The sequence below is a fragment of the Meriones unguiculatus genome, chromosome 14 (assembly GCF_030254825.1).
Source record: "Meriones unguiculatus strain TT.TT164.6M chromosome 14, Bangor_MerUng_6.1, whole genome shotgun sequence".
In the NCBI taxonomy this organism is placed as follows: Eukaryota; Metazoa; Chordata; class Mammalia; order Rodentia; family Muridae; genus Meriones; species Meriones unguiculatus.
Window position 1 is genome coordinate 36494740 of NC_083361.1, and position 141654 is coordinate 36636393.

Here is a 141654-nt window from a genome sequence, read left to right on the forward strand (position 1 = left end):
AACTCAGTAAGCAGGCAGTCTTCCTTCCTCAGCTTCCTGAGGTCCACACCACCAGGGTTAGCTTACAAAGTATTTTCTGATTTTATATGTATGTGTGCGTGTCCAAGTGCATGAGAGAGAGGGATGAGGGTGGATAGGAGAGAAAGCTAGTATGAGGGAGAATATTCATGGAGATCAGAAGAGGGTGTTGGATTCCCTGGATCTAGACATCGTTATAAGCCACTTGATGTGGGTGCTTTTCGCTGATCCTCTGACAGAGCCGTAAGCATTCTCAACCATTGAGTTACCTCTCCAGCTCAGCATTTCTCTAATATTATAAGATACGGTGGGGTGGCACACCTTTAATCTTGGCTCTCAGGAAGTAGAGGCAAGCCTATGTGAGTTCCAAGCCAGCCTGGTCTACACAGTGATACCCTGTCTCAAATAAAATAAGACTTTAAAAAGACAACAGACTATTGCTCTATACCTTGTGATCTTACCTGCCTGTTTCAGTGAGGTTTAGGTTTTCCTCTGTCTTTCACCTCCCCTCTCAGGATCACCCTTGCCTGTCTTTGCCCGCTATCTCTGAAGCACACCTGATTTTGATTTCTTCTGCCCACCCTCCAGTCCCACTCTCTCCAGCACACCTCACTACCTCCCTTTTGGTCTGGATTTGACCTTTGAACTACAGATCCCATCATGCCTCAGAACAGTTGTGTCCTTCTCACTTCTCTCACCTTACCTCCTACCACCCCTAGTCTCTTCAGGAGTCACTCTCCCTACACTAAGCTCTTCCTAATGCCATTCATTTGTATTCCTTTCCCCATTTCCCAGCATCTTTCCTGAATTGCCCTCACAGACTTCTTCCAGGTTCCTGACTCAACCTCCCGTCTTCTATTCTTCCATGTGAGCCTCACAAGCAAAGCTCTCTCCCTGACAGTGTTGAACACTGGCTGCCCTCAGTCTCACTATATAGCTGAGGATGTCTTGCGCTTTTAATCCTCCTGTTTGTGCATCCCAAATGCAGGGATTACAAGCATGTCTAGTTTATACCATACTGAGGACTGAACCCAGGACCTCATGGATGCACTCTCCCAACTAAGCTGTGTTCCCAGCTCTTCTGTATTCTCTGGAGTCAGCTTGGGTCAGTCTCAAGTTTACAATCCTCCTGCCTCCGCCGCACAAGTACTAAGATAGGTATGCACCATTCACGAGGGCTCCTAAAAGCACATTTCTCATTCCCAGCCCCCAGCCCTTCCTTCAGTCTACTGCTGTCCCACACTGCTCCCACTGGTACCATCAATAACTTCTTCCCTCATGTCCTCCAAGACTGTTTTCCCTTCCTCTTGGAAGCCCTCTGAGTTGGGGCAGAAAGAAAAGCATGTTTAACCTCCATAATCATTGAGTACTAGTACTGGTACGCAATCCAGAAAGGACTGCACTCTGCCTGCTGAGGGACTGCAAGGTCACTCCCTTGTGTCTGCCCCCAAACCCCTACCCAGTTCAGTTCTACTGTCATTTTGTCTCACTCCCCTTAGAAAGTGGCCCAGACCCCTCAGCCTAGAACTCTTAAGGGCATGGTTAAGACTCTGGTGTGTAGATCCAAGGCTTCATCTCCCAACTTTGCCCTTGGAGTTCAGCATCCCAGAGTCACCGTTCTTCACACACACACACACACACACAAACACACACACTGATACATCATGTTCTTTTGCTTCCCTGGGGTTTTGCCCAAAGTTGCCTGCAGACACCTGCTGGTCCCTCAAGCCAGACATCACATACTCTAGGATGTCTCATTCCTCCTGCACATTACTTGGCAGCTGGTCACTCTGTCCTGCGTTCTCAGGTGACCACTGGGACTCTGATACAGCACTCACTGCCCTGCCTGGATCGTATATTTTTGAAAGAAGTGATCTGTCACCCCATATCCCAACTCACACAGCACTTGCAAGGTGAGTGGCTGAATGAATAAAAAACTGCCCCAACTGCTGGAGTCTAATAATGAGCACCAGACACCACACCTGACAGGCAGGGTCTGTGTAAGGGCATTTTGTCTCCCACAAGGGGCTTCCACTTAGTCTTGAGCCGGTTTGTCTCCAGGCTCTTTGACCAAGCCTCCCTGCCTCTACACTTGAGCACACCCTGGAACCTCTCCCTGCCCCAGGACCTTGGTGTGTCAAATTTTCTGCCAAGGGCACCTCACCCCAGATCTGACTAGCTAATGCTTTTTTTTTTTTTTTTTTGACAGTGTACTTGGTTGCTTCTCCCCCCCCCCCAAAAAAAAAAAACCACCTGAGTTAATTACCTCTTCTTGGAACATTCTGTAGCATTTCAGACCCTATCCCATCGTGTGCCTTTCTTTTCTTTTCTTTCTTTCTTTTTTTTTTTTTTTTTTTTTGCCGGAGTCTCATAGTTCAGGCTGGCCTCAGTTTCAATATACAGCCCAGGATGACCATGAACTCCCTGCTGTCCTTTCGCCTTCCATCTCCCAAGTGCTGGAATTACAGACCACTGCATCACTACACCAGTTTGTGAACCGCTGGGGATGTAACCCAGGGCTTGTGTTCTGCAAGCGCTCTACAAGCTGAGCTACGGCCCCAGCGGGCCTTCACGTTTCTAAGTGTCATTTACTGGATATGTTCATGATTCTGTGATTAATGGTCATCTCGTGTACTCGATGGCCAACTCTCTGAAGACGCCAGGAACGCTATTTTCTTCCCTACTGTGTGTTCAACGGCGCGTACAATGGCTAGCGGTTACGCGCGCGAGGGCGCGCGCGTATACACACACGTAAAATTTCCAGGAATGAATGAACGGATGCGCCTGCGTTTATGTCCCTTCCTCCCTAGCACCACCATCTGTACCATCACCTGGTACGCAGTAGGTGCTTAATAAGCCCTTATCGAAAGATGAATGAAAAAGTGAACTAAATGTCAGCGCGCCCCTCCTTTGGCCTCTGCCTTACGCTGGCCTGTCTCTTCACACAGAACATGTGTATATATAGTTGTAGGTGTAACTCTATATTCATGTGCTATGAAGCCCCTCTCCAGGAGTTGGGCTGGGCTGGGCTGGGAGTCCCTCCCTCCCCTCCCCCCGCCCCGCCCCCACATGCACACAGCAAAACATTTAAAAAGAAAACATCTCAAAACTGCAAAAAACACCACGGCCCTCCCTCCCTCCCTTGAAGTCCCCCCGACACAAAAATAAAAGACAGCGCTCCCACGCCGGAGCCCCTTTTCCCGTCCCGTCCCCCTCCCCAAGGGTCCCTGCTTCGGAGCGTGACGGGGCTCCCCACGCCCTGGGGGGTGGAGGGTGCAGAGGGGTGCGGGGAGGGGCTAGAAGGCCCAGCGGTGTCCAGCGCGCTCGCGGGGATCGAACTGGGGGGCACCCCGATCCGGCGGCCTCGTTGCACGCGCGCCCGCGCACGCGCCCCGGACACGCCCCCCGGCTCCCCGCGAGGGAGCGCGCCCCTACACGGGCGTGGTTTTCCTGTTGAGAGTGTTGGTGTTGGACGCGGCGGCCTCTTTGGACAGGGTCCCGGGCGCGGGCGCTGCGGGGGCGGGCGGCGCGGGCGCGGGCGCGGCGGGCGGCCCGGTGACCGTGACCGTGACACCGGACGCCGCCTCCTTCGGGAAGGCGTTGTGCAGCGTGAGGAAGCCCGCCGCGCCCCCGCGGTCCCGCTCGGAGCCCGCCCCGCCGCCCCCCGCCGCCCCGGCCGCCCCGCCGTAGGCGCCCACGCCGCCGCCGCCGCCCCCGGCGCCGGCCAGCCCCGCGGCCACGCTGCCCTTGGACGGGTCGCGGCTGAGCGTGTACATGGAGATGTCCGTGGAGGCGAAGCCCGGGCCCCCGGGGCCGCCGGGAGACGCATCCCGCGACGGCGACGCCTCGCTGGAGCCTCGGGAGCTGGAGCGGGAGCGGCGGCGGTAGCGGAAGCGGTAACTGGGCAGACGGAGGATGGCCGAGGGGCCGCTCCCGCCACTGCCGCCCGCGCCGCCGCCGGCCTTGAGCAGGTCCGAGCGAGACTGGCAGTGCGCCTCTCGGCTGCGCTCGATGTAGATGTTGACGGCCAGCACGCCGATCACCTCGGCCAGGATGAAGGACAGCCCGCCGAAGTAGAAGGACCAGCCGTACGAGTAGTGGTTTTTCTTCTCCTCGTCCCGCTTGGGGCCCGGCTCGCCCGCGTTGGCCGATATGTACACGATCACGCCGATGATGTTGCTCAGGCCTGGGTGGAGACGGTCATGTGGGAGCCTCGAGGCCGTGGCCGCCGGGTCCCCAGCTGGGCTAAGTTCCGCCCCGGGACTGTCGGCCCTGGGACCCTCCAGGAAGCTGGGTTAAACGCCACCTGAGCAGTCTTAAATCCGGCCCGCCTGCTCTAAGACCCACCTCATTGTTCTAAACTTCACCGGGCCCCACCGGCATAAACTCTACACAGCCGTCTAAGCCTGCTTGCCAAACTCCACCCAAGAGCTTAAGCCCCACCTTTACAGTCTAAACTCCGCTGGGCAGTGGTGGCCCACGCCTAAAAGACAAAAAGTCTAAGCTCCACACTCATTGGTCTGAACTAAACACACTCCATTGGGCTAACTCAGCCTAAGAACTCTAAGACCCACCTTGAATTGTCAAAACACCAGAGGAGGCCAAGCTCTGTTCCCATTGGCCTAAGCCATCTTCTAGAATCTGAGTCCCATCCTTATTGGTCTGAACCCCACTACGGAAATCTAACTAAGCCTATTAATCTAAAGTACTTCCCTTAGAAATCTAGCCTCTGTCCTCTGTGTTAGCTCCACCCCCACTTAACCTGGCCCAGCGCCACTCTCCGCTCAGCAGTTCCATAGGCCTCATCTATAGGGGTCTAAATTGCACCCCGATGTGATCCAGACCCTGCTTTGGAGCATTGTGAGAATGGCCCAGCACTGTCCTGGTGATCTTGACTCCTCCCCACTGTCTTGGTATCAACCTCAGGCAGGTGATACCCAGGTAGCCCAGGTTCTGCCCCTTCTTGTCTAGCCTCCGGTGGCCTAAACTCTGCCCCTGAACATGTAGGCCCAACCCTGACTGGTAGTTCCAGGCTCAGTTTCCGGGTCCTCTCCAAAGTCTAAGTCCAGTCTCAACAGGGTCTTCTTCTTGCTGTAATGATGTAATCCCACTTTGAAGTGTCTAGGCACTGTCCATTGCTGACCTAACTCTCCTTGTACCACAGAGGCCTAGACTAGGCTATCTAGCCTAGTTTGCCCTTATTAGAACAGATCAGCTGCAGGTCCACCCTCCAGTTTCCTAAGCTCCAGGCCCTGTGGGTATAGGCTAGAGTTCCACCCTGATGCACACTTCTCCCAGACCTGAATAGCCACCCCCCCCCCCCCCGTGCAGAGCTAGACCACTCTCTCCACAACACACACCCTGCTCTTTAAACGTGTTATAAACTCCCGTTCTAGGAGTCTAAGCCCATCTTCTAATCTAATCTCCACAGGGGTGGGGGGTGGGGGTTTAAACCCTGTGCCCTTTAGTCCAAACCATCCTGCAGAATCTAAGCAAGCCCCACTCCCACTGGCCTGAACTGCATCCCTGTGTAGAGGACAGCCTCTTCTGCATTCTACCCCATTCTCCAGCCCAAATCTTACCCTTAATGAGTGTGTCTCAGCTCTGCTCCTAAAGATTTATTATCCTGGCTGTCTGCTGCACTAGACCCAGTTTTGGAGGAGGGAAGTTCTTTAGTTGAGATGTCTCACAAAGCCTAGGCAGTCCTCAAACTCTCCAAGTAGCTAGGGATGCCCTTGAACTTCTGATCCTCCTGGATTCTGTGCAGCACCACTACATCGGGCTTATGCATAGCTGGGGATGTGCACTCTGTCACATTCACAACCCACGGCCCTAACTCCTGAGGTCACCAACTCAACGTTCTGGCCTTGCTCTAGCTTCTTGCATCATCCCTCTCCTTTTGAATTTTCCAGGAAATGGCCTTTCCTCCTCAAATAGGCAAAGGCCTGGCCTTCCCCACCTGGTGCCTGCGGTTTCTGTTTCCTGGGTTAGAGCAGTGGTTCATGGCCTGCCTAATGCCAAGACCCTTTAATATAGTTCCTCACGTTGTGGTGACCCCAACCATAAAATCATATATGTTGTTGCTTCATAACTGTAATTTTGCCACCGCTATGAATCATAATGTAGACATCTGATATGCAAGATATCTGATATGTGAACCTTCTGAAAGGGTCACTGGACACCACCCCAAGGACGTGGCAACTCACAGGTTGAGAACCTCTGGCTTAGAGGGTTTTTGAGGACCAGCCCCTTTTAGGCTCTACGAAGGACAGTTTCTTCCTCTTCAGGCCCTGTCTCCCTAAGACCAGTCCCACCTCGTTATCCTTAGACTCCAAGTGTCTCAGGTCCCCTCCCCTACCTAGACGCCTCTCCTTTAAGTCTCTAGAATAGCTAGGAAAATTCTGCTCCTTGCCTCCCACTTTACTCACGGACACCAGTCTGTTCAGGCTGAAAGATTAAACCTAATCCTCTGGTACCCAGGAGTAAGTGGTGCTGCTTGAGAGGACCCTAGAAAAGCTCCAGTCCCCAGGGGGCGCTCGGGGCGGGCTGGCTTTGCAGTCGCGGGCGCACACATGCACACGCAGACACGCACGCGCATCCGCGGGTGGGCCCGCCGCCCCTTCCCTCTTCCTCTCACCTGCTGCCACGAACAGGATCCCCGCGCCCAGGATGATGTTTCTTTTGGATTTGTAGACGCGGGAGGCAGCCACGCACACGCCCCCGAGCAGCAGCAGGATGGCGCTCAGGATCGGGAAGATGCTGGAGGCCCGGACCACTCCTGAGGGAAAGAAAGAAAAAAGAGGAGAAAGCGAGGGCGGTCATGCGGGCCACTGCACCCCGGGCCCGCCGCGCCTCCTGCCCGCCTCCCTCTCCGCTTAGCTAAATTTAGTTCGATAATTCTGCCATTCTGGTTCTTTTCTGGCCCGTTTATCCCTCTTGTTTTTTAAGTTTCTTTCATTGATTTTCTTCCCCATCTCCCCTCCCTTCTCTTTTCATCTTTATCACGTTTCTCTCTCCCACTCCTTTTTCTCTCTCCTTGTCTTTATACCTGTTTCCCTCCCTGCGTGTTCATCCTTCTCTATCTCCTCCCCCCCCCTTTTTTTTTTCTTTATCCCTCGCTTTCCCTTTCCACTCGTTCCTCGAAAATCAGATTCTGTGATTTCTTAGCCCAGTTAAAGCAACCAATCATAATTAAGGCTTTGCCACGTTCTCAGGAGAACAGCCCAATAGCAGCACAGGCTTCTGCAGGAGCATAGTCAGTCCCCGCCGCGTGTAGCCGGACCCGCGCGGCAGCCAATCTACAACCCTTAACTACACAAAGTTGCCCGACCTTGGACGTCCAACCGGCCAATCACCACCCAGGATCCTCCCCACCCAGGCCTGCCCCTCTGGGCGGTGGAGCTGAACATCTGCACTTGGATTGGCTGGGAAACTAATCTAGGCATGAGGTTCAAGCTCCGCCCAGTCCCTTCCTCCGCCCCTCTCCTTCCAAGTATCTGCAGCACACTTCCTTATCCCACCCGGATCCTTGAACCCCCACGTACGGAGCAGGTACTCTGCACTGTCATGGTCGTAGTCCGTGTCCTCCGGGAAGTGGTTGATCTTCACGCAGACACCTCTTTTCAACCCTGGAGAGGGGATGGGGACGGTGGGCGTCCTCAGAGGTCGGGGAGGGGCAGCCCTACTGTTCTCTACTCAAACACGCCCCTGGACCCACATCCTTGTCTCTGCTTTTCCTGGGCTAAGTAGGAGTACTAGTCCCCAACTGCTGGAACACTCTGCACCCCTCAGATCTGTTTCTCACCTGTATTAAGGATGGTTTTAAAAGAAAGAGAAAGGGGTGGGGGAGGAGGAGGAGAGGGCAGCTGTGGTGGCACAAGTACTGTGGTGGCACAAGGGATAATCCAGCACTACACCAGAGGTAGAAGCAGGAGGACGGGAGGTTCAAGGTCACTCGGCTACACAGAGAGTTCTGAGGCCAGCCTTGGTCCCTTGACATAGGAGAGGAGATGGGAGAAAAGCAAAGGGAGAACGAAACTACCTCAGAGGCTGCATCCTTCCAAGTACCCACCCACTACTAGAGACCTTTGCTCTCAATTTAAGTGGCTTCCCGTTCCCCCTGCAAGGAAGTCCATTCTGGCTCCGCCATGTCCAGGCATTCTTGTGCCCTAAGCTTACTGAGAAGGCTGAAAATGGATGGAAAAAACAGGGACTCCGAAAACACTGCATTTCCTCACAAGCCGAAGATCATCTTTCAGCTTCACCCCTTCCTCTCAGTGATCCTCATCCTCCCAACCAGCTAGAGCCTATCTACGTCATTTGTGGGAACAGGTTCTGTGTTACTGTCCATGGTACATAGCTGGAGAAAAAACAAATTGCATTAATACATTTATTCTCAGCTCCAAGCTCCTTCCAACCTGTGGGTCTTTGCAGATGTAATAGTGACGCTGCAGAGACAGTTCAGGGGCACACACGCAAGTTGGACAGTTCCTCTTTCTAAGGCAGACACTTCCCTGGGCTGTACGTGCATCAGGTAGATGTTTTTATATTCTTTATTCTCTTGCAAGCTCCGAGTTCCTAAAAGGGGAGGGGCTAAGGTCTGACTTCTTCTGTCACTACCATTGCATGGCACAGAGCCTGGCTCCCAGGATGCCTCAAGGAGCAAGGGAGACAGGGAGGGAGGGGATATTGGATGACTATAAAGACAGCAGAAAGAGGCTGGAACACAGGAAGAAATGGGAGTAAAGGAAACAATGAGTCTGAGGCAGAGTAAGCTGTGAAGACCCAAATACTTAAATGCTTCCTGTGTTGATTAACTCACCTGATATGCAGTGAAAGGGAAGCTTAGGAAGTGGCTCTGTGGGTAAAACCCTTGCTGTTCAAACATGAGCACCTGAGTTCAAATCCCAACACTCACTTTAAAAAAACCAGTCACAGTCACATATACCTATTACTTCAGTGCTGGAGGTAGGGGTCAGACACAGAATGATCACTGGGAAGTAAGGCTTGAGAGTGGATACAACAGGTCCTCTTCTGGCTTCTGCATGTGTGTACACACACACACACACACACACACACACTGTCTCCATGCCTTCACATATAAAAATCTAAGGGATAGGCTCTAACTCATGGTGTTGGTATGAAAATGGAGCTCAGATAAAGAGATTTAACACACTTTGCCTGGAACATAATCAAATGTTCTTTTGATCTATTGTAACCTGTGTTGGTCAGTTTTGTGTCAATTTGGCACATGCTAGAGTCATGTTGGAACACAAAACCTCAACTGAGAAAAGGCTCCCGCAGACTTGCCTGTGGGAAAGCCTATGGTGCCTTTTCTTGACTGATCACCGGTATGGGAGGGCTCAGATCTCTGTGGGTGATGCCACCCCTGGGCTGATGCTCCTAGTGCTATAAGAAAACAGGCTGAGCAAGTCCTGAGGAGCAAACCAGTAAGTACTCCTCGGTGGTCCCTGCTTTAGTTCCTGCCCTGATGCCCCAGGATGAGAGACTACAAACTGTAAGATGAAATAAACCTTTCCTTCACAAGTTGGTATGGTGTTTTATCAAAGCAATAGAAACCCTAGGCAGTAGCCATTCAGAGGTGGAAAACAAGGCACAGAAGGGCTCAGCACTGATGGATGAAGGGAGCAGAGCTCACACCAGAGGGTTCAAACACACAGCACTAGACTGCCAGATCTCGGATGCTCATCAGTGCATTTCCAATACCCCAGACACTGCAGCACCCACAGTAAATGCTTACTGTATGCTTGCAATGAGGGCTGGGTATGTAGCCCCATTGGTAGGATGCTTGCTTGACATGCTCAAAGCCAGAGGTTCTGTCCCCAGCACCACATGAACTGGATATGGTGGTACATGCTTGTAATCCTAGCACCAGGAGACAGAGGCAGGAAAATCAGAAGTTTAATGCTATCCTCAGTTAAGTATCTGCCTTCTTTACAAGACTGGAAGAAGAAGAGGAGGAGGAGCTTGTAATGAATGAACAGGCCAAGATGGGGAGGGGGGGCACAAAAAATGAACAGGTTGAAATTCAAATAAAAGGTTTTGGGGGCCAGCAAGTAGGCTTGGTAGAAAAAACAGCATGCCATCAGGCCTATGATCTGAGTTCCATCCCCAAGGCCCACCTAGTGGAAGAAGAGAACCAACTCCCCAAAGTTATCCTCCAGATTTTCACTAGGTTCACATTCTCAACAGTGAGCATGCACGTGAGTCATATGAGCACACACACTCATCAATCAATCAGTCAATCAGTGTAATGCAGTATTTCTTTAAAAGATGTTAGAGGCTAGTACTACGGCTCAGCAATTAAAGGTGTGTAATATCTTTGCAGAGGAACTGAGTTCTGTCACCCAGCACCCACATTTGTAGCTAAAGACCACCTGCAACTCCAGCTCTAGCAGAATCTGAAGTCCTCTTCTGGCCATTGTGAGCACTGTACTCATGAGTGCGCGCGCGCGCGCACGCACACACACACACACCTAAAATTTAAAAACATATATTCAATGTCACTAATCATTTTGGTTTGGTGAAGAAGGCTGGCCTCAAATTCATCATCCGCTCTTTTCATTCTCTCCAGTGCTGGGATGGTAAGTGTACAGTGCCACACTCAGCCCAAGATACTGCTTGGCATCCACTGGGAGGACAAAGTGGCAGAGAAGAAGGTAACAAGTGTTTACAGAATGTGGAGAAACTGGAATATGTGCATATTGGCAGGAATAAAGTGTAGTGCAGCCACTATGGGACAAAGTATGCTGTGTAGGGTCCTCAAAGAGTTAATGACATTGGGACTAGAGAGATGGCTCAGTGGTTAAGAACACACTCTGCTCTTGCAAGTGACCTGAATTCAGCCCTCAGCATCCACGTGTCAGTTCACAACCATCCCTTACTCCAGCTCCAGTAGGTCTGGTGCCCTCTTTTGACCAGTGGGTTCTCAGGCATTCTGGAGATTAGTTGTAGAAGAACAGGAATTCACTCAGCCTAACTTAGCTGCATGCTTCACAGTAGATAATATGGTACAGGGGATGTAACTCAGTGGGTAGAGTGCCAGCCTAGCACAGAAGGACCCGGGTTCAATTCCTCAGGTAGTGGCACACAGGCCAGTAATCAGGACTCAAGGTCACGCACAGTCTCAACCTCCTCTGGCCCACCTGGCTGTGTGAGACCCTGTCTCCAAACAACCCAAAACAAAATAGAGTATCACCACAACAGAAAACTGGTCACTGCTCTCTCAGCAGATGAAAAGCACATGCTGTGCAAATCTGCCAGCTGAGTTTGATCCCCAGAGCCCATGTAAAAAGCCAGATGTGATGATCATATTTGTGACCCCAGCACTATGGTGAGACAGGAGCTGGAAAGGAGGAAACTGCCCAGGAGCTCTCACTGGCTAGCTAGCCTAGACTACGCACCGGGGCAGAAACAAGAAAGACCCTGTGTCAATGAGGCAGGAAAGAACCAATTCCTGAAAGTTGTTCTCTACCCTCCACACATGCATCATGGCATGCCTCCAGCATGTGAGCAAGCAGGAACACACACAAATACAAATAAATACGGAAAGCTTGTTTTTTAGAGACAGGGTCTCATGTAGCCCTGGAACTCACTATGTAGAAAAGGCTGGTCCTGAACTCACAGAGATCCACCTGCTTCTGCCTCCCAAGTGCTGGGATTAAAGGCATGGGCCACTATACCCCTAAGTAAATACTTTTAAATACTTTTAAAATTAGTAAGATAAGTAAATTTATAATGTGTATATTTTGTCACAATTTAGAAAAAAGAAAGATCTTCTGAATGTAAATATTCTCTCTCTCTGTATGCATGTGTGTGAAGGTCAGAGTTCAACTTAGGGTGCCTTCCTCAATCATTTTCCACCTTATTCTTTGATGCATGGCCTCTCAGCTGAACCTGGGACCATCAGTTCAGCTAGGCTGTCTGGCCAACAAATCCTTGGTCCTTCCTATCTCTGCCTCCACAGTGCTGGGATTATAGTGTTATGCACATGGGTGCCACCTCCCACATGTAAATTCTATCCATCAGCACACTCACAATGGTTTGATGGGTTAAGATGATGGTCCAGGTTCCCACCTCAGAATGGTAGGAGTCGAGTAAGGCTGATCACTAAAACACACTAAGGGCTGGGCATGCAGTTCAGTTGGCAGAGGGCTCAGCTAACTTGGACAAAGCTCTAGGTTCCACTACCAAGCACTGCATCAACCATGTTAACCCACACCAGCATGCAGGGAATACAGAAGAAGGATCAAGAGTTCAACTCATCCTCAGCTACACACCAAGTTCCAGGCCAGGCTGGCATTCTGGGATGATATTCATTATCAACTTATCACCTATGAGGCAAGCCTCTGGGCATACCTGTGAGTGATTGTCTCAATTAAAGTTAGCCTCCAAGTATATCTGTGATTAATTTCCTAATTAAATTAATTGATGTGAGAATCCAGTTGTGGGTGGGACCACCATCTCTTGCTGCCTAAGCAAGAGATCCTGAACCATATAAAGTGGAGAAGGTAGGAAGGACATCAAGATGGCTCAGCAGATAAAGAGGTACCTTCTGGGAAGCCTGATAGCCTGGTTTGGATACCAAGAACCCACGTGGTGGGAGGAGAGAACTGATTCTGACCACAAGTTGTCCTCCGACCTCCACACATGCTCCATGGTGTAAGTTCTCCTCCACCCAAATGCAAGTAAACCAGACAGGCAGACAGGCAGACAGGCAGGCAGACAGGCAGACAGGCAGACAGGCAGACAGGCAGGCAGACAGGCAGACAGGCAGACAGGCAGACAGGCGTGATTAAAATGGAGAGAGCACACGGAGCACTAGCACGCATGCATCCATCCACTGCTCTCTGTTCCTGACCTGTGGCTGTGACCTGTCCTTGCTGCCTTGGCTCCCCAACAATGATGGGCTGTAGCCTGGAATCATGAGGCAGCTAAAGAAACTTTGCACCCCTTAAGTTGATTTCATTAACTATTTTTATCACAGCAAATGGGAAGCAAAACTAACAGACACATGAGACTCTGCTTCAAAAAAGGGGGTGGGGAAGAGAGTAAGCAAGATGGCTTGGGGTAGAGACACCGTCAAACCTGATGACCTGAGTTTGTTGTCCAGGTCTCACATGGTAGGAGACAACTGGCTGCTACGAAAAGTTGCCCTGGCATGAGAAAACATGCCTCACTCATGCAGACACACACACAAATAAATAATGAGATTTAAAAAAAAAAAAGAGGATCTAAGACATTGTCAGTAATAATACCCTATCACTGTGTGCCTATCACTGCTGAGCAATAGACAGGGGGGTCCACTAACTTACTCAGTTCTTTGCACAACCCTCTAAAGTCTACAGGTACAGGATCCTGCCTTTATAATTGAGGAAACTGAGGCACAGAGGCTGCCCCACACCACACAGATGCTGCATCCTAGGGAGAAGTTTCAGTTACAGCCAGGTTTCAAAGGTCACAGAGCTCTGGCTTTGAACCAATTTCTCTGGACATCCATCCCAGACCTGCTGTGTTCTGGCAGTTGCTGCTCTTAGGGAACAGAAAGGCCCTGGGCCTCAGTCTCCTCACTGAGAAATGAATTTGATACTGTGACTTTAGAGGGTTCTGGTGCAGTTCCAATGAACTGAAACACAGATCCTATGACGGTTACAGCACACACCAGCTTCTAGGATTTGAGCCTAGTAGGCCAGGAACTTTATTTATTAGAATTTTCTTTACTTATTTATGTCTTGCTTTTTTTCTTAAGACAGGGTCTCTCTACAAAGCCCTGGCTGTCCTGAGACTCACTATGTAGACCAGGCTAGCCTTAGACTCACAGATTCCCCTGCCTATGTTTTCCAAGTGCTGGATTAAAGGTGTGAGCCACCACAGCCAACCCAGATTTATTTTATTTTTAACTGGGGAGTGGGGGTATGTGCACATGAGTACAGGTGCCCCTGAAGGCCAAAAGAAGGCATCAGATCCCTTTGGTACTGGAGTCAGTTGTGTGTCACCTGACATGCATTCTGGAAACTGAACTCTGGTCTTTTGGAAGAGTAAGTAGCAAGTGATCACAATTGCTGAGCCATCCTTCCAGCCCTGGCCTAGACAGTTTGTTTGTTTTATTTTTATTTATATATTTTTTATGTCCAGGAACGGTAGTGGGATGGCCCTGAGTCTCTACAGCTCCCTCCCCATGCCCTGGACCTGCTTAATATACAAGGGTGTGACAGCTGTGGACAGGACACGTGAAAACAGGTCCAGCACGATGCGTCCCTCACATGCCTCAAATTGTGGGTGCCCCCGCCTGAGTCACTTTCCCTTCTCAGGCCTCCAGCTTCCTGCTCTGACAAACAGGAGCCATAATAGTACCTTCCCTGTGGCACAATTGCAAAGACTCAATGAGATAATAAGGCAGGCAAAGTGCTGAACACGGGAGTTTGCAGAGTCAGTGGCAATAAATGGGGCCGTGGGTCTAGACTGCTGGGTCCCCAGACAGGAGCTGGGAGCAGAGCTGAGAGTTCTCAGAAAGAGGCTGGAACACAGCTGTCCAGTGTGGATCTCGCCACCCAGCATGGCAATAGGCATGGACTCTGAAGGGAAATGCACTGGAGTTCATAACAAAAGGGAGAGGAGCAAGGAGAGAGAGGAGTGATGTTTCTCACTGCTTGTAAGGGATATTTTGGTCACGCCTGCTTGAATATTAAGTTCACCTGGTTTTGTTTTTACAGCTAGGAATGGAGCCCAAGTGCGATACCAGAGAGCCTCTCCGGTAGATTCTAGGCAAGCATCCCACCATGCTCCAGCCCAGCCCCTTGCTGAAATATTCTAGGCAGACACTTTGCTATTGAACCACACCACCAGACCTCTCGCTAGTGAATTCTAGGAAAGTGTTCTACCACTGAACCACCCAGAAACCCTTATTGATAGATTTTATGCAGGTGTTTTACTATTGAGCCTTGCCTCTTGCCCTCACAGAAGCAGGGAATGGGAGAGCTCTGAGCAGGTGCTCTATAGTGAGCCATACTCCCAGCCCCTCAGTGGGAAATTCTAGACAGGTGCTCTACCACTGAGCCACACCCCCAGCCCTGCCTCTTATTTACTTTGATGTAGCTACTAGGAAAAATTAATTGTATATACAATTTATATTTCTGTTGGCAGTGCTGAGTACTTAGGGAGGAAGGATTGGATTTAATCACTTGAAATATTAAGAAGAAGAGTAACATGTAATCAGCAGTGCCAGGATGTGCAGCACCTGCTAGCCTACTTTACTCAGACCAATGCAGATGAGCCCTGATCTTGCGAATAAGACACTATTATGATCCTCCTTCTGCCACAGTGGAAATGAAACTGGGAAAGTTGAAATATACATACAGCCCAAGGTCATGCTGCTCTAGGTGGCTGACAAGGTCAAGCCCCTCTGTCTTATTGTAGGTTTATGTCTCAATGGCAACATTCTATTCCATTCCAGATGCCACAAAGGAGGACAGAGACTGAGTCCTAGACCACAGACCCACTGAGGGTCCACCTTCTGCACACTTGAATCCCCCATGGGCTGGAAGCTGGTGTTTTTGTTGCTTTGTTCCAGACCTAAATTTCAATCCAGCAGCTACAGTGTCTTCGCTGTGTGACTGTACGAAAGACACTGCTTCTCTGAGCCATTACTTTCTCTTGGGGGTGATAACAGTAGCTCTTTAGCAGGGTTATTTGAGTGACACATGAATGGCAGTTACAGTAACAGTCAAGGCAGCCTTCACAAGCTAGCTCCTTGACACACTAACCTCCTTCGGCTTGCAGCATACCCACTTCCCCAGTCTTAACTAAACCTCTGATCCCTTCTCAACTCTCCTGGGGTGCATGTATCTATCTCCCTCATACTTTAACCCTTTGTGGTATTGGTTTTATTTGCCAACTGGACACAACCTAGAGTCCTCTGAGAGTCTCTATCAGGTTGGAATATGAGCAGGTCTGTGGAAGACTGTCTTCATTGCCTTAACTGAGGTGGTGGTATTATGTGCCCATTGTGGGTGGCTTCATTCCCTGGCTTTGGAGTCCTGGGCTGTATATGAGAGAAAGCTGAGCACTAGTGTACAAGTAAGCAGCATGCATGCATTCATTTTCCTCTGCTCTTGACAGTGGATGTGATGTAATAAGTTATTTGAAGTGTCTGCCTTGATTTCCCCACAACAATCCACTGCAACCTAGAATTGTAAAGATAAAAAGTCAGCCGGGCATGGTGGCACACACCCTTAATCCCAGCACTCAGGGAGGCAGAGGCCAGCCTGGTCTACAAAGCAAGCAGAGAACAGCCAAGGCTACACAGAAAAACTCTGTCTCTAAAAACCAAAATAAATAAATAAAAAGTAAAATAAATAAATAAATGATAAAAAGTACCTTTCTCCTTCAAGGTAGTTTTTGACATAATATTTTATCATAACAACAGAAATAAAATTAATGCCTTGTGATTGTCTGTTCTTTGTTTTCTTTTGAGACAAGGTCTTGCTAGGTAGCCCTGGCCCATCTGGAGTATGGGTCCTGCCTCGGAGATCCTGCATTGGCCTCCAGAGTGCTAGAATGATAGCAATGGGCCACCATGCCTGACCTCAAATGGTTTTTGTTTGATTTTTCTTATGTTTGTATGTGGGTCATTCTAAGGAATTCTACTTCCTTTGAGACAGGGCCTCTTGCTAGAGGCTACTATGGCCAACAGGCATCAGCGATGCTCTTGTCTCTGCCTCCCCAGTGCTGAGATTACAAGCATTTGCCACCCGTGGCCCTTTATGTGGGATCTGGGAACTGAACTCAGGTCCTTGTGTTTGCAAAGCTAGCACTTTGTGAACCTGGTCATCTGTTCTTCTTTTGATCATAGACGACCTTGGTGCACTCCTGCACTGGTGTCCATCACTTTGACATCTCCAGCCAGGTTGCTTCCCTGATGTCAGCCCCCCAAACTATGTCTCTCACAGCCTAGAACAAAGGGAGGAAAGGAAAACAAATGGGCCAAGCCAAACCCAATTGACAACAGCTTCTTCAATTTGTAAAAGAGGGTGTCAAGGAAGAGTGTGATTTCCTGACATGTAAAATGGCATGAAATTCAGGCAGACATTTTGACACAGACCTTTTATTATACCTGCTTGGAAGGCTGAGAGAGAAGAATTGCAAGTTCAAGAACAGCCTGGGAAACTTAGTGAGACTCTATCTCAAAATAAAAAGAAGGCTGAGGATACAGCTCAGGGACACAATGTCTTCCTCACATGCATGAGACCCTGGGTTCCATCTGTGGGGGGTTGTCGGGAAGCCAGGTCCAGTGTTCATGCCTATGGTCTCAGTACTTAGGCTGTTGACACAGGAGGATTATGTGAGTTCAACCCTAGCCTGAACTGTTCACTTAGCCCTGTTTCAAAAACAAAACAATAATTCAGATGTGAAACTCATGCTGCAACCCCAGAACTTAAGTGACAAAGGCAAGAGGATCTTGTCTGGGCCAGTAAAATGATTCACTGGGTAAAGGTGCTTGCTGCCAACTCTGATGACCTGAGCTCCACTCTGGAACTCATATCATAGGAAGAGAAGAACAACTTAATTGCCATGAGTTATCTGCTGACTTCAACATATGTGGCCATGGCATGCATGTGTATCACACACACACACACACACACAATAAGTAAATAAATAAATACATAAGAGTCTGCATAGAATTCCTACTTAAACACAAACAACACACACACAAAGTTAATGGCTAACCTTGGCTACATAGCAAGTTAGAAGCCAGTCTAGACTATATGAGACCCTATCTCAAAAACCCAAACCAAAAACACATAGAAAGGAGACAGAAAGATGGAGGAGGGGAGGAGGAAAGAGAAAAGCAGAGGGCATGAAATTCAAATGCCGGTGTCCGTGAAAGATTCAAAGCCAGCCTGCAGCCACACTCACACTAGTACAGCTGCTTCCACCAGCAGTGGCAACACTGACTGTGTGCTCCGCAAAGCCTGAAAAAAGCATTGCCATACTGTGTGCTGTAAGCCCTTCAATACGCTGCCTCTCCTGTCACAGGCATTATTCTCAGCTGTGACACGTTCACAACTGAGCCTGTGATGTCCCTCCTTAACAATGAGCTAAATAAGAGAAAATAAAGGAATTTGAGCAACACGCCTGTGCTTCCACCTCCAGAGCAGATCCTCCACTGTCGATCGCTCTGGCCAAAGCTTCGGCACCACCTGGAAGTTTCTCACCTGAGGTGATTTTTATCCCCCCCTCCCGCCCCGCCAGGGAATGTAGATAATGTATGGAGACAATTTACAGTGTTGGTTGTCACAGCTGTTGGGGGGTGGGCGGGACTAGACAGAACAGAGAAGCAGATCAACATCCTACGGTGCAAGGCTCAGCCCTGCCATGCAGAAGTCTCAGGCCCAAAATGTCAGTGGGGCTGAGGTTCAGAAGCTCCACCTCCGAGATACCTCCAAGGGTGGCTTCCCTCACCCTTCTCCCTCTCAGATCCCACAACTGCTCTGTCAGCAATGCCTTCCCACGGGAAACTTTGGAATATACTATGAGTTCAAACCGCGACTCCCACATTCTCCCTTTCCCAGCTCCCCTTAGCCATTTCTCGGCACAGCAGCAAGAGCCATCCTACTAGACCTGAAGCCAGCTCACATGGCTCCTCTGCTCTGGAACACTCAGTGGCCCCATCTCCAAAAAAGCTGAATCTTCTGTGGGATACATACGAACCTCTGAGATCCAGAGCCTATTATTTCTTTGACCACACATTCTTTCCTCCCTCCGTGTCCTAGCCACACTGGTCTCCCTCTGGTGGCCGCAGATTCATGCTCACCTCAGGGCCTTTGCAACTGTTTCTAGAGCCCATACACCCATGGTGCCTCCAAGACACTTCTCTCAAGCCACCAACCAATATCAACTACTATGTGAAACTCCTCCCAGCAACTGCCTTCTCCTTCTCCTCCTCCTCCTTCCCCCCTGAGATAGGGTTCTCTTGTGTAGCCCTGGCTGTCCTGGAACTCTCTTTCTAGACTGGGCTCACTTCGAACGCAGAGATCTGCTTGCCTCTGCCTCCTGAGTGCTGGAATTAAAGGTGTACTCCACGGCCACCCGGCTCCTCCCAGCCTTCTTGATTAACTCACATGCACAATCCTAATGCTTCCCTCTCTCCGTTTCTGCTTTTTCCCTAATTGTTATCTCCATTATTCTTTCTCTGTCCAGAGCAGAAGATACTTAAGTCAGATATCTGTATGTTTTTATCCCTCATTGCTCTTGACTTGAAAAAGAACCTAAGGACCAGGGCTCAGTGGGTAGAGGTTTTTGTTTCCAAACTTGATACACTAAATTCAGTTTCATTAACTTACATGGTGGAAGGAGAGAAATGATTTTCACAAGTCTTCCTCAGACCTCTACATGCACACTGAGACACACATTCGGCCCATACTCTCCCTCTCTCTCTCTCTCTCTCTCTCTCTCTCTCTCTCACACACACACACACACACACATACACACACACACACACACACACACACAAATAAATAATTAAATAAATAAAAGGTTCAGAGCCTGCCACACAGAGCCAATAAAAACCGATGGATAGAGAAACATGAATAAACGAGTGAGTGGATGCATGAATGGCATACGCTGCCATGGAGGGTCCAGGCACAAACTCACATATTTGGGTCTGTATCCCATGCCTGGTCAGGCCGGAGAGTGGGTGTGAGTGACATTTCAGAGGATATGTTGGAGAGTAACATAGCAGAGGAGGGGCATGAGACGACAGTGAGCAGAGGTCTCTATGACACCTGAGTGACTCCATAACCTGGTCTGAAAAAGTGTCTACCACTCAAATAGGGCCTGTCAGGGTCAGTTCAGAACACGGGCCCTTGGGGTCCAATCTTCTGTGATGGCTCACCAGAGGCCAAGAGGCGGGTCTTCTGGGAACACTCTCCCTGCTTTGAAACATTGGCAGCTGGCTTTGGTTTTCAGTATGAAGCTCTCCACAGACTCAACTTCAAAGCCAATCCATTCCTCACTTGAGGTGAGTGATTGGACAGGACAGAGGAGTCAGAGGCAACAAAAAAGAAGACACATGAAATGGCAACTTGAAAAATTTTCAGCCTACTGGTGGTAGAGGAGGAGGAGCTTCGACGCTGCATCCTTAGTGCGACAGATGAGAGCAATGAGATGGAAGGATAGTGGTCTCACAGTGAGGTACCCAGAGTCTGGCTTCCCAGCCCAACACCTCCATAAGCACAAAAGGCATACCTGAAATGTGTGCGAAAGAATTAACATGGAGGGTGGGCTAGAGAAGAAGCTGAAGAGGAGGACAACACGTGAACATCTTGGAGAAAGAGGGGCCCGGCAAGGAGACGGATTTGAGGCAGAAAGCAGCACAAAGAAAACTGTTGGAGGGAGAGTAGAGAGAAGCAAGGGGTCACAGAAGAGGAAGGGCAGAGCCCTTCTGGGTAGAGTAGATAGGGTCCCGGGAGTCTGCTGAGGAAGGCGTGCAGCCGTGGAGACGGAGGAAAGACTGCGTTGTGAGCTTGGGAGAAGTCCTGATGGGAGAACTGAAGGCTGCAGATGAGGAGAGGCAAAGACCTATAAGAAGAACCGTGAGCAAGAGAGACCAAAGGAGGTCATAAGGCATAGCTCTGTTTCAATTCTGGGAACCCACAGAGCCAAACAGGAGAGGAAAGACATGGAGAAGGGGCAGGAATGGTAAGGGCTTGTGAGATGGCTTGTGGGTGAAGGTGCTTGCTTCTAAAAGGCTGACAACCCAGTACCCATCCCTGGAGCCCACACAGCAGAAGGAGACTGTCACTGCCCTCTGAGTTCTACAAGCACACTGGAACTTGCACACAGTAAATGAAAAGAGAGAAGGAAAGAGAGAAAGAAAGAAAGAAAGAAAGAAAGAAAGAAAGAAAGAAAGAAAGAAAGAAAGAAAGAAAGAAAGAGAGGTTTTAAGAGGGCTGGAGAGATTGCTAAGCAGTGAAGAACAGTCTCTGCTTTTCCAGAGAACCAGACTCCAGTTCCCAGCACCCATATCGGGGAGCTAACAACCTTTTATAATCAACGCCGGGTGTATCAGAGGCCCTCTTCAGGCTTCCATGGGTACTTGAACACATGCGAGTGTACAAAGCACAGACACATTCAAATATATGTATAGTAATTCCACATGGCTCACAAACATCTGTAACTCCAGTTCCAGGGGCTCCGACACCTTCTTCTGACCTCAAAGGGCACCAGGCATGCATGTAGCACATGAACATGCTGGCAAAACACCCATACACGTCATCAAATACAATACAAAATTAAAGAGAGAGAGAGAATCCCAGAGGAGGGTTGGGAGGTAGGATTGGAACGCATGGAATCACAGCGCCTTGAGCAGGGACGCACACCCTCAAGACCTTGGGGTGTAGACTCAGAACACTAGCTGTCAGTTTGCTGGAGGCACAGGATTCAGAGGAGGCGGCCAGCCAGGGCCTCCTGCACCCTACCTTCCAGGCAGCATATCCGCCAGAGGCCCGAGTGTGTGAGGCCCCCAGGGTCCTTCTTCTCCGAGGAGCCACTGCCCCCGCGATGGGGCGGTCCGTCGTCCCCTGCCGTGAGGTTGGTGGTATTGCAGATGAGCGCTCGTGTGTAGAGCCAGTAGTCAGTGCTGATGGCAATGGTCATGAGGCCAAAGGCCGCGAAGGCTCCTATGGTGGTCAGTAGTACCTGAACGCCCTTTTCGCACCACAAACCCCTCTCTTCATTCCAGCGTTTCAATGACTCCAGTTTGACTACGGGCAACCGGGGGGCCGTGGGCCACCACCGGGGCAGCGGAGGCGGGGCCGTGCCGGCGGCTGGGGGGGTCACAGCACAGGCAGAAGCTGGAGCCCTCGAGGGGCCAGAGGGGACGGGGGCAGCAAGCAGGTGGCTGCACGGGCGGCAGAGGTCAGAGTAAAGCCATGGTCTCCAGCTGGTGGAGGCAAGAGAGGGAGGGAGTTAGTCCAGTGAGATTACTCCCCCTACCCCCCACCCTGCTCAAAACTGCTACCTGCTAAATTCAACTCAGAGATTACCCCTCACCAGCCAGATCCTCAGAGGTCATGACCCAGGCCCCTCTGTTCCTTTCCTGTGATCGCCACTGTCCTCTTGGGAAGCCAACCCTCCATTCAATCTCCACTGCTATCTCCTCCTAAAAAGTCTTCTGCCTCTTCACTCCTTAGAACCCCTGGTCCCTATTACCAGGCTTCTCACGTACAGCAACACACACACACACACACACACACACACACCTGCACCTTGTAGACCACTGCTCAGGAAAAGAGAGTCCACATCTCCAGTTTTGCCTTCAATATCTCTCCAACTTAGAGGCCACACTGTCAGATGGGATTTAGTTGGTAGGTGTTGGCCTAGCACGCATAAAGCCATGGGTTTGATTCCAGCCACCATATAGATGGGACTTGGTGCTGTATGCCTGTAATCCCAGCACTCAGGAGGTACAGGCTGGGGGATCAGTTCAAGGACATCCTTGGCTACATAGCAAGTTGAAGACCAGCCTGGGCTACATGAGACCCCATCTAAAGAAAAAAAAAAGCTCACTAATTTCAGTTTTTTCCCCCCTCTCCTCCTTGGCAGGATACTTCCCTCCCCCAAAATTCCCTTTTTGTCACTCAATGGCACCTGGCATTTCTCCTATAATTTATTCTACTTAGGAAAAACAAATCCCCCAATAACCCTAACTTAAAAACTAATCTTCCCAAGTGACCCTCACTATTCACAGGAGTACATAGCTCCTCAATGGCCCTAACACTTCCACAGTTTCCTCTACGTAGGCCTCTCTCCTCTCTGAGCCCTTGCTTCTCAGGAATTGGCCTTGTACCTTGGACACATCTTCAAAGTGCCAGAGCATTGAATAAAAATTCTGAGGCCTGGACTCCCACCTGAGAAACCCCAATTTAATGGGCCAAGCTCCCTGGGGATTTCCACCTGAGAAACCCCAATTTAATGGGTCAAGCTCCCTGGGGATTTCCAAATCCCCTAGATTGGGAAAACTACACCCTGTACCTCCATTGTGTGGACCCCTGTAGTCCCTCCTGTATCCTCTCGGGTCATTCATCTATCTCCCTTCCAACCCCAGTGGCCTGCTATGTTTTTGACTCAAAGAAAACTCCACACTGTGTCTTGCTTAAAAGTATTTGGAACCTGACCTCTGTTCTCCCTGCAACTCACACAAACTCATCATTCCCATTGCTTTCTCCTCCATTAAGAAAAATTCGCTCTGTGAGCTTCACAAGATTTCATACTCGAAGCATTTGCTTCCTCCAGACCCCAGTTTGCTCCCATTCAGAAATGTCCTCCTAATATCTAACCTATCCAAAAATACAATCGCCCCACCCCACCCCCGTCAACCCAGCATGCTTGACTCTTGCTCTCCGCAGAGACACTTCACCACAGCCTCAGTAATCTACACAAGGGACCCCCCCAATTCTAGATCCCTCCAGGTGACTCTGTACCCCACACTCTCTTCAACATATTAGAACCTGCCCTCTCAACTTTTTTTTTTTAACATCATAGAGTATCCCCTTTCCTTTGCCCACTTCTTCCACCCACCAGTTTCCAGTACCTCCTTCCCTTAGGAAAATCCCCTCCGCAGGCCCAGCAGACTGCTCTGGAACATCCTTCCCCACGACAATTTCCCCTGGGCAGGAACCCACCACCTCCAAAATAAGACAAGCAAACAAAAAGAAAGCTACGGAACTACAACTCTCCCTTAAGGATAACTCATCCCCTGTCCATTCATTTCTGTCTTCTACAGGATCCCACCACTGTGCCTCTTCCTTGATGTGTTTCCCTCCCCTGTGTCAACCTCCTCCCTTGACTTCTTCCCCAAACGCTCCTGTAGGAAAGAGTCTGGAAGCTCTGAGGATGAGAGGCATCAACTAGGAAACCCGGGTCCCGGCACAGGGTGACCTTGGCCTCCCCGTTTCCTTTCTGACTCCACCGCCCCCACCAGCTGGCCCTGGACTGGGTCTGCTCCCAGGAGGGGACCTAGAGAAAGGTTGTCTATGGGGGGTGTCTCCATGGCAACAGGGCCTACTGCCCCACACGTGTGCTCCTGCCTACACACACACACACACACACACACACACACACAATCACAGCCCCTTTCTGGGCCCATTCCCAGCTTTCCAATTTTCCAGGCTGGCCCCTGACCCAGACCGAGTTTCTCTCTTCCTGCCTCTGGACATGCAGCTGCCCCTCACCACTACCACAGTAACCACCTCCACTGTCTTTACAAATTGTTCCTTCCACAGACATGAGCTCTGACCCCAGCATGTACCTCTTTCCCATGCCTGGTGGGCCCTACATCCTGGGATGGAAGGAAAAGGGGACCAGGAGGGACTTTCTTCATCAATAAACATTTTAAGAGCTTTTCATTTTTGTCAATTTGATAAGACAATCTCTTGGCTTTGGGGACTCTTCATTGAGTCCATCTGCAAAGGAAAAAGGAATAAGGGACCCCCCAATCCTAAAGCTTCTGGATTGAAGAAGGGGTCACAGTCTTTCATTTAAGGGACTAGCTTTTTTTTTTTCTCTCTCTCTCTCAGAATCAGGGGGATTCACAGAACCTTAATTCTACACCCACCCACCTCCGATTAATAAAAAGATCTCTCACCTCAGTTAATGATAGGTCAACTCTCCGATGCACTGGGGAGGGACGTCCGGACCCTGCTGCCTGCACCCCCCCCAGAGGCACCTCTGGGCTCCCAATTCTTGCAGCTTCCCCCTCCCCCAGCAGTAAGGGACCCAGGCGTCCGACCTGGTTGAGAGTGGATGGAGATGAGGAGGCGTAGGAAGAATGGGGGTGCAGAGTGAGGGGGAGGGGATCTGGGGGTAGCTCGGAGCTTGGACCGTCAGAATGTGTGGGGTCGGGATTAAAAAAAAAAAGGTGAGGAGACAATTTGGTTCTCGTGTCGCTGGGTAAAGTGCGGAGCTAGAAGAGAGAAGGAGGGAGGAGGGAGGGAGGGGGAGGGGAGCTGCTGAGGGATGGGGGAGCCTCCGAGAGGAGAATGATGAGGGGGAAGGGAAGTGGTTGGGGAGCAGGGTCTGAGTGGCAGAAGGAAGCTGAGGAAGAAGAGAAACAGATCCAGAGAGGGAGGGAGACGGAGAGAGACAAGGAGAATCGGAAAGACAGAGAGACCAGAGACTGAGAACAGAGGTGGGGGAGGGAAGAATTTGGGGGAGGCAGTGACTGGTAGCAGAAGGAAGTTGAGGAGACACACACAGAGAGAAATATCCAGAGAGAGAAGGGGACAGAAGCAGGAAGATATGCAAAGAGAACAGCAAGAGATGAGGGAGAAATAGAAGGGTAGGGGGAAGCTTGGGGAGGGTGTGGGGAAGGGCGAGGAAGAGGGAAGAGGGGGGTCGGGGTCTGGGCCACAGAAGGGAAAAGGAGTAAGAGACGGTCATCCAGAAAAAAGGGAGGAGAGACAGATGGGGAGAAAAAGACTGAGAAGATGAGAAGAAAGAAAGCAGTAGAGGAAGGGGTGAGGAGGAAATTGGGGATGGGGGCAAGGGAGAGAGTAAGTGGGAAGAGAAGACAGAAGACAGAACGAGAGAGAGAGAGAGAGAGAGAGAGAGAGAGAGAGAGAGAGAGAGAGATATTTTATGGGAAAGGGGACCAGCTCAGATGCACTGAGGAAGTCAGAGATAGAGAACACCTCTGCCCCCTCCCACCCGCACCTCTATCCCCCTGATCTCTACCCCTACCCCCATTTCAAAGCCAGCACCCCCACCCCCACTAGCCTCCATCTCTTCAGCATGGCTTGCCGCCGCCACCGCCTCTTCCTGTTGTCATAGCAACAGGATCCAGGCGCCCAGCCAAGGTTGGCAGCGGCGGCCGGAAATGAGGGGAGGGCCTTTTTAAAAAGACCCCAGGAATGCTCTCTGCACCTTCCCCCCAAAAAAATCAAGGGAAAGCTGAACTTCTCAGGGTCTGTCTCCTCTTTCCCCAAGTAGCGGGGCCAAAGATTTCTTCTAAATGAACCATAATTCATTTACAAGCACAGCAAGCATTTTGAGTTTTACCAACAATTTTCTTTTTCTTGGTACCCTCTGCTTCTACCGTACTCTGATGGAAAAGGAGGATGTCTTTCGTTTCTCATCAAGACAAGGGCCAGGTTGGGGAGGAAAGAAGATAAATAAATGTATCCAGGACTGGGCTGGAGAACTAGGCAACAGTTGTGAACATAGCTTTCACTTCTTGAACTAACCAGTGAGTATGGGATGGGTAAATTTGAGGTAGAAAATAGATTATTTTAGATTTGGTCTTGGTCTGAGTTTCAGGACTGTCCCTTAACTTCTGGATGACCTTGGACCAAACATTTCCTGGCCTTCTAAACTCAGTCATTCTCGGGATCAAAGTTACCTTCAGATAAAATGAGAACAACCTGAAAAGTCGCCTCACATATTTTTTATGAATGGTGTAAATTGAGCCAGATGTGGTGGTGCACATTTGTGATCCCAGGGAGGTGAAGATAGGAGGATCAGGAGTTCAAGGTCATCTTTGGATACATAGGAAGTTGCAGGTCAGCCTGAGCTAGATGGAGGTGAGGGGGGAGGGGTCACCATAAAAATCTTGAGAGCTCGCCAAGGTTTGTCTCTACCTTGGGCTAGGCAGCTTACAAACCACTTTATTTCAAGAAATTACTACAAAATCTTTGTCAGACTGAGACTGAGATGTGAGGCCACTCATCTAACATCACCCATGGGATGGATACAAGGCAAAGCTGGACTGAAGCAGCCTTTTTGTGGAGAGAGGCCAGCGATAGGTGAGTTTCAGAGGCTTTTCTTTTAATGTGTGTGTGGTGTGTACGTGAATGAGAGAGTATGTGTGCTGTGGCGTGCGTGTGAAGGTCAGAGGGCAACTTGCAAGAGCTGGTTCTCTCCTCCCACCGGGTGGGTCCCGGAGGGGGACTCAGGTCATTGTGCTTGCATGGCAAAGGCTAATCTTGCTGATTCTCAGAGTCATTGAAACATACCTTTACCAGGGCAAATCTCTGTCCTGGGAGTTAACAGAGGACAACCTATGTCCCTTTCTATATCATTTACTTGATGTATTTTGTATCTCTTGGTACCCAGTTTCTCAAAAATTCCACTGGTCGCTTTCTTTCTTTTTCTTTCTTTCTTTCTTTCTTTCTTTCTTTCTTTCTTTCTTTCTTTCTTTCTTTCTCTCTCTCTCTCTCTTTCTTTCTTTCTTTCTTTCTTTCTTCTATTTTTTTTTGTTTTGTTATTTCTCTTTAGTTTTTTGAGGCAGTGTCTCTGTTTGTTGCCCAGGCTGTCCTGGGACTCACTCTATAGGCCATACTGGGCTCAAGCTCAAGGTAATCCTCCTGTCTCAGTTTCAACAGACATGTATGGGGACACTAGCTTTCGTTGGTACTATTTTATCTCAATTCATTTCATTCCCACCATGCCCCCGATGGGGCTGGAGTTTAGGAAAGCATCCTAATGTCTCTGGTTTAGAAGCAAACAACTACTAAAGGAAGGAAGGGTCCTAAAATACACTTATCAGTTCTGGGATATTTGTTCATCATCCTTTGCCAGGGAGAGGAATATAACAGACACCACACAGACAACCAATATAAATTGAACGCTTACTTTGCAGACTCAGTACCTTGGAGGCATTGGCTCAGTCTTTGAGAGAAGCAATTCAGAGGTTACCCCCATTCTGTTTTATTTTATTACTTGTTTGTTTGATGTGTATATGAATGTACACATCTTTGCATGTGCACACAGGTGTATGTGTGTGTAGAACAGAGGTCAGTGTTAGGTATCTTTCTCAGTTGCTTATATTTTGAGACAGGGTCTCTCACATGCCTGGAGCTTGAGGATTCTGTTAAGACTGGCTGGCCAGCAGAACCCGGTGTCTTCTTGCCTCCTCTTCTCTAGTACTAAGATTACAGGCATGCTCTGACACAGTCAGATGCTTGTATAGGTGCTGGGAATCTGAACTCAAATCCTCATGCTTTTGCTGCAAGCCTTTTCCTGGCTGAGCCACCTCCACCGCTTCTAATTATTTGGGTTTGTGTTTTATTTCTTTGTTTGTGTTTAAAAGCAGGTTCTCATGTGTCCAAAGCTGTCCAGGAATTCACTGTGCAGCTAAAGATGACCTTGAACTTCTGATCTTCTGATCTCCTGAACTCTAGGATTACATCTTATTTATTTTCTGTTCTGTGAAGTTTCTGAGGATGAAAGGAGTATGTATGTCATGATGTTGCACACCACAGAACAGCCAATGGGCACTGGTTCTGTCCACCATGTAGATCCCAGAGATTGAACTCATATCATCAGGCCTGATGGTCAGCACCTTTTACTCAATGAGCCATAGAGCCAAAAAATTTTTTGAAAGGTCTTATAATGTAGACCAGATTGGCTTTAAACTTAAATAAGCTTTCCTTCCTGGGCTTCCCAAGTGCTGGGATTACAGGCATGCATCACTGTGCCTAGTTTAGCTACCATTTTATAGATGTAAAAACTGAAGGTGAGAAAGAGAAGTGTGTCACAAAGGTTGGCACTGATGTCTGCTAACATTAAAGTTAGGTACCAGATAATGAAGTAAAGCCAGGGTTTCCCAGCCTCGGAGTGACTGACACCACATCAGGCCCTGCTTCATTTTACACTGTGGGGGCAGTGTAACCCTGCCTGGCGCCCACTAAAAGCAAGGATCAGCACCTTCTCTCTAGTTGTGATAACCAAAGTCTTCAGATACTGTCCCAAGTCCCTTTCAAGACAAAAATCACTCACAGTAGAGAAACACTAACATAAAATAATTAGGCACTAGGAGTACCAACTTTATTTTTAATTTTAAATTAAAATAAATTTTCTAAGCAAACCAATATTGCTAGTAACTACTTTTTAAAGAAGAGAACTAAGTAGTACATGAGGGATTTTAAGAAAAACTGTTGAGCTATTTTTACCCAAATCCTGGTTCTTGTGGAAAAGAGCTGTTAGTGGGTTTTTTGTTGTTGCTGCTGTTATTGTTTTAGAGTCATGTATTTTATTTTATACATATGAGTGTTTAGGTTGCATCTATGTATGTGCACCATGTGTGTGCCTGGCACGTAAGAAACCAGAAGAGGGAGTTTGACCCCTGAAATCTGAGGTACAGATGGTTGTGAGTCACCATTTGTTTGGGTGCTGGGAACTGAATCTGGATCCTTGGGAGAAACAACAGTCACTCTAAACCAATGTGTATGCTTGCGTATGTGTGTGCGCGCGTGTGTAGACATCAAGTGTAGACATCAAAAGAGAGCATTAAGCATCATCTGTCAGCATCTCTATTCCTTTGAGGCAGGGTCTCTCCCTGTGTCTGGGTGTGGGTTTAGCTGTTCTCTGGAAGTAAGCATCAGAGACTCCAGTCTCTACTCATCTTGGAGCTTACAGAAGTCTGCATGACACCCAGCTTGTGGAACAGGAGCTGGGACCCAAACAATGCTAGCCGTGATTGTGCAGCAAACTCTCTTCAGCACAGAGCCATTGCTCTGCCTTCTCTTGGTGCCTGCTGTGGTAGCATGCATCTTTCATCCCAGCACTCATGGGCAGAGGCAGAAAAGGTCTGTATGTGGGGAGTCCAGCCCAACCAGGACTACATGGTGAGACCCCCATCTCAAAAGAAGAAACAACTATTTCCTAGCTTTCCTGGACATTTCTAAGTAATATTATCCTTGGATATGTCTACATGATGCATTTCTATAGGTTTTTGTTTCTCTGATAGATAATGACTTTTACTCACATGGAACTCACTTGTTTCTCTCTTCCTTCACATTTAAATATTTTTACATTGCTGGTTAATTTTTATATGTTAAATGATATGTAATTAGAACATTTATTATTCTGGTCAGTAAGGAGGGCACATTTCATATTTCTTTATTATTTAATCTTCATTTGTTTATGTACTTACAGAAGTTGGGTTTTTTTTTAAAGTATTTATTTTATGTACATCGGTATTTTGACTACACATCTGTGTGCAAGTGCCAGATCCCTGGAACAGGAGTTAGAGACAGTTGCAAGCTGCCGTGTGGATGCTAGGGATTGAACCTGGGTCCTCTGGAAAAGCAGCCAGTGCTTTTAACCACTGAGCCATCTCGCCAGCCCCTTGTTTTTATTTTTTTTATTATTTATTAATTTATATATATATTTTTCAAGACAGGGTTTCTCTGATTAGTCCTGGTTGTCCTGGAACTCATTCTGTAGACCAGGCTGGTCTTAAACTCAGAGATCAGCCTGCCTCTGTCTCCCAAGTGCTGGGATTAAAGGCATGAGCCACCACCTGGAGATATATATATATATATATATATATATATATATATATATATATATTTCCCCCTAAGTCAAGGTTTTTCTGAGTAGTCCTGGCTATCCTGGAACTCACTCTGTAGAACAGGCTGGCCACAGAAATCCACCTGCCTCTGCCTCCCATGTGTGCCACCACTGCCCAGCTTTCTGGTTTTTTGTTGTTGTTATTGTTTGGTTGGTTGGCTTTTTGTTTTGTTTTGTTTTTTTTGTTTTTTTGACACGGTCTCACATAGCCTAATATTCCCTTGAACTTGCTATGTAGGCAAGGCTAGTCTTGACCTTGTGATCCTGCTGCCTCTACCTCTCAAATGTTGGGATTACAGGTATGCACCACCACACCTACAATGTTGTGAGTTGAAGTCACGATTTTGTGCACACACTGCACAAATACTCTATGTACTGAGTCACACCTAAAGCCCCTATAAAGCAAAGTACAAGGGCCAGAGAGAGATGATTTACCAGATAGACACATTTTCCATGAGGGCCTGACGACCTCAGTTCAACCTTTAGAACCCATGTGCAAATTCAGATGCGATGGCTCACCTCTGTAATCCTGGCACTCCTGTGGTGAAACTGAAGAATTGCTCAGAAGTTCACAGGCCAGTTAATCTGGAATATACAACAGAAGAGACTCTGTCTCAACAACAAGGTGGATGGGCCACCAAAGTGACTCAGCTTTTAAAAGTACTTGGAACATAAGCTTGATGATGCAAGTTCAAGTCCAAGGACCCAGAGTAGAGAGAAGGAAACAACTCTACGTACGGGAGAAAGATATAAGGAGAAAACTGACCCTCAAAAAAATGTAAACATTTTTTCTTAGATTTTTTTTTACTTCATGTATGTAAGTGTTCTATTTGCATGTACATCTGCACACCAGAAGAGGGCAGTAGAGGGTATTGATGGTTGTGAAGCCACCAAGTGGTTGCTGGGAATTGAACTCAGGACCTCTGGAAGAATAGACAGTGCCATTAACCACTGAGCCATCTCTCTAGCTCCCAAAATGTAAACTTTAATTTCCACGTGCATACTGTGGCACGCACACACACACACACACACACACACACACACCATACTACAGAGAGCCATGATACAGAAAAATTTTGATTGGCAGCAAGAAAACAAGGAACTTCATTTGAGTACAGGACAGTGAATTCTGTACAGCTTTCAGGAGTTTGGTGATCTCTCCCAGCCCAAGCTCCAGATAAGAAAAAGCCAATCCATGGTGCCAGGTCTGAGAGCCCCTGGGCAGACTGAGATGCCGCTTGCTCACTCCTGATCGCAGACGCTAAGAGATGATGAGTATGTGTTGTCTTAAGCTATCAGCCTTCTGCTTTTTTGACAGATGATTAATATATCCTGTAAGGTGTCAGGCTGCGAAGGTCGCACAAGCTGCTCGGCCATTATTGCTTTAGTGCTGCCTTGAAGCTTGCTACTCCTACAGTCAGGCCACATGTAGATCCTGTTTGATCCTCTGTGTTGACACCTTTCTTTTCCATCCTCTTCCTCTGCCCCCATCTGCTTTAGGCTCTGCCAGCAGCCCATACCACAAGCTACTCAACATCTTCTGCTTACACTATCCCCGAAGACTCTCAGGGGCATCATGGCTGACCCTGTCCCTCTCTCTCTTAAACTTCTCCACAGCTCCCTGTCATCCTCAGGAGAAAATCCAGGCTCCTTAACTGAGTCTGTGTGACAAAAACATCGGCCTCTAGGCTGGATATCCCCTTTGCTGCATGCTTACACTGTGGTCGCTCACCTACAGTGCTCAGCTGAGGAAGCTTTGACCACTCTTTTTGTTGTTGCTTGATTTTCAAACAGTGATTAATTAGTTAATGTCATGTGTGGTTCATGTGCATGCCATGCTGGCCATTGTGGATGTCAGAGGACAGCTTTCAGGAGTCAGTGTTCTCCTCTATTTGGGTTCCAAGGAGCAAACTCAGGTTATCAGTTTTGGTGGTAAGTGCCTTGATACATTGAGCCATCACATGGGCCTTCCATCCCGCTTTTTAAAGTTATGTCTGAAAATTATGTGTAGGTGTTTACGGGAGTGGGGTATGTGTTGTAGCCTCTGAGTGCAGTTTCCTGCAGAGGCTAGAAGATGACATTGGATCTCTTGGAGCTGGAACTAAAGGCAGTCTTGAACCAGTCCTCTGGAAGAGCAGAAATTGCTCTTAACCACTGAATTATCACTCTAGCCTCCCTTCAATACACTCTTAAAAGATTCAACTTCAGCCAGGCATGATGGTGGTGCACACCTTTAATCCCAGCACGCAGGAAGCATAGAGGCATGTAAATAATCTGAGTCTGAGGCCAGCGTGCTCTACAGAGTGAGTTCCAGGACAGCCAGAGCTATACAGAGAAACCCTGTCGAGAGAGAGAGAGAGAGAGAGAGAGAGAGAGAGAGAGAGAGAGAGAGGGAGGAAAGATTGATTCAACCTCATGTTTACTGTGGTGGTACATACTTTTAATCCTAGCACTTTGGAGGTTGAAGCACAAGGATAAGAAATTTAAAGCTAGTATTGGTTGCATAGCAAATTCAAAGTTACCCTGGGCCATATAAGACCATCTCTCAAAAACAAACAGGAGTTGGAGAGATTTCTCAGTGGTTAAGAGCACTTATTGCTCTTGTAGTGGGTGTTGGTTCAATTCCCAGCACCCACATAAGTGGTTGCCAACCATCTGTAATTCCAGATTCTAAGGGATTCAATACTCTCTTCTGACTTCCATGGTCACTAAGCAGACACGTGGTACACAGATATACATACATGCAGGCAAAATATTCCTACACAAAATAAAATGAACAGGTCTAACTTTAAATTTTTTAAATAAACAGGAGCCTGTGAGATGGCTTAACCAGTAAAAGCAATTGTCATCTGATGATACCATTCTGGAAACCTGAGTTGGATCTGCAGAAGCCATGGAAAGGTAGCAAGAGAGAATGGATTCCATAAAGTTGGCCTTTGGCCTTCTCATATGCACTTTGGCACAAGCACTCTCTCACACACATCACACACACACAATAATGAGTTGTTTTGTTTTGTTTTTAAACGAGGGTTGGAAATGTAGTTCAGTTGGTTAGCATGCTCTGCCTAGCATGGATGAAGACCTGGGTTCAGTCTCTAACACTGCATAAAACAGGTGTGGTAGTGATTGCCTGAAATCCCAGCAGTCTAGAGACTAGGCTGGAGGGTCAAGAATTCAAGATCAGCCCTGACCACACAAGAGTTTAAGACCTGCCTGCCCTTGTCTCAAGAACAAAATAAGGTTCAGTGAGATGGCTTAGCAGGAAAATATTGTTGGAGCCAAGACTGACAACCTGAGTTTAACCCCCAAGGATGTAGCTAGTGAAAGGAGAGAACTGACCCTCAGAAGTTGTCCACCTCTGACCTCCACAGGCATGCTGTGGCTTGCGCACTTCCCCTCAAATAAATAAACAAACAAATAATTTAAAATATAAAAAGCAGATTCATGGGGCAGGTGTGGTGGTGCAGGCCTGTAATCCCAGCACAAGGGAGGCAGAGGCAGGCTGATTGTATTGAGTTTGAACTCAATCTACAAAGCAAGTCCAAGACAGCCAAGACAGAGAAAGCCTGTCTTGAAAGAGAGAGAGATTCTCTGTCAATGCTTTCTTCCAGGAAGCCTTCCCTGACCTCTGTAGCCTATAGGGAGCTCTTGCCCTATGCTGCTTCCTCCAGCAACCAGGTACCCCATCTAGTGGTTGGTGGTTGTGGAGGGATCTATCTTGCCTGTCACTGCAGGAGCTGACCAAAGAGCAATCTGACTCACTTTGGCCCAACCCCCACAGCCATTAGATGGGAGACCTTTGTCCAGGGATCCTGAGTGGGTGGGTGGGTGAACGAGTTAATGAAGCTGGGGAGTGAATGGGTCTGTTCTCTGTCGTCCCTGCCCTGTAGCTTCAGCTCTATCCTCCCATCCCCCGCAGCCTCCAGGCTCCCCGAGGCCTCTCCCCAGGTGTTTGTCATCAGCCACAGCTGGGGCCTTTGTGTTTCTGGAGAGGAACAGAGAGTGGCTGCGTGGCTCTGCTTCCCACTGCATCGGGAAAGGATGATGATCAGCGCTTCTACAATGTCCTCATTCAGGGTGAAGTGGAAATGTCCCAGCTCTGGGGAGTCAGGTGGTCCAAACTTCACATGCTGTTCTTCCCGGTCTCCCCCAGGCATCAGAGCCAGTGCCTCACCCTCTACCCACTGGACCTCTTACTCTATACAAGGGAAAGGTTGCCTGAGCGAGCCCCCTCTGAACGGGACATCCTACAACTGATATTCAAAACGGCACACCCAGAGAGTTTTGGAAGAGCTGTGAAATGTCCATGAAGCTCCTAATGTTATGTACAGAATTTTGTGAATGTGGGTGTTCCTTACACGTACTGGAAATTTGTAGCATTTATCTGATTCTCAGAGGGATCTCTAATGCCTATATTAACAACCACAATCAACACAGGGCTGCGATTGTGGCTTAGTGGGTAGAGAGCGACTGCCTAGCATGGATGAAGCCGTGGGTTTGATCCACAGTACATAATAGGCATGTGGGCACTCCCCCATAATCCTAGCTCTTGGCAGGTAAAAGTGAGAAGTCGCCTTTCCAGTACACAGGGAGTTTGGGACCAGTTTAGCCTACAAGAGTCCTGCTTAAAAAAAGATAGTACAGAGAGATAGGTAGGTAGATAGATAGACAGACAGACAGAAGGCAAGTACATGATAGATATGGCAATAGAAAAGAACGGGAAGGGGAGTGGGGAGATACAGGTGAATGAGTAAGGCCTGGAGCCTGTGATTGGAAGTTCATGGCGCTCCCATGTTACAGAACAGTCTTTGCTCTGGATGGTGGGTAATGCTGCCAACACCTTTGCAGGATCCCTACCAATGCCTTTCTGCCATCTTAACTTGTATGGAAATCACTCTTTTGTATCCAGAAGGCAAAGCCACCCCAGGTGAGAGCCACTGGCCTGGAAGAAGACACTTGAACAGTACATCAGCTGGGGATGAGGCTGAGACTAAAAGGCATAAAAATAGGAGTCATTTTGCTTATCTTTCTTTTCTTATTTCATTTTTTTTGGGGGGGGGTTTACCAGAAGTCAGACTCAGAACCTCGTGCATGCTTGGTGGTTGCTCTACCACTGCCATATCCCCAGCCCTTCACTGGTGTACACTAGGCAGGTGCTCTGCCTTCTAAACATACCTCCATTCTCTCGCTAGCAGATTCTAGGCACTCCACATATGAGCCAAGAACCTAACAAAACTCTTCCCTTAAACCCTTCTTTGTTTCTGAAACCCATCTCAATAATAATAATAATAATAATAATGGTGATATTGGCGATGATGTTATTATTTCTATTGAGGTGTGTACGCCTGTGTCTGCATAGTTAAGTGTAGTACCCGTATAGGCCAGAAGAGGGCAGAAGATCCCCTGAAGTTGACTCTACAGAGCACCCAACGTCAGTGCTGGGAACCCTACTCAGTCTTCTGAAAGAGTAGCAAGCACTCTTAACTGCTGGGCGCTCTCATTTTCAAAGTATTTTCAAATATTTATTTTTATTTGATGTACAGGTATGAGTGTATATTCACATTTATGAGCCAGTGTCCACTGAAGCCAGAAGAGGGTGGCAGATCCCTCAGAGGGGTTGTGACTGCTCAGCATGGGTGCTGAGAATGGAACGCTGGTGCTTGTGGCTGCGCGGTAAGGACTCTTAACCACAGAGCCATTCCCCTAGCCCCAGACTACTATACTCTATTTCTCATAAGGAAATGGTGATAAAAAGGGGAAATAAATTGATTTAGACCCTGTTTTACTTATTTATTTATTACTTCCTTAAATTTTAAAAGAAAGGTGTATGTGTGTGTGTGTTTGCGCTCCAGAGAGAACTTTGGGGAGTCAAGAGCTTGACTGACGTAGAGTGCTGAGAGCTGAGCTCTAGTCCTCTGGAAGAGCAGTAGATACTCTTAGCCGCTGAGCCATTTCTTCGGTCCTTAAATATTTTGTTATTATTCCTGTTGCTGCAGCGCTACTGCTGTGGGCATGTGGACGTTGGAAGACAACTTTCAAGACTCAGTTCACTCCCTCCACGTGGGTTCTGAAACCTGATCTCAGGTCTTCCGGCTTGGGAGGCAAGAACCTTTACCTGACCCCAGAGCACTTTTGTTGGTGTGTGCGTCTGTGTGACAGAATCTCTATCTCTAACTAGCCTCAGACTCAAGTACAGCTCTGGCCTTGGCCTCTTTGATCCTCTAGCATCTACCCCTTGAGCGCTGGGGTTATGGATGTATGCTGCCACACTGCACCCCTTTCTTTACTTCTCATTGGTAGAACTTTGAATTCATAATCCTCCTGCCTTCAGATTCTGAATCTTACAGCTTTTTAAACAGGTCCCAGAAATCCCCAGGGTCTCTGAGCACACTGAGGTGTGACACTTTCCTGTACGTAACACAAGAAGCGGACGCTGTGTGAGAACGGGTCACAGAGGGACTGTACACGGAGGCACGCCCCTTCCCGGGTTTGCTCAGGACTCCCAGGATTCCATTTTAGCTTGGCGATTTTTCTAGCTGTGTGACGAGGAGGAAGTTAATTAACCTCTCCATGCCCCAGGATCTCATTTACAAAATGAGATGATAATAAGTGCCAAATCTCCTCGGGTTATGGGACGCACACAACTTAAAGCCAAGTGGTCAGTGACAGGAAGCACTTGCTAAATTATGCAACTGATTTATGCAAACTCTTGTTATTAAGTGGCCTTGGAAAATAGTCAAGAAGGGTTATATAACTGACATGAAGCTGGATCCATTCCACATGTGTAGTTGGAAGGTGAAGAACCTTGTGTCTTCTGTGATGACTGTTATATAAAATGCACACGCATTCGCACTCGCGTGCACACACACATGTGCTTCGTGCTCACCTGTGTGTGCATTTAAACACACGCCTGCATGGGCAAAAACACACAGTATCTCAGATGATCTGTTCGGAGGTCACAGTGCCTGTTGGAGGTGTGGCTCAGTGGGCAGCATGCTTGCACGGCATGCTGAATGACCTGGTTCAGTCCCCTAAGCCATAGAAAACGGGTGTGGTGGCATATGGAACCCTGGGGAGGTGAAGGAAGGTGGGGAAGCTCAAGGCCAGCCTTGGCTATTTGATAGTTAGAATGCCAGCCTGGAAAACATGAGATTTTCTCACCACCACCACCACCACCACAACAACAACAAACAAAGAAAAAACAGCCCCAACAAACGAGCTCTGATAGTACCTTGGGGGTAGGGGCTTCTGCATAACAGCATGTCTTGTCTTACTTCCAACAAGAACCCTCAGAGCCCTCCTCTGAAAAACAAAAGACCTGGGTCAGGTAGACAGCTCAGTTGGTGAAGGTTCTTGTTGATGGTGGGTGTGCAGGACAGATACACGCTAAAGAGGAGGGAGCCTCAATCAAGAACATTTGTTGTCAGTTTGGGTTGTATCTAGCCTGTAGGGAGTTTTCTTAATTAGTGATTGATGCAGGAGGGCCCAGCCATGGTGGGTGGTGCCATACTTGGGCCAATGGTCCCGAGAAAACAGGCTGAGCAAGTCATGGGGAGCCAGCCAGTAAGCAGCACCCTCCATGGCCTCTTCATGAGCTGCTTCCAGGCTCCTGTCTTGCAAGAGTTCCTGCTCTCACCGCCTTTGATGAAGAGCTGTAACATGGAACTGTGAGCAAAATAAACCCTTTCCTCCGAGGTCTGCTTTGGTCACGGTGCTTCATTACAGCAACGGTTACCCTAGCTAGTAGGAGAGATATCCTGTCGGTGAAATCGCATGCTGTGTAGCCTGATGAACTGGTTTGGGTCACTCCTGACCCCAGAGAACATTGTGGGGGAGGAGCAGTGGCACCTCCCCCAGAGGTCTGAGCCTTCCTTTATTAATCATTGATCAAGAAAATGCCCCACAGACTTACTCAACAACCAGTCTAATGGAAGCTCTCTCAGTCAAGGTTCCATCTTCTCAGAGGGCTCTAACTTCAGACTGTACAGACCTGACCACAGTCTTCCCTCTTAAATTAATATAATTTAGATAATCCCTCACAGGCATGCTTGGAGGCCCGAATTCTAGGTGAATCCTGCCAAGGTCACAAAAGTGAACTTAGTGTTTTCTTTTTGAGATTTTTGTCTATTTCTTTCTCTTTTTAATCTCTGTGTGTCTGTGTGTGTGTGTGTGTGTGTGGTATGAACCCCTGTGTGTATGCAGATGTGCACACCTGTGCACAAGAAGCCAGAGGAGGACATGGGCGTCTCTGCCACATTCCATTTAAAACAGGCTCTCTCACTGGCTGGCAGAACTGGAAGGCAGACACCAGTCAACATCCCATCATGCTGGTGTTCCAAGTTTGTGTGGCCACATCTAGCTTTTTCTGGGAGTACTGGGGAGTTGAACTCAAGTCTTCTTACCTGGATAGGAAGTGCTCTTATCCACTGAACCATCTCCACAGCCCTCTGGCTTTGTTTTGGTTTGTTTGTTTTCCAGACAAGGTTTTTCTTTGTAGCCTTGGCTGTCCTGGAACTCCCTCTGTAGACCAGGCTGGCTTTGAACTCAGAGATCAGCCTGCCTCTGCCTCCTGATGCTGAGATTACAGGCATAAGCCACTGCACCTGGCCATTTTTTTTTAAGAGAATATAAACTTCAGGACTTTAGGTTGCTATGTTCTGTACAGTTAGCAATAGCCAGCTCTTGTATCATCACCACCCATGCTACAGGCACAACAGACAGCACCAATTGATCAGCGTGGCAGACAGCACCAATAGATGGGAACATTCTCTCCTACTAGGCAAATAAAAGTTCAGAATCCGTCCAAGCCGCCACTAGGAATCAATTAGTCTCAACAAAGAAGCTGAACCGTATTTGCCATTGCAAATCTCAAGCCTGACCTTCAGAAATTCCTGGAATCATGGGAAGTGAGTCAGAACGTATTTCCCTCCGGGAGTCTGACCTTGCTGAATCTGAGTTCTTTCCTGAGAACCTCCCCAAACCACCCTCCCTGTTCCAGAGGGATTTGGAATAATTCTAAACCATCCCCCTCATTTTTTTTCCTTTTTATATAGAAAGAAGAAGAAGAAGAAAAAAAAAAAAAAGCCAAAGCCTAAGAAATTAAAAAGACCCACTCAAGGTCACAGCATGAGTTTGCATAAAATCTGCAGTGGCAAAATGTAGCAGCTGGGGATGGTAGGATGGCTCAGTGGGTAAGGAAGCTTGCCACCAGGGCTGACAGCCTGAGTCCAGTCACTGGCACCCACATGGTGGAAGGAGAGGACAGATTCCTGAAAGCTGTCCCTGACCTCCACATGTGCACCATGGCATGCATGCCTCCACATTATTATTAATTATGATTAAGTAATCAAATTATTTCTTTTTCTGTAACGGCTAATGACTGTGACTCAAGGAAAGCCTGAGGATGGGACTAGCTGACATGTCAATAGCTGGGTGAACTCAGCTCTGTGTGGCTCAGTTTCATCACCTCTAACATCGGGCTCATCAGGGTGCTGAGTTCACTGGACAGTGAGAAACACAAAATGAATGAATAAATAAAGACTCTTGCCCCCGATGGCTGTGGTCGACCCAGGTGTCATAGTGGCAGGGCCATTATCATTGCCCCTTGGGAGGTTGAGCAGATGCATCGTGCAAGATTAAGGTTATTAGGGTTAGAGCACCTGTCCAGAGTCCCCCAGTCAGGGGCTGGGGGTGTGGCTCAGCCGTAGAGTTCTAGCTTTCCATACAGAAGGCCCTGGTTCCCAAGATTTAATCTGAGAGAGAGAGAAAGAGAGAGAGAGCACAGAGACACACAGAGAGACAGAGGCAGAGACAGAAAGACAGAGAGACCTGAGCTATAAATTTGTCAGATATCTTGGCTAGTGTCGGTCTCTCAGTATAGTGGAATCAGAGCCTTAGAATCCAGTTGAGAACTTCCCTCCCTTGCCTGCACAAACAGTGGTAATTCCTTCCCCGGACCACTGTGATCGTCTAACGGGATCACGTTCAGGCATCTGCCTCACTGGTCTGTGCAATATAAGTGGTGGTGGTTTCTCAACGTAGCGAAAGGGCCCAGCGTGCAGAAAGCCCCCGGGGAAGGAAGCTCTGTGTGGGAGCTAGACTGACTGGGTGCCAGTCAAAGGCTGTCAGTTTGTGTGCATGCTCTCATAGGAGTCATTCTCAAAGAGTCTGGTAAATCCAACAAGGGGCCTGGCAAGAAAGTCAGAGCAGTGTGGGGTATGCAGTAGGCAGACAGAAGAATATCAAGAGATCTGTTTTGTTGTTGTTTTGCTTTTTTGTGTTGACCTTAACCCTGTGTCATTTATTGTCCTCATACGAGGACTGGATTATAAGGTGATGCTCAAGTTAAATAACCTAAATAGCTTAACTTCACACACACACACACACACACACACACACACACACACAGGAGCCCTTAAACTCCTGCAGCCAATGATGACCTTGAGCTCCTGTTCCTCCAGCCTCCTCCTCCTGAGTGCCACCATGCCTCCCACAGGCTAGGCAACCACTCGATGAGATGGCCTACCTCCCTTAGCTTCGTTCTGGCTTTTAGAGACAGGGTCTCTGTAGCCCTGGCTTTCTTGGAACTGGATCTGTAGGTCAGGCTGGCCTGAAACTCACAGAGACCTGCCTGCCTCTGTGTATACCATCACTGCCTGGCTTTTTAATTTGATTACTATGGGGAGGAAGGAAAGGGGGTATCAGGCATCCTATGTCACTGTGTGAGTGTGTGTATGTGGTCAGATGGCAACTTGCAGGAGTGAGAGCTCTCTTCCCCTGTGGCATCAAGCTCAGGCAGTCAGCTGAGCCATCTTGGTGGCCCTTGGTTTGCTTTTTGGGAAAGCCTTCATATGTAAAGTTTGCCTAGACCTCACAGCAATCCCCCTGCCTCTGTCTCCCAAGTCTGGAATTACAAAGTTGGTCATGCCCTGCTCTATTTTTGAAGACAAGGTATCACATGTAGTGCTGGCTCCTAGAACTCAGAGATCTGTCTGTCTCTGCTAGGACTGAAAGTGTCCACCATCACACCTAGCAAGAACTACAGAACTACAGTGCTCTATCCTTAGAGAAAACTAATACCATAAGCCCCTTGTTTCCAATCCCCTCCCTTTGCTAGGCAGAGACGTGTTTGAAATAAAGTTTATTGAAGTTTCTGTCGATATTTACATATGATACACGGTAAATAACAGAGCCAGGCCCCCCACCCCACCATTTCCCCACCCTTATTGCTTCCCTCCCCACCCCCCCAGACTCATTAAAAATCGCTGCGTAAAGACAGGTTATAACTGCGCGGTTCTCCCTCCCCCCTCCCCCCTAAGATGCAAACTAAAAGCCCCCCCTGTCCCTCCCCTGCCCCCCTCCCCCCACCCCGGGGCCGTTCTGGTTCCGTGTGTTAACACTGTGCTACCTCGCCCCTCCTCCCCTAATAAAGGGAGTGGGATGGGCGGTTCTCTGGTGACCTTCCCCCACCCCCGAATCTGTCCAAGGGGGCGGTGTGCCCTTGAGAGAGGCCAGAGTTGGGGATCTGAGATGGGAAGAGGGACATGGATGAGAGGGAATACCAGAAAATGGAAGACAGAGGTTTTGGGGGGGTGTTAACCCCCGCTACTGCCCCTCCCTCCCCCGACGGGACCTCGAGGGGGGAGAGGCGGGCACAGGTGTGGAGATAGTGTGAGGGAACCTCCCTCCACCCTGGGGTCCCATCCTTGTTTGGTGTGAGAGGCTGGATGCACCTAGGGGCTTCGGATGAGCAAGTGGAGGGAGGAAAAGAGAGAGATGGAAAGACGAGGTGGAGGAGGAAGACGACCCAAAGAAGAGGAGAAGGAGGAAAAGGAAAAAGATTAGAAGAAGGAAGGTCACCTTCCAGAGGAGAAAGGAAAAAGAGGGAATGGAGTCTCCCGGAGGCAACAGAAAAGGAAAAGTCAAGGTCAGTCATTGTCGTACCCCTGCGGCCCCTGGCCGGAGCAGTAGAAGTGGGTCAGGGACCTGCAGGGGGCGTAGTGTGGCGTTAGGAGAGAATGGAGGGGAGTTCCAGTGGCGGCCACACCCACTCTCCATCCCAACACCCCTGCGGGGAAGCGAGAATCCGGCGGGGTTGGGGGAGCTGGGCGCGAGATACCACCAGAAGATAGCAAACCTGGTGGGGAGGGACCTAAGGGAAGGGGGACGGGTTCACCGGGGGCGGGTGGGGAGGGAATCATTTGGAAGTATAATGAACCATGAGGAGATATTGGAAAGAGGGTGGAGCCATTGAAATGAGGGTGATGGATAGAGGCTTGGAGATGGCACAGCATCCCTCAGCCAAGAGTCCCTTAAGGGATTGGGGCTGCGTGGGAGAGGCGCGGGGGAGGGGAGGGAGAAGGGGAGAGAGTGGGAGTCCGGCCTCAGCACGGTGAAGTAGAGATGTGGAGGTGGTCGGGGTACTTGATGGCCGGAGGGTAATTTTGCGTCATCTGGATGGAGACGTCGCTAGAGATGTCGGAAGGGCTGCGGCCTCGACGCCACGCTTCGGGCTGCAGGAACTGGCCCGAGTAGTCGGAGCAGTCGCTGAGACGCGGGCGGTAGAAGGCAGGGTGCGGGCGATACATCTCCTCCTCCGCGTAGCGCTTGGTGAATAAGTACACGGACATGACTCCGGCCCCCTGTGGCAAGGCACCGTCAGAATCCCTAAGGCAGCCCCCTGCCCCCCCCACCAGAGCCCAAGAGTCACAGCTGCACATCACTGCCAAGACCTCAACAAAACCCAAGAAGCCCCAGCCCTCATTTCCTCTAGGACCCCCCAAAATGGAAAATCCAAACCACTTCCTCTCCAGGACGCAGAGGTTAGACCCACCTCCCTCAAATACAGGCACATCCCTAGCCTCCCCTTCCTCCTGGACCCAGGAATCAGACTGCCAAACACTTTGGCTTCAAAGTAGAGAGATGGGTAACCCAGGACTATTCTTTCCCAGGAAGAAGGGGTCCCCCAGCCACCTCCAAAACCTCAAGGGTCCAACCCGCAGGCTTTACCTCAGTTTCTTTCCAGGAAACTGAGGACCCCCAGGAGCTAGGACTCCTAGACTCTTCTCTACCGGATTTACCCACCGTGCCGCCACATCTCCTCCCGGGCACAGTAATCAGATGGTCCTCTGCTCAGGTCCTCCTTTCCCAGAACCCAGGCCTCCCATCTCTAAGATCTCAGACGGTCCAAACCTCAGGTTTTTTTCTCTTCATAAACCCAGAAGTCCCCATCTTCAGACCCTTATCTAACTCCAGACTCCCAGGAGCTAGAATACCCCGATATACCCTCCCTCTTGCTTCTTGAAATTGGTTGTCTGGACCCAGCACATCACCTCTTTGAGAAGGAAAGAGGAAGCAGCGAAGGCAAACGACCACCCGTAGCGATAGTGAAAGTACTGTTCAGAGCTGCTGGGCCTGTTCATGACCTCGTCATTGATGCTGGAGATGTACAGAACCAAGCCCACCACCAAGGAGAGGCCTGAGGGAAGAAGGGTGCCAGGAGATTGAGAGGGTGCACTCCCAATCCCACTCACTGCTTTCCTTTCCCCTCTGCCCCATACCTAGGACAAACCTTACCCTACTCTCCCCAACATGCTATGCAAGTGTTCTAAGTGGGAGCAATGGTCCCAGCCCCCCCCTCCCTGGGGTATCCTAGGCAGCTGCTTTATTACTGAGCCACACCCCCAGCCTCTCAGAGGAGGATTCTAGGCAAGCACTGGACTGCTGAGTGACTAACCCAGCAGCCCCTTACTGGTGGAATCTAGGCAAGAATTCTGTCACTGAACCTCGATGGAGAATCCTAGGAAGGTATTCTACTGCTGAGCCATGTCTCCAGGCTCTCACTGGTGGATTCTATGAAAGAATTCTGCTGAGCCATGCCTGCATACTGGTGGAATCTAGGTAAGAGTTCTATCACTGGGCGAATCCTAGACAGTACCCCACAGCTGATTCTCAGACCCTAGTGTATACTCCAGGTAGGAGCTCTACCACTGAGCCATATACCCAGCCCTCTTTTTACTTTTTATTTTGACACAGGGTCTCAGTACCTTGCCCAGACAGGCCTAGAAATTTTTTTAAAAATATTTTTAAAGATTTATTTACTATTTATATAATACCCTGCCTACATGTGTGCCTGCAGGCCAGAAGAAAGCACCAGATCTCATGATAGATGGTTGTGAGCCACCATGTGGTGGCTGGAAATTGAACTCAGGACCTTTGGAAGAATAGCCAGTGCTCTTAACCTCTGAGCCATCACTCCAGCACCAAGCCTTGAACTTTTGATTCTCCTGTCCTGACTTCCCAAGTGTCTGTGTCTGCAGGTTGGGCTTCACTTCTGGGTTTTGAAGGACCTCCTGTTCCAGGCCTTGACTGTACAGAGAACCCAGAGATGAATCTACCAGCTGCCCTCACCCTACCCCACCCCACTCCACACCTGCCATCTGAGATCTCAGGGCAGCTGAAAGAGGTAAGGGACAGGATAGAGGCCAGCTATTTTATGCATGGTGACATGTGCTACATGGAAAGCTCATCTCATGGAACATCATGGGGTCCAGAGGAGGCACCAAGCCACCTGGGACAAGAAGAACAAGGGGATTAAAGAAATATATCTTTGTCCAAGAGGGTGAAATCCAGAGAAGACTAAGAATGAAAATAAGGTGGAGAGCAAGAACCATGTGTCCCCCTCTGGCCTGTCTGTGCTGAGGTGTGTGGGCACGCACACAGGCACACACACACAAATGTATATATACACATACAAAAAAGAGTAAATGTTCTTAAAAGAGCTGGGAGAAGGCTCAATGATTGAGAGCACTGGCTGCTCTTCCAGAGGACCTGGGTTCAGTTTTCTGCACCACAATGACAGCTCAAAACTATAACTCCAGTTGTAGGAATATGGTAAAATTAGCCAGGAAAGAAAACTCATGGTTTTATGCATTACACCTCAAATATTTAAAGTCTGAATTTCATGCCTTTGAGATGGCTCAATTGGTAAAAGTGCTGAAGACCTAAGTTTGATTCCCAAGATAGAGAGAACTGGTTCCCAAATGTTGCCCTTTGAGCAGGCATGATGGCACACACCTTTAATCCCAGCACCCAGGGGGCAGAGGCAGGAGGATCCCTGTGTCTACAAAGCAAGTCCAGGACAAAGAAACCCTGTCTCAGAAAGAAAAAGAAAGTTGTCCTTTGACCTCTAAATGAGTCTTTGACCTGTAAATGAGCAATATGGCACTTGCACATATTCCTCAATAAATAAGTGAATGTAAAAAAATTAATACACTCTTTAGAGACTGGAGAGATGACTCAGCAGTGAAGAGTACGTGTTGCAGAGGATCTACAGGGGCTCACAACTGTAACTCTAGTTCCAAGGTATTCAATGCTCTCATCTGACCTCCATGGATACCGCACATACGGTGCACAGACATACATGCAGTAAACAAACAAAAATGACAAGTGACTTCATCATTTAACCCAGTCCTGACAATATCTCTCCAAGGATAGGAGTACTACACATGCACAAGCAAATCCTTTTCTTCCTTTCTTTTTTTCCTGACACTATATATATATATATATATGCATACATATGTATATACACACATATATTATTGAAAAATATGGGAAAGTATTAAGACGGGCAGAGGTGGTGCACACCTTTAATCCTTTAATCCTATCACTCAGGAGGCAATAGAGACAGATGGATTTCTGAGACTGAGGCCTGCCAGGTCTACAGAGCAAGTTCAACAACAGCCAGGACTACACAGAAAAACCCGTCTCAAAAAAAAAAAAAAAAAAAAAAAAAAGAAGAAGAAGGAGGAGGAGGAGGAGGGAAAGTGTTTAGTTGTAGTTCATGGTATCGCTCTTGCCTAGCACGCATGACACCCTGAGCTCCATCCCCAACACTACGTATAACCATGTGTAGTGGTGCACACCTGTAATCCCTGCTCTGGGAAAGTGGAGTCAGAAGGACCAGAGGTTCAAGGTTGGCCCAGATTATATGAGACTTTGTCTCCAAAACCCATCAGTCCTTCAATAAATAAAAATGTAAAATGAAAGAAAACACAAAATGTGCATAAGAATATATAGACAGCACTTTTCTCTTTGTTTGTTGTTCTGAGACAGAGTCTCTCTATGTAGTCCTGGATGTCCTGAAAGTCACTGTGTAGACCAGGCTGGCCTCCAACCATAGAGATCCACCTGCCTCTGCCTCTCAAGTGCTGGGATTAAAGGTGCTTACGGCCATACGTGGCTTAGAATGTACATCCTGAAAGAAGGGTCGTTTTGGAAAAGACGTTTATTATTGTATGCCGGTGGATGGGGGGGGCGCTCTACATAACACAGCAAATGTGGGGCTTAAAGAACAGCTTTGTGGAGCCCATTTATTCCTTCCACCTTTATGTGGTTTCTGGGATCAAACTCAGATCGGCTTAAGGGTAGAGTAGGAGGCTGGAGAGATAGCATAATGGCTAAGAGCACTGGCTGCTCTTCCAGGGGACCCATGTTCAATTCTCTGCACCAGAATGGTAGCTCATGTCTATAACTCTGATCCTAGGGATCTGACGCCTTCTTCTGTCTTCTGTGGGCACCAGGCCCACAGGTGATGCACAGACATAAATATAGTCAAAACACCCATCCACATAAAAATAATTAAAAAAAAAAATACATAGCCAATCACAGTGGCACACACCTGTAATCCCAGCACTAGGGGAGGCAGAGGTAGGTGGGTCTCTGTGAGTTTGAGGCTAGTCTGGTCTACAAAGTGAGTCCAGGACAGCCAAGAGTACACAGAGAAACCTTGTCTCTAAAAGAAAAATGCAGTAGGAGGGCTCAAGAGACGGCTCTATGGTTAACAGCACTTCTTGCGCTCACAGAGGGCCCACATCTGAAAGTTCATGGCCGGCCTGAGCAACCTAGTGAGAACATGTCAAAATAATGAAAAGAAAGGAAGGAAGGAAGGAAGGAAGGAAGGAAGGAAGGAAGGAAGGAAGGGAGAGAGAAAGAAAGAGAGAGAGAGAGAGAGAGAGAGAGGAAGAGGGCTGAGTGTGTGACTCAGTGTTAGAACAATTACCTGGAATCCCCCAGTAAGGGGCAGGGGATGTGGAAGCAGAGGAGCATTTGTCTAGCATGCATGATGCCTTAAATTCTATCCTCAGTGTTGAAATGAAAAAAAAAAAAAAAAGAATGCATGTGCATCTGCTTGTTTTTGCAAAAATCAGCATAAGGAGGAAAACTGACTAACAAGTGAGGCTGATTGCATCAGGGAGTAGGTAGAACAAGCAGACGAGTACAAGTACACAATTTTGCATGATTTTCATCTTTGGAATTATGTTAATATATTATACATTCAAGGAATAAAATCAAAGCCAGGTGTGGTGGCAGAAAGCTTGCTGAAGGGGGAGGGAGAGTTGGAAGACCAGCCTAAATGACACAGCAAAACTGCCTCAAAACAAACACAAACAACAACAACAACAAATAAAAATAAAAGAGTGAAGAACAAGCCCAGTAACTTTTCATTCTCTTGCTTTTCTCCCTCCTCCCTCCCTTCCTTTTTTCTTTTTCTTTTTTTTAAAGGTAGGATCTCTCTTGCTATGCCCCACAGACTGAATTCAAACTGTTGATTCTCTGTTGCCCTGTCTCAAACAAACGAAACAAAAAAAATGTTTAAAAGACAAACAAAAAACAAAACAAAAAAAGTATTCGAGGGGCTGGAGAGATGGCTCAGCAGTAGGAGCACTGTCTGCTCTTCCAGAGGACCTGGGTTCACATCAGGAGGCTCACGTCCATCTGTAACTCCAGTTCCAGGAGCCCCAACACCCTCTTCTGGCCTCCATGCCCTGCACACTATACATGCATGCTGACAAATACTGTACACATAACATTAAATACATCTTTTCTTAAAAAGAACATGTTTAAAAATGATGAGAACAGGTCAAAAAGGGACACAGGAGCTAGCTTAAAGAGTTTCCTGAGTCAAATTGAAGACAATTTGAGCAATAAAATGAGTCATTAAAATGAAGGCATACAACTCACTGATCCAGTATATGTATATGTTATCGTATACGATATCAGCAGCCATGTATGTATGCATTTCAATATTTGAGTTGGGGATGTGGCTCTATTGGTAGAGGGTTTGTATGTAGAGGGTAAGCGTGTGGCCATAAGTTTGATTCCAAGTTTGTATGTTTGTGTGAGTGTATGTAAATATATACTGATGGCTAATTTGACATACAATCTCCTTATGTAAACCCGGATTCTACACAGACTTTTTCTCATTTGAAACAAGGTCTCATCTAGCCCAGATTGGGTAGAACTTGCTATGTAGCTAAATATGACCTTAAACTCCCTGATCCTCCTGCCTCTACCTCCTGAGAGCTGGGTTTGCAAGTGTGCACCACCATGCTTGGCTTATGCATTGCTGGGGAGGAAACCAGGCTCATCCATGTTAGATAAGCACTCTGCAGGGTAAGCCACATCCCCAGCCACAGACATGTATTCTGTTTCCTGTGTACTGGTGTTTTTCCTGCATGTATGTCTGTATAAGGGTCCCAGATCCTTGGAACTAGAGTTACAGACAGCTGTGAGCTGCCACATAGGTGCTGTAATTTGAACCTAAGTCCTCTGGAAAAAACAGCCAGTGTTCTTAACCATTGAGCCATCTCTCTAGCCCAGATACGTATATATATTTTAAAATTGAGCAAATGAAATGGCTCATTGGGTCAAAGCAGCACACACACCTCATGGCCTAAGACCAAGCCTCAGACTCATGATGCAGATATAACCCGGCTTCCATCCTTAGTGTCACAAGCGTATCTCCATTCATGCAGACACATATCCAGTAACTGTGGTGGTTTGAATAGGAATGGCTCCCATAGACTCCTGTGTTTGAATGTTTGGCCATAGGGAGTGGGCACTATTAGTAGGTGTGGCCTAGTTGGAGTAGGTGTGGCCCAGTTGGAGGAAATGTGTCACTGGGAGCAGGCTCTGAGGTCTCCGGTGCTCTAGCTACAGCCAGTGATAGTCTCCTCCTTGCTGCCTTCGGATCAAGATGCAGAACTCTTGGCTCCTCTAGCGCTGTGTCTGCCTGCATGCTGCCACACTTCCCACCACAATGATAATGGAATAAACCTCTGAAACTATAAGCCAGCCCCAATTAAGTATTTTTCTTTGTAAGAGTTGCCTTGGTCATGGTGTCTCTTCACAGCAATAAAACCCTATCTACTACTACTGATAATAATAATAATATATGATGACAATGAATAAATGAAATTTTAAAATGAGTAGTAGAAAAAGTTTGTTTCAATCTCATACCCATCTACACACATACATGGAATGGTAAGATAACACATGCTTGACAATGCCAGTTGTAACAGCAGTTCCAAGTAAGAATCGCCAACAGAAGCTGGAAAGATTGCTCAGAGGATTGGAGCAAGAGCAGTGGCTGCTCTTTTGGAGGACCCTGGCTTCACTCCCAGCACACACACGGCGGCTCATAGCATCTGTGACTACAGGTCTAAGGGGATCCAACACTCCTGGCTTCTGAGGTCATGTGCACATAACCACACACAGAGATAAACATAATTAAAAATAAATATATTTTAGCCGGGCAGTGGTGCCACATGCATATATATATATATATATATCCTGTATATATATATATAAGCTTATATATAAACATAAGTATATATATATACTTACATATATATATTAATGTATGTTGGTGATTATATATATATCCTGTTTATATATAAGCATATATATAAACATAAGTAAGTATATTATATATATATATATAAATCACCAACATACATTAATCAAAGGATAACAAAATACCCTCATTGAATACCTACTAATTACCAAGAGATAAAAAGCATCTTTCTCAGTTAGGAGCAGCTCAGCTGATAGAGTGATTGCCCTGAATGCACAAAGCTTTGGTTCTGCCCCCAACACCATATTAACTAGTTCTGGTGGTGCAAGTCTGTCATCCCAGCACTAGTGTGGTACAGGGAGGAGAATGAGATCAAGGTCGTCCTTAACTACATAGTGAATTTGAGCCCAGCCTGTGCTACATTAGACCCTGTCTCAAAACAAGCAAAGAAAAAAAGAAGCACATCCTCTTGACACAGCAGGTACCACTTTGAGCAAGCTAGGATCACCCACACCCAGCAGACAGACTCCCTGCACCAGGTGTTATGAGGTGAGTAAGCCATTACTTTCTCCCTGTAGTGTTCCCACTGAAAATGTGTGACCTGAATCCACTGGGAAGAACACTGTGGGGCTGCCCTCTGCAATAAAAATGTCAACATGAAAGAGCAAAGGAAAAGTGACAGAACTTTGTACAGGATGAAGAGGGAGCCACCGGGGTACTGAGAGCTCCACAGAGACGCAGCTGGGATATGCGAGGGCCAGGCCACTCTGGGAGTTGATGAGACTCAGGAAAAACAGTCCCTAAGACTTAGAGGTGAGATCTCCCAGGGCTCTGTGTGGAGTCGCTTTTTCCAGTCGTGCCCACCATGAAAGCAGGAGCCATGGCCCTGCACTACCCCACAGCCCTGGGCTTCAGCAAAGGCCACAAGGTGATGAAGAACGTCAGCAAGCTGAGACACGGCCTCACCAGACACACCAAGGTCGTGGGGAGCATGCTCTGGGAGGTGTGCCACTTGGTGCCCTGCGACTGGTGGTGGCCACGGAGCTGCTCAAGGTGTCCAAGGCCAAGGGAGTGTTCAAGCCCATCAGGAAGTGGGTAAGCATGCACATTCATGCCAAGAGGAAGCGGGCGAAGCGGTCCTGTGAGGGCAAGGTATGTTTGCAAGGCAGAAGGCCGGAAGGCACAGCAAAATGTGGGCAGTCTTGTTAGGAAAAAGAACTAGAAATAGATGCCTGCCATGGTGAAGGTTGGGGATTGGGGACCTGCCCCTCCTCTTACAGTCAGATAATAGTTGCTAGGGCAGGGCGAGGAGGAGACATTTCCTCAGTGAGGTAATCATTGTAGGGAGCCCACACGTCTGTAAATAATCCTTCAAGAAGGATATTGTAAGAAATATCCTGATAAAATACAATGGGTCATCATAAACAAACAAACAAAATAAAACCATGGGCTGGCAGGATGGCTCACCAGTTAAAGAGCTTGCCACCAAACTTGATAACCTGAGTTGAAGTCCTAGGTCCCATATAGCCGAAGGAGAGACGTGGCTACTGGGAGTCGTCCTCACTTCCACACATGTGCCTTGGCACCCATGTAATTATATAAACAAAAATAAAGATAAAAACAGGAAGCCTCTGCTTCCCAAGCTAGAATTAAAGGTATGCACCACCATTTGCAGTTAAAAAAAATTAATCAAACATGAAAACAGAAAGGTAATTGGCTAGAAGGAGATCAGTAGGCAGAAGGAAACAAGATGGTAATAGAGCCACAAGTACTGGCACAAGCCTTTAAACCCAAGCACTTAGGAGGCAGAGGTAGGTGGATCTCTGAGTTCTAGGCCAGCCAAAACTACAGAGTAAGACTCTGTTTCCCCCTCCCCCAAAAGGGGGGAATAAAGAAACCCATTATTATGTATAACTAATAAGTGGAAAAAGTAGAAAACCACGGAGATTGGAGAGTTGGCTCAGTGGCTTGGAATACCTGACATTCCTGCACAGGGTCCTGATACAACTCCCAGCATCCACATGGCTGCTTACAACCATCCTAACTCCAGTTTCGGGGGACTCATTGCCCACTTCCCCCTCCCCACAAAGAGGGTTTCTCTGTGCAGTCTTGACTATCCTGAAATTCCCCTTGCAGATCAAGCTGTCCTCAAACTCAGAGAGATCCACCTGCCGAATGCTGAGATCAAAGGCTACCACCACCACCACCACCTAGCTTTGTTGCACACTTTTAAACTCCACAGCCACCAGGTATACATGTCATGTACACACACACACAAAACTAGATCAAGGTCATCCTTGTCTGTATAGAGTGAGTCAGCCTAAGCAACAGGATATCTGATTAAAAAAAAAGTTTAGAGTTCAAAGATCCATATTTTCTGGGCAGTGGTGGTGTACACCTTTAATACCCTGCCTTAGGGAGGCAGAGGCAGGCGTATCTCTGTGAGTTCAAGGCCAGACTGGTCTACAAAGTGAGTTCCAGGACAACCATCACTGCTACAGAGCAACCCTGTCTTGGGGAAATAAAAAAGGGTCCATATTCATCCAAGAGGCCTCTATGGGCCTTCTTTTCTTTTCTGAGTTTTACGCTCAAGCCAAAGAACAGCTGAGCCTGGTCATGGCCATGGTTGCAAAGAGTCCAGGTGAGCTGTGGGTATGGGCAGCCTGCTGAGCTGAAGAGAGGATGAAAGGGCTGCTGCCCGTGGCAAGCTGAGGGCAAGCCCGATGCAAGGAGCAACAAATAGGAGGAAGAGCCAGGGTGTGGCGGCTCATGTCTCTAACCCCAGCACTCAGAAGCCTGAAGCAGGAGGATTGCCATGACTTGGAAGACATCTTGAGCTACGGAAGAAGCCTTTAAAACTCAGTGGTACATGCCTTTAATACCTAGCACTCGGATGCAGAGGAAGATGGATCTCTGTGAGTTTGAGGACAGCCTGGTTTACAGAGTATAGCCAGGACTGTTACACAGAGAAATCCTGTCTCAAAAAAGCAAAAAAAAAAAAAAAGACTCCATAAACTTAAAAATAAAAATGAAATTAATAGTGAGCTGCTGAGATGGCTCAGCAGGCCTTCGACCAAGCCAAGCTCAAGCTCTATCCTCAAAACTCACATGGTGGAAGCAGAGAACGGACTCCAGCAAGTTGTCCTTTGACCTCCACTGAGACTTCAGCCACTCCCTCCTGCACCTCCCTAACAGCTGTAAGTTTGTTCTACTCCAGTTGTGTACAGAGGTGAGAGCTTGGCTGAAGCTTCACCTGTGTAGCTGTGAGGAAATTGTAATCAATGCCAGGATGAGGATTTCCAGTACATTTGCTTTGGAGTTGCCCACACCTCTACAGGTAACTCCTCAGCCACCCTCCTGTATGTAAGCCCAAAACACTCACAAGTTCACTAAGCAACCTCCTACTTTGGTCCTTCGTTGGTGCCCTATCTTGAGAGAAGAAACATTTGTTAACATCTGTGCAAGAGAAGTGAATGCAAACACTACCGGAAGAGATGCAACTACCACCTGAAGAGAAGAACCACAAAGCTCAGAGCAGCACTTGTTTGTTTGTGCAAATTGTCATTAACCCAAATGCCAGTCCAGCCTCAAGTCTAGGCATAACTTCCAAATCACAGAAAACAAAATATGCTAAGCAGGAAAATGATAAATGCAGGGCAGGGGATATTCTACAGAAACCCTGCCCTGGAGTATTTAGAGGGTGGTGCATGGATCAGAGATCAATCCTTCCAGCCCAAGGGGGGAGCAATGGGAAGGAGAAAGAGAGAAAGAAAGTGTGAGGGAGAGAGGGGAAGGGAGGAAAGGAGGGAGTGAGGGAGAGATGAAGAGAGAGAAGCAGACACTGCCTCTCCTGATAGAATCTTAATAGCCCCATCTATCATGTAACCCAGCCTGGCATTGAACTGTCCTATGTACCAAGGGATGACCTTGAGTTCTTTATCTCCTAAGCGATGGGATTACAGATGTGTGCCAAGCACACCCAACCGTAAGAAGTGGTGCTCTTGACAAAACTACAAGAAATCAAACTCAGACTCTCCAAGCTTCCTTCCAAATCCTAGTTTACAAAGGTGGATGGACACAACCACAGCAAAGAATGTCTTTAGAAAACCATAGAACAGGAGGATTCTACACCATAAATTGCCATGTTTCTCCCCCAAAAACAAATGACAGAAAAGAAGGGGAGGAGGGAAGGCGTGAAGGAAGGAGGAAGAAAGTGTCTAGGTGGCTCTTGAGATAGAGAGGACTGCTGCCAAGCATAATTACTGAGCCCAAAGCCTAGAACCCATACGGGGGATGAAGAGAACCAGCTCCCACAAGTTGTCTCTGGCCCTACACGTGTGCCATGGTGCACACCTGCACATCCACAGCTATAGATAAATAAATGTAATAATATTTTTTAAAAATAAAAAGAGAGACTGTCTGAGCTTAAAGGAGAGCTATCAGCCAAATACCCACGTGTAATTTGCATACTGATTTGCAACACGCTCACAGTAAAAAGGCATTTCTGAGACCAGTGTGTGGGGAATGAACAGTAGGTAGGTATTAGATGGCGTTAAGCTTCCTCTGTTTGGCCTGTTCATGCTCCGTTGCGGCACCGTGACCAGCGTGGCTGGTGTAAATGAAAGAGTACTTCTCACTCGGAGACATACTAAAATACGAGAGGACAAAATAAGTGGCTGATGTCTGAGGCTGGCTTTAAAATAAGGCAGTGAAGTAAGGAAAGGGGGACATGGCACTGTTTGACTAAAAAAAGATCCGCCATATGCTAGCGATTGTTGGAACCGAATGAAGGGTAAATGGGATTTCCTTACACTATTCTCTCCATGTTTTAAAAGTCAGTGTTGCAGGGGGAGCAGGAAAAGAGTGGCAGAGCCAGTATACACCAAAGAAAAACTTATTAACAAAATAAAATGCTTGAACCTAGATCAAGTCCTGGCTCTGAGGGAAAACCTAAAAAGCACAACCTTGTCTTTTTTTTTTTTTTTTTTTCTCTCAATGCTACTGAACTCAGAGCCTCAAGTAGGCATGGGCACAATCCCTGAGCTATGTCACCAAGAAATGATAGTCTTGAAACAAATGGGACAGTCAGAAAATGGATTAAGAAAACTGGGCCAGTGAGTGAAAGTGCTTGTTGACCTGATGACCCAAGTTGGATCCCTGGGTCCCACAGGCTAGAAAGAGAAAACTCACTCCCAAAAGTTATCCTTTGACCTCAAACACATGTGCCATGTCACATAATACATGTACACATGCACATACACTGTATAAAGATGTTATTTTTGAAAAGCAAAAAAGTAGGCTAATTCATATTAAACAAATATTGTCAGATTTTAGCTATATTGGCACTGTATTCATGCAAAAGAATGTGTTCTAGTAAGATTGTTAAAACTGTGTATGTGGTATGTGTGTGTTTCATGTTTCTGTGTGCTTGGACACACTTATGTGTATGTGAGTGTGTGTGCATGTCGGTGCCAGAGGTCAACACTGGATGTCTTCCTCAAGGTGTAAGACACCTTAGTTCTGAGACAGGGTCTCTCACTGAAGCTGGAGCTCATTAATGAGACTATGCTGGCTGGCCAACGAGCCCAGGGAACCTCCTGTCTTCATTTTTCTAGCTCTTGGTTTTCAGATGTCAGACGTGTGGGTGCTGGGGATTGAATGCAGGTCCTCATTCTGTGTGGCAAACACTTTATCCACTGAACAATTTCCCCAGCATCCTAACTTAAAAACAGACAAATGAAACAATACATACAATTTACTTTCTCTCTCTGCAACTGCTTTCTCCTACTCTTTTTGAGACAGAGTCTCAGTCTTTACCCCCAATCTAGCCTTGAACTTGAAGCTTCCTGCCTCAGTCTCTTTTTGAGGGGCCAGGGGGATGGGAGAAGTGGGGGAAGCAAAGTTTCTGTATGTAGCCCTGGAAGTTTTTTAACTCGCTCTGTACAACAGGCCAACCTTGAATACAGAGATTGCTTGCCTCTGCCTCTGCTTCTGCCTCTGCCGGGATTAAAGGTAAGCACCACTGTGCCAGCTCTACCTTGCCCCTTGAATGCCAAGATTACAGATGCATAGCATGATTCCTGACAGCAAAACATATTTTTTTAAATATTTATCTGTTTATTGGTTTTTTTCAAGACAGGGTTTCTCTATGTAGCCTGGGCTATTCTGGACTAACTTTTAGACCAGGCTGGCCTCAAACTCACTGAGATCCACCTGCCTCTGCCTCCCTGAGTGATGGGATTACAAGCGTGTACCACCACGCCCAGATACTAAAATTTATTTTCAAGTGGTAAAGAAAAAAAATGTAATTGGTAATCACAGCTACTCGGCAGACAGAGGCAGAAGGATGGATGCCAAGTAGAAGGTTTTCCTGAGCTACAGAAAGAGCTCACACCTGGGCAGTACAGCAGGATCCCATCACAACACCAAAAATATAAACAGTTGGGATGTGGCTACATGGTAGAGCATTTGCTTGGCACATGGGATATCCTGGGTTCAGTCCCCAGTGCTGTGAGGGGCAGGGGTGTGCATGATGCGGGTGGAAAGACAGGAGGAAGGCTGGAGAGGTGACTCAGCTGCTCTTTCAGAGGACTCAAGTTTGGTTTCCAACACCCATGTCAGAGAACTCAAAGCCACCTGTAACTCCAGCTTCAAGTGGTTTGCCACCCTCTTCTGGCCTTTATTAACACTGCATTCGTGTGTGTGTGTGTGTGTGTGTGTGTGTGTGTGTGTGTGTGTTGTGTGCACATGTGCATGCGTGTACACAGGCATGGGTGTGAGGAGGAAGAATAGGGAAAGGAGAAAGAGAAAGCAGAATGGAGAAGTGTCTAAAAGCTGGATGGCTCAAATAGATGGATAAAGTCATTCTTTAATCTCTCATTTTACCAAACCTGCCTTATGTATTTATTAATAAATTCTTTAACTGACTCTGTGAGCAGGGGTGGAGGCACACCACGGAGTGAGTATGAGGTTGGGGAAGAGCATGCAGGGGGTTGGTTCTCTCCTTCCACCATCTGTGTCCCAAGGATAGAGCCCAGGTTGTCAGGCTGGCAGCAGCAACCACCTTCCCCTGCTGAGCTGTCTCACTGGCCCCTAATTTGTTTTCACGGTAGCTCTCATTTCTACCAAACTGTACTCTCTGTGTTACCTTTTTATTGTACTTTGCTTGCTGCCGTCCCACAAGGAAGCTATACAAGCTCCACAATCCTGGGAAGGAGCTCGTTATCTTTTCTACGGCATCCCTAGAATCTAACACAGTATTCAGCACATATGAGCCAGTAGTGTGGAACTCCTGGAGAATTTCACTAGCTGCTTTAGTCTCCCTGCTACCCCGGAGTGATGGAGATTGAATCTAGGGGCCTCAGAGTATAAGCAGGGGTTCTACCATTGAGCTACACCCCTAACCACCCGCTGGAGGATTCCAGGCAGGTGCTCTACTGTTAAATTATGCCCCTAATCCCCTACCTCTAATGGAACATTCTAGACAAGATGCAACCTACACCTGAGCTATATCCCTAACCTTTCTAAAAAAAAAAAAAATGTACTTTAAATATTACTTATATGCCTGTGCCTATGTGAATGTGAATACCCATGGGCCTATGTTTGCTACCCAGAAAAGACCGTCAGACACCCTGGAGTTGAAGTTGCAGGCTATTGTGAGTCGTCAGATGCAGCTGTTTGGAATCAAATTTTTCTGTCAGTACCAGAGCTGTCACTCATTCATTCATTCATCCACTCACCAAATAATTCAGCATGTCTTTCCTGCCAGAAACTCATATAGGCTCTTCAGACACAAGTAAGAACACATTTGGAAAGCTCCCTGGTGGGCTAGGAGGTGCCTGTGTGGTTGAAGCATGAGGACTAGAGTTTGGAAGTCCAGAAGCTAAGTAAATGCCTGGTGGACGTGCTGGTCTGCCTGTAATTCCAGCCTGAGGAGTGGACACAGGGTCTCAGCACGTGTCCCAGGCTTCCGTAACCTCACTGTAGCCCAGGCTGGTCTCAAACTCAAAGCAAACTTCCTACCTCCTAATTGTTGGGATTACAGGAGTAACCCAGCAAGCCCAGCCAGAAGAGGCAATTTTGAAGGGCCGGAGGGTCAGGAAAAGGTCCCTGCTAGGAGGAATAATGAAGTGCAGAGGTCCTGTGGTGAGGCTAAGAACTATATTCTCAAGCAACTGAATGAGACCAGGGCACCGAATGCCATAGGCGATGTAGGTGCTATTAGTGGGTCAGCGATGAGGTCACAGATCTGAACACCATGAGCAGCACAGGTGTCTTGTGATACACTGGAGATGCACCAGAGACCAGGAAGATGTACGGATGAGCTGTGACGGCATGCAGGTGAGGTGTCCTGTGACTGTGACTGTAAGATTTCGCCGCAGGGGCCTGCTACACTGGCTAGCTGATGAATGAATGTTAAAGTAGATGCAGGGCGGGGGATGTTGCTAGGTTGGGCAATGCATAAGCCCAATGCAATGTTTTAGGCTGCAGTCCCAGTGCCCTGGGAGATGGATGGGAAGATACACGAAGATCAAAACACACACAAAGGGCACTCTCAGCTACATCAAAGCCATTCTGGAGTTTGTTTGCTTACTTTGTTTTGTTATTAATCAAATGTACAGACTATGCTTGGAACTGGAGTGAATATGGGTTGTGTGTACATACGTTATGACCTGAAAAGAGAAAATCTATGCAAGCCGGCCGTGGTGGCCCATGCATTTGGCGTATGCCTTTGATTCAGCACTGAGGAGGTACTGAGATCAAGGACAGCCTGGTCTACAGAGCAAGTCTCAGCACAGCCAGGGCTACCTAGAGAAACCCTGTCTCAAAAAGCCAAAAAGAAAAGAAAAGAAAAGAAAAGAGAAGAGAAGAGAAGAGAAGAGAAGAGAAGAGAAGAGAAGAGAAGAGAGAAGAGAAGAGAGAAGAGAAGAGAAGAGAAGAGAAGAGAAGAGAAGAGAAGAGAAGAGAAGAGAAGAGAAGAGAAGAGAAGAGAAGAGAAGAGAAGAGAAGAGAAAAGAAAAGAAAAGAAAAGAAAAGGCAATCTGTGCCACCCTGGCTTCCTCCCATCTCCCCTCTCCAAAGTCAGTCAGTCTGGGTTCTATAGATTCTCCTGTCAATATCCTTCTCCCTGACAGCCATGTGACACCTCCAGCCCAGGCCAGACCTCACCTGCTGTTGCCTGGACCACTGCAGATGCTGTTTTCAGCCTTGTGATGGATAAAATTGAAATGGATGTCAGCTAAATGGAATCTACCATCCTCTGGGAGACAAAACTCTGGACATATGTGCAAGAGAATTTCTAGACTGGGTTCACTGGGATGGGAAACGTCACCCTGAATAGGGTGGCCCCATCTCATGGGCTTGGGTGCTGGACTGAATACATGCAAAAAGCAATCTGAGCACGACATTCCTGGCTCCTTGCTTCTGATTGCTGATGCCTCGTGCCCCTGCCACCCTAGTGGACTGCACCCTGGAACTGTGATGCAGAGCTAACCCTGTCCTTAAGTTGCCTTTATGAGGTCTTTTGTCTCAGCAATGAAGAAAATAAATTAATTAATCAAGTCTCTTGCCTTCCAGTTTATTCTCCAAACATGTCCTTGAGAGATGTTCGACAACCGATGTGGCCATTTCTTTCTCCTGCTCCAACCTCCAACAGTTACTTTCTATCAATGATGAAATCAGAAGCAGCTCCTGTCTCTACGCCTTCATGTCTTTGCTGGGAATGTGGCAATCAGACCGCATCATTCTAGGTATTGATATTATGCATGGAGTTCTGTTTGGTTTGATTTTGAGATAGGGTCTCATGTAACCGCAGGTCTTGAACTCACTGTGTAGCCAAGGATGGCTTTGAACATCTGATCCTCCTGCCTCCACCACCTCCCCAGTACTAGGATGACACATGTATGGTGGGTGTGTCTCACTAGGTAGACCTGGGTGGCCAGAACTCTTTATGTAAACTGTTCTGGCCTCAAACTAATAGAGATCTGCCTGTCTTTGCCTCCTGAGTACAGAGTTTAAAGCTGAATGCTACCACATCCAGTGTGACTAATGCTCATTTAAAACAGGGTCTTTCTGTGTAGTCTAGGCAGACTGGTCTCAAACTCTCAGTCTTCCTGCCCTGGCCTCCCCAGAGCTGAGCTTATGGACATGTGCCTGGTAGAGTTTCAGGAGCTGTGACTTTAGTGAGGTGGCACAGTGCTGTGGTAAAGGTGCCTGGTTCGGAATCCTGATCCATTGCTAAAAGACTTCACCTCTTCTGCTCTCACAAGGGTAAATGAAGGTAGATCAGGAAGATGGCTCAGTGGGTAACCGTGCCTGTTGTGCGAATCGGATTTCCATCCCTGAAGCCCATATAAAGGTGGAAGGGAAGAACTGATTCTCAAGATTTTCCTCTGGCCTCCACTTGTATGCCTGTGCACTCACAGCCACGTAGACATCATGCACACACAGACAGAAATAACATGAAATAATGCAATTCACGTAAAGCAGAACTGCCCAGACTCAAACAAGCCAGTGCTCACACTTCCAATACCAACACACTTATTTAGTCATCCATCTATTTTTGCTTTGTTCTGCTTTTTTTTTTTTTTTTTTTTTTTTTGAGACAGGGATTTGTATAGCCCATGCTGGCCTTGAACTCATTATGTAGATATAAATGGTCTTGAACTTGTGATCTTCCTGCTTCCACCTCCCAAGGGCTAGGGTTATAGTTGTGTACCACCACACTTTGTTCAATGATTCAGAAGATTTAACCCAGGCCAGGACTTTGTGTGTGTTAGACAAACACTCTCACCAATGAGATACTATACAGGACTTGCTTATTCATCTGAATAAGCCGAACGCTTATTCTTATAGTCAAAAAATGTTATGCCCATGACTGAGATCAGGGCTTGGACAACTGCAACTATTCTTCTGTCTTGTCTTGTATGGTCTGCAAGCTAAGGCTGGGTTTTACATATTTAAATATTTACATATTTAATATCCTGGTAGACAAAGAAAACAACAACAACAAAATTTTTGTGACATTTTATGGTTTGAATGCTAAGTTCCCACAGGATCCTATGTGGAAAATTTATTTCCCAGCCGGAGGTGTAATTTTGGAATCTTTTAGAAACTTTAGAAGATGAGACTTAGCCTAAAAGTAGACCATTTGAGGTGTGTCCTTAAATATAGGCTTTGTCCTCACTGTCTCTGCTTCCTAACAACTTTGTCCAACTCAACACTTGTTGTTGTTTATGATGGGGGAGGGGTCAAATGTAAAAGCATGCAAGGGATGGATAGCTCAGTTATAAGAGTGTATTTCTCTTGCAGATGAAATTCAGTTTCCAGTGCCCATATCAAACAGCTAACAAGCACCTGGGATTTGACACCCTCTTCTAGTGTCTACAGGTACCTGCACTCGTGTGCACATACTCTACACAGATATACATATATACATATTTAAAATAAAATACATTTTTAAAGGACAAAGAGAAAATGGAGTGTGGTGTGGAGGTCTGCTGTCTTTGCCAGTTGCTCTCCACCTTTTTCTCTGAGGCAGAGGCTCTCAGCAAACCTGAAGCTCATTATTCAGCTAAGCCAATAAGCTTGCGGGACCACCTGCTTCTACCTCCCCAGGGCTAGAGTTACAGGCATGCATTGCCATACCTACTGTTTTTTGATTGTTTGCTTGCTCGCTTTTGTTTTTGTTTTTATTGTTTTAATATTTTTTAAAGCTTTATTTATTATTTATACAACATTCTGCCTGCACACCAGGTCTTACTATGGATGGTTGTGAGCCACCATGTGGTTGCTGGGAATTGAACTCAGGACCTCTGGAAGAACAGTGAGTGTTCTTAACCTCTGAGCCATCTCTCCAGCCCTCGCTTTTGTTTTCAACATGATGCTATGGATCCAAATTCAGGTCCTCATTCTTGCAAAGCAGGTACTTTACTAACTGAGCCATCTCTCCAGCCCAAATCACAAACTTTTCTGTTTCCACAATGTTCTACCTCACCATAGGCCCACATCAATGGAACCAGCCAACCCACGGAGTGAAATCTCTGAAGTCATGAGCCAAAGTAATACTTCCTTCCTTGTAAACTATTCTGTCATATCTTTGAGCAAGCTCCTCCAGGCTGCAGGGTATTTAAAACCACATCTCTCAAGGTTTACGACACGTGGCTCAGCCACTGAAACTACAAGCTTGAAGGCACATGAGCAAATACTGTGGGATAGAGAGAATAGATCAAAATCTATGGGGTGAGCTGGGCAGTGGTGGCTTACACCTTTAATCAGCACCCAGGAGACAGAAGAAGGCAGGTCTCTGTGAGTTCTAGGCCACTTTGGTCTACAGAATGAGTTCTAGGACAGCCAGGCTACACAGAGAAACCCTGTCTTAAAAAAACAAAACAAGCATTCAAACAAACAAAATCTATTAAATTAATTCAAAAGAGTGATTCAGTCTGGACATGATACATGCCTATTACCCCAGCACAAGGGAGGCTGATGCAAGTGGATAGCCACAAATTTTAGGTCAGTTGGGCCTACACAGAAAGAGCTTGTCTAAGATCCTCCCTAGGGCCCATGCTGGTTAGTTTCACCTGGAAAGAGAATCTTTATTTTTAGATTTTTAGAAAATTAAATATGATTATTTGTGAGTGTTTGTGTGGAGGTATATGCATGTGAGTGTAGGTACTCCTGGAGGCCAGAGAGAGCTGGAGTTAGAAGGCGTTGTGAGCCACCCAATGTAGGTGTTTGAAACCAACCTCATATCTTCTGAAAGAAAAGTTAAGAGTTCTTAACTGCCAAGCCCTCTGTAAAGAGGATATCTTTTGTATTATATGGATATGTTCCTGTAAATTAAAAAACACACAAACAAACAAAAACCTATGCCCAAAGGAAAGGGTAGAGTGGAAGGTGGGACATCCAGCAGGCACAACGGATTCTAGGATAGAGCCAGGAAGATGTGAGGAAGACAGACATTTGGTACTTGAGGAGAGGTAACCAGCCCCATGGCAGAAAATAGATTAGTATAAATGGGTTATTCTAAGTTATGAGCTAGTCAGAGAAGAGCCTAGCTATATGGTAAAGGTATTTGTAAATATATTTTGAGTCTCATGAGTCATTAATTATTCCAGGAGCTTTGGGACCGGGAGGAAAAACACCTACCCTCCTACAGCCCTCTAGACCCAGGATGAAGGGAGTATTAATGAAGAATTATCTAGATCAGGCTATCCTAGCCAAATGTCTATGGGTTGCAGGGATCATGCTGAATATTAATTGAGGTGGGAAAGGCCCATCCTGAGTGTGGGCAGGACCAATTCATGGGCTGGGCTCTGAGCTACATAACAATAGAAAAGGCTAGCTGAGAAACAAGCAGACAACATGAGTGCATTCATTTCTCTCTGCTCTTCACTGTGGCTGTGATATGACTGGCTACTTGGGCTCCCACCTTGTTTTTTCCCAAAACGATGGACTGAAATTATAAGCCAAATAAGCCTTTTACTCCTCTAAGTCACCTTTGGTCTGGGTGTTTTATCACAGCAACAAAAATCAAACTAGATCAGCACACACCATACCACACGTGACTTCACTCTTTTCCATTTGGAGACCAGAAATCTGACTTCCACCCCAAAGGCATCATTAATCTGCAATTTGACCTTGGGCAGACAGTTACTGGATCAGTGCTTACAGGGCGGATTGTAGAATCAGAATACTCTTGGTTCAAAGCTCAGCTCTGCCATTGACTGGCCGAATCGACCGGTTCCATTCCTGTGATCTGCAAACAGTGGGACTTTATATACAACATACTGGGTAAATTGAATAAAAGTCCCCATGGGATTGCCCCACTTTCTCTCTCTAGGCTACTATTTTTCCATCTCAGAAATGATGAGCCCTTTCTGCTCTGACACTTTCGGATCGTGATATCCAACATGTCTTATTTTAGCTCAGTGTCTGGCTCAAATGCTGTGATTTGAGTCTGTACTGAGGCTGTACCCTGCTTTCCCTGGGAAAGGTCTTCTCAGGTTAGGGTGAAGGCTTGGGGCAGGTTCTGCCACAAGAAGGCTTGGGGAGGAGCTGGGACATCCTTCTGCAACTGACTCCATAGTGCACTGTAAAGATGGACCCACGTGTCAGCTGCAGGGGAACATATCAGCTTAAGGGGCCAAGGAAATGGCTCAGTGGGCAACAGTGCACCCACATTCAAAGCAGGACATGGCTACCTATGTCTGCAACCCTAGCATTGGAGAGTACAGGCAGAGACAAACAGATCTTCAGACCTCACTGGAGCTAGTCTAACTGAATGGCGCACTTTTCAGGCAGTAACACACCCTTTATCGAGGCAACAAGGCAGAGAGTGACTGAAGGACATCCAACATTCTGCTCTGGCTCTGCATATACAGACACATGTACATTGACCTATGTACCACCCCCTCTCAAATATCCATCAACTGTAAGGGCCTGATCTGCTCTAAGTAACAGTGAATTACTTGATGGGAGGGAGTATATTGGAGCTACAGTAAGCTGATCTGGACTGAATTGGGTTTGACAGAGCTGGAAGGTTAAGACTCCCCAAAGAACTTTGCTCAGAACTCTGGACACTGGCATCATCTGGAAGTAGTTCATGCTGGTTTCTTGGATGGGTAGATGTTTGAACCCTCACTTTATCAGGTGAATGCTGTCAACTCCCCACAGAGTTTTTAGAGGATGCAGTGTGAGATTACACATGCTAAAGATAAAGAGCCTTGCACCTCAGGAGACAGCGAAGCTGCAGATGAAATCTGCACTCTAGCTAATGGCATACACTGTGAAGTGTTGAGGGCAAAGAACACCTAAAAAACACCTTGAAATTTTTAAAAAATAATACTAAGAGATAGATAGATAGATAGATAGATAGATAGATAGATAGATAGATGATAGAAGATAAAGAGATAGGAGCTTAGATGAAGGACTAAGATATAGCTGAAGTGGTACGGTGCTTGCCTAGGTGTGTGAGACCCTGGGTTTGACCCCAGCACCATGTAAACTGGGTATGATGCCATGTGCTTGTATTTCCAGTGCTCGGAAGGTAGAAGCAGGAAGCTCAGAAGTTTAAAATCATCCTTATCTACATAGTGAATTTGAAGGCAGCCTGAGCTATTTGAGATCCTTCTTCCAAGAAAAGAAAAGGAACAAAGGCGAGAGAGAGAGAGAGAAAAAGAGGAAGAAGGGGAGAGAAGTTGAGATAAAGGGAACAAATGGAAGGGAAGGGAGAAGAAGGGATGAGATGAAAGGAAAGGAAAACAGAAACAGGTATAGATACAAGAAAATGTAAACCCAGTAACAGATCATAAGCTGACTGGAAGTGATGGGCCCATGATTGCTCACTATGAAACTCTTGTCTGTTTGTTTGGGGGGAAATTAAAATAATAAAAATGTTGCACCCAAAATAAAGAGCTCTGTAAACTGTTAATCACTAAAATAACAGTGCTGGTTAAAAATACAACTTCTGGAGGCGAACTGCTGAGTTTGATTCCCATACCTCACTCCACACCTCACTCTTTTGGCCCTGAGCAAATGACTTCATCCCTCTGAGCCATTGCTTCTATAGCTGTAAAATGGGGCTATTAATAGCCCTCACCTCATAGGCTTGTATCAGAACAGAGGCACCTAATTCAGCTCTAAGCAACACAAAGCACTGGCACTATGTTGTATCTACTCACAGAGAGGTCCTACATGACTCCTCGGCCACGCATCAAATAAACCACCCAGTGGAAGAAGGTCCTCCCTATCTCCTGGAAGTCTCTCCTCTCCTCACCCCCACCCCAGCCCACACTTCCTCAGTCTCACCTGATAAAATGAAAAAGATGCCAGAAACGAAGGCCAGAATGGTCCTCTGAGGTCGGATGTGGCCGATGTTGCTGATGACGAAGGCGGTGAACACGAGGAAGAGACTGACCATAGGGAAGGGAGTAGCTGTGCGTACTGTCTCTGGCAGAGATGGACAAGGAGAAGCAGATGTGAGGGACAAGTCTCCAGTGAGACACCTCCCCATTCCCTTTATTTTCTTTCTTCCCTTTAGCCCCTCCCCTCTTCCACTGACTCCACCCCTTATCCTCTGCGGACTCTGCTCTCAACCAAGCCTCACCCTTGATTTGACCCCGCCCCTCTTCTGCAGATAGTGCCCCGTCCAAGAGATTTTTATTTGCCCTCCCCTCTCCCACTGCGCTTCCTGCTTTCAACCCCACCTCTTCCCTACCTAGTCCAGCCCTTTCTCCCAAAACCCTGCTGTTGCCTTGGGCCCCTGCCCTGCTCCCCCTCACTCAGAATATTCTCCGTGTTTTCCGTCACCAAGTTGATCTCTGGTTCAAGAAAGTATTCAGAAGCCACACAGCGCCCCTTCTCCCGACCTGGGGAGGAAGATAAGAAAGCCGGGGTGGAGGAGAGGCTCCAAGGCTGGACAGAGACTGTCAGGGGCAGACCAGGGCCGGGGATGGAGATGGGAAATCTCACCCAAAATTTACAATCTGCACTGTTCTTGGGGCTGAAGAAAAGGGGCTGAGCCAGCTGAGCCTGAGGCAAGAGGATTGCAAGTTCAAGGGCAGCCAGGTTACATAGTGAGATTAAATCCAGCCTAGACAAATCTAATAGACCCCTGTTTCAAAATAGGATGGAAAGAGAGAGCTAGGGATGTAGCTCAATGGCAGAGCACTTGCTCAGCCTGTATGAGGCTTTGGATTCAGTCCCAAGCACTGAAAATCGATAAATAAATACATAAGTAAGGGGTAGAAGAGTGTTGGAAGGTCTTGGTGATGGATTTTAGCATTTTAAATGAAGAGGGAGGATTTCTGGGCTCCTAAGGTCCAGGCAGCTGGGATCTCTTTTCTTGTTTTGTTTTTTGAGACAGGGTTTCTCTGGCTGTCCTAGAACTCACTCTGTAGATCAGGCTAACCTCGAACTTACAGAGTTTCACCTGCTTCTGTCTCCCCAGTGCTGGGATTAAAGGTGTGGGCCACCATGGCGCAGCTAGAGCTGGTATTTCTAAAAGGAAACATCTCAGTGTTCAGCCAAAAGGCAAGAATGTTAAGGAGTTTTTCTCACTAGAGGGAAACACTGGAGCTGTCCAAGAAGCAAGTTCTGAATCTAGACAGTTGACGGGTTTTGCTTTTTTGTTTATTTTCTTTTCGCTTTTGAGACAGACTTTTACGTATCTCAGGTTGGCTTTGAACAAGCTCAGGATGAGCTTGATCCTCTTGCCTCTAATCTCCCAGGTTCTGTGATTACAGGCATGTATCTTACACATAATTTGTTAAGTTGGGCGTGGGGGGTGGGGGAGCCAGGCCTTCCCGTGTGCTAAAAGGCATTCCACCAACTGAGCTACTTATAGCCCTAGTCCTAGAATTCTGACTTTTTTTTAATTGTCACTTTTAGGGGGAACAGGTGTGAGTGTGCAAGCGTGGCAGTGAGAGGACAACCTTCAGGAGTCGGTTCTCTCCTGCCACCATGTGAATCTGGGAATGAAACTGAGGCCATCAGACTTGCTACCAAACGCCTTACCGGCCGGGGCGTCTCCCTGTCCCTAGCCTGCTGACTTCTAACTGAGTTCTTGAGATTGGGGAGGAAGGCCAGAGACATAAATTTTGAGTATCTGAGTTTCAATAGCTAGAGAATAAAAGGGTAAGCATGAGGGTTCTGTGCTGAAATTTAACTTCCAAGGGAGAAATAAAATCAACTTCTGGGTTCTCGGAATCCAAGATACGCAACTCTAGATAAAGGCTTTGGGGCGAGTGAGGGCAGGCAAGGGGGCACCTGCAAAGAAGCAGACTCTCCAGAGGCCGGCATGCAGCGCCATCTTGACCTCGGTGGTCTGGTTCTGCGGCAAAACGGTCCCCTCCTCCATGTACAGCCAGTAGTCCGTGCTGACCGCGATGCCCACAAGGAGCAGGCCGCAGGCACCGAACACGCTGCTCAGCAGGGTCAGGGCGCGGCTGCTGCAGTGACTCATCCTGAGCGGCGGGGGGCGCCCTGCGGGGCCTGCGGAACCAGAAGCGATAGTAGAGAGCGGCCAGAGTCCTTCCCCAGCCCCGTGCAGCCATCTGGGACAGTAGCTCTGGTCAGAGACACAAACTCCAAAACCAAACTATCAAGTCTGATTTCTGTGCAATGAACCCGCCGACACAGCCCGGAACTCCGAATAGAGACACCGGTTGTTGACTCCCCAACCCATTACTGTGCTCTGTCCTTGTGGACGCAGTTCCTCAACCTGAGAGAGTCTTTAGTCAGACCTGGAGATGACTTTTGATTTAAGAGCCGTGTCTAGACCGTGAGGTCCCCAGTCACAGGATTCTGACAAGAATCCAAATTCTCAGCCCCCAATCCAACTTCCTGTTTGGCTCGAAAGCCCAGGTTTAGAAGCCAGACCTTAGCAGAGTCCTTAACTTTTGAGGTAAGCCACCGACTCAGAAACTAGCCTAATCAACAGCCTCAAATTTGAATCTGATACCTCAGCTCTGCCTCTGCTCTGATTCAAATCCCCAGCTGTGATCACTAGACCCATCCCAAAGGATCTCCTACGACATTTTAAGCAGAGCTAGGGTACTAGGCTTAGACTCTGAATTATGGACAACTTGATTTATTTGAAAATTCTATCCCATGCTACCCAGCTTTAACTTTATGCTCTGATCTGGTATATTGAAATGTTTTCTTTAGAACTGTCTCTGAATCACATCCAATAATCCCCAAAGTAGGTCACCACTCAAGGAGCCCTAACCCCATACCAGACCCTCTCCTGAGTTGACACTTTTAGATGCTTATCTTCACCTTAAGGTTCAGTTGTTATTTTTGAAAATTGCCTGTCTGTGTGTGTGTTTGTATGTATGAGTATGGGCACACATGTGTACTGGTCAGAGGACAAAGTCAGGTGTCAATCACCTTCCACCTTGTTTGAAATAGGACCTCTTCTTTGCCCCTGTGTGTGCCAAGCTAGCTAGCATATAAACTTGAAGTAGGGATCCTCCTGTCTCTACCTCCCTCTCATCATAGAAATGCTTTCATTACAGACGCATGCTACCATGACCATCCTCATGTGGGTTCTAGGAATCTGAATCCAGATTCCTTCCTTACTTTTACCCTCTGAGCCATCTCTCTAGCTGGGGGTGAATCTTAGATCCAGACCTAACCCTACTCTGCCAAATCTAGGCAGGCCACGTTTCCCATCCGAGCCATCTCAACATCTCCCATCTTCTTCCTTATATACAATTCTTACACTACCACTTCCCCCACAAGAAACCCCTTCTTGCCACAAATGCCATAATGTGCGTGCAGCACTCATCTTGGTGTCCTGAATCTACCTCAGCCAGAGTCCTCTATGACCAGAGATACTCATCCCCTTAAAAAAAAAAAAAAAAATCCATGTAGGGGTGTGTGTTTCTGCATGTGCAAGAATGCAGGTGCCTGACGAGGCCAAGAGGTGAAGACCGTTCCTCTGGAACTAGAGTTAAGAGCTGATTGCCAATCTCCTGACAGGTGCTGCTCTTCCAGAAGTTTCTTAACCACTAAGCCATCTCCAGCTCCCACCCAGTCTTTTTCATTATAAAGTTTGAGACACCTCCTCCAAACACTTCCCAAACATGCAGTTAAGACATGAGACTATTTCCTCAGTCAGAATGCTGTGAGCTTTGGGATTCTACCTCATCCCAATAAGAACCATTGAATCAGAGACCACCGACATGCTGGCACTCCCAGTCTCCAGAATCCCTCACTTCCAACCCCAACCTCGTGGAGGACCCAAAGATCTAGATTCCGTCTAAGCTCTATCGAGCTTTTCCTCCCATCCCCCTCCGAGTGGCTCTGGGGCTTGACCGCCAGCTGCCTGCTCCGCTTCCAGTCCTCGGCTCACACAAGCATCATCTCCCCAGTAACCCCGACTGTCTCTGTCCAGGTAGCTGACCTCAGCCTTCGGGTCTGCTTCTCCGACTGGACTCCCCTCACTTCTCACATTAATCTTTCTCTTGTCCAGTTTATCGTCTTTCTACCTGACCCACTCAGAGCTTCATTCTTCGTTCTGCAGCCATTCCTCCTCTGGGACACCCCCACCTCCACCATCACCAGGCCTGGAATCTCCTGGTCCTTTACCCCAGCGATTCCACGATCTGGATATTTAAATGACTTAAGTCCCATTCCTCAAAGCCCAAGTCAAAACTCCATCTCTCTCCAATCTCCTTGGAGACTGTAACTCTTCTTTTTTTCTAAAGACCCTTTTCCAGACTTACAGCTTGCTCTTACCGGCCTGGCCCTCCGCCTTCACCCGTTACCACTTTCCTCAAAGACCCCGACCAGACCCCGTCCAGTGCCGACTATCTCTGAACTCAAACACCACAAGTTTGTTTTCTTATTCCCGGACCCTCGAACCCCAGGTCCTCCGGGATGCACCAGGCCCAAATGTCCCTCCATGCTCCCAAACCTCCCCAAATCCAATATTGGAACCCTCAGGATTCCATTCCTGGAGTCCCTCTAACCTCCCTGAGCCCCAGATCCGGCTAAGAGTGGTCTAGCTCGGAGCCCCCTTGCCTTGCCGGACCCTCCCCTCGCGCTTACCTCTCTCAGGGCTGGGCGGACGCTCCGGGCCGCGGGCCCCGCAGCCGCATGACCGGCCCCGCGGTTTTCCCCGGCCGCCGCCTCCGCCACCGGGGTCTCCGGTGCCCGCGCCCCCCGCCCCCGCCCCCGAGCCCGGCGTCCCGGCCCCCTCCCGGCCTCCCACCCCCCACCCCCCCGCGCCCGCGGCCTCACTCAGCGGACGCAGCCGGGAGCAGGGACCGGCGGCCGCTCATTGGCTACTGAGGAAGAGGGGAGGGGCGGGGAGGGAGGGAGAAGGATGCAGAGAGGGAATGAGATGAGCCTTCAGGATGGGGGGAGGAAGGGAGGGAGAGAGAATGGAAACACAGCCCAAAAGGGGCAGAAACAGAGAGAGAGAGAGAGAGAGAGAGAGAGAGAGAGAGAGAGAGAGAGAGAGAGAGAGAGGAGAGGGAGAGAGATATTCTGGAACTCACGAGTCCCGAGACTGGAAGAGACAGACAGAAAGGGGGAGACAGATGGAGCTGTTTCAGGTGTCCCCGCCCCCACCACTACAGAGGCTCAGAGATTCTGAGGCCCTGGAAGTGGAGAGGTCAGATAGCCCAGAATTCAGGCAGGAGAGCTCAGAGGCCTTGGGCCAAGGGAAACAAATCCAGGGACCTTGAGCTTGTAGGAGATGGGGTGGGGGAGATAGATAGATAGATAGATAGATAGATAGATAGATAGATACTCTCTGAGGAAAGACAGAAGAGGTAAGCCGGGGTGGGGGGGTCCCCTGATGAGGACTGGGGCAGTAGCCAGGCAAGAGGCGGAGCCTGGGGTCTGGGCAGCTTGAGAAGGCGGGAAGGTGCGTCCCGGGCCGGGGTCCCTAGAGCAGCTGGCGGGCAGGCGCAGAGCAGAGCCGGGTCCTGCAGCCACCGCGGAGCTGGGAGCGGGGCCAGACCCCCCCCCCGCCGTGATGTCAGCGGGGCCACTCTTAAAGGGGCAGGCCGCCCGCCGAGGGTCGAAACTTGGGCTGGGGCCTCCAGGAACCCGATAGGAGTACAGGAGAGGTGATGCTGGAGAAGAGGGTGACCTCAGCATTCAGTTAGGGTGAGACTCGAGAATCCGGGGAAGAGATGCCAGGCCTTCAGAGGAACCTGCTAAGCTTTTTGAGGTTCTGTCCCCTCCAAACACACTGACAGGCACACCATTCTGCTGGCTTGCCCCATCCAGAGACTACACTCCCCATCATCCCCGGCGGCCAGAGGCCAGCACCTGGGGTGGGGGTGGGGGCAGGGTCTTCTGCGATGTCTGCTGGGAAACGTAGTTTACTTCGATTGGCCCCTTCCACTCCTTGCTCCCCTCCACACACACTTGAAAGTGGGTCAGGGAAGAAAGAGCCTGCCTTCTCCCATCTCCTAGTTTCTAAGCTCCCAGGTTCTGGTTGTCTTGCTTTCTATAACATGAGATCCTTTCTTTTCATCTGCCTTCCCAGGACTTCTCTGGATTCTGGTGTGCATGTCTGTGTGTGTGTGTGTGTGTGTGTGTGTGTGTGTATGTGGTGTGTGTGTGTGTGTGTGTGTGTGTGTATGTGGTGTGTGTGTGTGTGTGTGTGTGTGTGTGCACTTGGCTCTGGGTGAATATGTAGGTGTGGTTATTTGGTGGAGGGTCGATCACTTGCTGTTCGTGTGACCAGCGTGGCACATTGTTCTTCTCTAAAGCAGTCTGTATGTCGCTCTGATGCCGAAGGTGTCTTCTCGTTTATATTTTGGATCTGTGCATCCTCTCTCCACCACCTCTCTCCACCCCCCATGTTTGTTTGTTTCTATGTACAGCCGGCCCACCCACGCACCCCTTCATTCCCCAAGCTTCACAAGAAAACATCCAAACATTTTAGCATCAGCATCCCAAATTTATTCTCCAGCAGCTGTGTCTGGGTGGGAGAGGATGAAAGAAGGGGGTGGGGAGGAGAAAGTCCCAGAGAGTGGCAGGCACTGCGGAGGACAAGGTGTGTGTGTGTGTGTGTGTGTGTGTGTGTGTGTGTGTGTTTCGACCAAGGCTGGAGCCATGCACAGGGCAGGTGAACAGTGACGGGTTCCGGAACAAGTCTAGAACAAAAGCTGACTAAGAAAAGTCGGGGAAAGAATCCTCCGTGCATGCCAGAAATCCCCAGAGTGTGGAAGGGAGGTGGCCTGGAACACCGAGCCCAGCCTCCGACTTAACTCTACTACTAAGTGGAGGTAGAAGGGGCTTGAAGGATGCGGGCAGGCAGATCTGGAATCTTAGTTTGGAGCAGGCAATCTCATGAGAGTATTTTACCCAGGATAATGTAGGGGGAGAGAAGGCATAAAACTACCGAGACAGAGTCTAGAACCCCACACAAAGTGGGGTTTCTGGGAACACTTGGAACAGCATCCAGATGTTGGGGGTGGGGAAACAGGGCTCAGCACAACGCAACCTAGAGCACAGAAAGGCTCTAGAGACTGTATGAAGTTTAAAATGCCAGCAATGTTGGGAAACAGCGTCTAGAACTTGTTGGGGTGCGGGGAAGAGGCCAGAAGGCTGGGTGGGGTGCAGGACCTAGTATCCGGACTAGAGGCGGTGGGGGGAGGCGGGAGCGAGGTGCAGCGGGCGTGGCGGAGGGAGCGCTGGGGCCACCTAGCGGCGGCAGGTGAGATTACATGACAGGCACGGGCACCGGACTTGTTGGGCTGCGGGCATCTGGATGCACGAAGTCCGGGTTCACATAGGTAAAGCCCTGGAAATCCGCTTGGTCGATGCTGGCTAGGACCAAGCGGTCTGGCGGGGTCAACGCTGGCGCCGCCCGCGTGAAGAACTTGTCAAAGTTTTCGCCACTGCGGCCACACTGGAAAACGAGACGATGGCAAATTAAGCTCTGACAATCATAATCTGTGCACACCCCCGTGATCTCTGATCATCTAGAGATCACCTCTTTAGGAGCATCTTTGCAGAAGGGTTCCCCAGCCTCCACATACAGGTACTGAAGCTCGGGAGCCCCAATCCCCAGGGATGGAACTGACCGGACGTGGTCTGAAAGGAGGCGCAATTTCCAGTCTCTCCAGCCTCTCCCAGTCGATCCAACGGAAAAAGCCGTGTGCCCGGATGGTGGGTTCCCCATCTGGCCCTGAGCCTAGGCGCTTTCCTGGGTGCTTGGTCAGGAACTGTGGAAAGCACACAGAGAGGACCTGTCAGGTAGCTCAGTGAATAAAGTCATTTGCCCATGTCTGATAAATGACCCAAGTTCGATACCTAGGACCCACATGTTGGAAGGGGAGAGATTAATACTTAAAGTTGTTCTCTGAACGCGTATATGTGCCTTCAAAAATCTATAGATAAAAATGCAATTTAAAATGCTTTTAAACACCAGGCACCGTGATGCAAGCCTTTAATCCCAGGACTCGGTGAATTAGAAGCCAGCTTGGTCTACAACGAGAGTCCCAGGACAGCTAACGTTACATAGAGAAACCCTGTCTCTAAATAAATAAATAAATAAATAAATAAATGAAATGCTTTTAATGATCAGGTGTGGTGCCAGGCAGTGGTGACTCACATCTTTAACCTCAGCACTTAGAAGGCAGAGGCAGGGGGATCTCTGAGTTCAAGGCCAGCCTGTTTACCGAGTGAGTTCCAGGACAGCCAGGGCTACACAGTAAAATCCTGTCTTGAAAAACAAAAACAAACAACAGCAAAACAACAACAACCAAAAATCAAGTGTGGTAGTATAACGGCCAGAGGGAGAGAGAGACATAGGAAAAATTTCAAAGAAGGAGGAAGAAGAGAGGGAGAGAGAGAGAGGATCTGGGGAGAGCTAGAAATAGAACATCTCCTATGGGCCAGGCATTTCCTTCTGCATCAACTGAGGAAGAAGAAAGGGGTTGACAGTTTGGAAGACTCAAGATCCATGAAAGAGAAAAGTCACAGGAATTGGGGTAACCGACCCAGCCAGCTCTAAAAAGGCGGGGTTTACTCTTTTGTGTGCCGGGCTGTGAGTGGGAAAAGAGATGATGAGACAGAGGCCACCCTTAGTCTGGGATGACAGCATGGTAGCAAAATACTGTTCAACCAGCTTGAGTGACAGAAGTCTTTTTCTAAAAGAGATAGTCACAGTCACTGAGTTGTGAGTCTGAAAAAGCTGGGAGTTAGGGCTCTTACCCCCTTGCAGATGGCCACAGCTTCCCGGGAAAGTGACTTAGGATAGGTGACAGTTTGTTCCATGATCGCTTGAAACAGCTCCTCCTCATCTTCGCCATCAAAGGGTGGCTACAAAAGTAGGCAGAATAAGGTCAGAGGCTTCACAGATTGCCTTTCCCAAACCTGCATCCCTTCAATATCCCTTCAAACAAGCATCCTGATAATGTGCCCTCTACCCTTACCCCTGTGGGCGAGTCTCCCATCTTCATCTCCCTATCACATGTGCCCCCATTCTGTGCGTCACTCTAGTATCTCCCTGTCATCTTCTTCTCTTTGTAAATCAATGGGCAAGATGACATAGGCAATATGTCATCAGTGAGGCAGAGGGAGGGAGAGACAGGCAGACAGACTGATGGGCAGACAGAGGGGGGAGAGACTGAAGGAAAGCTGGAAATGATCATCCTTACTGAATAAGTGGCTTCATCTTCTGTGGTTAGGAAAGGCAATACAAAGTAAAGGTTTTGTTTTCTTGCTTGTTTGTATGTTTGTTTTGAGAGAGGGTTTTATGTGGTCCAGGCTATGTAGCTAAAGATGAGTCAGAATTCCAAGTCCCCTTATGTCCACCTCCCAAGAACTCAGGCTGGAGAAATGGCTCAGTCATCAAAGGCTAGGCTCACAACCAAAACTACAAGAGTTCGGTTTCCAACACCTATGGCTGTATCTCCAGCCACCAACAAATAAATAAATGACAAATAAAGACATACTTCCATACTATGGCTATCACATTGTTCCAGATAGTCCTGATACGGTTCGTTAGACTGCTAAAGAGGTCCAAAGAGAGGAAACCACCAAGGTTAAAACAATGCTTCAGGACCTTGGACAGCGCCCTGCTGCCCCACCCCTCTTCTCTGCAGATCAGTGTTTCCTTAGACTGAACTGACTAAGGTCACGTTTCCTTCTAGAATAATGCCACATAAAAAGGGACAGCCCAGTCTATGTGGCCATTAGTTAAGCCAGTACCTCCTGGCTTTCCCTTACCTGTCCTGCCAACATCTCATACAGCAGGACGCCAAAAGACCACCAGTCGACAGACTTCCCATAGGGCTGATAGGCAATAATCTAAAAGAGGAAGAGAAAGAAAAGAGTATGGCTTTTTTTTTTTTCCAGGATCTCATTTAGTTCAGGCTAGATTTGAACTAACTATCAAAGGATGACCTTGAACTCTATTCTCCTGGCATCACTCCTAAGTGTTAGGAATACAGATGTGTGCCACCGTGGCTGTGATTTCTTTAAGATTGCAGGATTCCTCTGGCCTCTCTGAATTCTGACCCACTTCAAGTGTTTCTGACACAAGTATTTTCCATTCTGAATGTTTTAGCAAGAGCTTCACCTTTGGAAAACCCAGGAAACAATGTTTATGTGCTTACAAGCTTCCTTTACTATCATATATCAAGGTCCCTAAGAGTTAGCAAGATAGTAGCAGCTAAAAAGCTCCTTGACACACAAAGCCTAATAACTGGAATTCAATTTCCAGAACACATGGTGAAGGAGATCACTAACTTCCTAAAATTATTCTTTGACCTCAATATGCAAGCTGTAACACACTACACACATACACACACACACACACACACACACACACACATAAAAATAAATGCAATACTTTTTTTTAATGGAGAGAAGATTCCACAAAATTTTCTTCTGATCTATACATACATGCTGTGACACATGTGTCCATGCATTCTCGAAATAATAAATCTGGTCATTTAAAGCCTACCTAAGGGTCATGTCACAAGTACCACCCATGTAGAATATTTGGATAACCACACTTGAATGCTAAGCATATAGAACTAAGTCTTTTTGTTGTTGTTTTTGAGACAGGGTTTCTCTGTATAACAGCACTAGCTGTCCTGGAACTCACTATGTAGACCTGGCTATCTGGCCTCAAACTCACAGAGCTCCACCTGCCTCTGCCTCCCTAGTGCTGGGATTAAAGGTGTGTGCCAGGTCCAGCTAAATCTTATTTTTCAAATATATTATTTTATTTTATTTATTTACAGAGGAGAATGTATGCATATCATGGCTTTTGTGGGGTTTTTTTGTTTTGTTTTTTGTTTTGGTTTTTTTGGGGGGGGGGTTGTTTTGTTTTGTCTTTTTTTTTTTTTTTTTTTGAGACGGGGTTTCTCTGTGTAGCTTTGGCAGTCTTAGACTCGCTTTTCCAGACCAGGCTGGCCTCAAACTCACAGCGATCTACCTGCCTCTGCCTCCCTGAGTGCTGGGGTTAAAGACATGCACCACCACACCAGGCTGTATTATGGCTTTTGCAATGAAGTAAAAGAATGAGTTACAAGAGTCAGTTCTCTGCTTCCAGTATGTGGATTCCTGAGATAATGCTCTCTTCCTCGGTCTTGACAGTAAGTACTTTACCCACTGAGCCATGTGGATCCTCAGGCTGAACTTTAAGGACCAGAGAACATTTCTTTGAAACAAGACCTCATGTAGCCCAGGTTACCTATCTGTGTAGACAAGGATAGCCTTGGACTTCTGACCCTCCTTCTTCCATACCCTGCACAACAGGATTACATGGGTGAGCCACTATACCTCATTAGATTCTTCCCCTTTATTTTCTGCTTTTCTCCTCCTGGTTTGGCCTCCGAATGCTGAGACAAAAGATTTTTTTCTGGCTTTTTCAAAACAGGGTTTCTCTGTGTAACAGTCCTGGCTGCCCTGGATTCACTTGGTAGACCAGGCTGGGCTTGAACTCACATCTGCCTGCCTCTGCCTCCCAAGTACTGGGATTAAAGGCCAGTTGAGACAGGAGATTCTTAAGCCTGGAGAATTCTAGCCTCAGTAACCCAGAGTGAGAGTCAGGATTGTGTGTGTATTTCCCTACCTTGCTGCAATAAGTTCAGATGAGCAGGAAGGTTTTGTGATCAATGACATTGATTACTTGGGCTCTAACACTGATCTACTGTAAAAATCAAGGGTCAGCACCCCTCAACACAATGGTCTGCACAGCTGAGAAATGCCAGTGTATGCATACTACCCACCATCCCTACAGTATGAGTCCTCAGAATATTAGCTCCAGCCTCTTAACAGCATTAAAGGTGTCCAAGGGTGAGCCGGATGTCATGGCACACCCGTTCTGTCCTAGCACTCTTGAGGCAGAGGCCAGTGGAGCTCTGTGAGTTTGAGGCCAGCCTGGTCTACATAGTAAGTTCTAGAACAGCTAGTGATGTTATGTACAAGGAAAAAGAAAGGAAGGAAAAAATATCTAATTGTCAGTTTTGTGCTTTCCTAGGCAGTTCAAGAGTCTGACCTAGCCCTCTCAGAACATCAGAAGGGTGATCTCTTACACTACAGAACTGTGTACAAGTTGAACTGTGTCTGTTGTTCAACTTCCAACATTAGAGAAACAAAGCAAAGTATAAGGTGCATGGGCTTGGGGAACAGCTTAGTAAAGTGTTTCCCCGGGATACTTGAAAACCTGGGTCTGACCCTCAGTAACACATAAAGCCAGGTGTGCTGTGGAAGGCCAGCTGTTGTTTCAGCACTCAGGAGATACAGGCAGAAGGATCATTAGTTCAAGGCCATCCTCAATTACACAGTGCACCTCAGGCCAGCCTGGGATACATGATACCCTGTCTTAAAAACAAAAAGGGGACTGTGGGGATTGCTTGGTGGTTAAAACTACTTACCACATAAGTGTAAAGACCAGAATTTGGATCCCCAGAACCCACATAAATGCCAGGTAGGTGTAGCCGCCCACCTGCAAGTCCAGCCTCAGAACTGGAAGCAGAAGTGCAAGCTAGCTAGGGAGACTCACCATATCAGCAAGCTCTGAGTATGACTGAGGGAAGAAAATGGAAGAGTGGTAGAGGATCCCTAACATAAGCCTCCATATGCGTGCACAAATGTGCCCACACACATGCAAACATACATACACATGCATACTACACACCCACACAAATGTAAAGATTTAAAAAAATCAACAGTAAGGCTACATACACTGTTTATCAATGAGCTGCCATTCAATTCTGTCCTAAATAAAGGATAAGCCCTACCCAGTCAGCATACAGAAGATACAAATCCTCACAACACGCCTAGTGTTCTCAGGCCTGCCCACTCAAAATACACTAGAAAGAAGTCTCCACCTTCTCTGCTTTGGAATAGTGCATGTTCTACTCACGCTCCTACAAGCTGATGCCACTCCTGTACGCTAGTCACCCTCAAGTCCTGCTTGCTTTACCCACTGTGAGTGGCACCATTCCCTAGGTAGGAAGCATGTGAGTTGAGTGCTAAACTCATGTGCTAGTCTGTTGCTTTCTGCTGTTAACATGAATGTGACCAGCTCCTTGACTTAAGGTGCTCATCAGTCTCCCCACTCCAGGCATTGGTGGAGACTACCACAGGTGAGAGCCTGTAAGATACCCACAAATCAAGGACAAACCTTCCCTATGATGACAAATGCACCCACTGAGAGACGCCCACAGAGCAGCAGGCTCAGGGTTACCTCAGGGGCTATGTAGTCTGGGGTCCCACAGAAGGTGCGGGTTGTTGACCCAGGGAAGACATTCTCTTTACACATGCCAAAGTCTGTGATCTTAATGTGTCCTTCAGCATCCAGCATCACATTATCCAACTTGAGGTCCCTGGGGGATGAGAGTTCAAGGAAGAATTGCAGAACAGTAGTGTGATGGTTAATTTTCAATGTCAACTTGATAAAACTCACCATCTCCCAGGAAGAGAGTCTCAGCGAGGGATTGTCTAGATCGTGTTGGCCTTTGGACATGTTTATTGAGGACTTTCACTACTTTAATTGAGGTAGGCAGACGTAGTCTACTGTGGGCACTACCACTTCCCAGCAGGAAAGCATATGGAAGACATAATCTGAGCGCTAGCTGCATGATTAATTCAGAGCTCTCTGCTCTGTTGTTTGTTTGTTTTGAGATGGAGTTTCTCTGTGTAGCCCCGGCTGTCCTGGAATTCTCTCTCTGTAGCCCAGGCTGTCCTACAACTCAGAGATCTGCCTGCCTCTGCCTGCCGAGCTCTGGGATTAAATGGCCACCACTGCAGGGCATGTTCTCTGCTCTTAACTGTGGATGAAAATAGCTGCTTCAAGTTTCTTTTACCCTGACATCCTCTCAATGATGGAGACTGTGCGCCAAACCAGCCAAACTCTTCCATTCTTTGGTTGTTTTTGTTAGACTCAAAAAGTGTGTGTGTGTGTGTGTCCAGGTGTTTGGGTCAGGGTGCAAAAGAGGATGTCATATCTCCTGGAGCTGGAGTTATAGGCAGTTGTAAACAAACAGTATGGATATTGGGAACAAAACTTCAGTCCTCTGCAAGCGCAGCATTCAACCCTGCTGAGCTCCCCGTCTAGCCCCCTTGCAGTATACATTAACACAGCTATAGGAAACAAAACCCAAGGCACCTAGCATTCAGCAATCCAGAGCTGTGTGTTGGAATCCTATCGCTGACAGGGACTTTTTTCCCTCCAAGGAGAGTGCTGGGGCTACTGACCTGTAGATGATACCCTGGTTGTGAAGGAAGAAGAGGCCTATAGCGATTTCCGCAGCGTAGAATCTGGAGGGGCACGTGGCAAGTTGGAAGGTCAATGGTGAGGCCACTCCTCCCACCTCCCACCCTCTTCACCATTGCTGAGACTTACGCTGCGTGGGGCTCCTTAAACTTGCCCAACTGCTGAATGTGGTACATTAAATCGCCCCCAGTGACATACTCCATCACGAAATACAGGCGGTCCTGAGAAGGAGTGGGTGTGGCTTAGTAGAAGGGACACACCCACACCTGGACAGAAAAGCTTCTAATTTTTTTTTTTTTTTTTTTTGAGACAGGGTTTCTTCATGTAGCCCTGGCTGTTCTGGAACTAGCTCTGTAGACCAGGCTGGCCTCAAAGGCCTGCCTCTTCCTCCCCCTCCTCCAACCCCTTCCCCACCCCCAGTACCGGGGACTAAAGGCAAACACCACCACCGCCCTACCCCCTCTTCCCACCTTTGTGTGTGTGTGTGTGTGTGTGTGTGTGTTTGTGTGTTGTGTCTGCATGTATATATGTCACCACGTGTTGTGTCTGGTGCCTTTAAAGGTCAACAGAGGGCATTGGATGCCCTGGACCTGAAGCCACCATGTGGTTGCTGGGAACAGAATCTGGATCCACTGCAAGAACAGAAGTGTCTTTAACTTCTGAGCCATCTCTCTAGCTCCAAACTTTTTTTTTTTAAGACAAGATCTCATGTAGCCCAAGCTAGCCTTGAACCCAGTGTGTAACTGAAATAACCTTGAACTCTGATCTTCCTGCCTCTGCCCTTCAAGTGCTGGGATTATAGGTCTTTTTCTACTGTAGTCATTTCCTTCTGTCCACTGAAGACAGACATAGAGACCTCATGATCCACTCAGCCAGAGGAACTGGACAAGCACATAAAAAGAGTCCAAGATTCTAACCCTGGTTCCTCAGAATCTCCTGAGCCTTTCACTCTAATTACCCGGCTTTCTAAGAGATCCAGGACTTGACCAAAATCCAGGAGGACTGAATTTCATACTACATCCACTCACACACAACATGTGATTCTGACTTCTGGGAACTAACAATTTTTGTTTATTTAGGGGGGAGTTGTAGATGGTGTGTGCATGCATGTGAATGTGTGGGGTCAGAGGACATAGGATGTCCACCTCTATCTACCACTGTGTATTATTTCTACAGACAGGGTCTGCTAATGATGGGGATGGAGATTCAAACTCAGGTCCTCACGTGAGCACAGTAAGTGTTCTTACCCAGTAAGCAATCTCTCTAGCCCCTATTATAATTATAGTATCTCCACTGTGGGCTAGATTAAGCTCAAGCTCATGGCAATCTTCCTGCCTCAGCTCCCACATGACAGGATGACAAATAATGTGCCACTACACTTGGTTGCTTGTACTTTTTTTTTCCTCAGTCAGAAGTCAGGGAAAGTGAAGTCATGCTCTTTCCAAGCTCTGAGGATTCTAACTCCCCTTGGTCTCAGGGAAACACCTTTTTATGACTCATCCTTTAGTCAGAATCCAAAAGTGATGAGCTCACCCTGAAGGCCCAATAACTATGGGCATGTCCAATTAGAAGGCATCCCTAAGAGCTGGGGATGGAGTTTAGTTGGAAGAATGCTTGCCTAGCATACACAAAGCCTCGGGTTCAAGCCCTGGCATACCGTAAACAGGCTCATGCCCCAATAGAGAGCAAGTTCAAAACCACTGTGAACCACATGATACCTTGTCTCAGAAGAAAGAAAGAAAGAAAGAAAGAAAGAAAGAAAGAAAGAAAGAAAGAAAGAAAGAAAAGGGATAAAGGAAAGGAAAGGAAAGGAAAGGAAAAAGAAAACATTCCATTTAAGTGGTTTGCAGACCTAAAAACCATAGAACACTGGCTACAGTCATTGGAAATTGAGCTCATAGGAACCACAAATGTCTGACCCTACCCACTCAGATCCTACCCCCTGGCTGTATCCCAGTCAGCACCAGCATCCCCACCACATTGGATCCCACCTATACAGTCACTTTCATTCATCATTTATTTGTTCATAATTTATTTTTATTTTATGTGCATTGGTGTCCAGTCTGCATGCATGTCTGTGTGAGGGTGTCAGATCTTGGTGTTACAGACAGTTGTGAGCCATCATGTAGGTGCTGGGAATTGAACCCGTTCTCTGGAAGAACGGTCAGTGCTCTTAACCACTGAGCCATTTCTCGACCCCACACTCGCATATTTTTAAAATTAAATTTAAAATTATTTTGAATTATGTGTTTGTGGGGACATGTGTGTGCATATGAATACAGGTAGCCTCAGAAACCAGAAGTATTAAGTCCCCCTGGAGCTAGAATTACAAGTGATCATAAACCACTGCACATGGGTGCTGGGAACCAAATTCAAGTCCTCTGCAGGAGCAGAATGAGCTCTGCACTACAGAGCCATTTCTATGGCTCACTCATCCATTTTGTTTTATTGAGAGAGGGTCTGACAATGTAGCTCTGGCTATCCAGGAGCTTGCTCTGTAGAACAGGCTGGCCTCTAATTCAGAGAGACCCACCTGCCTCTGCCTCCCGTGTGCTAGGATTACAGGGGTGCCACCACTCCTAGCGTTATTCATTTATTTTAGCAATGTATGTGTGCTTACACTTGGTATGTGTGTGTGCTTCCAGGGTAGGAAGTGTGTGGGGGGGGTGAGCCCGTGTGCCCTATGTGGAGGTCACAATGTCTTCCTAGCTCTCTTACTGTCTTGAACTGGAAGCTCACCAAACTGACAGCGCTGGTTAGCTCTTGAGACCCACACATCTCTGACACCCAACGCTGGGGTTATAGATCATGCAGCCATGTCTGGCTCCTTAAGGACTGGGATTTAAACTCAGACCCTCTATCTTGCATGAAGCACTGGCTACAAGGTTCTTCTTGCCTTGCCCTGAACTCAGCCTTCTAAACCATGATCCCATCCCTCCTTCCTCACCGGTGTCTGAAAGGTAGAATGAAGCTGAGTGAGAAAGTGGGGCCGGCCTCCGGGCCCTCGGCCTCCCAGTGCCAGCACACGCTTCTCCACTAGGGTGCAGTCCACATCGTCATCCTGGACTATGACATCTTTTTTCAGGATCTTGATGGCATAGAGCTCATCGGAGCCTCTGCGTTCTGCCAGCATCACCTACAGACAGATATGTGGAAGGGCCAGTCCATTTAAGAAACTCATTGCTGTGGGTCCCTGAGCTGCTCTTCACTCAGAAGACAGGCTCCAAGCCCTTCCTCCTCTCTGAGGGGACTGGGTGTTCTGAAGCTGCATCTATTCCCCTCAAGGAAAGTATTGGCATACACAATTTTTATTACAATTATTTATTATGGCGAGGGGTGTGGGTGTGTGGAAGTCAGTGGCAATTTAGGGAGTCAGTTCTATCATTCCACCACATGGATCATGGGGATCAAACTCCTCATGGGTAGTCTGGCTTTGTGGCAAGTGTCTTTTTTTATCTGCTTTGCCATCTTGGTGGCAAGTACCCTTACCTGAGGTGCCCTCTTGCCAGCCCAGTATTGAGACATTTATAGCAGAAATTTCTAGACACTCAATCTCTCTCTCTCTCCCTTTGGGTTTTGGTTTTGTGAGACAGGGTTTCTCTGTGTCTAGCCTTGGGACTCACTTTGTAGACCAGGCGGACCTTGAACTCACAGAGATCCACCTGTTTCTGCTGGATTAAAGGCATGTGCCACACCACCCTGCCAGACACTCAATCTTAACCTAACTCCATTTAGAAACTCAGGAACCAGTTGAGTCACCCACCCCAACTTTCTCCCAAAAGAACAGAAATCCAACTTTCTCCCCTCCCCCCCAGGACCCCAGGAATCTAACCTTCCCAAAACTGCCTTTCCCTAGAACCATGAGGAAGCTGAAGTCAGAGATATGCAGGCGTCCTGGGCTGGCACTGAAGAAGCATCTCTTGGAGTCTGTGGGACTGGGGGATGGAGAAGGGATGGGAGAGGAAGAGGGGCCCATCCGCACTTTCTGTGAGAAAGGAGAGAGAGAGATCCAGAGATAGTCAGAATCTGGAAATGTTCCCAAGAGGCATAGGCACAAAAGGACCAAGACAGACAGAATAAAGAAAATAGCATTGTCCTTATTTTGTGTTTAGCTTAAGAACTTTCTCAGGCTAGACTCATCTGTAACCACAGCACTAGGGAGTCTGAGGCAAGAGAATGACCACTCTGGGCCATACAGAAAGACCTTGTCTCATAAAATGGTGGATACTGGGAGACCTGGTCTCAGAAAATGAAAGAAAGGGGAGAGGAAGGGAGAAAGGACGAAGTAAGAAATTAAGAAAGTGAGGGAATAATGAAGGGTGAGAAGGTTTGTAGGAGGGAAGAAAGGACTTTCTAGCCTATTGGACTTATTATTTAACTAATGCCTAGTCAGACCCAAAGAAGCCATGTCTATAGATTTGCACCTATTAACCTCTGAACCAGAACTCCTTCAGTGTGGTCTCCTTCCCAGGTTTTCTGGAGGTGGGGCCTAAGAAACAAGATCTAGGCTGACACTGCCTGCTGTTGGTTTGGGGAGCACACTGCATTTTCAGTGATAGAGCCTCCTCAGTCTTTCCTTGCCTCAGCCTCAGGGAGGTGCCGGGGTCCCATGACTGAAGTGCAACAGCTGGCACTTGTGTTCCTCTGTACCCACTGCCACGCTCCTGCTATGTTCTCTGCTCTGCAGGCAGAAGGAGCAATTTAAAAATAAATAAATCAGGTCATGCGTCCCCTTTGCTTTCAAAGGCTCTAACAGCTTCTGTGTATTAAGATTTTATTCCCTGCAGCTTCAAAACCAGGCTCTGATGGGTCCTGAGCATCTCTCTTTCCTCTGTTCCTCTCCTTCCATGATACAGATCCTGGCCTCATTCCCTTAGTTCTCTATCTTCCCTCAAGGCTTTGGGAGGTGACACTGAGTCTTCTCATCTCCTGAAAACTGTTTCTCAAGCCTCTTTTAGACCAGAATCAAGCTTCTCCTTCACAGATGTCTCCTGATGGTTTTATCAGGGTCAGACGCCTCTCTTGAGGCCCCTGTGTGGCCATGGACAGCTCCTGAGTGGCCCTGAGTAATTATCATCTCTCCATCAGTGTGACTGCCTGCTTGCTCCCTGTGAGTTCCCACACAGGAGCCTGTTTGTTCTCCAAGCCTGGAGCAGAGTTGGGCTTCAAGGAAGGAAAATGTATTTGTATCAATACGTACATGAATATGTAAAGATACATATGTGAGACAGATAGATGATGGATGGATGGACAGATGGATGGACAGATGGCTAGATGGATGGTGGAAGAGATGAAGAGATAGAGATAGAAAGACAGGAAGAGACAGAGAGTAAGAGTTTTTGCTTTTCTTATGACAAGTTCTCATGTTGCCGGGATGAGCCTCAAACTTGCCATGCAGTCAAGAATGACCTTGAGCCCCTGATCTGCCTGCCTCCACTTCCCACATGCTAGGATTAGATACAAGCCATTCAAACTGGTTTCAAGAAGCATTTATTGGGGGTGTTCTTGTGAAGAACAGTCTGACCTTCTGGATTTGGGACCTGGCCATCAACGGGGTCTCTTCAAAACCTCATCTACAACGCAAGTGTAACAGGTGTAATTTCCAGTAGAGTTAGAAAGAGTTGGTGATTAACATAAGCAGGATACTTAGAACAGTGCCTAGCATGCACCTTTTTACCCAGTAGTGAGCCTTGACATGCTTTGCAACAAGCACTTTAACACTGAGCTATATCTCTAGCCCTGAGGGACTTTTATATGGTGCTGATGAGTGAGTTAATCCAGGTCCTTAGGCAACCCAGGCAAGAGCCAAGTTACAGTTCTCCTTATTTATTATGTAATATTTATTCATTTGTTTTGAGAGAGAGTTTCACACTGTAGCTCACCTTGGCATGAAATTCATTTGGTAGCCTAGGAACTCACTCTGTAACCAACACTAGCCTTGAACTCGTACCAGTCCTTCTGCCTCAGGCTCTCAGTGCTAAGATTATAGGTCTGGACTACCTTTCCAGGGCTATCAAGTACTCTTGTGCGTTCTACTCCGGTCCCACCCCAGCAGACCAGCACAGAGTCTATCATGTAGTGGGTCTGCATTGGTAATACTAGTGGCTGCGCACTGGCAGGAAACAGCTGTGAGCACCGCCACAGTCACACCCAGCCACCGCTACTCATCAACCAAGCAGCGAGTCCACACTGCGTACAGTAAGACTTGTCTGTGACCCCAGCACTAGGAAGACAGGAAGATCAAAAGTTTAAGGTCAGCCTCAGATATATAGTAAGTTTGAGGCTATACCTGGGCTCTATGAGACACACAAACCCCTTTATTTTTAGAGAATCCCACTGTACCTAGCCTTGGGTGGCCTGGCTATGTAGACCAGACAGCCCTCAGATTAACAGAGATTTACTTGTCTCTGTCTCCAGAATGTTGAGATTAAAGGCATGTGCCACCATGCCCAAACCCAGCTCAGCCCAGAACCTCCCTTCTTGATTGCCTTAAGAACAAACATCCTCTTGAGAGATGACAAGGCATCCTCATCTCCTTTCCTTCTCCCACTGCCCCTTGATCTAATGTTGCTACCTTTGTTGCTCTCAGCTCTTCTCTCTGGCTCCTACCTCAGGGGCTCACACATGCCCCTCATCTGTTACAAGACTCTTCTCGGGGGATCTTCACTCATTATCTTTCTTCATTTACATCTTTGCCCAACAGTCCCTTTCTCAGGGAATCCTTCTTACTGTAAACTCACATTATTATCAACGGAATTCCCAATGTACCTCAGAGAAGAGTGCAGTGTTATCAACAGAATTCCCAATGCTATTCAATGCTCATTGTTTTCCTTATCACTTATGACTTCCTAACATGTCATGCACTTGCTTGTTTTTTAATAATAAGAGGACCGAATCTGGAGTTTCATGATTCCAGGCAGGCATTCTACCTCTGAGTAACACCTTCAGTCCCCTACTGGAGGATTCTAGTCAGGTGCTCTACCACTGAGCCACACTTCAGTCCCTCACTGGGGATTCTAGTCAGGTGCTCTACCACTGAGCCACACCCCAGCCCTTCACTTGGGGATTCTAAGCAGGTGCTCTACCACTGAGCCACACCCCAGCCCCTCACTGGGGGATTCTAGGCAGGTGCTCTACCGCTAAGCCATACCCCAGCACCTCTTTGGGGGATTCTGGACAGGAACTCAACTGCTAAGCTATAATTTCAGCACCCCCCCCTTTCCTTTCCATTTTGAGACAGGACCTCACTAAGTTGCCCGAGCTGTCTTTGACTCTGTAACTCTGTAACTCTGGCTGCTGTAGAACATGGCTGTCATGAACTTGTGATCTTCCAAGGCTTGCTGGGCTACACTACCAGGCCAGACTTTATTTTATGTCATGTCTTACATCATGCATGAGTTGTATGAAGCAGGGACTATTTTTGTCTTGTTCTCAGCTGCATAGAGATCCCCAGAGCCTAGACCCTTGTCTTGTATACAGAGGTGTGCTAATTTTTGAAACAGCAAAAGACAGATATTTGCTGACTACCTCCCCTTTTTTCTGTGTTGTTCCCTCCTTCTTCCCATCTGCACTCTCTAGGAAGTTGTCCTGACTCTCAGGCTGTGCTGCCTCCCTGGTGCCTAAAGCTATTTCTACCATCAAACACATTCTGGTTCTGATGTCTCAGGCTGCCTCCTTCACCAGAGAGGAGCCCCAGGGAATGGCCTGATTCTATGCTGCCACCATGCTTCAGGAACTAGTGTTCAATGAACGAGTGAGTGAATGAAGAATATGTCCTGTCCACAGAGAAACAGCAAAGTTGAAGGGCCTATTTAAGGAGAAGCCTTCACTGTCCACTCACTCTTCAAGGTAGACAAATGCCTCCTCCTGGCCTTTGAGGTTTCCTGAGGTACCTGTAATTGAGCTCAGATACCTATGGTGGCAGCCCTGTCTCAGTCACTGATATTATTCAACAAACACAAAGTAAGTGCTCAACTGACGTGTTCAGAATTGAAGACAATTAAGAATCAAGAAGAGTGATCTAAAAATGTCTAAATGATACTCACCTCATACAATTCCAAGGGGTAATTACAGGCCTGGAGGAGAAGAAAAGCTATGGTCAGGACCCCTTGAGAGGTAGGTAATTGCCCTAGAGCACAGGCCCACAGGGCCCTTAAAATACCCCAAAGCTATGGGGATAGAGAACTACAATTCCCATGAGACCCTGTGGCCTAGACCCCTATGAAGAGCTGAGGAAGGAGCCCTGGAGTCTTCTGGGAATTGTAGTCCCAGTACCAGTGGTCTACCAGGGGTAGAGGGCAAAGCCAGCTCTCAAGTTGGGGAGGCTGGGCTGGGCTCCCCTGGGGGAAGCCAGTCAGTCGGTCAGGGTACCTCAAACTTCTGGAGGAGGCTGCAGTTGTCAGCATCGGCCACCGGTACATTGTAATACTCGCCCTCCTCCTGGTTCAGTAACTTGTACCTGACATACAGACGGAGACCAGGGCCGGGCAGGGACGTGGGGAAGCAGGGCACCCATGGGAGAGGCAAAGACATCCAAAGGGAGGTAAGTGACACGGAAAGACAGACACAGAGATGGAGAGAGAGAAAGTGTGAGATAAGAAGAGAGGGGAGAGGCGGGGGAGGAGAGAAGAGGAAGCAGAGGAGGAAGAAGAGGAGGAAGAGGAGAAAGGGAAGGAGCTATGTTGGAAGGTAAAAGGGGAAAAGATGGTGGCCTAAAAGAGAGACCACATATGGAGGGAGAAGGTGACACCCAGGTCCACCACCAGCCCAGCCTTGCTTCTCACCATCCATCCACAGGGGCCTTGAGTAGCTCTGAGACGCCAAAGGACATGGCACCCATGAAATCATTTCGGGATGTCCTGTCCCAATCCCACACTTCCACACTAAGCCGGCGCTCCACATCCCCTGGCTTCAGGTTGCTGTGGAAAGGAGCAGAGTGAGGAGCTAAAATAATGGCTCCTCACTTTCTTACCCCAAACACTGGAGGTTTTCCCACCCCTGACCCTCAGAGAGTCTCCCCAACAATAGCAAATTGGGCAGTCACAGGTTATAAATATAGTTATCACAAGCTCTCCCCAGTCTTCCCAAATTATTGGCCCCTTGCCAGTATCTCCTGTTTCTTTTCTCTCTGTGCTCTGAGTTTCTGTGCTCGTCCTCCTGCTCTGTCTTTCCTTTCTGTTCTTATCACTCCCCCACTTGCCTCTCCTCCTCTTTCTCTCTTTTTTCTTTCTTCTTTTTTCTTTCCTTTCTTCCTCCTTCCTTCCTTTTTCCATCCTTCCTCTCTTTCTCTCACTTATTTCCTCCCTTTCTCCTTTTATTTTATTTTATTTTATTTTATTTTTTGCCTTGTTTGTTTGCTTGAAACTGTCTCTTTCTGTAATCTGGGCTAGCTTTAAACTTGGCTCAATCCCCAAGTTGCTGCCATTACAGGCATGAACAACTATGCCCTTGTTGGTTTTGTCTTCTTACATAATTGCTTCTGTCTGTCTGTCCTGTCCTTTTCTTCCTATGCCAGCCACTCTACTTCTTTTTTCTTTTTCTTCCTCTGGACCTCATTTTTTTCCCTTCCTGTTCTCCTCACTTATTCCGACTGTCCATCTGAGTATCCGTGTGTCGGCCCTACTAATCTCTGTCTACTGCCTTAACAATTTAAATATTTTGTATATGTATGAATGTTTTGTTTATAAGGATCTATGCACTACATGTGTGCCTGATGCCTGTACAGGCCAGAAGAGGACATCAGGTCCCTTGGAACTGGAGTTACAGGTGGCTGTGCCTTGCAGATGCTGGGGTATAAGAACAGTATAAGAACAGTACTTGATCTTAACTCTGGGTGACTTCTCCAGCCCCTCTTCCTACTTCTTGAGAGTCCTGTCTCATTCTTATCTCTCCTCTGATCTCCTCATTCTGGCACTGAGGGGGTATAAATTCCCAGAAATCCCGTCTCTCAGCTCCTGAATCCCCATCCTTCTTTCTTTCTCAATAATTCCAGTCCTGTCTCCCACCTTCTCCTGCCTCTTGCTAGAGGTTTTCTCTATCCTAACACCCCAGCACTCTGGGGTTCTGTGCTACTAGGACCCTCAGATTCTTCTTTTTTAGTTATAACAGCCCAGGAGCTCACAACACGAAGGTCTCGTTCCACACGGGATTCAGTGTAGCCTTCACAGTCCTGGTTTTCTGTTTTGTCAGGTTCCGAGGGTCTGGGATGAGCTTCAGTTTCACATAGGGATCAGACAGACCATTGGGGTCCATAGGAATGAGATTCCGGGCCTCCCCAACTGAAAGAAGGCAGGGAAGAATGACTTGAGTTAAAGATCCAAGAAATAGCTTCCAGCCCTCCCACAACAAGCGGTCAAGAATTCCAGACCACAGTCAGCAAGATGGCTGAACTAGCAAAGGTGCCTGCCACCAATTGTGAGGATGTGACATGGTAGGAGAAAATGATTTCTCTGCCGGTTGTCTTCTGACCTTCATACATTTGCTGAGACACACAAGTGCACACACAACACACATGCACACACAAAACAGAAAACAGAAAAATAAATGTGTAAAATAATAATAAGGAGCTGAAGAGATGGCTCAGCTATTAAAAGAACTTATTTTCCAAATGCCTAAATTTGATTCCCAGCACATACATGGTGGTTCACAACCATCTATAGCTCAGTTCCAGGAGATCTGACATTCTCTTTTGGTCTCTGTGGGCACCAGGTACACACATGGTGCTCACACATACATTCAGACAAAACACTCATACAGAGAAAATAAATACACCTAAGAAACAATCAACAAAGAACTCAAGGTCAGTCTCTTTTTTCTCTGACTTATCTTTCTATAATCTATATCCAGGGCTTAAGGCCTGTTGCCTGGAGCATGTGCCCAGAAATCAGACTCAGTATCTCTTCTGCCACCAAGACTCAGGAATCTGGAGTCTGACTCCTGGGTAAGTCAGATCTTGCCTCTCACCCCACCTTCTCAGTGGCCACTAATTGGAAATCTGGAGTAGGGGTGGGGATATAGCTCAATGGTAGCACGCTTGATAAGCATGAATTCTTAGGTTCAATCCCCAGTGCTAGAAAAAAAAAAAAAAAAAAAAGGCAGGCCACAAATTCAAGACCAGGGCTGTATGAAACCATATCTGGAAGACTAAGGGTGAGAACAGGTCTTCTGCTAGAAAGAGAGTGGATAGATGGAGCCCGGCCACCAGAGTGAGGATGGGGTCAGGGATGTAGGCAGTTGTCTGCAGTGGGTGGGCATCCTGGTTCCTGGTATAGAACACCCTGGGTGGGTTTAGTTGGCCTCAGCTCCAGGTCGGGAAGTAGCTATCGAGGAGGCATGACCTCACCAGTGATATGGATCTCATCTGATGTGGGAGCCCGGATTTCCAGTTGCAGACGTCCACGTCGTTCTGTGTGGTCCACGCCACAAAGGGAGGGCACGCTGCGCACACAGCGCCGGTGCACATTCATTTCGCAACCTGGAGGAACAAAACTGGGTGAGTGTTTCAGGCCCAGGCCTTCTCCAACCCCACCCTAAATCTCCCCTCAACCCCAGACATTTTGCTGTTGAAGGAGAGCACCCTCTAACTCCTGATCTGGGCTGGGGTGCAGACATCCTGAGGGGCACACTCACAGGAACATTTCATGCCCTGGTGCACCAGCCCGTAGAGGAGGGAACCACAGTGGTCGCAGAAGGTGGGACTGCTGTAGCTGTGCAGGCGGAACTTGTGCTTGTTGCGAGGGTCCTGAGTGAAGAGAAGACTCATTTAGGGGCGAAGGGCTTGGGGGAGGGTCCTAAAACACTGACAGAGGTGACTTTTAAAATTATTTATTATTGTTGTTGTTGTTGTTGTTGTGTAAGTGTATCTGCATGTGAATGCAGGTGCAGGTGTAGACCAGAAGAGGACATCAGATTCCCTGGAGCTGGAGTTACAGGAAGTGTGAACTCCTAGACATGGTTATTGGGTATTGAACTCAGATCCTCTGGAAGAGGAGCAAGTGTTCTAAACTGCTGAGCCATCTCTCAAGCATGGAATTTTTTGTTTTTTTATTTTTTGGCTTGTGAGATAGGGTCTCATTTAGTCCAGGCTAGCCTCAAACTTAATATGTAGTAGAGGATGACCCTGAGCTCCTGATGTTCCTGCCTCCAACTGAGATTATAGACATGGACCACCATGTTTGGCCTAGAACTACCAACAGAGAAATGTGCTCAAGCTAGAGAGAAGCCCTTTAATTTTTCTTTCTTTGACCTTGCTCTCTGTCAGTTTTCTGCTCTATCTCATTCCTTTCAGTCTACATGAATTCAATGAGATCCTGATGTGTTCCAGGCCCAGCATCAAATAAATACAATTAGAAATCTGTCAGATGGAGGGACTGGAGATGTAGCTCTATAGAATGGCTGTCTGGCATTTGTGGGATCTTCTGATCCCCAACACACCATAAATTGAATGTAGTGGTTCATGCAGGAGGGTCAGGAGTTCAAGGTCATAATCTGTTGGCTGCACGGTAACATCATAACCCTATTTCAAAAAAACAGAACAACAACAAAAACTCTTGTTATAATGGAGGGAAATATAAAATAGTAAACACAGAGCTGGGCCATGATGGACACCTTTAATCCCAGAACTCCAGAGGTAGAGGCAGGAGGATCTCTGTGTTCCAGGCTAGCTTCATCTACAGAGCAAGTTCTAGGACAGCCAAGGCTACATAGAGAAACCCATTCTTGAAAAACCAAACAAACAAAACTACAGTAAATAAAAAATAAATAATATGGTAAGACAAATAGCCATAACTGTTTTACAAGGAAATGAAGCAGGGGCAGGGATCATCAGAAACTTGATGGTGCAAGTCTGGCATCCAAGCTATTCTTGAAGCTAAGACAGGTCGATCAGAAATTCAAGGCTAGGGCTGGAGGGATGGCTCAGAGGTTAAGAGCACTGGCTGCTCTTCCAAAAGTCCTGAGTTCCCAGCCACCACATAATGATGTGGTGCTGTCTTCTGGTGTGGAGGCACACATGCGTGTAGAACACCATAGATAGATAGATAGATAGATAGATAGATAGATAGATAGATAATTTTAAAAAGCATACAACAGTTTAAAAAAAAAAGAAATTCAAGGCTAGCCTGAGCTACACAGAGAGTTCAAGGCTAGCTTGGTAACTTGACACCTAATCTAAAAATTTTAAAGGGCTGAGAGTGCCTCCAAATGATAAAGCACTTGTCTGCCTCTAGGTTTGATTTCAGTACTTCAAAAAGAAGAAAGGATTGGAAAAAAAGAGCAGGCAGGGAAGGAAAAAGAAGAGGGTGAGAACAAGGAGGATGGAAAGGAGAAGGAAAGAGAAGACAAGAAGAGAGGGGAGGAAGAAGAAGAGAATGAGAAGGAGGGAGAGGAGGATGAGAATGAGTAGGGCAGAGAGAAGGAAACAGAGGAGGGAAAAAGAAAGAAGAAAAAAGAAAGAAAGAGACGGAGGAGAGAACAGAAGAGCAGAAAGGAAAAGAAGTGAGAGGAGGGAGAAGAAGCGTGGGAGGAAGAAAAGGTGGAGGAAGAAGGAGGAAGAAACAGAGAAGGGAAACCTGAATTTGGAGGCTAGCAAAGGTCAGGGAGGTCTTGTTAACAAAGTGGTGCTTGGTCAGAGCGTGACGAAGGCAAGAGCTCCCTGGACCATCCCCACTTCCATACCTCCTCCCCAAGTGGCTGTCTGAGGATTCACAGGCCACCTTCAGCCCCAAGGCCTCCACTCGCTGTCTCCTTGAAGGCTGCCTTCTCTGAGCCCCATGTGAGACAAAAATCAGTTTCAGCAGGCACCAGAGGGCCTGGCCAGATTAGTGGGAGACTCACAGCCGACCTTAGTAGGTGGGACATGCCCACTGCTACCAGTCTGACAGCAGTTACTGGTGCTGCAGTTATTAGGAGCAGGTTTATTGCTGGCTCCGAAGAGCCAGATCAGAGCCAGGTCACTTCCCAGATGTGTGATTTTTGAGCAAATTCATTTCCCAGTTTTAAGCCTCAGCAACCTTCTCTGTCATGTGGAAATGAACAGACTATGTCTTGAAGCAACAGTAAATGCCCAGGGTTTGACTATGCAAGAACTGAGGACATGAGCCAGTACCTTCCCCACCCACACTCCACCCTGCGGAGTAATGCCTGGTTCTTAGAAAATTATTCCCTCATCCTTTCTTTCCTTTCTTCTTTTCCTCCCTCCTTCCCTTCCTCTTCCTTCTCTTTCTTTCTCCTTTTCTTCCTTCCCTCCTCCCTTCTTTCCTGACTCCCTTTCTTCCTCCCTCTTCTGCATTTTTCTCCTCCTCCTTTTTACAGGCTGGCTTGGAACCTACTGTGCATCTCAGGATGGCCTTGAAGTCCTGATCCTCCTGTCTCCTCCCACTGAGATTCCAAGTATCCATCACCATGGCCAGTTTTCACAGTGCTAGGGATGGAATCCAGGGCTCTGCCACCTGAACCACAGCCCCAGGCTCAGATTTACCTTTTTCTTTTATTTATTTTAGTGAGGTTTCTATTCTTAATTCTTTCAGATTTATTATTTTATGTGAATGAGTGTTTTGCCTGTATGTGCGTAGGTGCACCATGTATGTGCCCTGTGAACACAGAGGTCAGAAGAGGTCATTTGATCACCTGGAACTAGATGGTTGTGAGCCACCATGTGGGTGCCTGAAGCTGAACTTGTGTTTTTTGTAAGAACAGCAGTGCTCTTAACCTCCGAGCCACCTCTCCAGCCTTTAGTCTTTTTTATTTTAACTACGTGTGTGTGTGTGTGTGTGTGTGTGTGTGTGTGTGTGTGTAGGTGCCTACATGTGGAAATCAGAGGATAACTTGCAGGAGTCCATTCTCTTCTTCCATGATGTGGGTTCCAAGAATGAGATTCAGGTTGCCAGCCTTGGCAGCAGATGCCTTTATCAGCTTAGTCATCTCAAAAACCCAATATTTTTCTTATTATGTTTCAAATGTACCATTCCAAGTATTGGACTCTACTGAAACTTGGAAATGACCACGTAAGTAAGCACAATTTTTGCCTCATTTTATAGCCCAGGCACTTACAAATGTACTGTAAGTAATTAAGCCAGCTGGGATGACACACACCCATCATCCCACCATTTGGGAGGCTAAGTCATCTGTAGAATGGGGAATCTGAGGGCAGCCTGCACTGCATAGAGAGAACCTGACTTAAAGCTGGGCACGGTGGTGCACACTTGTAATCCCAGCACTTGGGAGGCAGAGGCAGGCAGATCTCTGTGAGTTTGAGCCATCCTGGTCTACAACATAAGCCCAGGACAGCCAAGGCTGTTACACAGGAAACCCTGTCCCAAAAAACAAAAACAAACAATAAACAAAACAAAAACAACAAACAAATAAAAGCATGGGGCATGGTGGTGCATGTTTTAAATCCCAGCACTCAGTTGGCAGAGGCAGATGGATCTCTATGAAGCTGGCTCAGTCCACATAGAACTTGCTATGTTCCCAGACATCTAAGGCTATATAGTGAAATGCTATTCAAACAAAACAACAAAAACAAGACCTCTAAAAGAAAGAAAGAAAAAAGTTTGATCCCTCCCAAGGAGCAAAAAAGAGTTTTAAATGAATTTAAAATTTTTAAGAAAGAAAGGAAGGAAGGAAAAAAGAAAACACTGCAAGAGATAATTCCTCATTACCAGAGGGACTGACATTCACAACATGTGTTCTAGCTCAAGAATCTCTGCTTAGAGGGGAACAGAAGAAGGAAAAAAAGCAACTAATCTAATCTTAATGAGCAATTATACGGATTCAAGCCTACACTGGGTGTAAAATAGTTGATGAGTATATATGTAATCAGGACCTCATAAAACACAGAAAGTGTTGGAGGCAAGCAGATGCACAGGCAGGCAATAACCACATCCTGGTGCTGGTACACAGTGGTACTCAATACATGTTCTATGTATCTACATCCTCTATGCAAATTCTGTTTTCTTCACTAGACAAGCTAGCAGGTGCCTCCTGAGCCTCTGTGGATCTTCCCTCTTGCCTTTTCTTTGAGACAGTGTCTTGACATTTAACCCAGGTCTGCCCTCAAACTCATGATCCTCCTGCCTCGGCCTCCCAATTGCTATCTCCCCCATCTATAAATCATATAACTATCTCTTTCCTAAATCATATAACTATCTCTTTCCTTGATCAAACTCTGGGAAGAAACAATTTTTGTTGAACTGCTAACATAAGATTGGAAATGACTAGATTTATGCTACCCAGTTCAACAGTGTAGCTGTTTAAATTTAGATCAATCTGAGCAAAATGGAGTTTAGATTCTGTTCCTCAAAGCATCCCTGCTTCATGCTGCTCATAGAAAGAAAACATCTCCGTTACTATGGGCAGTTCTAACTGCTAGATTACAGACCATTTTATAAGGGAAGACTCAGAGGCTTGGTGGAAAAGTGGAGGGGAAAGGAACGAGTGTCCAGAATTGACTGTGCCCATCAGCCCTCTGCTGAGTCAGAGGGAGGGACAGGGTGAGGCGGTTGTGGATTTGAATGCATTCATGTGTGTGACTGCCTGGTGTCTGTGCACTGTGGGGTCTCTCTGAGCCTCCATAAATATCTAAAGAGCTTCTGTCTCTGCTGTTTCCTATTTCACATACACTCACCCTCTTAAGATAGATCTTATGTAGCTCAGGCTTGCCCGGAACTTGCTATGTAGACAAAGCTGGCCTTCAATTCCAGGTCCTCATCTTCCACCTCTTACATGCTAGGACACTTACTTGTGCCATGACACCCAGCTTCAAACTTCTCTGTTCAGCTTCTGAGATTTTCTTTACCTATTTTACAATTTTAGTACTGGCACTGATAACTCTCTCTGTCTCTCTCTCACTGTGTGTGTGTGTATCTGTGTGTGTGTGTGTGTGTGTGCACACGTGTGCATGCGTGCGCGTCCCCCACATTCCAGTTTTCTGTAATTTCTATAATTTCTTCTTCCCTGGATGACAGTCTCATCCCTCCAATGCTGACTTTTGGTCCCTTCAACCCCTGTTTCTTTTCTGTCCTTTACCTGCATCCCCAGTCTCTCCCAGGCCCCTTCTTAGTCCCCCTTTTCAGGCCAAGGGCAAGGAATCTGGGCCAGACTAGCTCCTGCTATCTCTCCAGCCCCCCTCCCCTCCCAGCTTAAAAATAGCAAGAGAAATTGGGACGGACGCCGAGGGGGTGAGGGCGGGGACATGGCCCGAGGAGGAAGAACCAGGTGTCTGGGCACTCACGTCCGTCTGGGGGCCCTTTCCAGCGCCTGGACACTCGAAGGTCACAAATTCGTGGCATCGCCGGTGAACCACAAAGCTGCAGACTAAAGATGAGAATGCAAGAGACAGAGGCAAGGAGAGACCACCCAATAGACCCTAAATCAGAGCTGTCTATTCCAGCCCAGAGAAAACCACAGAGAGAGGAATTCCCACTTTGAGAATCCAATGGAGAGAAAATCAGAGGAAAGACCCAGACCAAGAGCCGTTTGGAGACACACAGAAACAGAGAAAGTAGGATCCAGAAGCTCAAGAGACAGACTTGAAGAAAGACAAAATCCCAATGTGCATATACACACAAACAGACACAGACAGAGACACACACGCACAGAGACAGAGAGAGAAGGAAGCAAGGAGAAAGAGAGGGTGACAGGTTTTGAAGAGAAACAACAGAAATATCCTTAAACAGCAGAGAGCATCAACTTGAACAGAAGTGAGTCTGGGGGTGCTGCTCCGGCCCGCCCCCCACCTTGAGTCACTCTGTTCTCAGTCAAGTGCCAGCTGGTGTTTTAGGACTCGCCCCCCTCGCCCGGCCCCCACCCGCCCATTAGTGACCCCACCCGGCCTGCCCCTGCTTTAGGATGGATGGTGTTGTCATAGCAACGGCAGGGGGGGCTCTGACTTTGCATCTTTGAGCCCCTTCCCCCTTCAGCTCCCCTTTTCCAAATCTCCCTGTTCCCATGGAAACAGATTCTCCAAATATCTGTCCCCACCTGGAGCCGGCCGAGGGAGGGGCCCCCAGCACCACCTCCGCGGTGGCCCTGCCATCAGAGTTTCCTCCCCACCACAGGCTGTGTCTCTGCCACACCCCCCGCCCAGGGCTCCCCCGCGCCTCTCTGGGGACCACAAAACACGTGTGTTAGCCGCCTCAGCTCTGAGGCCCCAGCCTCCACCCGCGGGGGGTCCCAGGAGTCCAGGTCCTAGCTCTTACCTTGACATTGTAGACCCTGCTTTCCAATGCCCCTGGAAGAGTCAGGGATCTAAGGTCAGTGCAAAAAGGGGGGCCCGGGCCCTCCTACCTCTGCAAAATACAGGTTTGCGGGTTCCCATCCTCACCCAGGTGTCTAAGTCCCAGTTACCTTCTTCTAGAACCCAGAAATTCTAGTCCCATATCCTTTTCCCTTAAACCCTGAAATCCAGCTCCGGGCCCTCCTCCCTCAGACCCAGGAACCCAGGCTTCCCCAGCCCCCATCCTTAAGTCCAGGAGTGGAAGCTGCAGCCCCTCTCTGATCAATGGTTTGGGGGCCAATGTGACATGACTGTCCCTCAAGTTCCCTCCTCCCTAGCCCTCTCCCCAAGCCCGCTTCCCTCACCAGATGAAGTCGGTACAGTGGCTGCAGAAGGTTGGCTGCTTGAAGAAACGAGCGGTGAACTTGTGGCTCTTCACCTCATGGACCACCTTCTGCCTCAGCGCCCCTTTTCTGCAAAACAGGGGTCGGGGTCCTCCCTCTGAGTCGCCTCCGCCAGGGCCGAGACCCGCCATGGCCCCAGGAAAGCAGCAGGGATCACGATCCCGGCCCCTTTTCTGAGGAAACAGGTGGACGGGGAAAGAGGGACTCCGCAGACTACGAGATGGGGAAGGACAGGGACTAGGCACCTAACGGTGCGCGGCACTGAGCAGAAAGCAGCTCCCGGGCACGGCCTGCACCGAGCGGGGAGCAGGCGGGTGGGGTCAGAGCAGAAGGCAGGGGCACCGAGAAGCCGCAGGCACCGGTGGCAGCGGCGGCGGCAGGAGCTCCGGCTCCCGGCACCTGCTGAAATGTAGAAGTCGGAGGTGGGGGAGAGGCGTTGCCATGACGACCAAGGGGCGGGGTTTCATCTTAAAGGACCCCCCCCCCCCAGCCCTGGACAGATGCCCCTCCTTCCTCTCCACGTGCACACACCCATTCCGCAGGCTGTGTGCAGGGAGGCGACGTCCTCTGAGCCTTGTCCACCCTCTTTCTCATTCCAATCTGTCATCCTGGCCCCCAAACCCATCTTCCTCCCTCACTCAGTTGCATGGTTGGGTCTTGTCGGGCTCTTGAATCTGGCATAGATCTGTGTGTCTCCGGTCATATTACTCTTCTAATGGAGAAACTTTGTGCTCAGTGCTGAGGACTTCTGGCGAACATGGAGGCTAGTGTCTCACTCTCCGTGACGCTCTGGGTTCTTTATCGCTCTCAGAGCCTCCGGACTTACTGCTTTGCCTCCCTCTGGGCGTGTCTCTCCTCGCTTGCCTTCTCTGTTCTCTCTTGTCTCTCTTTTCCTCTTTTTCTCCTCTCCTATTTTCTCTCTCCACTTTCCCCTCTCTGCCTCACTCCTTTTCTTACTCACGTCTCTCCTCACGCCCCACACGGTGCACTGGAAATGTTTTCGTCTCCATCTCCCTGCCTTTCCCAGTCTTCGCTAATCTGTATTGCATACTTCACCTCTGGCAGTTAAGTTCACTGTTTCCCGACGTCCGTCACTCTGCTTCTGTATGTCTCCCCTTTGTCGCTAGGGGGTGCTCCTCTTAATCCTTGCCTGTCCCTCTTTCCCTGTGTGTCTGTCCTTCTGTCCATCTCTTTCAGACCCACTCGGAGTTTTTGCTTTTGATCCTGTGACTCTGTTTGTCTCTGGGAATCCCTCCCCATCGTTGTGACGCTGTCTCAAGTGGTCTCTTCTCCCTCCTTGTCCCCCTGTGAGTCTCTCTCTAGGGTCTCTCCCTTATGCGCGTTTCCCTGTGACTGTCTCTGGGAATTTCTCCCTTCTCTGTGTTGCGTGTGACTGTCTCCGGGGGAATCTCGACCCTCCTCTTCCCGTGATTCTGTCTCAGGGGGTTCTCTCCATGTGTCTCTCCCTACAGCTCTCCGTCTCGGGAGGGCTCTTCCTTGTCGTTGTCTCCCTGTAATTCTCCATCTCTGAGGGCCTGCCCCCTCCGCATCCCTGTGACTCTATATCTGAGTCTGAGTGTCTTTCTTGACTCTGTCTTGGGGTTCTCTCCTGTTTCCCTGTGGCTCTCCACCCAGGGTTTCTTCCAATTCAGTCTCTCCCTGGGAGTTTCCATGCGCACACACAGCTTTCCTCCCCCAGATCACGCCCAGCGCTGCGGCTTTCTCCTAGTTCTGACACTCCTATGAGCCCTTTCTGGCAGAAAGCCGTTCTGGGGAACCCTAGCCCGCCCAGAGGCACTCTGGGACTTATAGTTGAGGCCCTCGTGTAGGCTATTCTTGGGACAGAACGGCGAACTACTCCTCCCGGCGTGCCCTGGGTGTTAAAGCGGGACGCAGCGGTGGTGGGTGTCTCTACAGCACCACGCCTTCCTTGCGGTTCTGTTCGTTGGCCTTGGGGTCGGGATTTTAGAAGGTGCGAAGGAGGTGGAAGAATTAGTCAATCCCCGGCACCGTTCTCCGAACTCAGAGTTCCCTGCCCACCCCACAAGGTACCTGTGGTTCTCAGCTTCTTCCTCTGCTGCTCTTCTGAGTTAATACAGCAGACCGCTAGATGGGACAGCTGTAGTTAGTTTTTTAAAACAGGGGCTTGCATACCTTTAATACCAGAAAGAGCAGGAAGATCTCTTGTGCGTTTGATGCCAACCTGATCTACATAGCAAGTTCCAGACCAGCCAGGGTTACACAGTGAGAGTCTGTCTGAAAAACTATAAATATAAGGGTCTTATATATTTCTGGCTGGCTTCAGACTTGCTAGGTAATCGAGGATGACCTGCATCTGAGCTTGATCTGCCTTCTCCTTTCCAAGAGTTGGGTTTACAGGCATGTATCACCACAGCTGGGGTTGAAGGTAGAGGCAGGGATGTTCAGGTGCTGGGGATTTGAACCCAGGGCCTTGTGTTTGCTGGGTAAGCACTCTGCCAATTGATCCATATTCCCAACCCTCTAGCTGTTCTTTCTGGTGTCGTCCAGAAGCTGTTCTTAAACCGGGTAGGGGAAGGAGTGGGTGTGATGCCCTCCTGAGAAGAGAGATTCATGTAGATAGGTCCTGGTTGAAGAAATAAGACTTCTCTCACCCCGTGAGCGTGTGTCCTCACACACTTCTCCCACATACTTTCCTTTAGGTCTCAAACCAGGGACAAATGGCTAATTGAGGTGCCTATTTAACATATCCAAGTGGACCTGGCTGCCAGGTTCTCCCAGAATCCCTCAGTGCCTGTTACAGAGTATGGCTGGCATAGCCCACCCCCTACCCTAAACTTCTCCAGCCCAGGGGCTGGGCTGCCCTTCCTCCAGTTGCTCTTTCCTATATAACCCAGCCATTATGGTTCCCTGGCCCTTTTGGTGTGCCTACTACCCTCCTGGCCTTTTGGTCTCCTAGGTCTCCCCTCTCCCTTCCCAACTCTCCTCACATGGCCTACTTCAGGTCATGTTCACTCTGGACTCTCCCAGATGTTCCTGCCTCTGGCTATGCTCCCCCTTTTAGCTACAATAAATCTCCACCATACCTAAGAGCAATCATGTCCTTCCTTTATTATTTTTCCATTAACTTCCAAACCTTGCAAATGTTCTCCAAGTTACTTTTGTGCAACCAAGGGGATTTTATGATCCTGAAATTTCCGTGTATGTGTGCCCTTCACTCTGCCTAGTCATCTAAGGCAGGAAGCCAGAGAGCCCCAGTGACCCTGTGCCTTCCCCCCACCACCACAGGGGTGTTGCACACGTGAGATGCTTAGCTTGTTTCATCGGTGCTAGGATCCAAACCCTGGTTTTCATGATGCTGAAGCATGTGCTTCTAACCTACCTCTGAGCTCAAAAATAACACAGATGCCTAGGGTATACAGCTCAGGAAAGTGCTTGCCTAGCACATCCCAAGTACTGCATAACGGGGTGTGGTGGCTCATGCTTGTAATTCCAGCACTGAAGGTTATCTTCTTAAAAGATATCCTTGGCTACACAGTGAGTCTGAGGCCAACCTCAGAGAGACAGTCTTAAAAGGGGAGGAGAAAATCCTGGCTCTGCCACTGTTTTCTGAAGAAGCCAAGGTTATCTTAGTCCCAACCCCACTCGGATATCATACTGAAGAACCTGAGTCTCACCCCTCTCTTGGAGCCTTCCCTCCCACCCACCCACCATGAGACAAAGAAGGCATGAGTCTTCCTGTTACATTTATATTGAGATTTTTTTTTTTAAAGAACTTTATGGATGTGGGGAGTGGGAAGGGATGACTGACAGCAGGAGCTATAGGAACCCAAAGCTCCAGGAAATTAAAAAAAAATAAAATATATATTTATACATTCACATATATATATATATATATATACCAAGTAATGCATGTGAGTCCCAGAGAAGCAGAAAGCAGCAAGCAACTAACACACACAGATCTGGGTTCTTGTGCAACACTCACACACACAAGCCATTCCAATCTTGATAACCCTGACGCCACCCTCCCCCCAAAGAAAAGATGCTTAAGAAACTTCCCTCTTAAATGGGGCTACACAACTGGGGTGTAGTGGCACACCTGTAATCTCAGCACCTGGCAGGTCGAGATGTGAAGACCAAGGGTTCAAGGGCATCCTTGGCTACTCAGTTAAGTTTGAGGCCAGCTTGGTCTACATAAAACCATCTCAAAAGTTGTTTAAAAAAATAAACAAAAAGCAAAAGAGCTTCTTAGTTATTTCTGTCATCTTGTTGAGAAAAAAGGAAAAAGAGGATAATAATGCTTTTAAGGCTGGCAGAGGGCATTTTTCTTCTCACTCCTGCTAAAGCAGGCCATGTTATTTTTAACACTGAGCTAGGAGGGCCACCATTACGGCCCCTCTGAAATACTTTAGAGCTGGAGTTAGAACCATATGGTGTTTTTGGTGGGTTTTTAGTTTGTTTGTATAGCAGAGAATAATTCAGGAAAAGGCATCCATCTTTTGCTTCATCTAAGATAACCTTCAGGCAGTGGGCTTTTGGTAAGACTGGTAAAAACAAAAACGTTCTAGAGCCAATCTGAGGCAAAGCTGAGTCACAGGCGGAGGCAGAAACTCTGCGTAAAGTGATGACTTCTGACCACTGGAAATTACTGACCTCCACAATTTTGTTTTGAACTTGAAAGGAGAGGTGCACTTCTTGGCCTGCTCCTCCAGCCCCTTTAACACACACACACACACACACACACACACACTAAGGCACAGCTAAGGCAGGCAGGCAGGCAGGCAGGCAGGCATGCTTTGGCAATATGGCCCCTAAAGAGGCCCATGGGGTGAAAAACTGTAAAAGAGTGTGGGTAATTGCAAAGGAGTGTGGGAAATGTGTGGGGCCAGCACCTTTGAAGGGTGAGGGAGAGAAAGTAAGAATTCTAAGGGCTCCCAGGAAAACAGGCAGGTGACAAAACCAACAGGAAAACAATATCAGATAGGAAAATGAAAGAGGGCTGTGGAGCCAAAGCTCAAGGGCAAACCAGGATATGGGCAGGCATACTGGAAGATGAAAGGTAAGAAAGGGGTGAAAAAGAAACACAAAAAGAGAACAATGAGTCAGGAAGAATACACATATACAACAGGAGAGGAAATGGGAGGGATACAAGGAGGAAACAGGATGGTACCAAAAACTTGTGTAATCAGGTGAAGATGCTGCAAGGAGGAATGTGGACGGGAGCCCCTTGTTAATCTTACACCTTGACAAACACCAGGCGGGTGGAATACACCAGATCAGACACATATGCCAGCAGGTTGACACCTGTCAGGATGGCCACCGCCAGTCGGCGGTCCCAGTCGCACACTGAGTGGGGGTGCGTGTAAGTGCAGCTTACATCCATCGAGCGGCGGGGATAGCCATTATACCTCTGATCGAATTGGTAGAGGGGCCAGAGCACAATGGCAGTGGCATAAAAGAGGACAGACAGTAAGGCCAGGCCTGACAGGAAGGTGGGGAAAGGGATGGGCAACATGTTGGTACAATCCCCCAGGTTGAGCAGGATCGTCACCGCAGCCAGTATGAAGCAGATGGCATAGACTGCCACACACCACTCCAGGGCTGGCTTTTGCTGGTACAGGGATGGTTCGCTGATGAAGGCAAAGATGATACAGGCTACAAAGGTCTCAAAAACTTTGAGCAGCCCTGGCACGGTAGCCATGTAGCCAGTTATCTCACCAGGCCTTGCACGAGTCCAGGCCACTTCAGTGGCATAAGCCAAACAGGCAATGCAGGAGAAGGTAGTGGCGGCGATGGCGTGGTCCCGGGTACGTCCGTGGGACATGAACTGCACATAGGTGGTAGGATAGATGATTGAAGATGACAGGCAGAAGAGAGCGGCGTAGCAGGCATAGGTGATGGGGAAGTTTCGCCATGACAGTGGGAAGCGGGTCTGGAGTCCACCTAATTCCACGATGAGGATGATGAGGGTCACAGCAAAACAGAAACACCAGGTGAACATGGCCCAGTTCCCCATGGGCCCTGTCCAAGCGGCCACACTGGCCACCAGGGAGAAAGCCACACAGGTGCTTATCAGCTGCAGGAGGCGAAGGAGGCCCAGAGGCTGCGTCAGTGCCCGAGGGGACCCCACGATGGTGGAGGATGATGTCGTTGTAGTCGTGATAGTTGTACGGGTTACTGATACTGGCATGGCTAAGAAATACAAAAGCATCTGGATAAGGTCTCACACAGAGGGATGCAGGCACCCAGCCCCTCATCCATCTTGGAATAAATTTCTCTGAATTCTGAACAGGCTGTACATAAAATACTGAACTTGTCTGTAAACTATAAAAATGAGTTGGTCATCTAGGTTCTAGGTTCACCCTAGCCCTATGGATGAGAGAACTCAGAATCCAGACACCCAAAGCAATACTTGCTTTCCTTTCCCGGGGATTCAGCAACCTATTCACTGGAGTAGGGTGGGCCAGTGAGATGCCTCAGTGGATAAAAGCATTTGTTGCCATGCTGGAAAACCTGAGTTGGATCCCTGGGACATACCTGATGCAAGGAGTAAGCCAACTCCTCCAAGTTCACTCTGACCTCCTCATGTGCACATAAGACCCACGCCAAACATAATACTTAAGACTGGTCTTGGGGATGTGAAAACACACTTGTTTGGCATTCAGGAAGCCCTGGATCTGATTCCTGCACTGCGTAAACCAAGTGTAGAGGTGCACAACTGTCATCTTAACATTTGGGAGGCTGACATAGGAGGATGAGATAAAGACTAGTAAGGGTTACATAGTAAAGTCTAGGCCAGCTTGGGCTACCAAATTAGATTCTGCAAGAAACAAACAAAACAACAATAACATAAAAGACAGCCAAGGCTACACAGAGAAACACTGTCTCAAAACCAAACCAAAAGAAAGCTGGGCATGGTGGCACACCCCTTTAATCCCAGCTCTCCAGAGGCATAGGCTGGAGAATCTCTGTGAGTTCCAGGTCAGCCTGGTCTACAAAGTGAGTCCACCAGGATAGCCAAGGCTACACAGAGAAACCCTGTCTGGACAAACAAAAACAAAACAAACAAAAACAAAAAACAAAACAAAACAAAAAAACACCCAGCAACGAAAAGTTTATGATCATTATGGTCTAAGATCCTGCCGGTTTGTCCCTCTTCCTGTGTCTGACCTATAGCTTTATACCCCAGGGCTTGTGAACAAAGTTCCCCCTTTCACCCTACAGCAACTCAGTCATTTCTAACTTCTCCGTAGCCAAGACTCCAGCTTCCTCATACTTTAGGCCGTGTGAAAATATTTCTTTTGTGCAAAAGCAACCTAGACATTAACAGACCCTAACATAGCCAATATTCTAACTTCCATCCCAGCTCCCACATCTAACCATCCTACTCACTCCTCTCCCAGAGATCCCTGATCTGGAGCATCAAGCTTTCTTTCTCCCCTCCCTTTAAGCTTCACCCATCCTCCCCTAATCCTACCTCTGACTGGAAAAATCAAAGACAGCTCAGTTTCCTCTTTCCTATCGCGGAGCCTATCGCTTCCTCCAGAGAATCAGCTAACAGGTACCTCAAGTTCAGGAAAACTCAACTCCCTCCACTCCTACTGTTCAGTGGCTCAGCTCCATGCATGGAAATCTCTAGTTTTCAAGGTTAGTCAAGGTTAGGGTTGGACTTCAGGACAGGTCTCTCAGCCTTCTAGTTAGTGTCTCATGTGATCCAGACATGGGATGGGAGTAGAAGGACTAACCTCTTTTTCCACTGACAAACCATAGTTTATATCTCCTTGTCCTAGAAACTCAGAACTGGAACCAGATGCCAGAGCCCTCTTCAGGATGCTGTCTGACCTCTCAGCTGATACCCCTAAATATTTGGGGAGGCAGCTCACTAATTTGCACTTGAGTTAACTTAAGTTTCTTAGGTCTATCTTCCTATTTTTTTGTTTGTTTGTTTTTGTTTTGTGAGACATCGTTTCTCTTTGTAGCCCTGGCTGTCCTGGAACTATGTAGACCAGGCTGGCCTCAAACTCACAGAGATCTGACTGCCTCTGCCTTCCAAGGGCTGGGATTAAAGGCGTGCATCACCACTGCGCGGACAGTCTGTCATCCTGTGCTCTGAGATGGGCCTAAGTTATTCATAACTTTCCCCTCAGGAAAAGTCAGGCTAAGGTCAGGCCCATGCAGAGACAAAAGGACAGGCTTTAACCTCTGGAAGCTCACACTGTCCCAGAACATCTCCCAAAGTACACAGGAGCCAGCTCCTGGATACAACTTCTTAGGCACACCAGATGCCTCTGATTCCACCCTTGGAAACCTACCAGGTCCCTCCTCTCTCAGGATCTAGGGATCTAGGCACCATTCCCCTCCTCCCTCATACCCAGGGATCCAGACCCTAGCCCTCTCCTCCGGTAGATCCAGTTCAGTATTCTGGCCAAACTTCCTTAGTTACACCCAGGAATCCCCAGTTCTTCTAGCTCAGTTCAGTGTCCAGGCACTCCGCTCGCTCCTATGACTCAGGGGGGTCCAGGCCGCAGGCGCTCCTCCATTAGACTCACAACAGCGTTCTCAACACTCCTCTCTTAAAGACTCCAGGTCCTGAACCCCAGCCTTCTTCCCTTAAAGTTGAACACCCCCTCGAAAGCTTCAACCACAGAACTGTAAGTCCAGACCCTAGCCGCCCCACCCTCAAGAACTAGGAAATAGGGCCACTAGCACACTCACCTGCAGCCTTAACTGAGGACAGGAAAGAGAAAGTTCCGGCTCCGAAGGCGGATAGGGTTGCACACCTGGAAAAGGCTGATCAGAAGCCCTGGAGGAGGAGAGAGGCAGTCAGGGCGGAACTCAGACAGTCCTCCCTTGCAGCACCCTGACCCCGGAGCCCTAGACTAGACAGCTGGGACATATCTCCCGGTGGGGACGCATACTTGGCAAGCAAGCCGCAGCGAAGACCCAGAGCTTGCCCCAAGGAAGCACCGCCCCTCTCCTTCCTCTCTTAGGACTTGCTGCGTGGGCGGGGTGGACGCAAATGTGGACAAAGGGCCCGCCCTCAGGCCCGCTAGGGGCGTGAGTGCTGTTAACCTAGCCCCAGCCCAGCAGTAAGCGGGAGGGAGATCCCTGGGCGGTGGTTGTCAGGGCGGGAAGCCCAGCCAGGCCGGCGTCTACGCTCCTTATAAGGGCTTTGAGTCGCCTCAGCCACCGCGATGTGGCAGGGTCCAGGAGGTGGTGCCAAGACCCCAGCCTCCGAGAAGCTGCCCGCCCCTATTCCTAGCGGGACAGCCTAGCTAGAGACTGGGCGTGTGCGCGTGGAGGGGAATCCTGGGTTCTAGGAGGGGCGGAAAGAACCGATTCATGGTTCCTGTTAAAGTGTGAATTGGTAGCACGGCAGAACGGACTCGCACAAGTTGTCCTCTGACTTCCACACGTGCCCTGTGGTATGTGTGCCCCCAACCCTCTGCAAAAATAAATGCATTTTAAAAAATACATTTTGAGACAAGCTTTTGCCGTGTAACCGTCTCTGTCCTGGAACTTGCTATGTAAACCAGGCTGGACTTGCCTCTGTCTCTGGAGTGCTGGAATTAAGAACTAAAAAATTAAATACCTCCAATAACGGAATGAGTCTGGCCTGGTAGGGCAGGACTGTATTCCAAAACACAGGAAGAGGCAGAAGTGGAAATCTGAGGCTTTCCTGAACTCCATAGCGGGGAGTTTAAGACTACCCAAAATCCAATAAAGGGAGAAGAACGGGTGATGGTGAGGTAGGGAGTATTTGACCAGCATGTGTGAGGTACTGGGTTCAACCTCTAATACAAGGTGGGGATCCAGGTTAGGGGATGAGACTCTGTGCAAGAGAGCAGGTTCCTTTAAAACTCCTTAAATTCGCCTTGCTGAGCGTCACATCGCTCCCCTGGCGCCATCCAGGCTAGAAAACTCATGCTGAGTTGAAATTCTCTCTGGCAACTAGTTGAAGCCAGAGCCCAGAGAATAGGTACAGTAAATGTAGGTACTTTGGTCAGTGCTAGGGCCCTCGGTGCACCTGGGAGATCCCACCGGGATCAGTTATTGGGAAGCCAGACCCAGCCCCATTCACAGCACTCAGGAGGCAGAGGCAGGCAGGTCTCTGGGAGTTCAAGGCCAGCCAGGTCTCCAGAATTTCAGGCCAACCAAGGCCTTGTCTTTAAAAATAAAAAAAAATAAAGCGGGGTACTGTCCTGCCAAAAACACTAGAAGGAAGAGGGGAGAGCATGATTCCTACTGCCCGTGGTTAGGAAAGAGGGAATAATAGAAAGGAAAGGAAGAAGGAATAATAGAAAGGAAGACCCTAAGAGAAAGGAAGACCCTAAGGCCCTGAGAGTCCAGAAGGACTCAGCAGCGTTTGAGGTCAGAGCTCAGGAATGCTCAGCCAAAGACCTAAGCAGGGCGAGGACAGGCCCCTTGAGCTTCCTTCTAGATCTAGTTCCACTCTCAGGGCCACACCCAGCACCCTTTCCCCTCCCCACTCCCGGCCACACTCCTGAGGTCATTCATCACTGCAGACTCGGGCACAGCCCTGGTCAGACACCCCGCCACGCCTCAGACATGCTGTGGCCTCAGCCTTGAGCCCTCAGGGTTTCCCAGCTCCCACCACACTCCTAGTTCCCGTTGAGGGCCTCGGGAAAGAGGGTCAGAACAACATCTATATCCCTTCGGGGTACCTCTGGGCACCAGGTGCAAGCCTAGCACCCAGGAGTCCCATCTCTTCTCAGATTTAGAGATCTATATTCCATCTCTCCAAGTCCTCAGACCAAGAGTTCAGATCCCAGGCCGTCCTTCCTTCAGCCCAAGTTCAGACACCAGTCCCTTCTCCCTCAAAACAAATCCAGACCCCCGCCCTCCTCCGGGTTAAGGCCCGAATCCAGCCCCATCCCCCAAGACCCAGCTAAGTCCGAGTATCAGACCAAACACAGGAGTTTAGATCCCATCCCACCTCTCAGCCTCAGGGTCTAAACTACACCGTCGTCAGACCACGTGCCCACTCCTCAGTCCCTGCTCTTTCCCATGGACCTGTATGAGCTTAGATGTTCAATTCCTGCTTTCTAGAGCTCCAGTCCTGGCCCAACTGGAGTGTTTCTAGGAACCCAGACATCTGAATCCGTGCGCACTCCCCTTTCTAGACCCAAGGACTATTCCTTCCCTTCGGGATCCCTCCAGCCTCACCTCTCCAGCCAGTGGCGTCCGCAGCACAAACAAGGACGACAGCTGCAGACCAGAAGGGTCTTGGGGCTGGGTGGAGTTGGCCCGCTGAGGAGCGTGCGAGGGCGGGGCTGAGGGCGGGGTTTGGGCCTGGCTGGGGCGGTGAAAAGGTGCTTTCCAGTTCAGGCTATTCCCGGTCGGCCCCCAAGGCGGGGCTAATGTCTACCACGCCCCCAAAAGACTAGTGCGTCTCCGGCCCCACCAGTGAGGGGGTGCAGGGCTGAGGTCACCGTTACCGTGGAGACAAAACAGGAAGACACAGCAGCTGGAGGCGTAGGGGCTCCCGGGGGCTATCCTCCCAGACATAGCTCTAGAAAGAAATCTCCAGGGTAGACCCGAGAATGCTGTTGCCATAGATACGTGTGTGTTTACGGTTTGTTTTAGATAGAGTCCCCTACCCCCACCCCAGCTTGGGTCCCCATGCCTAGTCTTACCCCCACCCCTCATTCAATTATTCCTCTCTCTGTCCCCGTCCTTGTCTATCTGGTCACTCCACGCTGACCGAATAAAAGAAATCTAGGTTCCAGCAGACTGGGGGCCAGACCCCTCAGTTTAACGGAGTCTGTGGGCTAGAGTTTTGGCTACCTGAAAAGAAAAGGATGTAGGGTGCCAGGCCTTGAGCTTTTAGGAGTTCTGAGCAAGCCGTCTTGACTAGCAAGGCCCCTCACCCAAAGAAAAAAGACTAGCTTCGTGTGCTTGAGGATCTTCGTAGAAGTGAGTGTGCCATGTCTCCAATTACACTGTAATGGCGCCAGGACGACTGCTGAGCCACGTCTCAGAAGATCACTGTCAGCAGGGGGCGAAAGGGTGATGGATGATAGTCGCTATTCCTGGAAACTTGGGGGTCCCAGATTTTTGAGCGATCAGACTTGTTTTTTTAAAAACATATGTGGTAGAATGTTTGCCGAGTCTTCTGGGTCTAGAAAGGAGAGCTATTTTTGGCCTGCATTCCAGCCTTCAGGACAAAGGGAGGGGCTCAGAATCTTTATGAGACGGGGCTGGGGCCCGGAGCTCTGGATTCTGGGTTCTACCTCATGGAAAGGATTTGGTGGCCTCCGTTGTGCCGGAAAGGTGTGGGGGGAGGCAGGGAAAAGATGCAGGGTTGGGCTTCTCCCCCACCCCATCCCCCCAGTGGTCGAATTTGAGGGCCTGGACTGAGCCAAACGGGAAAGGGAGCTGAAGGTCACGAAGCTAGAGGGAGCGGAAGGTCGAGATGCTGGCCCCCTGGGCAGGGCAGGGACCCGGGACACCTAGCTCCCTCCCTCCTTCCTCGCGGCACTCACTCACCCCGCTCTGCAGCGGTCCCGGGCGCGGCCCTGCTCCGCGGCTGCTGGGCGGGGCCTAGTGGCGGCTGCCGACTCTTGGCTCTTCCCCGCGGCTTCTTCTGGTAACCTTCTAGGAGGATTTGAAAGGCTTAGAGGCTCAGCCCAGGAGAGGAAGCCGCGAGCGTCGCGAAGTGAGGGGTCCGAAGGGGTCCAGGAGCTCAAAACAGCCAGCTCCGTGGCCTACGGAGGAGGGAGGAGCTGGAGAGGGGACCTGGGCGCTTGCTTAGTGCTTTGCCCAAGTGGGGGTGGGGACCTAGGTAGAGAGAATGGGTAGGTAAAGAGCTTCGTGCTCTCTCACTTTGCATTCTTGAGAAGAGACACGGAAACAGACCCTCTTTATCATCCTATGCCCTGAGAAAAGGAGGGGTTCAGTTTAAGTACACACTTTTACTTACTTTATGTGTGAGAATGCAAATGCGGAAGTCAAAGGACAACTTGTGGGAGTCAGCTTTCTTCTTCCACGTTGTGGGATGAGCCCCCAACCCTCACCCTAGAGGGAATCAAGCTCAGGTCATCAGGTTTGGTTTGTTGGCTTATGGGAAGCATGGTTTTGGTTTTAACTTGGTGTTTGTTTTGGTTTGGTTTTTTCGTTTTGTCTTGTTTCCCCCCACCCCAAACGGGGTTTCTCCACGCCCTACTTAACTTTGTTTTTTAGAGTTATTTATTTTCATGTGTCTGAATGCTTTGCCTTCATGTATGTATGTGTAACATGTGTGTGCCTGGTTTCCTCAGAGGTAGGAGGAAATCAGCCCTTAGAACTGAAGTTTTACTTGGTTGTGAGCTACCTTGTGTGTGTTAGGAATTGAACCCTGGTCCTGCTGCAAGAACAAGTGCTCTTAACTGCTGAGCCATCTCTTCAGCCCCCTAAGGAATCATTTTCATATTTCCAGCATCAGACATTTTCACAGATATACACACACAAACAAACACACATTCACGAGCGAGCACGCCCTCATGTAAGCCTATAGCTTATAAATAACGGGTTGGGTTTCCCACAGTCTCCTTAGCTTAGCCCCAAGAATTCAGGTTTAGCAACATCTCTCTCCCCCTTCTACCTGCCAGTCACCACCACTACCAGCACCGAGTTGGAGACAGATCAAGTGGTCTACAGAGGTCTTGACTTACACAACTTACCATGCTGTGTCCTATTTAGGTACTGAGATGGGTCAAGCCAAGCCTGATGACATGAGTTCCACTCTAGGATCCATGTGGTAGAGAACTGATTCCCAAAAGCTTTCTTCTGACTGACACAGCTCCACTGTGGTACAAGTTCCACCACCACCACCACCACCCACCCATTCACCCACCTGCCCCACATATGCACATAAATGTAAAGCAAACAAAACTCAAAGCACCTCAGTGTTCAGGGTAGCATGAAGAAAACACAGGCATCTGGGGTATGTAAACATGTGTGCTGAAGATGGAATCCCCAGCCTCACCAGCACACCAGGTGAGGACTGTACCACCGAGACCTTTCCCAAGCCCAGTTTGCAAACATTTGAAGAGTGAGTCACAGGGTGTGATTTTGGAGAAACGTCACCCATGGGTTCCCATGTCTGTGTAATCTGGAATCGTGTATGTGCTATTAGTTTAGTGTTTACCCATCTTTTAGGACAGAACCCTCACCCAAACATCTCCAACCTGTCACTGTTACCTCCTTTCCAACAGGCTAGCTGCTCGGAGTGTTCTAGGAGGCCAGCTGCTTTGAGAGTGTTTCTGTACATGTAAGACCCCCTGCCCAACTCATACCAACCTCCAAATAAACTGACTCTTTTGAGCAGCAGCAGAGCTGCGTGGTTTAACATGGTGGTGAATGGTGAATAGAGCCATTCATCGTGCACACAGGCTGCTTTTGGCCGGGGTGCAAAGGGCGAGGAAAGCAAATAACAAGCACAGAGTTACTTATTCCATGGAGGAAAAACTTATTGCCCAACCCATGATGGAAGAGGTCCAATGTAATCCTCAGCAGACTGGGCATTTGGCTGGCCTTTCTAGTACACTGTGCTTCCTTGGGAGCTCAGCAAGTGATGCTGCCGTCAGCAAGGTGGACATCCATTGAAGCTGTGGCTGCTAAGGTTGGTGAGCTAAATCCATTATGGTCCCCCATAGCCATCTTTGCTTAGGAGCTCACCAAGCAAGCCCTGTGGTATCTAAAGAAAGGTTGACCAAGAGACACCAAGCAGCCATCTGTTCTACCACATGACATAAATCCCTCCTGTAGAAATAGTTACTGGAGAGTTAATGAGATACAACTATGAGGTGGTTTTCTCACAACTTCTTAACACTTACTATGTAAGTTTTATTTTCTAGACTAACAAGTCTTTTCCTCTCTTATGATTCAATTAAAATCTCTTTATTCAAATGTGTGTATGCCTGCATGTATTTATGTGCACCACATGCATCTCTTAGGAGGACAGAAGGGAGCATCAGATACCCTGCATGTTAACAGATGGTTGTGAGCCATTGTGTGGGTGCTAAGACCTGAACTCAGATTATCTGGAAGAGCTAGGTTTTATGTTATCCCAGGATGGTCTTGAACTTGCTGTGTAGACAAGGATGACTTTGAACTCCTAATCCACTTGCCTCCAACTCCCTAGTGCTGGGATTACAAGTGTGCATCACCTAGTTTATGTAGTTCTGAGCCTCAAACCCAGGGCCTTGTTTATGCTAGTGACAACAGTAAGAACAAACAACAGCAAATAGCTCTCTTTCTGGGTAAGATTTCTCAGTGAACAAACATGCTTGCTGAACAGGCCCATGGTGAAAACAGAAAACTCCTAAAAATTGTCTTCTGACCTCCACGCTCACATGCATGCACATTTCTCTTTGTAGCCCTGGCTGTCCTAGAACTACCTCTGTAGACCAGGCTGGCCTCAAACCCACAAGAGATCCACCTGCCTCTGCCTCCCAAGCACTGGGACTAAAGGTGTGCGCCACCACCTCTGGCTATGTGAGATGTTATTTAAGGAGGAAGAAAGCTTCCGTGGGGCTGGTTAATAGCACTTACTGTTCTTGCAGAGGACCTGAATTCATTTCCTAGCACCCACAATTGGTGGATCACAATCAACAGTAACTTTCACTCAAGGAGATCTGATGCCCTCTTCTGGATTTAGGAGACTTTGTACACATATGCACAGACACACACAGGAATACAAAAATTTTAAAAATAGATCTTTAAAAATTAGCTTACTGGTGCTGGAGAGATGGCTCAGAGGTTAAGAGTACTGACTGCTCTTCCACTGACTGCTGAGTTCAATTCCCAGCAACCACATGGTGGCTCACAACCATCTATAATGAGATCTGGTTTCCTCTTCTGTCATGCAGGTATACATGCAGACAGAACTCTGTACACATAATAAATAAATAAATCCTTAAAAAAAATTAGCTTCCTGTTTCTTTGGGGCCTATGCCATGAGTATGTTTGATAGCTACTGACCTCAGTGACCTGCAGCCCTAACTGAGGTGAACTTCCCAGAAGAGTCAGGTAGCAGATAGTCAACTCTGTCATCCATAGTCTACTACACAAACCACTTCTCTTTTTAGATCTTCAACAGGCATGCTTTATTATTATTATTATTATTATTATTATTAGGCTTCGGAGGTTATACCAAGTGTCCAATCCCTTCTCTTCTCCTCCTTTCCTGACCACCTTGATATGAACTGCTTCAGCATGCCTTCTCTGCCATGGTAGACTGGACCCTCTGAAAGCATGAGCCTTTCTTCATGTTGTTCTTTCAACCACAGTGACCATAGAGGCATGAAATACCAAATACAGTCAGCATCAATAACTACTCTTGTGGCTTGGGACCACTGTTAAGTAAAATAAAGGTTTCTTGAACACAAGTGCTGTGATACCATGACAGTCTGTCCTGTCACCAGGGCAGCTATAGGTGCACTGGGAATGTAGCATCCTGGATTTAATTCCCAACGACATATAAATGTGATACATGCCTATAATATCAGTACTCCAGAGATGGAGAAAGGAGGGTTGGCAGTTCAAAATCAGACTTGGCTATATAGTGAGTTCAAGGCCAGCCTGGGCCATATGAGATTCTTTCTTAAAAGTTGGGCTATGTGAGCTGACTTATTGAATAAAGATTCTTGCCTCCAAGCTGAATGATCTGAGTTTGATCCCTGGGACCCACATGGTGGAAGAGGAGAGCTAGAACCCGGTCCTTCCAGTTATCCTCTGACCTTCACACACACTGTGTAGGGCCTGGTGTGGAGTCACAAGCTTTTATTTCCCAGTACTCAGGAGACAGAGGTAGACAGATCTCTGTGAGTTCAAGGCCAGCCTGGTCTACGTAATAGTGAGTTCCAGTACAGCCAAAGCTACATAATGAAAACCTGTCTCAAATAAAACCAAAACCAAAATGTGGCATGCATTTCTGTAAGTGTAATACATAACAAAAAAATAAAATAAATTTTAATGTAATAAAGAGTGCTGGGAATATAGCTCAATAGTAGAGCACTTGTAAGTCAAACTTTATTCTCTAAGACCAGGAGTGAGGAATCTACTTGCTTATTTACATGTTATGACTTGGTAATCTATTTAAGGAAATATCTTTTCCAGTTGCCCAGTACCTCTCCCTTTTTGCTTTTACTGGTCTATTTTGCAACTTTCCAGAAATACACATTGCATAATATCCATTATTTTTGTACCCAGAACTATTCATCCACATGTATTCAAGGAGTGTAGTACCCATGTATACTGAGGTAAGATGGCTTGATTGAGAAATGTCTCCATAAAATCAGGCATTTGAATTCTTTGTTCCCCACATGCTTGCTGTTTCTGGAGGTTTAGAAAGTATCTTAGTTAGGGTTACTATTGCTGTGATGAAACATCATGACCAAAAGCCACTTGGGAAGAAAAGTATTTATTTCACCCACACTTCCATATAATAGTTCATTGCCACAAGCAATATAGGCAGGAACACAAGTAGATCAGAAACCTGGAGGCAGGAAATGGTGCAGGGGCCATGGAGTGGAGCTGTTTACTGGCTTGGTCAGCCTGTTTCTTTTCTTTTTACTTTTTTTTTTTTTTTTCCTAAGACAGGGTTTCTCTGTGTAGCCCTGGATGTCCTGACACTCACTCTGTAGACCAGGCTAGCCACACAGAAAACCTCCTGGCTGCCTCCTGAGGGCTGCGATTAAAAGTCATGAGCCACCACTTCCCAGCTAGCTTTCTTATAGAACCCAGAACCACCAGCCGAGGGATGGCACCACCCAAAATAGGCTGTACCCTCCCCCATCAATCACTAATTAAGAAAATATGAACTGAGCATGGTGGCACATGCCTGTAATCCCAGCACTTAGGAGGCAAAGGCAGGCTAGTCTCTGTGAGTTTAAAGCCAGCCTACATACTGAGTTTCAGGACAGCCAGGGCTACATAGAGAGGTCCTGTCTCTAAATAAATAAATTTAAATATATTTAGTTGGGTTTACTGGTATATGTTTGTCATCCCAGCACTTGGGAGGTAGAGGCAAGACCATCAGGAGTTCAAAGTCATCTTCAGCTGCATAGTGAGTTCAAGACTAGCCTGGGATACATGAAACCCTGTGGAGAGCAGAGGAAGCCTTGAATGAATGTTAAGTGGATAATACTGAGTAACTTGTGTGCTGTTTTACTTGGGCCGAAGTGCCTCAGGCTCATGGGCATGGCAAAGCCTTCTTCCAGGGTGAGGCTCGGAGTTATGGCTCAGCTTTCCTCTGCTCTTAGTGTGAATGCTGGCAGGTGCAGATTCCCCCCTGACTGACTGAAACCCGAAAGTGTTCCTCTCAGAGACCTCTTACCAGGGTCTGACGCCTCCTCCTGGGCTGAACATAATGTACTGACATTTTCACGCAATCCCATCATGTCTGTGTATGTTGCAGTCCTTTCTTCATTCTCTTGTCACCCCAGTCAGATCAAATCCAAAAATCCCAGCACTCTGGAGACAGAGGCAGGCAAATTTTTCGTAGATTCAAGGCCAGCCTTGTCGATATAGTAATTCCAGGTCAGCCAAGGCTGCATAATGAGATCTTATCTCAAAAATATCCAACAAACAAGGAAAAAAAAAAAAGAACCCAACCTTCTGTACTGTCTCAAACAGTGAAAACACTCCTATTAGCTTTTTGTGTCTTTCCAGTGTTTACATAAATATAATTAAACAAGAATACATATATAGATATAAACATATATATAAATACATGTGTATTTATCTATATATTCTTGTATATACACATGTGTATATATACATATATGCACACATATACACCATGTACACACACAAATGCATATATGGAAGGCAGGTGTCCTTGGGCCCTCTAAGTAGCCAAAATGTTACCCTGAACTTCTGATCCTTCTGACTCCATCTTTCAAGTGTTGGGACCACAGGCATCTGCTAATATATCTGATTTAGAGATTAATATGCCTAAGTTTTTAAAAAATTACATTTTAGGGAGCTGGAGAGATGCCTCAGCAGTTAAGAGCACTTATCCTTGCAAAGGATCTGGGTTCAATTCCCAGCACCTGAATAATACTCACAACCATCTGTAAATCTAGTTTTACGAAATCTGGCTTCCTTTCTGACCTCCAACGGAGGCCAGATATGTACACAGATATATCCAGGCAAAACACACATGTACATAAAATAAGCACACAAATCTTTTTTTAAAAGACCTTTATAGCCGGGCATAGTGGCACATGCCTGTAATCCCAGCACTCAGGGAGGTAGAGGAAGGCAGACATCTGTGAGTCCGAGGTCAGCCTGGTCTACAGGACAGTCAAGGCTATGCAGAGAAACCCTGTCTCAAGAAACAAACAAAAAACAAAACAAAAAAATAAATAAAATGACATTTACAGCTGGGTGGTGGTGGTGCATGCCTTTAGTCCCAGCACTGACTGTCCCAGGCAGTCAGATCTCTGAGTTCAAGGCCAGCCTGGTCCACAGAGTGAGTTCCAGGACAACCAAGACTACACAGAGAAACTGTCTCAGGAAAAAAAAATGTTTATATTGTTGGGGAGGTATATCACAGCACATCTGTGGATGACAGAGGACAATTTACAAGGTTGTTTCTCTCCTTCCAATTTGGGTACTGGGGATCCCAGTCAGGCTGCCTTTCTTGGCTGCAAGTGCCTTTACTAACTGAGCACCTCAGTGGCTCAGACATTCTCATGGACAATAATTGTGCTCACCATTTAGATTCTGAGGTAGTCAGTTTTGGCTACGAGGACCTTTACTCACTGAGCCACCTCAACAGCCCTGTTACACTGTCTTAACTTCATTGGAAATGACTGTCGCTCAGAATGGAGGCTTGATTCATTTCCAATATGATAAATGCATTTAGCAACTTTAGAAATCAAGTAGATTTCCTTCCTCCCTTGTCCCTAGTGCAGCCCACGCCTTCAAAACAGACTTCATCCTCTATAGTTTAAGGATGACAAAGCTGCCATCTGCTAATCCAATCTGCATTGTGAGGAATTGAGACTCACTTCCCCGTGATAAAGACCCTCTCCTGCTCTACCAGGGGGACTTTCCTAGGGTCTCACCAGGGCAAAGCAGCCACGGTGCTTTATCCCAGCTCTTTGAATTTGCAATTATGAATTTGCAAACCAGGAAAGGAGAAATGTGTTTGAGGATGCCAAGTAATTCACGGGAAGCCATAGGAAGGCTAGATCAGGCCCAGGAATTTGTCAGAAAGCCAAGCGTAGACAGCCAAAGGAATGCTTCCTGAGTCACATTGCAACCACAGCCTGTTCAAGTGAGGCTGCCTGTCACCAGCAACTCTGCTCATGATACCCTAGTGACACTGACCAATCATACCTCAACCCTGCTGCTGTTGTGCGACATTCCCAGACGTTTTTGCACCTTCCTTCTCTAATTGTTATGGCATGGATTATGGCTTGAGTGTGTCCAGAAAAGAGTCATGCACTGAGCTGGGCACAGTGGCTCATGCCTGTAATTTCAGCACTCAGGGAAGCAGAGGTAGGTGTATCTCTATGAGTTTGAGGCCAACCTGGTTTACAAAGTAAGTCCAGGACAGCCATGGCTACACAGAGAAATCCTGTCTCAAAACCAAAAACAAGGGCTGGAGAGATGGTTCAGAGGTTAAGAACACTGACTGCTCTTCCAAAGGTCCGAGTTCAATTCCGAGCTGAGATCTGATGTCCTGTGTCATGCAGGTGTACATGTAATCAGAACTCTGTATACATAATAAATAAATAATTTTAAAACAGAAACAAGAGATATGCACTGAATGAGGTCTCAGGCCTGGGTGTGGGAGAGTTGAGAGGTGGTGGACTTTTTAAGAGATTACTCATCTGGGATACTGCCTTCAGAAGGGAATAATGTAGCTCGTGTGGGAGCTCTGCTCAGTTCCCCCGAGAATGTTACTTCGGGAAGAGAACCATGACAGTACAGGTCTGCTGTTCCAGTACTCAGGAGGCTGAGGCCATAGGATCAGTTTGAGCTATGTAAACAGATGAGGGTCTGCCTGAGGTAATGAGACCCTATCTCAAAAATAAAACAAAAGCCTCGAGGTGGTGGCACACACCTTTAATCCCTTGGGAGGCAGGAGCGGGCTGATGTCTGAATTCCAGGTCAGCCTGGTCTACAGATGGAGTTCCAGGATGGCCAAGAAAATGCAGAGAAACCCTGTTGGAGGGCTGGAAGTGGGAACCCACAAGAATCTGAAAACAAACAGAAGCTGACATGTTCAAAAAGCAAAAGCAAAATACCCCCCAAGTCCCAGAAGTTCCATTCTGCATTTAAACACACAAAATTATTGTTGGGTTAGGGGGAGATAGGGTGTCCCTATGTGATCTTGGCTGTCCTGGAGTTTGCCAGACTTGAACTCACAGTGAGCCAAGTGCCAGGAGGCTGGAATTACGTGAATTATTATTTACCCTTGTCCAGTTAAAAGTTTGGTATTTAAAAAACTTTTTACCACTTTAGTATAGTAGCAGCAAGCACTTTTACCTACTAAGCCATTTTGCCAGCCCCAAAGTTTGACTTTTTAAAATTTTGAGATAGGGTCTTAATACTTAGCCCTGGATTGCATAAATCTGTACTGCACAACACATTTTGATTTTACATGTGTACTGTGAAATGATACGATGCTTCACCTCACATCCTGTCTTTACTTATTGGAGACAGGGTCTCCCTGTGCAGTTCTGGAACTCTACATGTAGACCAGGCTGGCCTCAAAGTCACACCAATTTGCCTGCTCCATTCCCCCAAGTGCTCGGATTAAAAGCTCTCACCTGGCACGTTATTTTCTCCTTTCATGTGTTCAGAACACTTACAATTGCTCATAGGGTGGGCAGAGCAGCGCAGGCCTGCAATCCCAGCATGGGAGAAGGTAAAACAGGAGGCGCAGAGAGGCAGGTCAGCCTGGAAGGTACAGAAAGGTCTCAAGCAACAGCAGAAAGCCTACGGCAATCTACATAACAATTGTTTTTGAGAGACAAGGGTTTGTTTTTGGTTGTGTCCTTCATTGTTTTGTTTTGTGTTTTGTGTTTGTAGCTAACCAGGCTGGCCTTGAATTCCCTGTCTCTGCCTCCTGAATGCTAGGCTTTAACGGGTGTTGTGGTATGTGTGTGTGTGTGTGTGTGTGTGTGTGTGTGTGTGTCCTATCATGTGTCGCACCCCACCAACTAATCAGCAATTTTCACCACCACCAGTCACCGTTATCAGCTAAAGTTATCCTGTCACACCCTTGAGCTTTTCTTTCTTGTCTGCCTCACTGAAAATGTGTCCTTTGAACAGCAGTGCCCATGGTCCTCCTTCCTCCCTTTTCTGAACCCGGTGCCATCCATTCATTCACTCTTAGCTTCCCTGAACTCAACTGTTTTTCCTCTCCACATGTGAGTGATTTGTTCTATGTCAAATTTATTTCAGTCTCCAAGAAGTCTTGCCAGTTCATTTATCTTGTGACAAATGACAGGGGCTCAAGGCCAGATGTGGTGGTGTATGCCTTTGGGCCCAGCCCTTGTGAGGAAGAGGCAGGGGGATCTCTGTAAGCTTAGAGTCGACCTGGTCTACATAGGGAGTTCCAGGACAGCCAGGGCTATGCAGAGATGCAGAGTCTGAAACAAACAATCAAATATGTATTTCATTTCTGTTACCCATTCATCTACGGATGGGGACACCGGCTGATTCTCTTGGCTGCTGATACTAGGGTCTCCACATACGTAGGATGCAGATGTCTCTCCCATCCACTGCTGTCATTTCCTTTGGATGTATACCCAGAAGTTGGATTGCTTTATCATATGGTGGCTCTATTTTTAATTTCTTAAGGATTTTGAGATGATAGTATTTAAGCCAAGAACCAAAGGATAAAGGAAAATGAGGCATCTCAGGAAAGGCTGGGCATTCTGAGCAGAGGGCAGAGTTGGCATAAGGATCCAGGATATATCATCCAGAATGAGAAGCCCCACAGCCCAGGGGTCAACGTAATAGACTGCTGAGAGCGAGACAGGACGAAAGGGGAAGTTGAATAGAAAGCAGGCCAGGATGTGATAAGGCATTTGGCTTTCTTTCAAATATAAAGGGAAGCAATCAGAGGCAGGAAATGACACGATTCTATTTCTGTTTTTGAAAGAATGGGGGGGCAGGGTGTTTTTTTGAGACAGGGTTTCTCTGTATAACAGATCCCTGGCTGTGCTGGACTCCCTTTGTAGACCAGGCTGGCCTTGAACTCACAGAGATCTGCCTGCCTCTGCCTCCCATGTGCTGGGGTTGAAGACGGAGGCCTGATGTGCTGGGGCACATGGGACTGATGCTGGTGGTCTCTTGTGGATGGCCACAGGGGAGCCCAGCTCTATAAACTATAAGGAAATTCCTCGTCTGAAGTATGTGTTCGAGGGCTTTCTGCCTCGTTGTAAGCACTGATGAAGCTATGAAGAAAACAAAGTCCCTGTCCTGGTGGACACAGGGAAGAGTGAAGACTGGCCCCACACTGCTATGTGGCTAAGCCTTTTTCTTCTCTCTCCTCCCCTCCTTTTTGCTCCCTCCTCTCTTTTCCCTTCTCCTCCCCTCTCCTTCCTTATTTCTTTCTTCTTCATTTGCTTTTCTGTTACTGGGATAAGCACCAGGACCAAAAGCAACTCACACTTTCACTTCATAGTCCATTATGAAGGAGAGTCAGAACTTGTAATCCCAGTACTCAGGGAAAACAGAGGCAGGCAGATCTCTGTGAGTTCAAGCCAGCCTGGTTTACAAATCAAGTCCAGCTCAGCCAAGACTACACAGAGAAACCCTGTTTCAAAACAACGAAGAAGAAGAAGGAGGAGGAGGAGGAGGAGGAGGAGGAGGAGGAGGAGGAGGAGGAGAAGAAGAAGAAGAAGAAGAAGAAGAAGAAGAAGAAGAAGAAGAAGAAGAAGAAGTAAAAAGAGGGCGCTGAGGCCATAGCTCTATAGCTCAGCGGTAGAGGACCTGCCTGAATCCCCTAGTGAGGAACTATGGGTGTGGCTCAGTAGTACGGCAACTTTTAGCTTAGATTCCACCAGTAAGAGAGAGAGTGTGGGGGGGGCTCAGTGGTAAAGGGCCTGCTTAGAATTCACTAGTGAGAGTTTGGGGATGTGGCTCAGCAGTATAGTGCCTGCCCTAAAATCCAATCAGCAGGTTCTTGTATGTGGCTCAGTGTTTAATTGTTGACTTAATATCTACCAGAGAAGACCAGGAATGTAGCTTAGTGGTAGAGGTGCTATGGGCATGGCCAAGGGTAGATCCTCTTGCCTAGCATTCATCAGTGAAGGCCTTGGGGCCTGCCTTAATTGGTGGACCATTTGCCTGGCACGTGGGAACACTGATTTCCATTCCCAGTATCACACACACACACACACAATGAGAGGGGTGGCACCACTCCGCCTCATATAGACTGTGAGAATTCTTATGAAATTTAGATTGTGTGAGTTATGGGAGCTGACCACATCATCTCCACATGTGTTCCCCACATGTGAAACTGAATGGGAAGACAATGAGACCAGCTGCAAAGATGAGAAATGGATGTAATGTGGGGAGACCACAGATGAAATGAAACCATAGTTGTCTCACTATTTCTATTTTTTTCTTTGTGATTTATTATACAGCATACACCTCCCAGGACTGCTCAGTGACTGAAGAAATTAATGAGCATATAGCATGTAAACCAGAGTCTGACCTTCCAGACAAGGCTAGCCTCCTGCCAGAGCTCTTTATCAGCACTCATTAAATCTGTGGAAATAAAGAAGGATAATGAAAGCTGCTGAGATGGCTCAGCCAGTTAGAGCATTGGCTACTCCTGTAGGAGACTCGGGGTTCCATTCCCAGTACCCACATTGGAGGGCTCCCAACAACCTTTTACTCCAGTTCTAATGGATCTTTTTACCTCTTCTACACTCCTGGAGCATTGCAAACATGTGATGGACAGACATACTTGTAGGCAAAACACTCATACATGTAAAACAAAACCAAATCTTTTTTTTAAAACAGATATTAAAGAAAAGCATTGTTCATTCCTGGAATCACAGCACTCCGGAGGCTGTAGTAGAAGGATCCAGCCAGTAAATGATAACATTTTCTCCCCAACCTCTGGCTAGTCTGGAAACTTCTATGTAAATGGGCATGACTGGAAGGCAGAGATCTGCCTGCCTCTATTTCCTGAGTGCTGGGATTCAGCGTGTGCACCACCACACCTGGCCTTTCACAGTGCAGAGCACTCAGTGTGCACCACCACATCTGACTACATAGTGAGCTGGAGGCCAGTCTGAAAGAAAAGTAAAGAGGAAGAGAGGCAGGAGTCAGCTTTTCCTTTGAGATGCTATCTGATCTGCAGATAGGTCAGCGTGGAGGTCTGGAACTCACTTCCTTCTAGTCTCACCTTTGCAGAGGTGAGATTTCAGGTGTGCACAACCAACCGTGCCTGGCTCTAAAGAAGCAAGGCTCCTTTTTTCCTATTATTTATCTATTTGAGACGGGGTCTTTGTTTTGTGTTGGTGCTTTGTTTGTCTGTTTGTTTGTTTGCTTGCTTTTGAAGCAGGGTTTCTTTATATAAGCTCCCTGCTGCACTTTGTACACCTGGCTGGCCTCGAACTCACAGAGATCCATCTGCTTCTGTCTCCTGAGTGCTAGGATTAAAGGCATGTATCACCACATTTGGCTTGAGACAGGGTTTTTTTGTTTGTTTGTTTTGTTTTTTGTTTTAATGTAACCCTGGCTGTCCTGGAACTTGATAGGTAGACTAGCTTAGCCTCAAACTCATAAGAATCCATTTGCCTGTTCTCCCAAGTGTTGAAATTAAAGGTGTATACTATAATGCCCGGTCCCTTCCTTCCTTTCTAGTCCTGTCACAGTGTGTGTGTGTGTGTGTGTGTGTGTGTGTGTGTGTGTGTGTGTGCGCGCGCGCGTGCGTGCGTGTGTGAGTGCACCCCATGCCCTAATTTTATGTCTACTTGATACAGGCTATAGCTATCTCAGAGGAAGGAATCCCAATTAAGAAAATGTTTCATCAGCCCTGAAGAGACTTGATAAGCTAGGATCAGATGGAAGGGGAGGAGGACCTCCCCCATCAGTGGACTTAGAGAGGGACAGGAAGGAGATGAAGAAGGGTGGGATTGGGAGGGAATGAGAGGGAATGAGAGAGGGGGCTACAGCTGGATACAAAGTAAACAAACTGTAATTAATATAAAAAATAATAAATAAAAAAAAAGAAAATGTTTCTTGCTGGGCGCTGTAGTGTACGCCTGTAATCCCAGCACTTAGGAAGTCAGAGGCTGGTGGATTTGTGAGTTCGAGGCCAGCCTGGTCTACAAAGCAAGTCCAGGACAGCCAAGACTACACAGAGAAATCCTTCCTCAAAAAACAAAAAAGAAAATGTCTTCATAAAATCAGGTGGCAGGCAAGCCTCTCAAACCTTTCTTTAGAAAAAAAAAAATAGTGACTGATGTATGAGGGCCCAGCCCATTGTGGTGGTGCCATCCTGTGGCTGGTGGTCCTGGGTTCTACAAGGACCCAGGTCCTGGCTTCTATAAGGCTGAGCAAACCGGTATGAAGCACCTCTCCACGGTCTCTGCATCAAGCAGGTCCCTGCCCCGGTACCTGTGCTGTCTGAGTCCCTGTCCCAACTTCCTTCTGTGCTATGATGTGGAAGCTTGTTTCCTCTACCACTTGCTCTTGGTGGTGGTGTCTCCTCGTAGCAACAGCAGCTCCGACTCAGACAGTGCATGCAGCTGCGTGTCTGCCTGTGAACCACGTGCATGTAGTATTTATGAGGGCTGTGAAAGGGTGTCTGCTGCCCCAGAACTGGAGTTAGAGTTCATCAGGAGCCAAATGACATGGGTGCTATGAAGCAAACCCAGGCAGCAAGTGCTCTTTTGTTGTTGTTGTTGTTGTTGTTTCGCTTTGCTTTACTTTGCTTGTTCTTTGTTTTTCTGAGACAGGGTTTCTCTGTGTAGCCTTGGCTCTCCTGGACTCACTTTGTAGACCAGGCCAACCTTGGACTCACAGAGATCTGCTTTCCTCTGTCTCCCCTAATGCTGGCATAACAGGTGTGTGACACCGTGCCTGTCTCAATATTTATTTATTTGTTTGTTTGTTTGTTTTTATGTATATGGATGTTTTGCCTGCTTGTATGTAATGCCACAGAGGGCATTAGATTTCTAGGATTGGAATTACAGATGGTAATGAGCTGCCATATAGGTGCTGGGAATTGAACCCAGGTCCTTTAGAAGAGTAGTCAGTGCTCTTAACCACTGAACCATCTCTCCTCAGCAGCAAGTCCTCTTCACTGCCAATTGGCCCATAAGTTCATGACCAGCCTGGGATACATAATGAATTCTAGGCTACCTAGGCTGCAGAGACTCTGTCTCAAAAAACAAACAAGATATAGCCATGATTCACAGTTCTCAGGAGAAATGGTGACATTATGCTATGCAGGGTTCCCTGAGGCAGCATTTAGGCAGGTCAAGGGGCAGAAGAAAGGGATGGAGAGATGGCTCAGCAGTTAAGGGTACTGTCTGTTCTTCCAGAGGACCCAAGTTCAAATCCCAGCACTCACGTGGCAGCTCACAACTTTCTGCAGCCTCAGTTCCAGAGGATCCGAAATCTTCACACAGACATACATGAAGAAAAACACCAATTCACATGAAACTGAGAGAGACAGAGAGACAGAGAGAACCGGGGAAGGTATAGGCAAGAAGTTATACTTGGGCTGTAAGAAAAAGCCAGGCAAGAGATTCAGGATCTCTGAAGTAATTTGCTTGAATTACTCTACGGTACTCCTGGCCCTCTGGGACCTGCCCTGGGTGACAGCGACCATGGGTATGAGAGCCTAGTGGAGCAGGTGTCATTTGGCATGGGCTCTGGGTTGTGTAACCCGCAGAGGAATAGTTGCCCTCTGCCTCTGGCAAGCCATTTGCCACACATAGAAATTTCTTAGTTCTGGGACGGGCAGAGCAAGAACCCCGTGCCAAAAATCAGAAGCTAGAAGCCAGGCTGGGCTTGGTGGCGCTTACCTTTAATCCCAGCACTTGTGAGGCAGAGGCAGACAGATATCTGAGTGGAGTTCCAAGGGCAGCCAAGGCTACACAGAGAGCCCCTGTCTCAGGAATACAAACAAACAAACAAACCACATTAAAGATGTTCCATCCCTTCTGAGGAACAAATGCAGTGACTTGAGACAGTTTTGGTTGGGGGTCAGGGAATACTAGTGATAGCTACTGAGAGGAGGTCCAGATGATCTTCCTAAACATGCAAGCAGCTCTAACAAACCAAGAATTGCCCAGGATGTCTCCGCTGTGCCAAGAACTAAACTGACATTTTCCAAAGCCGACTTATTACATAGTTTCCTAATTCAGTAGACTTTTTTTCAGCTTCTTGTTCTGAAGAAAAGAAATGATATCATCAGTTGGATGCGCTGGGCCCTGCCTTGAAGACAGTCTCCAGCCTGTGTAATGGCTGACCCAATCCCTCCCTCGCCCAGATGTGGTTTAGCTGGTGGAGTGCCTGCCTAGCATGTTTGAAGCTTGGCGTTCCCAACACCAAATAAATAGAGTGTGATGGGTTTCACTCCAGAATCCCAGCATTTAGGAGGTGGAGGCAGGAAGATCAGAAGATCAAGGTTTGAGGTCAGCCTTGAAGACGTGCGACCCCATCTAAGAAGGGGCTGCCCAGCCCATGAGGAGCTTGAGCATGGGACAGTAATCACCAGGATTACTGAGAGTCAAGGAGAGCTTCAACCCCAGATACCTCAGATGAGGACAGCAGGGGTTGGCTCCCTTCCCCCACCCAACTTGGTGCCATAGAGTCGGCTTTCTCATCATCAACCCTAGTAAGCATTTATTACCTTGACAGTTATCAGGCTTCACTCCTTGTTTAACCTTATAAGGTTCCCCGACTCCATACCCAGCCCCTGAATGTGCAGATGAGGTATCATCCAACAGCGGTACCCAGCCACCTCCCCAGAGGCATAAATACCCCTCCCCCAATAAACGAACCAAGCTGTTCTTTGCCCACACTTACTGCGCCAACCAAGATCCTGCCGTTCCACACCTGGCAAGCCAAGCTTCATGCCCTCCAATGCAGCCCTGCCCGCAACAAGCCTGGATGCCCCACGGGAGATGTGGAAACAGGGTGGCACTAGACAACTGAGTTTAAATCCAGCAATTATTTAAAGGTGGTGGGGTCGCAGCTGCCAGCAATTACAGCTCCAGAAGACCCAATGCCCTCTTTTGGCCTCTGGGGCAATTCCTCCCATACACATATAAACTTAAAAATTATAAACAAATAGGGGTTGGAGAGTTGGCTCAGTGGTTAAAAGCACTTGCTCTTGCAAAGGACCCAGGTTCAATTCCTGGCACCCACATGAAGGCTTATCACTTTTTCAGGCACCAGGCATATGTGTAGACAAAGCAGTGAAATGAATAACATAAATCTAATATATATACATTTATATAATTTATATATAATATATTAAATATTTGATACATTATACATAATATATACGTATATTATATATCTAATTTATCTATTAGATTTATTATTAGGGCATGGTGGTACATTCCTTTAATTCTACCACTGGGGGAGGCATAAGCAGGAGGATCTCGATGAGTTCGAGGCCGCAGGTCTACAAAGCAAATTCAGGACAGCCAAGGCTACACAGAGAAACCATGTCTTGAAAAACAAAACCATACAGAAAATTTGTTATAAATAAATATATATATAAACAAATAAATCTTTCTTTAAAAGAGAGGTCAGTTAGATGACCAGGTGGGTAACAGAACTTCCTGCCAAGCTTGATGACCTAAATATGATACTGGGGACCTACATGTGATGGGAGGGACCCAACTCCTACAGGTTGTCTTCTGGCCTCCGTGTGCAAGACATGGTGTGTGCATACCCACCCTCCACACATAAATAAACACGTGTTAATAAAAAAGAGTTCTTGCTTGCCTTCCTCCCCCTACCCTCCCATCTCCATCCTTCCCTGCCTTCCCTCTCTTCTTACCTAAATCGAATGTCTGTAAGTGTTTGTGTCACCCAGTAGCATTGGGTAACTATCTCTGATGTTTGGACCATGGTGCAATTACCTCACACATATTTGCCAAGTACATATTTGGTAGAAGGTGCTTGGTTGTGATGAAAAAAAAAATTTTTTTTTTTATAGAAATATTTAGACAGGGTCTCCTTGTGTGGTCCAGAGTGGCCTCCTGCCTCTGCTTTCCTAGTACTGGCATTACTGATGGGCTTATCTCACTTAGCACTAAGAATCTTGCTCATGAGCCCCTTCTGGCGTATGTCTGAATGCTAATGCATGAGCTCTTAATCTCCAAACTGCTGGTCAGCTTGTGAACCCTTGTCATTCTCTGCAGCTAATTAGTGGCTTGTGGTAATTAAGGATCCCTCTCCCTTCAGAAAACAAGGACCTCCTTTAATTTGCATTTGATCCTGTTTCATTAAGGTCTCTACACTCCTCTTGCTAATTCACCAGCTAATGCCTCTGTTTCTTACTATGCTTTCTATTCTTATTTCCTAACTGCTCCCAAGGGTGAGTCACTTAGTGGTTTATGGGCAATATTTTATGAGGCCTACTTCCTCTTTTTTTTTTTTTCCTTTTTTTGAGAGGGGGTGCATTGAGACAGGATTTCTCTGTAGCCTTGGCTGTCCCAGACTTGCTCTGTAGACCAGGCTGGCCTTGAACTCATAGAGATCTGCCTGCCTCTGCCTCCCAGAGTGCTGGGATCACAGGATGCACCACTGCTTGGCTTCTCACTTCCTCTTTTAAGGCTTGGTTTTTGTTCGACCTTTCTCTGATCCACTGCCCTCTGCTGACTTCCAATGTTCTCTGCAGGTCAAAGGCCTGCTAGGTTTGGCTCTCCAGGCAGAGTTCAGAAGATGGTCCATAAAGCTCAGAGAAAGGGTGAGGATGCTTCTCTTGGTAAAGTGCTTGCCTTGCAGGGAAGCCTGGGTTTGACTCAGCACCTCCTGAGTTAGGCAGAATTGCAAACAAGAACCCAAAAGGGGGTCTATCCCATAAAAAAAATAGTTCTTTTCTTTTTCTTTTTTCTTTCTTTCTTTCTTTCTTTTTTTTATTTTTATTTTTATTTTTTTTTTAATTTTTATTTTCACAGGGTTTTTCTGTGTAGCCCTGGCTGTTCTGGACTCCCTTTGTAGACCAGGCTGGCCTCGAACTCATAGTAATCCACCTGTCTCTGCCTCCCCCAGTGCTGAGATTAAAAACAAGCACCGCCTTGTTCTATGATAATAATTCACTTTTGATTATTAATATCCATCAGTAGGCATAGGTGGTGGTGGTGGAATTCACCTTTAATCTTAGCCTGGGAAGGCAGAGGTAGAGTGATCTCTGAATTCAAGGTCACCCTAGTCTACATAGTGAGTTCCAGGACAGCGAGGGCTACATAGAGAGACCCTGTCTGGGGCTGGAGGGTGAGCTCTGTAATTTGAGCTTCAATTTGATTGCATGAAAAAGATCTTCCTAGTGTGATGGTGATTATTATTATTTATTCCTTTTCTGAAAGTGGGAACCAAACCTATGGTCTCATCTAGAATGGCAAGCACTCTACAAACTGAGCCTTGTCTACAGCTTTCAACTTATTGATTTATTCAGAGATAGAGTATGTATCCATGGCTGTCTTGGAACCAGGCTGGTTTCAAACCCACAGACACCCACCAACCTTCCAGCTCCGTTAAATCTTGGCTAACCCGTCAGTTTATTGAGATTGCTAACAGGAGTGTGAGTGGTAGGGCTACTTACAGGAACAGGAAGGACTCAAAGGCCGCCGAATTACCAAACAAGCCCACTCCTGAACAGGTTTGCCGACTCCTGAAAGCTGAACCATAGAGCTCTCTGCAGGACTTGCAAACAGCTAAGGAAGTTAACAGGCTAGAGAGTCTCTGCAAGCAGTTGGCCTCCTTGTCACTAGACATGCATTTGATGCAGAGACTTAGACATAACATGCAAGCAAACTCATACACAAAATAAATAAATAAACATTTTATTTGGTTTGTGAGACTGGGTTTCTCTGCCTTGGCTGTCCTGGGAACTTGCTTTGTAGATCAGGCTGGTTTTGAGCTCACAGAGATCCACTGCCTCTCCCTCCTGAGTGCTGGAAATAAAGGTGTGTACCTCCGTGCCCAGCTTTATTTTTAAAAGTTTAATAGAGTGGACACTGCTCTTTCAGAGGGCCATAGCCTACATTGGACTGGTCAAGAGCACTTGTAACTCCAACTCCAGGGATCTAGTGCCCTCTTCTGGTTTTCCCTGGCCACTACACTCACAAACACATACCCAGATTTCAGAGACCCACATACATACATACACATACTTAAAATAAAAATAAATCCTTTAAGAAATGGGCTAAGGAACTGAACAAAGAATTATCAGAAGAATAAATACAAACGGAAAATAATTTTTAAGTGTTTAGTTTCCTTAGCCATTGGTGAAAATCCAAATTAAAACTACTTTGAAGAGGGCATGGTAGCGCATGAGTATAATCCTAGCACTTGGGGAGGCAGAGGCAGACAGCTCTCTGTGAGTTTGAGGTCAGCCTGTTCTACACAGTGAGTTCAAGGATAACCAAGGCTACACAGAGAAACTATGTCTCGAAAAAACAAAAGCAAAACCAAACCAAAACTTAAAAACAAACAAACCAAAAAACCCACAAATTGCTTTGAGATTTTATCTCACCCCAGTCAGAACAGCTAACACCTAAAAAACAAACAAATGAGTGAATGAGGAAATAAATGTTGGTGAGGATATGGGGAAAGAAGAACACTTATTCACCATTGGGAGTGTAAACTGTGCAGCCATTATGTGAATCAATCTGGAAGCTTCTTAAAAAAATAAAAGTAGTAACCCAGCACTCAGGGAGGCAGAGGCAGGCAGATCTCTTACTTTGAGGCCAGCTTGGTCTACAAAGTGAGTCCAGGACAGCCAAGGCTACGCAGAGAACTCGTCTCAAAAAACCAAAAATAACAAAATAAAATAATAAAAATAAAACTATGAGATGACACAACTATTTTGCTCCTAGCTGTACACTCAAAGGGCCCCATATCCTACTAGGAGGCTACCTGCTCACCAATGTTCATTGCTGCTCTATTCACAGCAGCCAGGAAATGCAGTCAGTACAGATGCCCATCAACTCATGAATGGATAATGAAAATGTGCTACATGTACAAATACAATTGTACTGGATCATAAAGAAAAATAAAATTATAAAATTTTCAGGAAAATGGATAGAAGAAGAAATATGTTAAATGAAGCAACAGCCTCAGAAAGACTAATACTGCATGTTTATTTTCACATGCAGATCCTACTTTCTCAATTCTCTGTCTTCCTCCCTTCCTCTCTCTCTCTCTATATATATATATGTTAGATATATGTATTACACACACAGGGATATACATTTTTGTGGAAGTGAGTGTGGGTGTAGAGCCCAGAAAACTAGAAAATGGCCATAAAAGAGAAGGCCTAAAAGATTATTTGGGGCTTTAGTAGAACCCATATTGTAAGACAATGGAAGGGAGATGTGTGGGAGTGGACAGACTCAAGGGAAGATGCAGAAGAGAAAAAAAATCAGCCCAAACTAAGGATGTATAAGAAAGAGCTGGGCTTGCTGGCACATACCTTTAATCCCAGCACTCTGGAGGCAGAGGCAGGCAGATCTCTGAGAGCAGGAGGCCAGCCTGGAGTTCCAGCACAGCCAGGGCTATTGCACAGAGAAACCCTGTCTTGAAAAACAAAACAAAAAACAAAAAAGCCAGAAGGGAAACTTAAATTTGGTAAGCTCAGCTGGTATAAAACAAAAAATTTAAACAGATTAAACACAAGTGTTATATGAGTAAATAAGCTGGCCCCAGAACATGGCTAAGTGGAATCCCTGTGTCCAGGGTGTACTACCTCCTTTATGAGTTTTTGCTCAGAGAGGGCCCTAGAAGCCCCCAAACAACACAGGCTATTGGCATTTCTATTATTACTATTTATTGACCACTAGAAGTGATAAAACCCTATCGCTGAAGATACCAAATATTCTTGGGGCAAAACATAGAGAAAGCAAGCTGAAGCTGGTGTGGAAACGATTTTCCTGCTGGCTAGCTGTCAGTCCCGGAGGGCGTTGTGAAAGCTGCTGGGGAGGAGTCCTCAATGGCCACACTGAGCTGTGCACTGTACATGTAATGCTACTGACTGGCCATGCAGAATGTGCCCACTGGCAGTGTGGTGGCAAGCCTTGTTTCTGAGACATCCAACTGTTGTTTTTTAAGATTTATTTTATGTGTACAAGTATTTTGCCTGCATGCACAGCTGTGTGCACCACATGCCCGCCTGGTGGCATGGGTCCCTGGAACTGGAGTTACAGACAGTTGTGAGCTGCCATGTGGGTTCTGGGAATCGAACCCAGCTCTTCTAGAGTTCTTAGCCACTGATCCATCTCTCCAGCACCTTGATTTTCCACACATAGTATCTAGATGTGTTTATGCCTCTATGTTGGTCTTCCTTACCCATTTGATTGATACTTTTCTCCCACGTTCTCATATTTTCTGCATTCCTGTGACAAACCCTCTCCTCAGTGAAGGCTTTCTTTTATATACAGCTCTTCACAGGTCCACTTTTCCCTTCCCCCATTAGTCCTCTTCTCTAGGGAGCTGGTTCCTACCACCGCTCCCAACTACAAGGTCTCTCTCACCTTCTCACAATGCAAAAGCTCAGCCTCATTTTCTCCTCTTACCATTACTTTCGTTTGCTTAACATTTATTTATTTATTTATTTATTTATTTATTTATTTATTTTTATTTATTTATTTGTTGGTTGGTTGGCTGGTTGGATTTTCAAGGCAAGGTTTCTCTGTGTAGCCCTGCCTGTCCTGGAACTATATTGCTCTATAGACCAGGCTGGCTTGGAGAGAGATCTGCCTGCCTCTGCCTCAGGAGTCCTGGGATTAAAGGCATGTGTCACTATGTCCAGCCCAAGCCTCATTCGGGTATTTCTCTTTCCTTCTACCTCTTTACTTTGTCATCAGCGCTTTTATACTCCACACTGTTTCCTCTCTGACTCTTGACTCCTCATCTTTGCCCCTATGGAAAGCTGATCTTTATCAATACACCTATTCTCTGAACTCTGGCTATGTCCACCCCTTCATGGCTTCACCCTTGCTCTTTGTCTTTTCTGAATGGAATATGTGGTTACACAGTTCTTGGAGAAACTAAACAAGTTGGAAAAAAAAAAGAAAATCCATAATTCTCTCAAAAACACAAACATCCAAACAAGTTCCCATGAGCAATGTTTGAAGGAGGTTGAGTTAATCAGTCCCTTAAGGATGACTACAGTTTTACAAGTGTTCTGTGTCCCTAAGGTCTGAGGAATTGGGGAACTGAGAAGGAAAAATCCCTCCTCTTCACACTGGGGTGTGACCTGGCCTATGAAATAACAGTGTCTCTAGAGTACAGGACATTCCATGTCTCTTAAGTACTGCAAAGGCTTTCTTTTGTCTCTTTTTCTGTTTGCCTGTTGCCTTGCTGATTCCCTCCTTTCTCTCTGTTTTTACTTCTGTTGCTTTCGATCTTTCTCAGCTTTGTATCTTCCCCCTCCCCTCCCTCTATCTTTCTGACCACTGGTTTCTCATCCGATGCCTCTCTTCCTCATGATTAGTCCTTGCCCTGCACTTCCCTCATAGCATCTGTTTGACTATCTCTGTGTTCCATTTTTCTGTGGAGACTCTCCCTCTAGCCCTGTCATGCACACCTGTGGAAAAAACTTGAGAATCAGAACTTTGACCCTTCATGATAAAGGGGACTAATAAATTCCAGGTAAAAATATTTTCTTCAGAGAGGAGTCTCACTGTGTAGAGCAGGCTGGCCTCCAACTCATAATGCTCCTGACTAAATTGTCCATGTGCTGAGATTATAGGCTTGTACCCTCTACTGTTTTGTGGTTTCTATTCAACCCATTTGCTAGAAATGTGGGAGCCACAGAACAGCAGAAAATAACCAAAGATGTAGAAAAGAGACTTCTGCAAGGCTCCCCTTAGTCTTTCTTTTTCTTTTTTTTTTCTATTCTGAATGGAATTCTCTCTCTCTCTCTCTCTCTCTCTCTCTCTCTCTCTCTCTCTCTCCTTTAAGAGACAAGGTTTCTTTGTGTAGCCTGGACTCACTTTGTAGAGCAGGCTGGACTCAAACTCACAGAAATCTGTCTGCCTTTGCCTCCCAAGTGCTGGGATTAAAGGCATGTGCCACCAAGCCCAGCTTCCCCTTAGTTTTTTTTTTTTTTTTTTTTTTTTTTTTTTTTTTAAATGTGGTTGGTATACGGTTATGGAGGAGAGGTGGATGGTCAGGCCACCTTTGGATGGTTTTCCTGCCACAAGCCCTGAAGAGGTGAGGAAGGCAGCCTGGATACCTTTAGGTACAGCCTCTTGGCAAGCTCCCTGCTTCAGATTTGAATGGCAAATCTTTAGCCAAACAGAGCCTGTGGAACCAAACAGATTAATTCAGAGTGAGTGTGAACTTTGAATTAACTTTTCTTTTTGCAGCACACATTATAACATGAATTATGTTATATTCATGGTTTTGTTAAGATGTCACAACACATTGATGGAAAAGACAAAGGAAGTGTTAGTGTCACCTTAGAGGGAACAAAAACTGCTTCTCAGAGAGGGAAAGCCACTTCCTCCCAGCCACATGCTGTGGCTTTGGCTGGTGTCTTTGGACTGAGGAGAACCCTGGAGCACATACTGCCCCACAGTGTTCTTGTTCTTGTGATGACAAGATGGGAATGAGTCATATCTAGAATCCTGGGTTATTCAGGGTGTCTGAGCCTGGCAGAGCCATCCCTCAGCTTCCTTTCCCAGTTCATTACTTAATATGACCCATCTTCTCATAATCACCATTCCCTCTTACTTTCATTCATTCTCTTCAGAGCACTCACTACTTATCTGTTCACGTAACCATCATTTGCTGAGACGCTGTGGTGATGTGTACGTTAAAAACCTGGCTTAACCTGGCTGAGGATGGACAGAACACTGGCTTTCAGGATGCCTCAGTTTCTGTTCCCAACACTATGTAAAATGTGACACGATGGCACTAGCCTGCCATCCCAGCACTTGGGAGGGAGAGGCAGTAGGATCAGAAGCTTGTGGTAAGTCATCTTCTGACTCCTAGGCAGTTCCAGGCCAACCTGGGCTACCTGAGACCCCGGCCCCAGAAGAAGTAAAAAGTGCAGATGTGCTCCTGCTGCAGCTGTATTATATGCTGATCGACACCCCTGGTCTGGCTGCACTAGACACATAAAAACAAACTAACTTTGCTAGTCATGCTCTGTAGATGAACCCAGTGTAACACAGTGGCTCTCGGTAGCTCAGAATCGAAGCTTTCTCCAACTGTCCATCCACCCATCTTTTTGCACATCTCCAGTTCTTTCTATTGTGGTGGTCTCACAGAAGAGGGTAATGTCTTCCAAGAGCAGCAGTGTGTGGGTGGCATTTCCTTCCTTCCTTTATTTTTTCTTTCTTCTTATGCTTTTTTAAAATTTTTTTTAAATTTAATTAAAATTTTTAATTATATGTAGTTATGTTTGTGTGAGTAGGGGTGGCTGTGAGTGCAGGTGCCCACAAAGTCCAAAATAGTGCATTTGATCTCCTGGAGCTAGTGTCACAGGCACTTGTGAGGCAGCCAGCATGGATGCCGTGGCTCCTTTAAGAGAGCCACCATAGCTCTTAACTGCCTAGCTGGCTTTCCAGACCACCTCTCCCTAATTTAAAAAACTACATGGTGGTGCACGCCTGTAATCCCAGCACTCTGGAAGGCAGAGGCAAACAGATCTCTGTGAGTTCAAGGCCAGCTTGGTCTACAAAGCAAGTCCAGGACAGCCAAGAATGCACAGAGAAACCCTGTCTTAGAAAGACCAACCAAAAAAACAAAAAAAAAAAACAAAACTACATTTATATATTTACTTATTTATTGAACTAGTCATGTGGAACTCAAAGAACAGCTTACAGGAGTTCATTCTTTGTCTCACCATGTGGGTCCTAGCACTTGAACTTAGGTTGTAGGTGCTGTGGCAAGCATCTCTATCCTTCGAGTCACCTCCCTGTACCCTTCTCATTCTTGCATTTTCTCCCTTCCTCTCTCCTTCCCTCTCTCCCTGTCTTCCTGTTTCTTCATTCATGCTCCCCAACCATTTCTCTCTTTGAAAACTGAGTCTCACTCTGTAGCCCAGACTAGTCTGAACTCATTCTGTAAGTCCCGCTGGCCCTGTATTTGCAGCAGCCTTCCTGCTTCAGCCGCTGCAGTACTGAGAAGGCAGGTGTCTCATCTGCCCAGGTTGTAGTCTATTTCTTGCTCAGTGTCCTGACTACATCTATAAAGTGGCATTGGGTTAGGATATGCTTTAATCCAGACACAGAGGTGCACACCTTTAATCCCAGCCCTTGGGAGGCAGAGGCAAATGGATCTCTGTGAGTTCAAGGCCAGCCTGGTCTACACAGTGAGACACTGACCTCCCCTTTTGGTTTTTTGAGACAGGGTTTCTCTGTGTAGCCTGGCCATCCTGAAACTCTGTAGACCAGGCTAACCAGGCCGAGATCTGCCTGCTTCTGCCTCCCATGTGCTAGGTTTAAAGACAAGCACTCCCACGTCCCAGAGACATATGCCTTTATAAAAACTGATTTTAATATCCAACATATATGCGAACTTCATGGCAGGGTACAAAGAAACAAAATTCTTGTAGCAACTGACTAATTCCAAACTGTACTCATTCATTCCATACATAAAACAATCCCTGCAAAGAACAAGTCTTGCCCCAAGTGGATTGTCAGATTTACTGAAGAGAATTATCAGTTTCCCCTCAGCACCTAACAAAGGACTTGCTTGGGAAAGCAGGCACCAAAATTCCTCCCCCTCCTCCTTCTTGTTCCTCTTTCTCCTCTTCTTCATTCTCTTTTCCTTCTTCTTAATTCCTCTTCCTGTTTCCTGTCTTTCTACCACCTTGCTCCTTCTTACTTTCTCTTCTGCTATTTTCGACTTCTCTTCTTCCTCCTCAACCTCCTGTTTCTTCTTTCTTCCTTCCTTGTAGATTTTCACTCTGTAGACCAGGCTGGCCTTGAACTTACAGAGATGCACCTGCCTCTGCCTCCCCACCTTCCAGCTTAAGGGTGTGCGCCACCACTGCCCTGCTCTTAGTGGATTTTTGAAATGGGGTCTCACTGTAGCCCAAGTTGTCCTGCAGTTTTCTGTGTGGCTGAGGGTGGCCTTGAATTCCAGGTCCTCCTCCGTCAGCAGCACATATGCTAGGTTTAGAGAGGTGTGTGGTTATAGGAGCCTAACCCCATCATTATCATGTAGTGCAGGTAGGAGTTCACATCTGTGCAGTGTTCACATTTTACAAATGTAACTGTAAAACGCAGATGGAGCCCCCTGCGCCCATCCCCTTGGCCAACCGCTCCTCAGTGCTGGAGTTCGTGCTTCTCGGGGTCACAGACAAGCGCGGGCTCCAGCTCCTCCTCTTCGGGGTCCTCCTGGTCACCTACACGCTGACCCTGCTGGGGAATCTGCTCATCGTCGCCCTCACCTTGGCCGACCGCCGCCTGCACACCCCGATGTACTTCTTCCTGCGCCACTTCTCGCTGTTGGAGGTGGGTTTCACGTCCACTGTGTCGCCGCAGATGCTGGCACACCTGCTGGCGGGAAACGGGGCCATCTCCCGCCACCGCTGCTTCGCGCAGATGATCCTCTACTTCACCCTGGGCGCCGTGGAGACCCTGCTGCTGGCTGTGATGTCCACCGACCGCTTCCTGGCCATCTGCCAGCCCCTGCGCTACCCCGCGCTTATGACGCCCCGCGTCTGCTCCGCACTGGTGATGGCCTGCTGGGCAGCCAGCTTCCTGGCCCTGCCTGGCCTGTTTGCCTGGATGTTGTCTCTCCCTTTCTGTGGCCCGCGTGTCCTCAATCACTTCTTCTGCGACAGCTCCCCTTTGCTGGAGCTGGTGTGCGCAGACACCAGGCTTCTGCAGCTGGTGGCCTTCGTGGTGGCTGTCTGCACCCTGCTCGTTGCCACACTGATCACGACCCTGTCCTATGGCTGCATCATCAGCACCATCCTGCGCCTGCCTGGGGCTGGGGGTCGCAGCAAGGCCTTCTCCACCTGCTCTTCCCACATCCTAGTGGTGTCCATGAGCTACGGGAGCGCCATCATCATGTACCTCAACCCCAGGCAGACAGGGAGGCTGCACCTCAACAGAGGACTGGCTTTCTTCAACACTACCGTGTCGCCCCTGCTGAACCCCTTCATCTACTGCCTCAGGAACCAACTGATCCGCAGAGTGTGCAGGGATTTGCTGCTCAGAGGAAGAGAGCTTTCCTCCAAGATATTCAAGTGTAAGACTGCAAAGGTTTGGTATTGACTTTTGTTGTGACTTGGCAGTGCCGGGAACTGCTCCTGGAGCCACTCAAACGCTGGAGATATGCCACCACCGAACCACATTCCCTGTCATGCCCACCCACCACTTTTGTTCCCGAGAAGTGGTTTGTGTAGACTAGGCTGCCTTGAAAATCAGCAAGCAGCCAAGGATAACTTCTACTTCCTTATCCTCCGGTTTCTGCCTCCCAAGGGCTGGGAATTTAGGAATGAAACCTGGACCTGTTTTTAAATTTAATTAGTTAAATTTAACTTGTCATGAAACCAAGGGTGACCTTGAATTCTTTATTCTCATCATGTTTATTACTTGTTTTTTGAGACAGGATCTCTCTGTGTAACCCTGGCTGTCCTGGAACTCATCATTTAGACCAGCCTGGCAAAGACTCATGGAGATCTGCCTTTGAAGTGCTGGCATTAAAGGCATGCACCACCATGCTTGGCCCTGATCTCTTAATTTTTTAAGATTTTTAAAACCTTGGGCTGAAGAGAGATAGCTCAGCCTTTAAAAATGCCTGGAGTTGGGGGGAGATGGCTCAGAGGTTAAGAGCACTGACTACTCTTCCACAGGTCCTAAGTTCAATTCCCAGCAGCACATGGTGACATAACTGTCTTTAACTGCAGCTTCTACACCTCTGGCACCTTCTTTTGGTATCCTCAGGTGCTAGGCATGCACTGAGTGCCCACACAACATACGTGCAGGTAAAACACTTGCATGATAAAATAAAAATAATTTTTAAAGATTTATTTGTTATGTACACAGTGTTCTGCCTATACACCAGATCTCACTATAGATGGTTACAAGCCACCATGTGGTTGCTGGGAATTGAACTCAGGAACTTTGGAAGAACAGCCAGTGTTCTTAACCTCTGAGCCATCTCTCCAGCCCACAAAAATAAATTTTTAAGAAAAAACAAATTTTTTGGTTTTTTGAGACAGGGTTTTTCTTTGTAGCCCTGGCTGCCTGGAACTGACTCTGTAGACTAGGCTGCTCTTGAACTCAGAAATCTACCTGACTCTGCCTCCTGAGTGCTAGGATTATAGTCATGTGCCACCACCGCCTGGCTAAGAAAAAAATTTTAACTTATGTGAATGCATGCATGTGTGTTTATGTTTATGTAAATTATGGCCAGGCACAGTGTTGCTGGCCTGCAATCCCAGCACTCAGGGAGGCAGAGACAGGCAGGTCTCTGTGAGTTCAAGGCCAGCCTGGTCTATAAAGCAAGTCCAGGACAGCCAAGGCTACACAGAGAAACCCTGCCTTGGTAAAACAAAAACAAAATAAATTTATGTGAATCACTTGCAGGTATACTCCGAGACCAGAAGAGAGCATTAGCTTCCCCTTGAACTGGAATTGCAGGCAGCTGTGAGCTGTTTAACATGGGTCCTGGGAACTAAAATCCAAGACCTTTGCAAGAGCATTATATGCTCTTAACCACTGAGCCATTTCTCCAGTCTCCCAATGTAGGCATGTTTTGTTGTGTGGGGAAGGAAAATAAACAAACTTAATGACCCATACTAATTTAAAAGTTGTTGGTGCTTTGTGGTAGATCAAGCTTGTAATTTCAGTACTGAGAAGGATAATGAAGGAGAACCAAAGGTTCGAGGTCATCCTTGGCAGCATATCAAATTTGTCGCCAGTCTGGGCTACAGGAGTAACTGTCTCCAAAACAGAAAAATAAAAAAGGCAGGGTGTGTGCAGCGTGAACTGAAGAACTCTTACGATCCAGTAGAGTCGTGAAGCTCATGATTAACCAGTGTCCTGTAGGGTAGTGATTGAATCCTGGAACAGGAGGACTTTAGTATACACTAAGGAAACTGATTCAAACACTGCAGACAGTAGCCATTCTGCCTGTTCTATCCCTAGCTGTAACAAACATGCATATTGTTACAAATTACAATCACCTAAGTAGCAAGCCTCTGCAGCAGTGTGCTGATTGCTTTAAATTCTGAGGGAGACGCCCCCTGAGGAGTGTACTTCCTGATAGCAATTCAGACGAAAAGGGCGTAGCACACTTCAGCTGACTCCCCTGGCTTGCTTGCTTGCTTGCTGCTGCTGCCAGTTGCTTCCCTAATAGCACGGCCAGCGTTTCCAGGCTTCCATTCCAGACTGAGGACCAGAAGCACTTCAGGAACCTTCCATATTTTCCGTGCCAGACTGCAACTGCAGAGGCCCAGCTCCTTGGATTGAGCAACTCCCTGCTCAGTGAGAAACAGCTACTGCCTCCAAGTGCTGAGGTATATGGCCTCACAGCATAAACTCTGCTTGGTGCTACCTGCCTATGATCCCAGATCTCGGGAGGTGGAGACAGGAGTCACAAGTTCAAGACACTGTTTCAAAAACAACGGCAACAGACTCTTTCCTTCTTTGCTTTCTTCCTTTCTTTTTTTTCAAGACAG

General features: G+C 47.6%; 5 protein-coding genes and 1 long non-coding RNA gene across 11 annotated transcripts; 2 read left to right on the plus strand and 4 right to left on the minus strand.

Annotated features, from left to right (window-relative positions):
- Positions 1 to 2785: 2785 nt before the first annotated feature.
- Positions 2786 to 30967, minus strand: Cacng8 (calcium voltage-gated channel auxiliary subunit gamma 8). 3 transcript variants are annotated; one of them, XM_060367197.1, is made up of 5 exons: positions 30907 to 30967; positions 21516 to 21979; positions 7563 to 7646; positions 6656 to 6796; positions 2786 to 4204 (listed from the first exon to the last, which is right to left on the minus strand). In XM_060367197.1, the coding sequence occupies exons 2-5, from the start codon at positions 21691 to 21693 to the stop codon at positions 3450 to 3452; spliced, it is 1158 nt and encodes a 385-aa protein (XP_060223180.1). In that variant the 5' UTR covers positions 21694 to 21979; positions 30907 to 30967; the 3' UTR covers positions 2786 to 3449. The 3 variants fall into 3 exon arrangements, with proteins under 3 accessions (XP_060223180.1, XP_060223179.1, XP_060223181.1); XM_060367196.1 differs by lacking the exon at positions 30907 to 30967 and adding an exon at positions 24683 to 25801; XM_060367198.1 differs by lacking the exon at positions 30907 to 30967 and adding an exon at positions 23630 to 23762.
- Positions 25283 to 36140, plus strand: LOC132647197 (uncharacterized). The gene is made up of 4 exons (XR_009585519.1): positions 25283 to 25375; positions 26150 to 26281; positions 26734 to 26837; positions 34307 to 36140. It is a non-coding gene; the product is annotated as an uncharacterized LOC132647197 (long non-coding RNA).
- A 6105-nt stretch (positions 36141 to 42245) lies between these two features.
- Cacng7 (calcium voltage-gated channel auxiliary subunit gamma 7) lies at positions 42246 to 71492 on the minus strand. The gene is made up of 6 exons (XM_021649558.2): positions 70580 to 71492; positions 67793 to 68017; positions 66307 to 66393; positions 65834 to 65974; positions 43719 to 43864; positions 42246 to 43028 (listed from the first exon to the last, which is right to left on the minus strand). Exons 2-6 carry the CDS (start codon positions 67986 to 67988, stop codon positions 42771 to 42773), a joined length of 828 nt encoding a protein of 275 aa, XP_021505233.1. The 5' UTR covers positions 67989 to 68017; positions 70580 to 71492; the 3' UTR covers positions 42246 to 42770.
- A 1066-nt stretch (positions 71493 to 72558) lies between these two features.
- On the minus strand, positions 72559 to 99283 carry Prkcg (protein kinase C gamma). The gene is made up of 18 exons (XM_060367199.1): positions 98811 to 99283; positions 98429 to 98460; positions 97462 to 97544; positions 91860 to 91971; positions 91573 to 91704; positions 90352 to 90508; positions 89015 to 89149; positions 88602 to 88689; positions 88277 to 88306; positions 84064 to 84216; positions 83179 to 83367; positions 80361 to 80452; positions 80213 to 80275; positions 79203 to 79341; positions 75728 to 75808; positions 74711 to 74818; positions 73579 to 73719; positions 72559 to 73403 (listed from the first exon to the last, which is right to left on the minus strand). The coding sequence occupies exons 1-18, from the start codon at positions 98978 to 98980 to the stop codon at positions 73215 to 73217; spliced, it is 2094 nt and encodes a 697-aa protein (XP_060223182.1). The 5' UTR covers positions 98981 to 99283; the 3' UTR covers positions 72559 to 73214.
- Positions 99284 to 102563: 3280 nt separating this feature from the next.
- Myadm (myeloid associated differentiation marker) lies at positions 102564 to 111619 on the minus strand. Of its 4 annotated transcripts, XM_060367201.1 has the most exons (4): positions 111339 to 111619; positions 110637 to 110970; positions 107544 to 107631; positions 102564 to 105020 (listed from the first exon to the last, which is right to left on the minus strand). In XM_060367201.1, the coding sequence occupies exon 4, from the start codon at positions 105016 to 105018 to the stop codon at positions 104065 to 104067; it is 954 nt and encodes a 317-aa protein (XP_060223184.1). In that variant the 5' UTR covers positions 105019 to 105020; positions 107544 to 107631; positions 110637 to 110970; positions 111339 to 111619; the 3' UTR covers positions 102564 to 104064. The 4 variants fall into 4 exon arrangements, with proteins under 4 accessions (XP_060223184.1, XP_021505207.1, XP_021505206.1 ...); XM_021649532.2 differs by lacking the exon at positions 110637 to 110970; XM_021649531.2 differs by lacking the exons at positions 110637 to 110970; positions 111339 to 111619 and adding an exon at positions 110016 to 110397.
- A 26628-nt stretch (positions 111620 to 138247) lies between these two features.
- LOC110556015 (olfactory receptor 6C76-like) lies at positions 138248 to 139243 on the plus strand. Its single transcript, XM_021649560.1, has one exon. It carries the CDS (start codon positions 138248 to 138250, stop codon positions 139241 to 139243), a length of 996 nt encoding a protein of 331 aa, XP_021505235.1.
- The last annotated feature ends 2411 nt before the right edge of the window (positions 139244 to 141654 follow it).

Bases quoted from the DNA above. Each gene is read 5' to 3' on its own strand.
- Cacng8 (XM_060367197.1), bottom strand. From the start codon at position 21,693: ATGACCATTGCCATCAGCACTGACTACTGGCTCTACACACGAGCGCTC. The intron at 7,647-21,515 runs GTAGGGTGCAGG...TCCCCTCTCCAG, and splicing joins GCGGATATGCTGCCTGGAAG to GGTTGAAAAGAGGTGTCTGC. The intron at 6,797-7,562 runs GTACGTGGGGGT...TCTTTCCCTCAG, and splicing joins CAGTGCAGAGTACCTGCTCC to GAGTGGTCCGGGCCTCCAGC.
- Cacng7 (XM_021649558.2), bottom strand. From the start codon at position 67,988: ATGAGTCACTGCAGCAGCCGCGCCCTGACCCTGCTGAGCAGCGTGTTC. The intron at 66,394-67,792 runs GTGCCCCCTTGC...CTTCCTCCCCAG, and splicing joins GAGAGTCTGCTTCTTTGCAG to GTCGGGAGAAGGGGCGCTGT. The intron at 65,975-66,306 runs GTGAGGGGGAGC...CATCTCTGCCAG, and splicing joins AAACACGGAGAATATTCTGA to AGACAGTACGCACAGCTACT.
- Prkcg (XM_060367199.1), bottom strand. From the start codon at position 98,980: ATGGCGGGTCTCGGCCCTGGCGGAGGCGACTCAGAGGGAGGACCCCGA. The intron at 88,307-88,601 runs GTACCCTGACCG...CTTCTCCTCCAG, and splicing joins GCCTCCTCCAGAAGTTTGAG to GCCTGTAATTACCCCTTGGA. The intron at 80,276-80,360 runs GTAAGTCTCAGC...GTGCCCCTCCAG, and splicing joins TTTAAGGAGCCCCACGCAGC to ATTCTACGCTGCGGAAATCG.
- Myadm (XM_021649532.2), bottom strand. From the start codon at position 105,018: ATGCCAGTATCAGTAACCCGTACAACTATCACGACTACAACGACATCA.
- LOC110556015 (XM_021649560.1), top strand. From the start codon at position 138,248: ATGGAGCCCCCTGCGCCCATCCCCTTGGCCAACCGCTCCTCAGTGCTG.